This window comes from Myotis myotis, unplaced genomic scaffold, assembly GCF_014108235.1.
Source record: "Myotis myotis isolate mMyoMyo1 unplaced genomic scaffold, mMyoMyo1.p scaffold_m19_p_2, whole genome shotgun sequence".
Lineage (NCBI taxonomy): Eukaryota > Metazoa > Chordata > Mammalia > Chiroptera > Vespertilionidae > Myotis > Myotis myotis.
Window position 1 is genome coordinate 211149427 of NW_023416324.1, and position 143006 is coordinate 211292432.

The 143006-nt window shown below is 51.2% G+C and overlaps 2 protein-coding genes and 1 long non-coding RNA gene across 8 annotated transcripts in view; 1 reads left to right on the forward strand and 2 right to left on the reverse strand.

Moving 5' to 3' along the window:
• The window catches only part of FAM3B (FAM3 metabolism regulating signaling molecule B), a 19349-nt gene extending 8932 nt beyond the window's left edge, over positions 1-10417 (reverse strand). Inside the window, exons 1-4 of the mRNA XM_036347024.1 lie at positions 10000-10417; positions 4722-4865; positions 3502-3625; positions 230-288 (exon numbers count right to left, since the gene is read on the reverse strand). Coding sequence (XP_036202917.1) covers positions 230-288; positions 3502-3625; positions 4722-4865; positions 10000-10240 — 568 coding nt within the window. The 5' untranslated portion in view covers positions 10241-10417. The remainder of the gene's footprint in view (positions 1-229; positions 289-3501; positions 3626-4721; positions 4866-9999) is intronic.
• A 23428-nt stretch (positions 10418-33845) lies between these two features.
• On the reverse strand, positions 33846-106410 carry BACE2 (beta-secretase 2). 5 transcript variants are annotated; one of them, XM_036349346.1, is made up of 10 exons: positions 105716-106410; positions 74252-74340; positions 67667-67883; positions 64384-64512; positions 62834-62968; positions 61384-61485; positions 56595-56744; positions 50963-51131; positions 42026-42173; positions 35395-35533 (listed from the first exon to the last, which is right to left on the reverse strand). In XM_036349346.1, the coding sequence occupies exons 1-9, from the start codon at positions 106013-106015 to the stop codon at positions 42061-42063; spliced, it is 1404 nt and encodes a 467-aa protein (XP_036205239.1). In that variant the 5' UTR covers positions 106016-106410; the 3' UTR covers positions 35395-35533; positions 42026-42060. The 5 variants fall into 5 exon arrangements, with proteins under 5 accessions (XP_036205236.1, XP_036205238.1, XP_036205237.1 ...); XM_036349347.1 differs by lacking the exon at positions 42026-42173 and adding an exon at positions 47023-47084 and having other exon boundaries at positions 35398-35533; positions 105716-106408; XM_036349343.1 differs by lacking the exon at positions 42026-42173 and having other exon boundaries at positions 33846-35533; positions 105716-106405.
• A 9579-nt stretch (positions 106411-115989) lies between these two features.
• Positions 115990-119348, forward strand: LOC118677179. Of its 2 annotated transcripts, none has more exons than XR_004974344.1 (3): positions 115990-116071; positions 116223-116624; positions 119293-119348. It is a non-coding gene; the product is annotated as an uncharacterized LOC118677179 (long non-coding RNA). The 2 variants fall into 2 exon arrangements; XR_004974343.1 differs by lacking the exon at positions 119293-119348 and adding an exon at positions 117884-117945.
• The last annotated feature ends 23658 nt before the right edge of the window (positions 119349-143006 follow it).

The window sequence follows — 143006 nt, forward strand, 5'->3', positions numbered from 1 at the left end:
CCCCTGGTTTTGTCTTAAAAATCTATATTTGGCTTCATTGTGTGTTCTTTGGAACTACAAATAATCTGTAAAGTGAGGCGTTGGAAAAATAAATATATAATTTTAAAAATTCATCAAAATATAAACCTAGACTAGACTGAGTGCAAAAACCATCGAAAACCCAAGGTATCTGGGAAAGATCCCATCAGAGTCTTTAGAAAAGCTTTAAAGAAAATATTTAATAACTTACAATTGACAATGGCAATATTTATTCCTCTCCCAACATTTCCAATCTTTTCTCCTATGAGCCTGAAATGTAAATAAACATTAGTCAAAGGACTCCTTTCTTACCAAGCCCAGGGGAAGCTTTCCCCCCTCCCGCCCCCCCTCCCCACCCAAGATCTTCTCCTGGCAGTCGCTGCCACTACCACTGTCACTGACAGACAGTCACTGCCAATACCATTGCCACCTACCGCACTCCCTCCCTCACTGACTTGCCCTGACAGTCACCTCCACACACATCTTCCCCAAGTCCCTCAGGGAACCTGGAAGCTGCACTGAATCTTATAATTTAGACAAATGGCCAGGGAGAGGACAATCTCAGATTTGTTTAGCACAGGCTTTTTACAAACTTTTTTTCTTCCACCGGGTCCTCAACCACCTCGTGAGCGTTCATTGTTCGGCTTTATTCATCTGAAGGGAAGGGGTGGGCCATGAGAGATGTTTTTTGTTGCTCTTTAAAATTTTGCTTTTACTCTATGGCTACAGTTTCTTTGTTTTGCTAAAGGTCATACATTAACTAAGGTACAGGCATGTTTAAAAATGCCCTTTTAATAAATGTAAAGACAAAATATAGAGAAAGTCTTTACAACACCAATATATAAAGGATCTTATAAATCAATAAAAATGGCCAAGAGATATGAAAAGAGAGTTCATAAAAAAATAAACACGAGGACTCAGCATAAAGAGATCCTCAATTCACTCATGGCAAGAGCAATAACAAAGTAAAAATCTGACCTGAAACCCGAGTTTCGTCTCACACAATGGCAACTGTCAAAGTATTTGCCCACATGTTGTGTTTGGACAGACGGCGGGGAAACAGCCATGCTCGTCAAGGCTACTCTGAGTCCTCTGAGAAGCAGGGAGCAGAGCAGGACTGAGCGCACAAGAGCCTTCATTAGGGGAAAGGCCTCCAAGGGAAGAAGGGGAGGGCGGGGAACTGGGGAGAGCCGGTCAGACCACATTGCAAGTCCGAGCCGAAGTGAAGACAAGAGGGAAGCAGCTTGGGTGGACCAGGCCGCCCTGCAGTCTCCGGAGAGCTCAGCAAGGCCAGGGCCCCCTGGTGCTTGTCTTCCAGGGATGGGCCCGCCTGGGACCCCGGTGCCGGTAGACTCTCTCCTTCACCAAACCCTACTCCGGCTCCCCAGAGCTCTTTTTCAACGAGGCCTAACTTTTGGACTTCCGCGTTTATCTCTGCATTGTCCAGCTTTAGCAAGAATTCTGCTAAGTCGGGTTAACTAGAACGCCCCGCCTTTGATATCTGATCACCTTCCTTATTGATTGGGCTCCTCATCCCCCACTCCCCACCCTGGTGGTTTCTGACCTCCTGAGCCCACCTTCAGCAAGGAACCTGCTAGATTAGTTTAGCCAGGATTCCCTCCACCCAGGTGCTTCGTTCCTCTTAGTAATTTCCTGTTCACTGACCTCACCCTGCTCTTTGGCTATGATTCCCACTTACTGTGTTCAGAGTTAAGTCCATTCTCTCCCTCCCACTGCAAGACCCCGCTGCAGAGGTCCCTGCAGTGGGTGCCATGGCCCACCTTGAATAAAGTCTGCCCTACCATCATCAACAAGTGTCATAAATACTTTTTATATTATGTTTTATTTAAATACTAGAGGCCCGGTGCATGGTGGGGGGCGTGGCCTGTGGGAATAAGCTGCTGTGGGAGTGCCGCTCATCCTGGTCAGCTGAGCAGCACTCCCACTGTGGGAGCGCACTGACCACCAGGGGGCAACTCCTGCATTGAGCATCTGTCCCCTGCTGGTCAGTGTGCGTCATAGCGACTGGTCGATTGGTCATTCCGGTCGTTCCGCTGTTGGGTCGCTGGGCTTTTATTATATACAATGTTTTTATTGATTTCAGAGAGAGGAAGGGAGAGGGAGAGAGAGGTAGAAACATCAATGATGAGAGAGAATCACCGATTGCCTGCCTCCTGCACACCACCCACTGGGGACCGAGCCGGCAACCTGGGCATGTGCGCTGACTGGGAATTGAACTGCAATGCTTAATCACCGGAGCAGCCTATGGAAGCATGGCCTCAAGCAAACGTGCTATAAATTTCAGAATGCAGCTATGGGGCCTCTGGGTCTGGAGACCTGAGAAGCGCATTCCCACGGTTGGTTACCACACTCGAACATTGCCGGTCGGAGGCTAACTATGGTTCCAGGCAATGACCTCAAAATTCGAAGTAGAGATCATTTCTAATTTAGGAATGTATACTCAGACAAACTATTCCTTCATTGTGAGGGGGAATGACTATATTTTAAACATGAAGAATCTTTAAAAACTTTACCTCTCCTTCTACCCTTTTCTCGGGATGTTAATAGAGGACGTGCTCCAGCAAAACATGGGAGGAAACTGAGAAAGTGAGATGTGTATTCTGGGAATGGGGGCTGCAACTCCAGAGAGGGAGGCAAAGGTCACCCCAGGCTGATGGTGGAGAGGGATGCCTGGTGCCCGGTGCCAGCTGCGCCAGCCTCAAGAGCAGCCTGGCCGCCTGCAGTGCAATAGAGATCGCCCCATATCAGTGACCAGTACGAACAGAGTCCTTTTTAAAAGGGGAAATTTGGACCCAGATACACAGAGGGACATGATGCAGACACGGGAAAAGACCACCACCTACAGCCCAGTGCAGGGGCCTGGAGCAGGTACTCCCTCCACCCTCACAAGGAGCCAGCCCTGCCCACTCCTCCATCTTGGACTCCAGCCTGCTGACTGGGGAGAGACACATTCCTGTTGTTTGGGCACCAGCCTGTGCTCTTTGTTGTGGCAGCCCCGCCCCGGTGGGAGAGTGCACCTGAGGCTAGGACAGCTCCAAGCTCAGGGTTTACTTAGGCTCTCTCGTGGGCAAGGTGGTCACACAGACCTGCAACCAGGAGGTGTGGGCTGAAAAGGGAAGCCACACCTGCCTTAATCCATGAGGATCATATAACAAAATGGAAGAAAACCTGCGTTCTGTTCCCATGACTTGGAAGGGCCATGACACGTGTTCAGAGAAGGCCACGGAGTATGAGCTAAGGCTTGTCTGACCTGCTGCCAGATGAGAGTTCAACACTGGGACACAGCCTCAGTCCACATCCTCCCGGGGAGCACAGCTGGCATTCTCAGTGCCCAGTTGCTCCCAGCCTTTGCCCAGGGTCAAGGACGTGCCCTTCTCTGCTGGGGGCAGACTGGCTGCTTCGTCAGCCTGAGAAGGGAAAGGATCAGGAGGCTCTGTTTTCCTTCCTCTCGTTGCTACTTACAGCTCATCCTCAAAGCAGATTTTGGCGTACTTGTCCCTGCCCCCGCCGCTGAGCAACCTGTAAGCGTAGGTGTTCGGGGGGCACGGGGACCAGTGGTCGCATTTTTGCCTCTTGGGGGCCGGGGCTGTAATGAACAAGAACATAACAGGTCGTGCGATGATTTATCGGAGGGGCCCGCTGTTTGGCCAAGAACAACGGTACTCTGCCCTAGGACTCACACCTGCATGGCCCAAGGTCGTGGGCAGAAACAGGAGTGGGGAAGGGGTCACCAATAGGAATGGTGGCCACCAATAGGAGCTTCAGAGAGTCCCTTAAAGTCACGAAGTTAATTTAATCTGCTTTTGTCTTAAAATAACAAATATACAAAAGGGAGGGGATGTTTTGCAGGTGGAACAAGTTTAAGAGTTGGGAATCACTGCCTATGGCTGGCTATTCAACTGACATCCTTGGCATGCGATGGAGGGAGACAGAAACCATGGCAACGAGCCCTTCGAAACGCCCGGCGTCAGAGGCAGCTCCTAGGGGAAGCTGTGTCCAGGAGAGACTCCTGATTTTGTGGGGAAATAGGGAAAATGAGAGAGCGAGCCCCCTGAGGGCGGCTCCCGTGCTCTGCTCAAGCTGCGGCTCCCGTGGAGCTGGGCCCCACCTCAGGCTGCACGCAGTTAGTCTACTGATTCCGGGCAAGTTCACTGTGAAAACCTTATCAAATACAGGCAACCCTGTCACAGTCGATTCCTAGAAAGTGGTTTTTTTGTTTGTTTGGTGTTCCATAAAAGGTAATTCAATCTGCGAAGGAATGGCTTTTATAAAAATAGTTTATCATTACTCAGTTCTCTATATTTGTGCAAATTGATTTTTAATAATTTACTCCCGCATTGAAAATATACCAGCATATCTGTTCACAAGATCTTGAAAAGGAGTGCAGATTATTCTTAGTGTCCACACATTACCAAATGTCATTTTTCATGGCTATTTGGTCATTTCACCTCATTCCCAATTTGAGTTGTATTCCAAACAAACACATTTTTATTTAACACAGCCTGCACGTGAAGTTTTTCTGTTTGTTTCCCTAACATGGGGTGAGTGGGGGGTTGGAAAGGAAGGAAATGGAAGATGTTATCTCCTCCCCCTCGTCATCGTCACCAACGTAAAATGGCCAGAACCCACTGCCAACCCGGAGCCCGGCGCAGCTACTAGTGGGCTGTGACCCGGACACTGACCTTTGAGGACGGGCCTCTCCCCGATGCTCCGGATGCTGTAGATGGCACTGGACAGGGGCACGTCTGGGACGAGCTGTGCCAGCAGGTACCCGGAGTACCAGGCGCACACGGAGGCGAAGATGAAGAGCACGGCTCTCAGGGCGCCTGCGGACAGACATGCGGGTGTGGATGCTCAGGACAGCGGCCACCAGGCAGCCCTGCCCCCCCACTCTCCTAGCCCCTCCCCCCCATGGGAGTCAGCAGGGTGCTCCTGGGAGGTGGGGGCAGACGAGGGCCCAGGGCTGCTTTAATGAACCAACACGCATGACGACTTAGTAGGCTTTGCTGGGGGCAGGCATTTGAGGTAGACAGACGCAGACACACGAACAAGATATGAGTGTTTTCCAGGCCGTGCTTTTATGTTCACTGCTGGTTTGGGTCTCAGAACTTCCCCAGAGGCTAACGTCATCGATTCCTCAAGTGGCCTTGGGAGCCACCACACCTGACATGGGGCCCGTCTTGCCCGGCTCAGTGGACGGGTGGGGGCAGGCGTCAGCTCTCTGGGGCTGGCCCTCCATTCCACACGCACTGTCCCACCTGCACTGCACCGGCCAGCTCCGCCAGTTGTTCTAGCGAACGATGGAGCCTAGAGGAGTTGTGGGAACTCCCCAGGTCATAGCTGGCCAGCGGCACATGCGGGCGGCCTCCAGGCTTGTGGCTGGCGGCTGGAGAGAGGGCGGCCGGTAGGGGCTGCCCTCCTGACCCGCAGGGTCTGCACTAACTGCTGGGGGTCAGTGTCAGAGCTGCACTGAATTGTGGGACACCTGGATGCTGTCAGGGGCTTGGTGTCTCCCCACCCAGCACCCTGAGCAGGGACAGGTGGGCAGTTCTCCCAGCCCCCCTTTTCCAAGTTCACAGGCATTGACAGAAGCAGGCCTCCAACCCGCCAGCACACCCCCCCCCCCAGGCTTCCTCCTCTCCAGGCGGTGACGACACGCAAACCTGCGTCTGTCACTGTCTGAGCTCAGCCCTGACCTCAGCTCCGCCGTTGCCTGCACCTGCAGGTCTCCCCTTCCCTGGGCGCGGCGGTGGTCCCCCCGCTGCTGTGTCTGATGGAGTCTGTATGCGCTTGTGGGCTCACTAGCTCAGGCAGCGGCGCCCACGGAGCTGGACGCTTCCATTTCCCCTCGACGGTTCGGTCTTTTTCCGAGTGCGTATTTCAGCATCAATGCTTTTTTCTATTTTCCAAACCACGCAGCCCCCAAGATTGTTAGAACGTTACGCAGGGAGGGCTTCCTCATGCGAAATCCCTGGACCGTGTGGCCACTGCCGTTTCTCGGACTTGGGGGGCGTCTCACAGCTGGAAAAAGCAGCTGCAGAAAGCAGAGGGGAGCCCTGGGTCTGGAGGTCGCTTTCCTGGAATCCTGTTGGCGCTGTGGCAGGCGCGGTGACCCGCTGCGGCTGTGTGTGCCCTCTCCTGCTGTATGGCTTTGTCGGCGCCTGTCCTCTGCTTCAGGACGCGCTCCTGCACGGATCCCAACCCATCGACCCACCCCCCTCCTCCTCATCCAGGCTCTCCCAACCTGCCAGGAGCCCCACTCTGGTGCAGCCCCGTGGCCTGCACGGGCGCCCTCATGGCAGCCATTCACACACCTTGTTGGTGTGGCACACCAAGGGCCCCCCTCCCTCCAGGACTGTGCCCTCACACCCAGGACGGTGCATGGCCCACAGAATGTTCTGGAAAGTGCTGTTGGTGGGTGACCGCTGGAGTCCCAGAGTCAGCCTCAATGGTGAGGTTCAGTGGAAACAATAGCCGCTGCGTAAGTCACAGCTGGACCCCTTCATCCAAGTGTCATATTTGAAGAAGGCCATTGGCCAGCCAGAGGCCAGTCAGAGGACCTGCCGGTCACAGGAGGTCTTCGAGCAAAGACTTGCTGTTTGGCTTGGAGAAGCTGAAAGGAACTTGACGCTACTCTCAGATGTGTGAAGAGCAGGCACACGGAAGGAAGACACAGCCCTGTCACCGGCTGAACAAGGACAGTAGATGGAAGTAACAGGTAGCGAAACGAAGCATGAAGGAGAAGCCCGCAGTCCTTACCAGTGGAACTGAAATCCAGGGCTGGCCGCCTGCAAGGTGGTGAGCTCCCCTCCCTGCGCACTTCCCAGGGCTCCTAGGAAGGCTGTGGGTGTCTGCGGGCTGGGAAAGGGGAGCCAGGATGGCCTCAGGGCTGGGACAGCCTGGCTTCCTGTGGTGGCTGGGGGAGCCAAGACCTAGACCAGAGCCACCCCATGTGGGAGGGCAGGTCCTGCAGCGAGGATGGGCACTGGCTGGTGCTGAGCCATCTGTAACCCAGGCACAGGTCTAACACAGTCACGGGAGCATCCGGGACGCCAAACAGAGGCAGGCGTAGGAGCCAGGAGGTGAGGGACAGAGGCACCTGGAGAACCATGGCCCATCCTGCCCATGGCCCAGCCTGCCCCTAGCCCAGCCTGCCTGTGGCCCAGCCTGCCCCTAGCCCAGCCTGCCCATGGCCCAGCCTGCCCCTAGCTCAGCCTGCCCCTAGCCCAGCCTGCCTGTGGCCCAGCCTGCCCCTAGCTCAGCCTGCCCCTAGCCCAGCCTGCCTGTGGCCCAGCCTGCCCCTAGCCCAGCCTGCCCGTGGCCCAGCCTGCCCCTGGCCCAGCCTGCCCGTGGCCCAGCCTGCCCCTGGCCCAGCCTGCCTGTGGCCCAGCCTGCCCCTAGCCCAGCCTGCCCGAGGCTCAGCCTGCCCCTAGCCCAGCCTGCCTGTGGCCCAGCCTGACCGAGGCCCAGCCTGCCTGTGGCCCAGCCTGCCCCTGATCCAGCCCGCCCCTAGCCCAGCCTGCCCCTAGCCCAGCCTGCCCGTGGCCCAGCCTGTTCATGGGCCAACAGCTGCACCAGGAGCTCAGTCCCTGCAGGTGAACGCAGAGCAGGCGGGACACTGGGCAGCAGTAGCCCCTGGGCCGGCACAGGTAAGGATCGGTCTTGGGAAAGGTGGAAGTCCAGGGACTCAGCAAAGGGGGGTCCTGGTCCCAGTGGGCCTGCCCTGGTGGGAGTGGTCCAGCAGCTTCAGAGGCGGAGCAGGGGGAGGAAGTACACAAAGTCCAGGAACCTTGGGTGATTCCGGAACTAGGATCCAACCTTTTCCCGAAGGTAATAAAGTCATCACCGGCTATCAGACACGGCCTCTCACGTGCTTCCACCTCAGAGCAAAGGCCAGTCTGGAGCGCGGGCAGGAAGTCGGGGAACTTCCTCCTGGAGACCCACGATTAGTATGTGTGCCTGTGTGCATGCCTGCGTGTGCATATGTGTGTGTGCCTGTGTGCGTGTCCCACCCTCACCCGCCTGCAGGCTCCCAGGGGTCTCAGGCTGGCCCTGGGGAAGAAGGCGATCCTCAAACCGACTCCAGGCGGGGGGACCTCAGGCCGCTGCACCCCTCCAGTCCCAGGGCCCAGGGAGAGCACCTCTGAAACCACCGCCAACGTGGAATTCCTTCAATCGAGGACACAAACCACATGCCCTCACCCTGGAGGTGGCCCCACCTCTACCTCTTGTCCTTGAGGGGCCAGGAGGGCTGAGGGGTGGATGGACCGTACTTGGGACTTGGCTGCTTTGTGGCTCCGGGCTCTGCTGTCGCCACTGTCCTAAGGCTGGGGAATGCCACACCGGGATGCCACAGCAGATGTGCCAGGCAACCCACCTGCAAAGGCTGACACGCTGACCTAATCCTGAGGAGGCGGGAGGGTGTGTGTCACAGGCGGAGGGGGCTGGCTCGGATGCCATCCACTGACCCTGCCCGTCCTGCCCATGAGCTGTCTCCCGGGCCAGAACTGGCGCTGGATGGATCCACCGAAACACCGCTTCCAGGAACTTTGCCAAACATTAGCTCACAAACTCAGCGGCGACACGGCTCTGAGTTTCTGCAGGTGACTTTTCTCCCACCATCCCCCACCCCCAGACAAACACACCCCGGGAGCTGCAGCAAAGCTTGCCCTGCAAGGACCTCACAGCTCAGGAGTGAATCAGGAGGTGGGGGGCGGGGCAGGGGGGGCCATGGGACCATATTCAGCATTTTCTACTAACTAAGCAGCAAAATGATGTTCTAAGTATGTAACAGAGAAAGTGAAAAATTCTCCCAAGATCGCGCTACTGAAATTCAGTGCCCGAGGGAGGCGTTTTCTCCCCCGAAAAGATACATATCTCCGCCTGTTTAGCCTACGATCCCACACGTTACCTACAACAGTTCTTAAATACATGGCTTTGTAGGAAACAGGACTGTTTTACACCGTCAATTAAAAAACCCTAACATGTGGCTGTCCGGCACTTTGGGAACAGAGCAGAAAGGTGGTGTTTAGAACTTTGTGGACGTGACCACACTGGATGGAAGTGCGGGTCTGACCCACACCGAATGGCCGGCGAGGCGGGGGGTGCCCTCACAGCGGCCGAGAACTTTCCATTCCTGCACAGATACGCTGCCTCGCTCCAGGCAGAACCCAGACTCCTTGGCGACAGAAGGAAAGCAGCACCGGCAGGAGGAAGGCTGTGTGCGAGGGGCGGGCGGTTCCCACTGACCCCAGGCCGGCTCGCGGCAGAGGGCAGAGGCCACGGCAGAAAGACAGGCTTTCAGAGAGAACATGACCGAGGAAATAATTGCCTTTTTCCTTTCTTCTTTCCTATTTTTTCCCCAAACATCCCACCATCTCAAGTAGCTTGATAAATGGAAAAATAAAACCAGCCTCTAAAAGCTGCTGCCGGACAGTTAGAACCCGGGACAGTGGGCGTCCCCTGCGAACCAGACCCCACTTCTCACTCACCTCACTGCCCCCTCATTGGACGTGTGGCTGAAGACTCCTGGCTCAGCAGGGGAGCCCAAGGGGAAGTCCCCGAGTGCCTCTGACCTGCAGCTGGCAGCCCCCATGCTGGCCCAGGGGGTGGGGGTGGGGCATCCCGCAGGCTCTCCCCTGGAAGGACCCCCACCCCAGCTCCTTGAGTCCCACTCTGTCTGCACTCTCCCAAACCTACTTTCCAGTCCAAACATCACCCTCACTGGTCCCCCTGCCAGGAATTCCAGGGGGCCAGTGGGGACAGGCAGGGGGGAGCCCAGGGCTGCCTGCTCCGCACCCCAGCCTATTCCCTCTGCGGCTTCCCACATTCCGGTCCCAGGTCAGAGAGAGGACAGGGCCCACCCTCTGGCTCAGCGGGTGGTCCCTGGGACAGAGAGGGGGCACTTCTTCCCGGGACAGTGGCCCCTTTTCCTCCTCTGGCGGTGGAGGTGACACTCACCGGCAGCCTTCAGGTTCATCTTCCAGGTGCTGCTCCCTGCCCTCCTGGCCTCAGGCAGCAGCTGCCAGGTGACTGGGGACTTCCCACATGCCAGGGCCAGGGCGGAGGACCAGGCAGCACGCCCTGGGCCAGGTGGCGGGGGAGGGCGGGCAAAAGGCAGACACCAGGCCAGGCAGGTGCGGCCCAGGGAAGTGCCCGGCTGCCTGGCAGGTGCGCTGGGTAGAGCCCAACCAGCTCCCATGCAGCAGCCCCTGAGGACCCTGCTCTCTGCCCAGCACCTGGGGGCCAGAGAGAATGAGCAAGGTTTGTTCTGGAGGGGGACTCTGTTCCCCTAATGGTTCATGGACCCAGCCCCCAATTTAATGTCTCACAGGGGAAGTGGCTGCAAAGGTAAGATGGTGTGAGCCTTTCAAACTTCAAAACGGAGCTCCCAGTGGCCCTGGGCCTCGGTGGGGCTCTTTGCTTCTCGCAGACCAGTCTCTGCCCACTGCTTTGCCAGAACCCAGCGGGTACACCACTTCCTGCTTTCTTCTTTACAGTGTGAGTGTGTGGAGGGGGGGGGGGGCGAGTGAGGAGGGGGTGATTAGAAAATATGGGGAAAGGACAACGCCCCAGGCCCCATGGTCAGTGTCAGGTCTGCAGGTCCTCTTGTTCCTACAGAGGCCAGGGGGTGCCAGGGTGGGGGTCAGGCAGGTGTTTGAAGAAAGCATTCCTTTTCTTCAATGTTTTGGAATAGTTTGAGAAGGGTGGGTATTAATTCTTCTTTGAATTTTTGGTAAAAGTCACCTGTGAAGCCATCTGGTCCAGGGCTTGCTTTGTTAGATTTTGCTGTTGTTACTCCTCACCCAAGGATATTTCTCCATTGGTTTTTAGTGAGAGTGGAAGAGAGAGAGAAACATCAATTTGGCTGCCCTGACCAGGACCGGGAATTGAGTTTGTAACTGAGGTACATGCCCTTGACTGGAATCAAACCTGGGACCTTTCAGTCTGCAGGCCGATGCTCTATCCACTGAGCCAAACCAGCTAGGGCTATTGGTAGATTTTTTTTATTACTGCCTTAATTTCATTTGCTAGTAATCAGTCTGATAAGATTTTCTGTTTCTTCCTGGTTCAGTCCTAGAAGGTTGTATGTTCCTAGGAATTTATCCACTTCTTCCAGGTTGTCCAATTTGTTGGCATATAATTATCCATAGTATTCTTTAATGATCATTTGTATTACTGTGTTGAAATCTCTCCTCTTTCTGACTTTATTTATTTGTGCTCTCTTTTTATTGTGATGAGTCTGGCTAGAGATTTGTCAATATTATTTATTCTTCCAAAGAACTAGCTCTTAGTTTCATTGATCTTTTCTACTGCTTTTTAATTCTCTGTTTCATTTATTTCCACTCTGACCTTTGTTATTTCTTTCCTTCCACTTATTTTAGGTTTGGTTTGCTCTATTTCTAGTTCCTTTAGGTGTAAAGTTAGGCAGTTTATTTGAAATTATTTTCTTGTTTCTGAAGGTAGGCATGTAAAACTATGAACTTCCCTCTTAGAACTGCTTTTGCTGCATCCCATAGATTTTGGAAGGTTGTATTTTCATTTTCATTTGTCTCAAGGGACTTTTGATCTCTTGTTTGATTTCTTCTTTGATCCATTGATTGTTTAGTAGCATGTTGTTTAGTCTCCATGTAGATGAAGTTCCAGAACCAACAAAACTGATCTATGGCAACAGAGGACAGAACAGTAGTTTACTGTGAGCATAAGGGTGGAAAGCTATTCAGTGGGAAGGCGCATGGGAAAACTCACTGGTGAGGTGAAAAGCTCCTTGTCTTTGCCTGGGCAGCGAGGACACAAGAATCCTATGCAAAACGGTACCGAGCAATATTCCTTTAGGAATTGTGTACTTTACTGCATATAAATTATACTTCATTAAAGTCTGTTATCAAAAAACAACAACAATAAATCCATTAAAATGATAGAGCGGAACAGGTGTGTGAAGCTTTGAAAGTCTCTGGGCCCTGGGAGCACATCTAGAGCTCAGCTTAGCCAATGCCGCACAGGAAAGCTGCCCCACCTGGTACCATTCCTGCCAGAGGCCTGCTGGGAGCCCTGACGGGGCGCATTCTGCCAGCTGTCTCAGCATCCTTCATCGGCACTGGGGGGACAACCTGTGTCCCATCTGAACCTGGAGGAGCTTCCCCAATAGCTCTAGCCTGCCCTTCCTTTCAAGGTTCCCCCACCAAGCCTCCCCTCCTCTCGGCCACCCTCTCCCCTGGGCCCCACAGGCCTCTGGTCATCCCAAACTCCCCAGCAACCTGGCAGCGCTGGGAGGGTGGTCTCCAGAGCCATGGCAGGGGTGCGATTTGGGGTCATAGCTGCCTGGGTCCGTCAAAGGTAGACCCCCACGCACACACTCTGAGACCTAGAGCATGCGTGCGTGTGTGTGTGTGTGTGTGTGTCTGTGTGTGTGTGTGTGTGAGAGTGTGAGTGTGTGTGAGTGTGTGTGTGAGTGTGTGTGTGAGTGTGTGTGTGTGTGCGTGTCTGAGTGTGTGTGTGAGTGTGTGTGTGAGAGTGTATGAGTGTGTGTGTGTGAGAGTGTGAGTGTGTGTGAGTGTGACTGTGTGTGAGTGTGTGTGTGTGAGTGAGTGTGTGTGTGAGTGTGTGTATGTGTGAGAGTGTGTGTGTGTGCGTGTCTGCTGTGTGTGTGCGTGTCTGCGTGGGTTTGTGTGTGATGTGTGTGTGATGGCGTGTGAGTGTGGTGTGTGAGCGTGTCTGAGGTGGTGTGTGTTGCGAGTGTCGTGTGTGAGTGTGTGTGTGTGTAAGAGTGTGAGAGTGTGTGTGTGTGTAAGAGTGTATGAGTGTGTGTGTGTGTGTGTGTGTGTGTGTGTGTGCTGTTCTGTAGCTTTGGTGCACTCATGTCTCCATTTGTCCTTCCTTAGTTTCACACACTGAACTGAATGAACATACTTATGTTCTCATTTTAATGTCAAGATTATCCGGCTTGATTTTTTATTTCTTTCATAACTTCCCCCAGGACTTGGCATTCAGTGACCATTCAATTTACACCACAGACCGCAGTTCTCACCGTGTGGTCTGGGGACCCTGGGAGTCCAGAGACCCTTCAGGGAGGTGGCCAGTCCCTTCCAAGCCCGGGGCCTCCGCCTGCGGGGCGGCCCTGCGTCCCAACGCACCCCGCCCGGCCCCACATAGACTCTGACCCGACCCAGACCCTGACCCTGACCCGACCCAGACCTCCACCGCCCCGCGCACAGCCGTCTCACCCAGTCTCCGCCGGTCTCTGCGCGCCAGGAGCCGTCTGCGCCCCCGCGCCCGCGCCATCCCGCCCAGGCCGCGCGTGGCTGGGTCTATACCGCCTCCTGCGGTTCCGGGCGGCACGTGGGATCCGCGCGCCCGTGGCCTCTGGTGGATCCGGTGACGCCGCCTTACAGGCCTCTCCGACATCGCAGACCCCACTGTGGCGGGGGGGTCTTTGCGCCCCCCCCCATGTGTCCAGTGGGGGGTCCACCACCACCCTCCTGTCACTCCCCATACCCCGGAGGTCCCTTTGGGTGCATCGCCGCCTTTCCTGCTGGGGAGACCCCACGGAGGCACCCTCCCAAGGCGCCTGCCCAGAGCCCTCAGAGTGCCCCCCATTGTGCTCCCCCCGCCCCCCCTCCCGCTGCCGCCGCTTTCCTGGGGTTCTGGCTGCTGAAACTGCACAACCCAACGACACTCCATGAGAGCCCCCCAGGGAAGCTCCTGAGGCCGGGAAGTACATGTAAAAAGGCCCACGTCGGGGCTGGCTGTAGTGTGGGCTGTCCCCCAGGAGGCCCCATTGGTGCCCCAGCTGACCACTGGCTCCGCCCCCCACCTCCCCTCTCCAGCAGCTTCCGCGTTCTTCAAGTCGGGGCTTAGCTCCCCTCTGCCATCCTCAGCCCTTTCATGATCATGTCTCATTGAAAATAAATACAGGGCATGTTTGAGGAGCCTCAGTTCAAGTGCCTTCGAGTTAGTGTCCAGATTAAAATGTTTCTGAGAAAATGCTGCCCCAGTTACTTCTGATCCATGCCCCCACACCCAGGATCTCCGTGTGTTTGTTGTAAGTGGGGCTCATGACTGCTTGGCATGTCGGGGGCACCTGGGCCTGTGGGTTTCTGGAAGGCAGGGGCTGTGGGGGTAGGGCTGCAACCCATAACTCTGGGGTGCCGCGCTGAAGCACTCGGTCTGTAAGGGCAGTGCTGATCGAAACCGAGGGTCACGACCTTCCGAGAGTTAGAAGGAGGCTTCTTATGGGGAGTCTGCTCGCCACACTCTCAACCTGCAGATGAGGAAGCCGAGAATCCCAGGTTGAGGGACGTGTGTTATGTATAAATCTCATCTCTTTGGAGGCCTGATCTTCAAAGGCCTCCAACTGTATTTAACGGAGAGTAATAAACTGGAATTTTGGGAACACTTGCTACATAAAACAATGCTCTTGGCTCCTATCAGTAATCGCAATTCAAGTTCAGGCAACAAGGGTCAGGAAAAGGGGGTTGATGCTCTGAAAATTAATAAAGGAAACCTCAATTACAGTTGGAGCACTTGTAGGGGGAGCTCTCAGGCTCTACCACTCATCCTCAATTACCCCAAAGAGGAAAAGACAAACCTTGCATCTCCAATAAGAAGATGTTTTCTATTTGACTACCCTAGCAGGAGGAAGGAAGATTTTCTCCTTGCCTGGCAACAGCCCAGCCAATGAGAGATTGTCACAACTCAGCCAATGAAAAGCTGAAACTCCCAATTTCCTCCAATGGACTCTGTAACAGGCCCTCCCAACTCCCACTTCCCTCTATAAAAAGAACGATCCTCTTCTTGGTTCTCCAGACTTGCCTATGGTTTTGCCATTAGACCTAATATTCGGAATTACAATTCTTTGCTGGTAAAATAACGATTTTTCTAGGTCAACAATGCCATACCGCCACTGATCCTGGTCATCAAGGCTGACTGACAGCTAAGGGGTGCTTGATCAGCACAGCCTTTGGCTGGAACAAGTGGAAAAGTGGTTTCCTGAGAGAAATAAAAACGCTAAACTCATGTTCATAGCTTGTTCTTGATCTCATCATGCAGAACAGAAGTCAGGATACCTGATGAGGAAGACAAATCGAAGCTCCTTGGTCGCACTGCCTGACAACGCCCATGCCAACAAACCTGACTTATTTTGTTCCGTTATAAGGCCAAACAGTGCTGAGTGGAGTGGAAAATAGTTAAACACACATCTTTTGAGAGATGACAAGAAAAATGGAAAAATCTATTTAATAAAAATGTCTGCCTTCTTTCTAAAGAGAGAAACAAGAAGTTTTCACTGACTCAAGTCCGTCTGTTTATCCAGTATCTTAACGAAGCAGGTGAATGAATGAACAAACATTTACTTCGGACCTGTTACTTCCATGGCTTCACTGTATAATCACAATCCAGGGAGAAGAGAATTTACACCCATTTTACAGCTGAGGCAGCTGAGGACCTGGGAAGTATAGTGAGTCCCCCAGCTGGTAGGACTCAGGATGAGTTCAGCACCTGGCCCTCTTCTCTGTGCTCTTCTAGGGGCATTTGCAACACTGTATTATAACGACCTGTACCCGTTCTGTCCCACACATGAGCCTGGGCATTACTGGTAGGCAAGAACTCTCGAAGACTTGTTTATCCAGCAACTAAAGTGACACTTGGCACATAGCAAATTGTCAATGCATGTTGAATGAATGAATGAATGAAGAAACAAATAAACTCGATGGAAAGCCGCAGAAGAAAGGGACATTATTTGAATTTACAAATTCTAGGTTCTAATCCCAGCTCTGCCATTTTCCTAGCTAGTCCACTAATCCTTCTGGCCCTTAGTTTTCTCACCTGTAACATCACACGATGGTGATGGTTGTTATTAACCTCCACAGTTTCCATAAAGATGAAATAAAAGCTCCCCTGCAGTCGCTGAGGTGTTGGAAGCCAATAATGACCAAAGTCATGTGGAATGGGGCTCCTGGAAGGGGAGAAAGAGAGAACCCCAGCTAGCAATTCTTTGCACCAGGGCGGAGGCAGGACCCCCCGCCCCTCCCACCCCCCGCCACATACACACACACAACACCACACACACAGAGGGGCCCTCAGATCCCCAGGTCCTGACAGAGCAGAACCACAGAAAGTAAGTGGTGTCTCTTCCGGCTACTACACACACACCTGTCGGCCAGTGTGAGCAAAAATGTGTGCTGTGCAATTATGGGCAACGTAACAGGTCCTTAAATACGAACCCTCTTCCTCCGCCCATGGTTTTCACATTTTCAGACGATGCTGGTGGGGGCCGCTGGCTCTCAGCGGGAGTGCACATTCGAATCCCAGTTTGCGTCTGAAAGTACAGAATCAAGGCCTCACTCCAACATTCTAATGTCATGGTCTAGGAGGGACCCGTGAAACTGATCTTTTAAGAGGAACTCCAGGTAACTCTAATGTACAGACAGAATTGGATGCTACCGAGTTAGGATGTAGGGTTTTTAACCTGGGCACGTGGTAGGATGCTTAGCATTTTTCCTGTTCTCTGTCCCCTACACGGCCAACGACAACTCCCCTGGCTTATTGTGTTCCTTTATAAAGCGAACAAAATTGTGACACCAAAAACTGTCTCTGGGAGGCACAGCTGCTCCCAGCTGAGAACCGCTGGATCTGATGATGAGGATGGGAGGAGAGAGGCCATGGCGGCATTTGGTCCTCAACGGGTAGTCACAGGACGTGCAGCCCCCGGGAGCCTGTTAGAACTGCAGTGGGTGCTCGTGTTCACAGGATGCCTGTCTTTCACGTGCCAGTTTGAGAGCAGTGCCCGGCCGCCAGGGTTTTCTTTCCCTGGAAACACTTATCAACCAAGTTAGGTGATTAAATTGCCCTTTACCATCTGCTCCAAGACGACATGAGATCAGAGCCACCAGGTGTCGAGGCAGGAAGCACCTGGAAGTCATCCTTGGCGGGCTGGTCCCTTGCAGGACAGCTCATGAGGGCAAGTGGCAGGGAGGGCAGGTGAGAGGTACCTGAGGTGGGGACACCCGAATGAGGGGACCTGAATGACTGTCCTAACCAGGAAACTGGGCGAGGGAGCCGTTGCTGTCCCAGAGACCAGCTGTTCCCCCTGCCTCGTGGACACCTTGAAATGACAGTCATGCCGAGCCACAGCTTCCTGGTGCCTGAGCAAGGCCTGCCCCCGACAGGGCAAGGGCGAGTGGGGGGCCTGGGCGGGACGGAAGTGGCCTGGCCGAGCCACCAGGGCAGCGTGTGTGGGCACACCCTCTGCAGGGTTGGCAGGGAACGGAGAGCAGACCTGCCATCGGCACCCCACTGTCTCCTGGGAGAACCAGGCCTGGGGTTGCCTCTGACCTCGCTGGGACATCTGTGCAGGTGAGGGCTGGCTGGACCAGATGTCAAGGTCAACTCTGAAGGGGAGGGGAGGCCACAGGGCAGCCTGTGTGTGTGTGTGGGGGGGGGGGGACTATTATAGAAATGGGCCACAGTGAACCCTGTGATATTTATCAAAACTAGCACTCCCCTCTCATCACCCTCTCCTTATCCCTGCCTGCTGCCCTCCTCCCTAGCACTGAGCCACGCCTGGCATTAATTTAGACATCTTCTTGTTCACTAGTGTCTGGAGTGTAGCCCTGTCTCGATAAACTAGGCTCCATGAAGACAGGGTCTCTGACTAGTTCACAGCGGAATCGCAGGGCCTGGGCAGGACCTGGCTCATAGCACTCTCTAAATGTTTGTCCAATGACTGGATAAATGAATGAGCAAACAGATATGCTCCAGGGTGTTTTATTTGAAGGGTGTGCTCTCGAGAGGCAGAGCCCTCCAGGTCCCTTTACAAATATTTTATTTTATTGATTTCAGAAAGGAAGGGAGAGGGAGAGAGAGATAGAAACATCAATGATGAGATTCATTGATTGGCTGCCTCCTGTACACCTCACACTGGGGATCAAGCCTGCAACCCGGGCAGGTGCCCTGACCGGGAATCAAACTGTGACCTCCTGGTTCATAGGTCAAAGCTCAACTACTGAGCCACACTGGCCAGGCATGTTGAGTTCATTTTAAAGGGCGTGAGAAACAGAGGCCTTATTGATCATGGACGCGAGGCTGACCATCAGGAATCATGAAGAAACCACCAGGCCACTCTATGCACAACCCAGGCCCATGGCCTTCTTCCTCCTGGAGGGTTAGGTACGTTCAAGGCGCTGCTCGCGCTAGGCACATGGACGGTGGGTGGGAGGGGAGCCTGTCAGGGGCAGGGAGGCCAGGTGATTCCTGGGGAGGGTACAGCAGCTCTCCATGAATGAAACCAACGTGCTCTTACCAGATGCACAGCACAGAAGCGGATCTCAACACACACGTCTAGCATTTTACTGCCTGGAATGTGAAAACATCTTAATGAGACTGTAAAAAGCTTAGACAAATAGAGACAAGCAGCCATCCATTTGCTGATCCAGGAAAGAGTTACCGCCTGCCCTCTGTATGAGGGGCACCACATCTGCCAATTCAACTAACTGTCCATCAAAAAATCCCACAACCGTTCCCAGAAGCTGATCCCTAAACACTACAGTGGACCAGCTTTTAGCGCAGCATTCGCATTGCGGTAGGTTTGTAAGTTACCCAGAGGAGAGTTACAGCACAGGGAGGATGTGCTTCTAGCAGACACTAGTCCACTTTATATGCGGGACGTCCCTGGACTTCGGTGTCTGAGGCAGGTCCGGGGACTGAGGCCCTGTGGATGCCGGAGGATGACTGCAGGGCCATCCTCCCTGAGCCAGGCACGTGCGGGATTCTGCTGGAGCTGTGGTGACCACACCACTGCCTGCTTCCTACCATCAGGCTGGGACTCGGGCTGAGCTAATCATCATCAGGGGGGATGCTTAGGTCTCATCCATCCCAGAAGGACCTGGAGGGCTGCCATGGGGAGGGGAGGCTGGGCTGGGGCCTGAAGCCTGAGAGGTAGTAGCCAGGTAGGGTGTTTAGTGAAGGTGGGGTGGGCAAGAGGGTGTAACCTAGACCTTGCCACTTACTGGGGGCCATGGACCAGCAGCATCACTGGGGGCTTGTCGGAAAGGCCCTGCCCCAGACCTACAGAATCAGAATGCACATTTGAACAAGATCTGGCGGTGATTAATTTGTGTGTTAAAGCAGAAGAAGTCAAACCGAGGGGAGAGAGAGAGAGAGAGAGAGAGAGAGAGAGAGAGAGAGAGAGAGAGAGAGCAAACCATTGCTCGGTCCAGCTCCCTTTCTCCTGCGTGAAGTCAGCAAGACTGGAGTGTAGGGTTCCGGACACCCGGTCAGCGTTTTCTCTTTCCTGCGCCTGCAGAGACCATTACGTTTCAAGCAATTGAAATGCAATCAATAAACAGGATCTTGACTCAGAGACTCCAGCAGAGAACAGGCTCTCCTTTCGGTGTCTGGCCTTCTGGGTCATGCGTGGGGATTTGTACGTGAATGTTTCCTCCTCACAGATGCAGAGGTCAGCTCACCAATTAAAACACGAATGCTCTCGCCCTGGCCAGCGTGGCTCTGTGGGTTGGGTGTTGCCCCAGGCGCCACAAGGTTGCTGGTTAGAGTCCTGGTCAGGCATGTGCTGGGGTTTCTGGGCTCAGTCCCCAGTAGGGGACGTGCAGGAGGCAGCAGATGCATGTTTCACTCTCACATCGATGTTTCTCTCTCTCTTTCTCTCTCTCTCTCTCTCTAAAATCAATAGAAATATTAAAACAAAACAAACATTAATGCTCTTAAGGCAGAGCAAACTTGAAACCCCAAGTGAAAAGGGGGCAAGGAAATGAAGCGCAGCCCATAAAATGCATGATGCACAGGAAAAGGAAATCTTACCAGCAAGCAGGTGCCTCTAAAATGAGCAAGCACTTCACAAACCATATTCCTACCGGCCAGGTGACCCGTCTCGCCCCCTGCTGTGCGGAGTGTGAACTTGGACATCATCGCGGGACAAGCACCCAAGCTCACTGAGCTCGCAGACCCCCTGTTCCCTATGACCCAGGGATGCCGTCTGCTCCGGCCATGCAAGGGAGTGGCCAGGAAGGCCCAAGGAAGCAGTGAAAGTGCAGAGAAAACATCTGAGTGTTTCCTCACCTTATCACTGTTCCAGGGATCAAAACGCTAACTGGCCGCCGGGGTGGTTGCGGGGGGGATGGGGCTCGGCTCTCCCGCACCTCGGAGCTCGGAGCTCGGACAAGCCGTCCTCCCTGCAGCAGGGCTCAGAACTGGCTGGCGGGAACTGGTGCTGGAGGAATCTGCTGCCTCCACGCTTCACACACTGGGCCACATCCAGGGAGCAGGGCGGACTCAGCCAGCCCGAAGCAGCCGGCACCACCGGCATGAGTCTGGTCGTCTGGAGGTTGTTGTGCGCCAGTTATTGCATAATCTGCTGGCGGGTCCTGCCTCCAGGGACGGCTGGAATGCAGGCTCCTGAGAGACTGGGTGGCAGGCGCGTCCCGGGAGAGGTGGGTTGGGGTCACACTGGCTGGCCCTGAGGCCTGCATTGGGATTTTCTCTGCAGTGAGCCAAGGGAAGGGTACGGCCTCCGGGGGGGTGGGGGGGGGCACCACTCACAGAGAAGGGGGGTTCCAGGTGGGAGCGGCAAAGGGCAAGAAAACCAACTGACAGTCCAGAGGACACACCTTTAGAACTACCCTAGTGAGGGGGAGCTCTGAGCCCTTCAGGAAGTAGAACCGAAAGGATTAAGGAGCAGGTCAGTGTGAGGAGTGGAGGGGAGTGGAGAGTGACTCAGGGTTCCTGCCCGGCTGCGGTGGGTGCGGTGCCACCCATCATGACAGAGAATGAGAACCTAACAGGAGGAGGTCTGAGGAACAGAAAGAAAATCATGGGCGGCGCTTTAAAATTCACTTTTTACAGGATTTTCTGACTGTAAAAATATAATCTACGGGGTGGGCCCAGGTAGGTTTGCAGTTGGTATGGAAAATAATGCAATAATTAATAAATGATAATACAAGAATAAACCCTGTGTTTTGTGTACTGACAACTGTAAACTTACTTTTGCCCCACCCTGTATTTAGGAAATACAGCATTTTTAAAAGAATATTTAAAATCACCTGTAATTCTGTTGGAGAGAGCGGCTTCGGCTTCTTGGTGCATTGCTCCCCGGCTTCAGTCTCTCTTTCTGTACGTGTGGGCCTGTGTATGTTTGTGTGTGGGCATGTGTATGTGTGTTTGTGTGTGTGTGCATGTGTATGTGTGTGTGAGTGCATGTGTATGTGTGCGTGTATGTATGTGTGGGTGTGTGTATGTGTGTGGTATGTGTATTTATAGAGGCGTGTGTGTATGTATAGAGGTGTGTGTGTGCATGTAGGCATGTGTGTGGGCATGTGTATATGTGGGTAGGTGTATGTGTATCGGTGAGTACGGGTATGTGTATGTGTGTAGGTGTGTATATGTGGGTGTGCATTTAAAATTGTAGCTCTCACTGCATAGAGAGTTTGTTATTTTCCTCTTGATATAATATAATATAGTCATTCCCTGATCTTTAAATTATTAAAACATATTTTCCATGGCTGCTGAGGACTCTACCCCGTGGGTGCTTATTTCCCGTGGAACAGTTAGATCACTTTCCTTCCACACTGAACAGCATGGCAATGAATACGTTTAATAAACCTTTATGTTCCAATAAAAGCTTTAAAATATTCAAATAACCTAACTGAGACATTTCTGTAGTAAGAAAAACCCCAAAACAACAAACCCTTAAACTGATGTTGAAATACATACGATAAAAATCGAAGGCCAGACTTCCAGTATGAACACGGAGCTCAGCAACTACCTCCTCCTTCTCTTGGAAATCACAGAAGAGAAACAAGGAAAACGAAACAAAACAAATGAATCACAAGCCGTGAAGCCTGCACTGTTAGTGAAAGCAGGAGGGAGAGATGCGGTGCAGGCTGCCCCGACGATGCAGAAACTGCCAGAAGCGGCGGAGAGAAGCGGGCAGAGCCAAAGGCCCGCAAGGGGCCTTGGGTCCCCCAGCCAATCTCGGGAGACCCCAGAAAACATTGTTTCCTGAGCAGCGGCTCCTCCTGCAGTCAGCCTGGCTCCCTCTCTCCAGCAAGGGGCAGGGAAGGAGGGTGAGCAGGGCCCGGGCACCTCGCAGGGGCGCAGGAGAGAGGGCTGTGAAACGATGCACACACACGTTCCCCATGTCCAGAACACAGTCCTCTCTCTCAGCAGCAGAGAACGGGAAATATGACTGCTGCGAACCTGGGAGGTCAGGGGGAGCCCGCTTCCTTGCTCCATCGGAACCGCCTGCAGACAGCTGGCCCACAATTCCACAGTGAGCGCGGGAGATTGGGAAAAGGATCTCAAGCAGAACTGATGAGTAAATGCTCTTTAAAAAATGTGGGAAAGAGCAGCAAAACTTACCGTTGAATGAAGGCATCAGAGAAAGGTCTTCAGAGAGCAAGAGAAAAACATGCATTTAATCACAAATTTAAAACACACACATAAGATGGAACTGCCATTGGACCCAGTGATCCCACTTCTAGGCATATTTCCTAAGAAGCCAGAAACACCAGTCAGAAAGGACACATGCACCCCTTTGTTCATATAGCGCAACTTACAACAGCTAAGATCTGAAACAGCCCAAGTGCCCATCAGTAGAAAATGGATTAAAAAGTCGTGGTACATTTACACGATGGAATATTATGCGCCTGTAAAAAAGAAGGATCTCTTTGCCGAAACCGGTTTGGCTCAGTGAATAGAGCGTCAGCCTGCGGACTGAAGGGTCCCAGGTTTGATTCCGGTCAAGGGCATGTACCTGGGTTGCGGGCATATCCCCAGTAGGAGATGTGCAGGAGGCAGCTGATCAATGTTTCTCTCTCATCGATGTTTCTAGCTCTCTATCTCTCTCCCTTCCTCTCTGTAAAAAATCAATAAAATATATTTAAAAAAAAAAAAAAGAAGGATCTCTTACCCTTTGAGGCAGATGGAGGGACCTGGAGAGTATTATGCTAAGTAAAATAAGCCCATCAGAGAAAGACAAGTACCACATGATCTCACTTATACGTGGAACCTAATGAACAAAATAAACTGATAGACAAAATGGACCCAGAGCAGCCGTGGGCAAACTACGGCCCGCGGGCCGAATCCGGCCCGTTTGAAATGAATAAAACTAAAAAAAAAAAAAAAAAAAAGACTCGTACCCTTTTATGTAATGATGTTTACTTTGAATTTATATTAGTTCACACAAACACTCCATCCATGCTTTTGTTCCGGCCCTCCGGTCCACTCTAAGAACCCATTGTGGCCCTCGAGTCAAAAAGTTTGCCCACCCCTGACCTAGAGACACTGAAGCATGTAACAGAGGGGAGGGGGAGGGACGAGATCAACCAGAGAACTCACATGCATACATGCATAGCCCATGGACACAGACAATAGTGGGGTGAAGGCCGGGGAGGGGCTGCGAATGCAGAGAGGTGTCAATGGGGGAGCAAAGGGGACATCTGTAATACTTTCAACAATAAAGATAAATTAAAAATAAAAAACCAAAGCACATTGGATCCATTTTTCAACAGAGGCCCATGATGAGGAAACACAAAAATTGGGGGAAGATACCAAAGTAATGAGATGAAATTCAAGCTGACCAAACTCCAGAGAGATAGAAAAAAAAAAGGCAAAGTCATGAGAAGCCCTAGAGAGCATAGATACTTGTGAAAACATAGGAATACGGTAGGTAGAAATGAGGCAAGTGGAAAAATGTATGAAAATAAAGAAATATGCTTGAAATACTATAAAATGACAGACATAGAAGACAAGCAAAGCAGATCTAACATATGTAAAATTCAAGTCCACATAAGAAGGGGAGGGGCTCTAGCAATAGAAGAGAAGTGAAAGGGCGAGGGCTATGCCCTCCATCTTGCCCCGTACCCTCCATGTTGGGGCAGCCGCCATGTGCGCAGGAGAGTACTTTCTTCCCGGAAGCCCAGGCCCCTGCTGGCCACGCCCAGGATTCCTTTAAACTAACCAATGACAATCAAGGGACGTGCGCGCCATAGAGATGACCACATCCTGTGTAAGAAGACCCGACTTGCGCCTGGCCAGTCAGCAGGGCCCACAGTCAGCTCCCCTCCCTTCACTCCACCCCCTATTAAAACCCTGTTTTTCCCACGGTGGACTCACTCTTCTTCCTGTTGCTGTGTCGGCCAGGAGGGGGAGTCGAGCTAGCTCAATAAAGGACCCTCTGCTTTTGCATCGGACTGGCTGGCTCCCTGGTGTGGTTTTTTTGGGGATCTTGAAATCTGGTCATAACAGAAGACATATTGAACTTTCCTGTGCCAGGAAACTTGATCCCAAATGGTTAGCATGAGCCCTCTCTCCTAGGCTTTAAAGATAAGAAAAGTATATTCTGGGCAGTTAGAAAAAAAAAAAAGTCAAGTCACTTAAAATAAGAGGAGCCCGTAGAGCTGATCTCAGTTTCCCCCAAAGCAATGTTTCAATCAGAAGGTAGGGATGCCATACAACTTCCAGGACAAACACGGAAGAAAGGAAACCCAGAACAAGGCTTTTCTATCCAGCCAAAGCTTCCTTTATATATAAAGGATGCAGGTGTTTTTTTTTTTCTTTTGTTAATCCTCACTCAAGGATATTTTCCCATTGATTTTTAGAGAGAGAGTGAAAGAGAGAGAGAGAAAGACAGAGAGACACATCGATGTGAGAGAACCACATCAATTGGTTGCCTCCTGCATGTCCCTCTACCAGGGCCGGGGCCAGGGAGGAACCTGCAACCAGGGTACGTGCCCTTGACTGGAATCGAACCCAGGACCCTTTGGTCTGCAGGCCGCCAACACTTTATCTGCCAGGGTTCCTGTCCCAGCATCAAGAAGGGTTCAGGAATCTGGAGAAGGCTGTGCGTAGATGAAATAGGAGTCCAGAGACGAAATATAATTTTGAAAGGCATTTGGGGGTCATAGGAGCCTAGTTTAAAGGAAACTAAGATCTCCTCGTCTCAGGATCCCATGCTTTTTAATTTGTCCTGAGGTGAGGCAGAGATATACACTTCAAAGCGTCAGGGTTTCCTACAGAGTCCATTGTCAGAACAGGGGAATAAGCCTGCGGCTGTTCAGGTGTTTGGCCAGTAGGAGGCAATAACATGTAGATTAAGATGTCCTGAGCTGTCTGGCAGCAAACAATCATCCCTTTTCCGGTTTGGGGAAATGCCATCAGCCATTCCCAGATGCAGCCCTGCTGTCATGCTGGAATTGGCTTCCGGCATTATCCACTGAGCCAAACTGGCTAGGGCGTGGCTTCGCGTAGTTTTAACAAACAAGGACTCAGAAACTGTTAGAAGTCCTTTTTGAGGAGACTCCTGGAAGAAAACTCTATCCAATCCAGAGGCAATTGGGGAAATGGCAAAAATATAATGCTGAACACCCAGGGTAAAGAACTAGTTTTAGTAGCAATGTGTACCTGATAGGGCTGTTCTGAGGAGAAATGTCATCATATACCTAATATGCATTGCTAAAATTTGCTGCTTAATAAATGTTAGCTCCCATCCTTCTATATTTGTTACACATATTTTCTCCATTATTTCCCCCTGTAGCATTTTGACTGCAGCATGCACCATTCTCAATTTTAAAAAGTAATTTTCCTTTCAATTTCCAGTGTGAAACCTTATAAAGGCAGTGGTGCCCTAACCGGTTTGGCTACGTGGATAGAGCGTCGGCCTGCGGACTCAGGGGTCCCGGGTTCAATTCCGGCCAAGGGCATGTACCTTGGTTGCGGGCACATATCCAGTGGGGAGTGTGCAGGAGGCAGCTGATCGATGTTTCTCTCTCATCGATGTTTCTAACTCTCTATCCCTCTCCCTTCCTCTCTGTAAAAAATCAATAAAATATATTTTTTTAAAAAAGACAGTGGCATAAAAAAAAGACAGGGATCAGATAAGCTGGTTTATGGATCTGGATTTTGCCACCCACGGGGAGAGCCTGGAGACTTCACGGCACCTCTGTGACAGTTTCCTTCCCTGGGGGACAGCCGGGTGACAGGCCAGGGCTGGAAATGTGTCCTGTGGATTACCTCCAAGACTTACTAGACATCGAGCCAGCATGTTTTGCAGATTTTCATTTAAAAGAATGGAGGTCTGGACAGCTTTAACGAGCTGCTGGGGTGTAGTTTAATGACATGCACACACTTGGTAAAAGCTGCCTTTAAAAGCCACACAGAATGGGGAAAAAAACAATAGCACAAACTTCCCGCCACAAAGTTTCACAACAGCACCACCTAGTGATAAACACACAAAATCACACCTGCAATGCCACCCGCAACTTAAAAGATGGCAAAAAAGAAAAGAAAAGAAAGTGAAAACTCACATCAAATGATCTCCTTCATTATTAGAAAGCAGATTTCCTATTCTGATTCTCCAGTAACTATTGCTTCACCTCCTAATGGTTTGAAATGTCTTTTTTCTTCTTCTTGTCTGGGTATTGTCAAATGAAATGTCCAATCATTGAAAGAAACCTATTTCTCAAGATTTGGTTAGATCACAGCTTATGGACGGTGTCCATCTCCATTAATCAAGTGTTTCTGACTCGCCCGACTCGGTGCAGACTCCTCCAGACCCACTCAGGGGGACCCTTCCGCCCCGGAAGGGGGGGGGCAGCACCTGGGTGGGAGTGGGTGCAGACCAGATGTGCTTTGGGAGGGGGCGGGAGCGGGGTGCACTCTCACAGCACACACTTGTCTTGGCTGTTTTGCTGGGCATGCGACTAGGAGGGGTTTCTTGTCTAGAATTTGGAGAACACCATGTCCCTGCAGAGGGGTGTGTGTGTGTGGGAGGGGGGGGGCGGGGAGAGGGCCGGGGGATGGGGGAGGTGTGGAGCACAGGTGCCCCCGAGCGGCCACATTCAGTCTCAGCTCCGGGCTGACTGCCCCGTCCCATCTTACGACACTAAACGTGCTTATTCGGTGTCTTCCACAGGCGCTTTCTCTCCACTCCCAGGACGGTTCTCACACTCCGGCTACTTTATTTTCCTCCCATGTTCAGTAGACTCTACACCAGTGGTTCTCAACCTTCCTAATGCCGCGACCCTTTAATGCAGCTCCTCATGTTGTGGTGACCCCCAACCATAAAATTATTTTCGTTGCTACTTCGTAACTGTAATGTTGCTACTGTTATGAATCGTCATGTAAATATCTGATATGCAGGATGTCTTTTCATGGTTACAAATTGAACATAATGAAAGCAGAGTGATTCATCACAAAAACAATACGTAATTATATATGTGTTTTCCGATGGTCTTAGGCGACCCCTGTGAAAGGGTTGTTCGACCCCCAAAGGGGTTGCGACCCACAGGTTGAGAACCGCTGCTCTACACCTTAACAATCAAGCCTGGCCCCTCCCTCCATTCAATTGCATCTCTGCTCCTTTCCAGGAACCTACATCCAGTCGTGGAGGTGCAGGGACCATGACGCATCACCCACTGTCCCTTCAGAGCCACGACTTGAACTAGGTATTAAAAAAAAAATTCCAAGCCCAATATGTTGGAAGTATTATTCATTCAAACAAACCAAAGTCTTGTATCTCCTTTTCAATGGTTTACCCTTAAACTGGTGGGACATACAAGTACAAAGACACGATCACTTTAGCAAACATGCTTTGAAGAGCACAATTTGGACAGTGTCTCCAGAGCGTCCGCCGAGATGGAGCGAACACCTCCTTCCCCAGCTCTTGATCCTACGGCGACTTTAAATCAGTGCCGTGGACTAAAGGTAGAGGGGAAATTCCAAAAGGGAGATACAAAATACTCTTAAGCTTTTTTTAAAAAATACAAGTTACACTTAAGAATTGTGTATGAAAGGCTGTTAGTCTGAGAGATGCACAATACATTCTGCAAAGTGCAACCCCTGGCGGCTGCGTTAGAACACAGGGTTGCAGCCTTCCTAAGGAAAACACGAGTGTCTGCTGTAAGTGGCAGAGCACAGGGACTTTCTACTTTCAGTATATTTATCTGTGCAATTAGCAGAAATAGTAGGACATACGCCATTTTAGATGATAAGAATCCAGCTTTCATTACATGACAAATCTGATTTCTTCTCTCTCTTCTCACAGGTACTAATGGCTACACTGAGAATTCCCGATCCCCACTGAGGAGAACATGCGTCTGCAATGAGGAGAGTGAGGGGGAAAATGCCAAGTTGATAACACTAGCAACAAAGAACACAAAATTATATAAGAAATGGGAGTTGAGGGAGTTTATTTTGGGTGATTTTCATTATAGAGATCCTTCACTGACTTGGATCCCTTTTTCTTTATCACAAAAAGAGAAACATTTAATGTTTTCTTAACTTTCACTCAGAGGCGTTAACTTCAAAACTAAAAATTTCACTCTGGCAGATACAGTGAAGGGAGCTGAAACCTTGGTTCTCTTAGCGATCTTAGCCACCAGGCGCACATCCAGCCGACAGAGAAACACGCCCTGTGCCTGGGGAGACCCCTGCCTTCTCAAATACCCTGATCCCTGCCTCCATCACGAGTCAAAATACAAACATTCCAACCGAAATGAAGAACATTCTGTGGGAAAACACGAATGGTAAGGAGGCTAGGTTTCAAGGTCCTGGAGGGTACAAGGCCCCTTTCCGTGATACCAATAAGATGACAGCTGGGCTCAACGGACTCGGAATCTATTTCACAAACCTGTCATTTGTAACTACACAATCACACGTCTATAGTGGCCAAGTACCCTCCTCAGATTGACCTGGGTGGGGTACCCATGTGGAACCTACAAATTCAGACTTCGCCCAGTTGGTCTTATACAAATAATTTTCCACCTGCAAAGAGAACCGCTCACTCGTCATCACTGCTTCGTAGGCACCGCAAACTCCATCCAGCAGGTATCGAGGGGCCAGACCGCCCTGGGACATCAGAGACCAAGTGTCCGGAGTCACTCTCTCCTGGGCTGGGTCTGAGTTTATCAGGGACCTTCCCGTGCCTCTTGGCCCAGCCCGAGCTGACCCACACTCGTTCAGAGTAAGCGTGCTGTGAAATCACACAGGACGATGTAGTTTAGAAACACTGGCCATCTGCATATAATAATATCTGATCATAAGAAACAAGAGAAAGTTTGGGGGTAGAGAAGAAAACACTGTATTGATTGGTTGCAGCTGGTGTCCTCACCCATCCAGGGCTGGGCAAAAGTAGGTTTATAGCTGTGAGTCCCCAAAGCACAGTTCAGTCTTGTATTATTATTTACCAACTAGAGGCCCGGTGCACAAAATTTGTGTGCTTGGGGTGGTGGGGGGGAGTCCCTCAGCCCAGCCTGTGCCCTCTCACAGTCCAGGAGCCCTCTGGGGATGTCCATCAGCCGGACAACCTTAGCGCTGCCACGGAGGCAGGAGAGGCTCCCGCCATCGCCGCTGTGCTTGCCAGCCATGAGCCCAGCTCAGGGCTTCTGGCTGAGTGGCACTCCCGCTGTGGGAGCACACTGACCACCAGGGGGCAGCTCCTGTGTTGAGCATCTGCCCTCTGGTGGTCAGTGCACATCACAGCGATCGGTTGTTCTGCTGTTTGGTCAATTTGCATATTAGCCTTTTATTATATAGTACTAGAGGCCTGGTGCACAAAAATTTGTGCACTCGGGGGGGAGGGGGGGTCACTCAGCCCAGCCTGTGCCCTCTCGCAGTCTGGGACCCCTCAGGAGATAACGCCCTGCTGGCTTAGGCCTGCTCCCGGGTGGCAGAGGGCAGGCCCAATCCCTAAGTGCAGCCCCTGGTCGGGCTCAGAGCAGGGCCGATTAGGGAGTTGGGGCGCCGCCCCCTGTCATGCACAGAGCAGGGCAGATCGGGAGGTTGCGGCGCCACCCTCTGTCACGCTCAGGGTAGGGCCAATTGGGGGGTTGGGGCACCGCCCCCTGTCACACTCAAGGCAGGGTCGATGGGGAGGTTGCGGCGCCATCCCCCATCACGCACAGAGCAGGGCCCATCAGGGGGTTGGGGCACTGCCCCTTGTCATGCACAGAGCAGGGCCCATCAGGGGTTTGGGGCGCTGCCCCGTCATGCACAGAGCAGGGCCCATCAGGGGGTTGGGGCGCTGCCCTCTATCACCCACAGAGCAGGGCCAATCAGGGGGTTGGGGCACTGCCACTGTCACACTCAGGGCAGGGCCGATGGGGAGGTTATGGCTCTACCCCATCACACACAGAGCAGGGCCTGTGTGTGTGTGTGGGGGGGGTTTGGGGCGCCGCCCTCTATCACCCACAGAGCAGGGCCAATCAGGGGGTTGCGGCACCGCCCTCTATCACCCACAGAGCAGGGCCAATCAGGGGGTTGGGGCGCTGCCACTCTCACACTCAGGGCAGGGCCGATGGGGAGGTTATGGCTCTACCCCGTCACACACAGAGCAGGGCCGATCAGGGGGTTGGGGCACCACACCCTGTCACACACAGAGCCACAGGGCGATCAGGGGGTTGGGGAGCTCCCCCCTATCAGGCACAGAGCAGGGCTGATCAGGGGGTTGGGGCGCCTTCCCCTGTCACGCTGATCCCAGTGCTGGGAGGCATATTACCCTTTTACTATATAGGACAGAGGCCTGGTGCATGGGTGGGGCTGGCTGGTTTGCCCTGAAGGGTGTCCTGGATCAGTGTCGGGGTCCCCACTGGGGTGCCTGGCCAGCCTGGATGAGGGGATGATGGCTGTTTGCAGCTGGTCACACACCCTTCAGGGTGGGGGTCCCCACTGGGGTGCCTGGCCAGCCTGGGTGAGGGGATGATGGCTGTTTGCAGCTGGTCACACACCCTTCAGGGTGGGGGTCCCCACTGGGGTGCCTGGCCAGTCTGGGTGAGGGGCTGAGGGCTGTTTTCAGGCTGGCAGGTGACTGAAGCTCCCACTGCTCCTTTTTTTCTTTTTTATTCTGGGCCAGCTTTAGCTCTGGCTCCAGCCCTGAGGCCTCTGCTGCTGAAAACAGGTATCTGGTTTGTTTGGGTTTCTTGAAACAATGTATAACTCCAGCTCTGAGATCCCGGCTGCTGAAAGCGGGTTTCTGGGGTTTTGTTTAGCTTCTATATTTGTTGCAATGTTTCAAACTGCAAGCTCAGAGGCCAGCAAGGCAGGCGGGGAACGTTGGTTTCCTCCGTCACTGAAGCAAGCAAGCCTCATGTTAGCTTCCAGCTGCCTGGCTGCCGGCCACCATCTTGGCTGGCAGTTAATTTGCATATCTCGCTGATTAGCCAATGGGAAGGGTAGCAGTCATACGCTAATTACCATGTTTCTCTTTTTTTAGATAGGGTTGTATTATTTTCCCATATGAACAACTGTAAACCTACTTTTGCCCCACCCTGTATTTAGTTCCAGTAGCTGACGGACCTAGAGGTTTGGCAGACATTCTGATGTCACTAGCAGGCCTGGCTCTGCTCTCACTTCCACACTCCACGGATGTGGCCGACAACCACAGCAGGCTGTCTCTACCCGCCCATGATGGCAATCACGCTGACCCAGGGCCTTGCCCAAGGCCAGAAGCATGTCTGCGCTCCCTAGAGTCACCTGGGGATGCTCAGCACCTGGCCCGGGCCATGCGCAGTGCAAGGGTCCACTTTCTCACTGCCCATGCCGACACGGGGCACGCGACCCCCGCTGGAATATTCCTGATGTTTGGGGTTGGCGGCTGTAGAAAACAATTTGCACCTCCAATCGATTCAGCAACTTTAAGGGTAAAAGACATCCGTGGGTTCCTGGAATTGAAGCTACTTTTTTAAAAAAGCCAGTTCTGCTTATTTTGTTCCATACTGTTGATTATTTTTAAATTTCCCTTCCCCACTCTCAGCATGTCTTTTCCCCTTTGCTGTGTAATTGGTAAACAGCCATGAGTTTGAATGTGACATTCTCACGACCCAACAGAAACGCGCACAGTAAGTTCTGCCGCGTGCAGTTTCCTTGGCACTAAACATCTAGTATCTTTCTTGGCAAAACTGTAATTTTGTATTTTATGGTGGTTAGGTTTTTTTTCCCTAAAAAAATAAAAATTCTCTTCGTGGCAGTTCTGTCATCAATTGTGATAAGTTTGCACAAGCACACTGCGATCCCAGGCAATTATCTGGTTTCCCTTAATGAGGATCAAGTCTGTGAAACTAGATTATTGTTGTTGATGAAGCGGGCCTCGGGGAGGTGATTTATTCCCAGTGACATCACGTGGCACGAGGCCAGAGCTGAGAAGAGAACCGGGCTTGGCAGCTCCGCCACGTGGGGGCCCAGACAGGGGAAATTAACAAATTCCCACCCTCCCAGGGAACTATTAAATAATGCAACACTCCTTCCTCACCTTAGATGAGATAATGCAATCACCACTGCTTTGTAAAATCCAGGACCCGGAGCTGCACGGAGTGAGTGATGCATCGCTGGGAGCTACTTTCATAATTTGGAACCACAGTTAGTTAACCCCACACTGATCTCCAGCCGAAACCTCCGCATTTCACGATGCATCAGGTAAAACCCTTCCCGATGTTAGGGGGCGGACTGCGTTCAGAAAACCCAGGCTGCCACACGCAGGGATCTTGCACGCTGCGCACTTGTTGCAGGTTCAGAGGGAATACAAAAGAGTGCACGGATGTGCCAGGTGACCCCGAGCTACCACTTGTCGTGCTTTCCAATTCCCGAGGAAAGAATGGGCCTGTCCTATTTCATAAACAGTTTCAGCTGCGGAAGACAGGCTTTCGTTTCAGGCTTCCAAATACTTCATCGGGATTACAGAGCATTGTTCCCGTAGAAGCAGCCACTGCCCATCAGAGAGCTGGCAAGGGTCTGACAACAGCCTCATGCTAAGCTGCAGTTTTTCAGGCAAGAACCATCTCCCAGCATTTCTCAGTGTGCCACCAGCTAAGAATGACACCCTCAAACGGCTGCTACTTCCTTTCCTGCTCAAAACAAGCTCCTTGAAGGTGTCCTGAGCCAAGTCTCAATTTACGTAACGGGAGGAGGTGGGAGCCACTCACCGGGTTTTGACTCAGGGTCCAATTTTCGGCGGCAAGCTATGCCAAGAAAATGTCCCGCGTCCAATTGTCTATTTCATTCTCGGTGCTAAATTAGGCTTTTGTAATTTAAGTATTCCCATTAAAATGTCACATCCAATGACACCAGAGATGAAAAGGCAGAGAAACGTGAGACGAAATACAGAGAATTACAGCACACTTCATTCACACACCCCAGCTTGAAATCTAATTTGCTCTTATCACGTACGCCGGGAAGGGTGTCTGCTAATGGGCTGCAATAGAAATATTCTGAGCTCAGACACCTAACGAGGGAAATGGCACGGAGGACACCTGCCCGAAGACACAGGAAGCAAAACTAACCGGGTCACATCGGCAACTCTCTCCTTACTTCAGGGGTTCAGGCTTTCGAAGCAAGGGGAAGGTGCCATGGAGGGGCGCGGCCTTCCCTTCTAGGCAAAGTGGCCCACAAAACAGCTGCCCGGGAGAAGGCCAATAAGGCAAGAAGAGGATTAGGCTTCCAGAGAGTTCTAACTCTGAAATGTATCTTACCTGTATTAACTAGCTGAGACCAGACGTGATGGTGAGCATCTGATAACGATCAGATGAGTTTTATCCCACCATCCCCTCCTAAGAGGCTCATTCCTGCCGTGCTTGAACTGGGGTGAGAATAACACAGAAAAGTCACGTTTCTCCGCACAAGTACCTGTGAGAGCTGGTCTGCAAGGCCACCGTGACAGGCAGTAAGCGACCTCCCATCTCTTCGGCACTGGCATATATTTCTAAATAGGGAGGTGACCCTGGGATCCAGTGAGCAGAGCTGGTGGCTGATAACCCACACGTAGCCTATTTCAAACACAAATAACACTCCAGCCAGAGGAGATCCTCCACAGTTAGCCCTTCCAGTGGGATTTTATTATACATCCAACTCACCGCAGTAGCAATGCAGAGTGAACATTGAACTTGGCACACAGACAAGAGAGAAGGGACGCTGGCCTTGAACCCTTCTCCCAGTTACATCAGATCATGTAAGGCTGATTATTTCGAGTTACAGGTTTTTTGCTTTTCTTTGGCAAAGGCCTCAAATGATAGCAAGAGGGGATTTCCCCAAATAAAGACACCCCTGCACACCCAGCGGGGCACCAAGGACAGAACGCGCCCAAGGGGCGAGCATGTGGGCCACCCGCTCAGCCGGTTGGTTTAAGCGGATGCAGGCGGGTGTGCTGGAGTCCAAGGGGTTCTGCCAACGGCAACACGTGGTTTCCAAGCACAGGAATAACCAGAAGGTCCCTCAAGTCCTTGGCATGTCTTGCGTCTTCCTTCCCCTGAGAGCCGGTCAGAAGTGCAGGCATTTAGCCGTTTCCTACTTCTCAAAAGGGTAACCATCAACCTACCTTGGTAGAAGGTTTGGGCAAAGGAACCACTAAGCCCGTGACATGGACTGTGTTTCTCTCACTGAAACGCTGTTTACTGACTTTAAGATGAGCGTATGAGCTAGAGCCCGGCGTGGTGGCGGAAGCTCCCGACGCACGTGCGGTTCAGAGCCAGCCGCCGGCCTGCTGGCAGGAAGGTTCTTTCAGGACAGGGCGACGGCTGGAACCAGCTTCCTGCACCCCCACCTGGGGTAGGACCCTGGGCGGAGTCTCGGTGGAGATAGCGTCTGTCTTTGACCTTCACGCCAGCAACACTATGGAAGCACTGATGGGCGAAGGCCTGGCATCTTCAGAGGGGCTGGTGAGGACCACTGGGTGCCGATCTCCACTCAGGGCCCAGAAAGGCCCAGAAAAGGGGCCTGCTGCTGTCTCCGACTCAGAAGGGCGGCTGGTTCTATCATCAGGCCCCAGGCTGCTTCTCCTGCCATCGTGTTGTGAGCCTTGGACCCCTCGGACCCTGGTGGACGCCTGGTGCAGAACACCCTTAAGTGCAACGGGTGCCAAGCTTCCCGGGAGTCGAGAGGAGAGATGGACTATATGCCCTCCCTTCTCCAGAGATGGGAGCGGAGCGCGGCGTGCCAGCCACGGCTTGCTTTTGGTTTCGAGGCACGACAAGACGGTGTGGTATGCCAGTCACATGGTCTGAAGCCCAATGCACTCTGTTTTGGTTTAGATTGAGGTGGTTTTATTATCATTTTTCTCGGAAGAAGGATGCTAAGAAATCAAGAATCAAAATACAGTGAATCTGGAAGGCATCTGGGAGCAGAAGAGAGATTTAAGAGTAATGGACACGGGGAGCACCCTGGCCGGGCGCCCCCTGCCTGCTGCACTTAGGACTTAATTCTCTTAGGAGCTGAGTTCAAGGTTGCTGGAGTTCAGGCTTTGCTCTTCATTTCCAGCGATGCCGGACCAGGGAGGACTCATCGTTAACAACTTCGGGGTCCCGGGGGCCGTGCCGACACCGGACCGGGAGGAGTAGCAGGATGATTAAGGTGAGAAGGATGATTCCACACACACTCATGAGAGTATAGGAGACGATCCACAAGATGGGCTCGTTCAAAGGCAGGGTGGGGACACAGTTGCTGGCTATGTCGTCTGTTGAGAAAGGCCCAGAAATTTCAGACACCGGGGTACCTGCAATTTCTGAGGAGACAGAAGGGGGAAACGCACAGCTGTGAGATGAGCAGTCCTTCACTAACATACGACAAAAGAGATAACCCCACGCTTTATCAAGCCACAGCCACGTGGCACCAGGCACAATGGCTCAGGCACCTGGGCGAGCCCTGGGGAAGTCTCAGTGGCAGCGTGCCTTCAGGGGTCCATCCCCTGGGACTGGAATGACAGCAGGTTTCAAGGTTCAGGTGTGGAAACCGCCTGGTAGAAGGGCACCAGGGAAGCACCAGGCATGCCACGGAGGGCAGGCGAGAGCATCGGTTCGTGCCTGGCAGGCCCAGCTGGGTTGGTTGGTTGTGAGAAAGGAAGAGAGCAGCAGTACCCACAGCCGAAAGCTCAGCTGAACCCGCCTGCGTCCTGGGGACCTCCCCGGTGGGGTCACCTGGGTCCATGCTCTGGAGGACCCTAATTCTACAATGTGATAGTTTTACTTTTAGTTTTTAGAGGAATCGCTACACTGCTTTTTCATAATGGCTGCACCATACAACCCAGCAATTCCACTTCTGAGTAGTTCTCCAAAGACAAACACTAATTCGAAAAGACATATGCACACCTGTGTTCATACGGCATTATTTATGACAGCCAAGACATGGAAGACACCTGGGTGTCATTCATAAATGAATTGACAAAAACATGGTACATATGTACAATGAAATACTACAAGGAACAAACAAACAAACAAAAAACGTAATCTTGCCATTCATGACAACATGGGTGGACCCAAAGGGTATTACGCGAAGTGACATAAGTCAGACAGAGAAAGACAAATACTGTATGGTTTCACTCATCTGTGGAATCTAAAAAAACCCACAAAATGAAACAAAACAAAAATCAAACCAAAAAGCCTCCAAACAGACTAAAAAAACAGAGATTGAAGTGGTGCTTGCCAGAGGGGATGAGGGCAGAGGAATGGGCGAAAAAGGTGAAGGGGGATATAGTGAGTGAATACTGTGATGCTTGCATGGTGACAGAGGATCGCTAGACGTAATGTGCTGAGGTATGTAGACGTCAAATCACTGTGTTGTATACCTAAAGCTAATATAATATTGTGTCAACTATACTTGAAGACAGAAGTACTTAAAAGAGTATATTCAACAGCCACAAAACCTCTACAATGGGCAGTGTCCTTGCTTCAGCCTGACCCACACTCTTCATGGAGTCCATGACCACCTGGGTCAGACTGGCCCAGGTGCTCCTTCTCCACCCCACACTGGTACTATGCCAGTCACATGGACAGCGTACGGAGGACCCAGAATCGAGAGTGGTAAATGAGTGCACCATCGGGTTCATGACGAGTGGTGAACAAAGAGAAAGCCGGGTAAAACCAATCCCGTGGCTTCTGCTGGCCGACACTTAGACGAGGCTCTCACCGGGGAGGCAGTTGCAAATGTCTTTTCACAGTAGGTCATCTGTCTTTTAAAACATTTATTTGCTTTATAAATAGAGATGCTTTAACACATGCAATTATGAGAGTGGAGCATGCATAGTGCGAAGACCCTAATCCAGGAAGGCATAAAGAACGTAAAATGACCTGAAATCACTTGTTTCCAGACAAAACGGAGTAGGAGGGACCAGAATTACCCTTCCACCTGAAATAACTCAGAAACTGGACAAAGTGTATGGAAAGAAAATACTGGAGATCTTGGAAGCTGGGCGAGGAGTGACAGTTAAGTCCTGAGAGGCGGGAGACAGATGCAGCGAGGACAGTCGCTCAGCTGACTCGGGAAAGTTTCGGGGTTGTGGTGCAGGGAACAGAGACATGGGCAGAAGCCAGCAGAGCTCCCCGCGCTGGGGAGACAGGTGGACGAAGCTGGTAGAGTTTGCAGGGAGAGTCAAGGACAGAGGGCAGCTGCGCCGAAGGACATGCCACACTTCTCAGGGGCCTTCATCTGGGTGCGGACCAAAAAAAAGAGTGACGCCCAGGGCAAGAACCACTGGAGGGGATTAGAAGACACAGTGCTTGGGGCTCACATAGGGCTGAGAAGAGTGCCTACTGCCAACTGTTTCCTGTTCACTCTCTTTCCCAGAGAGCAAGAGAAAGAGCAAACCCAACTCACAGGGTATCCCTGAGAGCACTGAGTCCTTTGTCTGTCACAGGAAAAATTAACCATAGATTAAACACCGCTCTCATAGCATCGCATGATGCTCAAAGGCAAGACAGGGCAGGATCAATGCTTTTTAAGTAACGTAACTGATCAAGAACAAATCTCAGGAACATTTGTCAAGATACAAAAGTACTGAGCACTCTTTTGGGTTCCTGAGTCCATTTTCAATGTGCGGAGGGAGTGGTTCCAACACCAGTAAGCAATTCTTGCACCGTCTATGGATTCAACTCAATGCTGACACTAGCTATTTTTAGAAAAGACCTAAATCAAACTTCTAGAGATAAAAACTGCAATGTGCGAGATAAAAACACACTGCGCAGTATTAACAGCAGATTATACACTGCAGAAAACAAGACTGGTGAACTTGAAAACATAACAGGAGCTATCCAAAATGAAATACAGAGGAGCAAAACATTTAGAGAAGCTCAGTAGCATGTGGGACTACTTAGAGGGACTGAATATCCATGCAATTAGACTATCCAAATGAAAGAAGGGGGTGAGGAGAAAAAAATACTCGAAGATCTAATATAATTTTTCTAAATTTGATGGAGACTATAAACCACAGATCCAAGAGGTTCAAAGAACCCCAACACAAGAAACATGAAGTAGACTATACCAGTGAATCCCTGAAAACCAGTGGTAAAGAGAAAATCTTAATAGCAGAGAGGGAAAAAAGAAATATTTTATGGGGTGGGTGATGGTGGTGGGGGAAACATTGCCAACCTAAATTTTATACCAAGCAAAAATATCTCTCAAAAAAATAAAGATAAAAGACATTTTCAGACACACATAAGCTGAAAGAATTCATCACAAGAAGATGCACACACACATATACACTGGAATATTATCCAGCCTAAAAAAAAAAAAAAAAAAAAAAAAAAAAGGAAACCTTGTCATTTGTGACAACATGAATGGACCTAAATGAAACTATGCTAAGTGAAATAAGCCAGACACAGAGAGGCAAATGCTGGGAGATCTCACTTATATGTGGAATCTAAAATAGTCGAACTAAGCAGCCAAGAGTAGACTGGTGGTTGCCAGGGGCTGGAGGGAGGGGGAAATGGGGAGATGTGGGCCAAAGGGTATATAGTTTCAGGTATGTGAGATGAACAAGTCCTAGCGATGTAATATACAACACGGTGATTGTAGTTAACACTATTATATTGTATACTTGAAATTTGCTAAGAGGGTAGATCTTCAATATTCTTACCAACACCACCCCCCCAAAAAAGAAAGAAAATGGTAACTGTGTGAGGGGGTGAATGTGTTCGTTAGTCTGATTGTGGTGATCATTTCACAATGCATGTGTATACCAAAACACTGAGTTGTGCACCTGAAATATATATATCTTTTATTTTTCACTTATACCTCAAGAAAGCTGAAAAAAAGGAAAAACACAGTATAGCCGACCTGCCTTATAAAATACACTAAAGGAAGATCTTCAAGCAGGAGATCAATGATACCAGGTGGAAACCTAGATCTACACAAAGAAATGGTAACTCAGAGGCCATTCGAACACCTGCATGCTGAACTGTAAATAGGTAAGAAGATAACTGATTTAAAGCACGAACAATGACAATGTACTGGGTGGTTTAACCTAAGTGAACTGTAGGACAGTGACCACAGCGGGGGCAGTGGGGAGAAGCGGAGGGATACGGTTGTGGGTTCTTCTAGTGTACGTAGTGGCAGACTGTGATAAGGTGTACACTATAAACCCTAAGGCAACCACTAAAGTAACACAACAAAGAGCGACAGCTAATTAACTAGCCGAGGAGATAAAAAAGAAATAGAAATAATGCAAAAGAAGGCAGGAGAAGAGGAAAACAGGTGGAAAAAGAACAGACGAGACAGAGAAAACAAGTAACAACATGGTAGACTTAAACACAGCCTACACGGGGGGCTGGCACCCTTTCTCTGTAAGGACCACATAGAAAACATGGTAAGCTTTTTGGGCCACATACGATTTGTATCATATGCTCTTTTTGATCCTTTTTACATAAGCCCTTTAAAAATGTAGAAACTATTCTTGGTTCAAAAACAGGCTGCATGCCAGATTTGGCTGGCACGCTGTTGTCTGCCAATCTGTGGTCTAAACACCCCAACGAGAAAGCAGAGGTTGTCAAATGAGATAAAAAGCAATATTTAGTTCCATGACTATATGCTGCCTACCAGTAACCCATTTTAAATGTAAATACTCAGATATACTAAAAGATAAAGGATGGAAAAAGATGTCTCACGCTAATGCCAATCCAAAGAAACCCGGAGTGGCTATATTAATACTACACAGAGCAGGCTCAGAGCCAAGAGTATTGCCGGGGATGAGGATGGTAACTTCGTAATGATAAAAGGTTCGATCATAAATAAAACATAACAACACTAAATGTTTATGTACCTAATAAGAGTTTCAAAATACATGGAAAAAGAATGATGAAACTGCAAGGAGAAATGAACAAATCCTCAAAAATAGTCAAGAGATTTCAACATCCCTTTCTCAATAATAGATAGAGCAAGTGGACAGAAATAAGTAAGGACACAGCCTACCTTACCAGCACTACCAACCAGCTTGACCTAATTGACAATTGATAGAATACACCACCCACGCAGCTGAATAGACATTGTTTTCAAGAGCAGATGAAATATTTCACAAGATGGGCCCTATTACAATCTATCAAACAAGTTTCAATAAACTTAAAAAGGCTGGGTTTATACTATGTCCTCTGACCACAGTTGGAATTAAATTAGAAGTCAATAACAGAAAGATAACTGGAAAATCCATAATCACCTGGAAACGAAATAACCCAGCTCTGAAACTGTAAGAATTCTATAAGGAAACACAGGAGGAAAAGTCCTTGAATTAGGCAAAAAGTGTCTTAGTTACAGCACCAAAAAGTACCAACCGTAAAGGAAAAGAATAAGTTTTACTTTATCCAAATTAAGACCTTCTCTTTGAAAGATGATATTCAGAGACAGAAAAGACTGGGAGAAAAATACTTGCAAGTTACATTTCTTATAAAGGATTCGAATTCTGAACATACAGAACTCTGAAAACTCAATAATGAGAAGGTAAAGAATTCAATATAAAAATGGGCAAGAAAATCTGAAAAGACACTTCAGCCAAGATGTGTGAACGGCATATACACACGTGAAAAGAAGCTCGAGGTTATTAAGGAAATGCAAATTAAAACCACAATGAGATACCACCCAGGAGCTATTAAAATGGAAAAGGCTGACCAGCCCTGGCCGGTGTGGCTCAGTTGGTTGGAGCATTGTCCTCCTTGGGTGAGGATTTACAATTTTTTAAAATTAATTTTATAGAAAGGACTGAGCCCTGTTCAGCATGGCTTAGTGGTTAGAGGTTGGCCTACACACCAGAGGGTCTCAGGTACGATTCCTAGTCAAGGACAGGTACCAGGGCTGCAGGGTCCATCCCTGGCCCCAGTTGGGGCACGAGCAGGAGGCAACCAGTTGATGTGTCTCTCTCACATGGAAGTTTCTCCCCCTCTCCCCCCCCCCCCCGCCATTCTCTCTAAAACTCAATGGAAAAAATATCCCTGGGTGAGGATTAACAACAACAACAAAAGACCGACCATCTCAAACCTTGGTGGAATGTGGAGGAAGTGGAAGGTAACTCTGGAAAAGTTTGGCAGCTTCTTAGGAAGTGAAACATACCTGTCATAGGAACTAGCCATTCCCCTCCATGGATTTACCCAGGAAGAATGAAAATACATGTCTGAGGGCGTCTACACTAACGGAGAGCAGGGTGGTGACTGCATAACTGGTGATGGAAAAAATGAAATAAAAGAAAACAATAAACAAAAACTAGAATGGCCAGATCTTTTTCACCGTAGCATGCAAAAGCAAGTGAACCGTTTCCAAAGACTCCGTCCTGAGATGGTTTCTGAGGCGGGCTCTGGACCTGCAGGACCATTTGCTCCGCAGGCACGTGAAAACCACTGTTGCTGGGCGCCGTGGTCCCTCCTGTGAAGGGAGGAAGCAGGGCTGCCCAGTCTCTGCCCTTGGGGCCCTGTGGCTTTGACATCTTTTTTTTTTTAATATATTTTTTTATTGATTTCAGACAGGAAGGGAGAGATAGAGAGATAAACATATCAACGATGAGAGAATCATTGATCGGTTGCCTCCTGCACGCCCCCTACTGGGGGCTGAGCCCACACCCTGGGCATGTGCCCCGACTGGGAATCAAACTGTGACCTCCTGGTTCATAGGTCGATGCACAACCACTGAGCCACACCAGCTGGCTCTGACATCTTTTGATTGAATTCTAAGTAGAAGGCAGAGCGCAGCTCTGCAACTCTGTTCTTAACAGTGGATGTTCCTATTTTTACACATGAACATGTACCAGATGATCCACTTTCAACCTGCAGCAAAGAAAATTCACAGTGACGACTGCCAAATCCACGGTGCCTCCAGTTGTACAAGCTGAAATCCACACGGCGCTGGTGCCGAACGTCTCCAGCTATAAAAAGAGCTGGGTGGCATTTCAGAAGCTGTGGACACAGGGAGAGAGTTGTCAGTGTGAACGCTAGTGTTTTCCTGGCTGGAGGACACCGGGCCCAGGAGACACGGGCTGTTGAAAGCCCGTCTCCAGGATCTGGGCCAGGCGTGTGAGACTATCTGCTGGGGATCCATGCTGGCCAGCTGCGTGCCGCACCGTGACTGCCCCCTCGTCTACCTGGCTCTGATCGGAGGCTGGAAGAGTGCCTCTCTGCAGGGGTGTGGCCAGGGGGCAGTTGAGAAGAGGCAGGGCAGCACCGAAGCATCTGGGGATCTTTTCCCCAAATGCCCACCACCCTCCCACCCACCGCCGTCCTGACGGACCCTGGCTGAGACAGGAGGTGAGGACGTGGCCACGGGCATTTATCAAGCTCCCCAGGCGGTGAGCTCTCACTCACCGGCCTCCGTCCCCCCTGCCCCAACCTCCCCGGGAGCCCAGTCCTCGGAGCTCAGTGCTGTCTGTCAGACACAGATGAGGAGAGAACCAAGACACTGCGAGCTCCCAAAGGGTGTTGGCTCCATCGTGTGCTGGTTGGCACAAAGGTGGCACGTCCTCCAACGCTAACACACAGATGTGAGGGTAAAATCTAATTCCCATTGTTTAAATATGTCGCTGAGCTCAGAAATAGGCCCTAGGGATTACAAAGCCCAGGTGTGTGTGTGTGTGTGTGTGTGTGTGTGTGTGGAGGGAGATTACAAAGCCCAGGTGTGTGTGTGTGTGTGTGTGTGTGTGTGTGTGTGGAGGGAGATTACAAAGCCCAGGTGTGTGTGTGTGTGTGTGTGTGTGTGTGTGTGTAGGGGGATTACAAAGCCCAGGGTGTGTGTGTGTGTGTGTGTGTGTGTGTGTGTGGAGGGAGATTACAAAGCCCAGGGGTGTGTGTGTGTGTGTATGTATGTGTGTATGTGTGTGGAGGGGGATTACAAAGCCCAGGGGTGTGTGTGTGTGTGTGTGTGTGTGTGTGTGTAGGGAGATTACAAAGCCCAGGGGTGTGTGTGTGTGTGTGTGTGTGTGTGTGTGTGTAGGGAGATTACAAAGCCCAGGGGTGTGTGTGTGTGTGTATGTATGTGTGTATGTGTGTGGAGGGGGATTACAAAGCCCAGGGGTGTGTGTGTGTGTGTATGTATGTGTGTATGTGTGTGGAGGGGGATTACAAAGCCCAGGGGTGTGTGTGTGTGTGTGTGTGTGTGTGTGTGGAGGGGGATTACAAAGCCCAGGGGTGTGTGTGTGTGTGTGTGTGTGTGTGTGTGTGTGTGTAGGGAGATTACAAAGCCCAGGGGTGTGTGTGTGTGTGTGTGTGTGTGTAGGGAGATTACAAAGCCCAGGGGTGTGTGTGTGTGTGTGTGTGTGTGTAGGGAGATTACAAAGCCCAGGGGTGTGTGTGTGTGTGTATGTGTGTATGTGGAGGGGGATTACAAAGCCCAGGTGTGTGTGTGTGTGTGTGTGTGTGTGTGTGTGTAGGGAGATTACAAAGCCTAGGGGTGTGTGTGTGTGTGTGTGTGTGTGTAGGGAGATTACAAAGCCCAGGGGTGTGTGTGTGTATGTGTGTATGTGTGTGGAGGGGGATTGCAAAGCCCAGGGGTGTGTGTGTGTGTGTGTGTGTGTGTGTGTGTGTGTGTGTGTAGGGAGATTACAAAGCCCAGGGGTGTGTGTGTGTGTGTGTGTGTGTGTGTGTGTGTGTAGGGAGATTACAAAGCCCAGGGGTGTGTGTGTGTGTGTGTGTGTGTGTGTGTGTGTGTGTGTAGGGAGATTACAAAGCCCAGGGGTGTGTGTGTGTGTGTGTGTGTGTGTGTGTGTGGAGGGGGATTACAAAGCCCAGGTGTGTGTGTGGAGGGGGATTACAAAGCCTAGGGATATGTGTGTGTGTGGTGGGGGGATTGCAAAGTCCAGGGGTGAGTGTGTGTAGGTGGGGGGCAGAAGACTTGACCCCAGCATCAAGGAGATGGACCCTAGAGCCGAGATGCCAGTGACATCATGATCCACTGGTGGAAGGAGCTGGAAAACTACCAACATGGAAGGCTAACTGTCCGAGGACAGTTATGAGGAGTGTAGGGGGGTGGTGGGGGCGTGGTTGGGTGGCGGGGGGGAGGACAAGAAAGAATCTCCATGACAAATGGAGCCTCCAAACACAACCTCAGGATTCCAGGGCTTGGTGCAGAAATCCTGAAGTTTTCATGATCTGAGGAGAAGCAGAAGCAAATGCAAAAGTGCTTTTTTTCATAAAAAATGTGTTTTATTGATTTTAGAGAGAGAGGAAGAGAGAAATATCGATGAGAGAGAAACACCACCAATTGGCTGCCTTTTGCATGCTCCCCAAAGAGGATGGAGTCGCACCCGGGCATGTGCCCTGACTGGGAATAGAACTGATAACCTCCTGGCGCACGGGGTGATTCCCAACCCACTGAGCCACACCAGCCAGGGCCAAAATTGCTTTATAGTGACACTTTACAACCCAAGGTGCACTGAACTCTCCCAGATGGTGAGGGTGGGGACGCCCATTAAATAAACTCACAGCAAAAAATTGCAGACTGAGTGAGAAAAAATCCACCAAGAGAGAAAAGTCAGCAGACTCAAAAAGGAGATTAACCACCCATCGATGACAGAAAAATACAACCGGCTGCTTGAGATTATGCAGGAGCTGTGTTTAAAGTGATTCAAAACTCACTAACATACCAATAAAATTTTTTTTAACTAAACAAACTGATTCAAAAGTTCACGAAGGAAAGAAAATTAAGAAAGACTAGGAAGGAAGTTTTGAAAAGAAAATAATAAAAAGAAACTAATACTATAAGACACGTCAATGGAACCAAATTGAAAAATACTTAAATAAATATGTATCCTAAATATTTACTGGAATTTAATGTGAAATCATAGTGGGATTTCAAATTAATAAAGAAAAGATGGATTATTCAATGTTATAGGCACAATGGGGCAGTCATCTTGGGATAAAATAGTTCACATACTTAGTACATTCTATGCCAAAGTAAATCAAACATGAAAGTCCTTGAATAAATCACAAAAAAATTTTAGTGAGAAAGACCATTTAACACACGACATGAAACCTAAGAGCCTTAAAGCAAACGACTGATATATTTAAATACATAAAAGCAAATAGTTTCTATTAAAATTCATTATATGTTCAAAAATAACTTACCATTGAGATATGAATTAAAGTTTTTTTTTCTCCAGACAAATGATTAATTTCTTAACTACAGAGAGCTCCTACAGATAAATACAAAAAACCACCACCAACAAAAAATACACTAAAAACCTAACAGGAAAAAAAAAAATGGGGAAAAGATATGAATGGATAAGAAAAGGAAAAACAAATGCCCTTAGAAATACAAAAATAAACTCAACCTCACCCACATAAAGTAAAACAAATTACAGTCACACGGAGATCATGTTCTACACCTATCAGATGGGCACAATTCCCCAGCATGTGATGATACCACGTCGGCGAGGCTGCCTGGAGAAACAGGCCGAGAGAACTGGCATAGACAGATATAAAGAAGCATCTCTCTATCGCAGCCACGGGACAACATTCATCACGGTTACAGATGAATCCCCTTTCACCCAGCAACTCTGCTCTAATCCTCTCACCAAGAGGTACACTCCCGTGTGTGAGCAGACATATATAAATGGTATCCATTGTTTCCAACAACAAAAGATTGGAAACAACCTAAATGTCTACAAATAATGACTGGTCAAAGAGATTAGGGCACATCCACATACTAGAAGATCAGAAGGCTGAAAAAATAATCACAAGGGAGGCTTTTCTGCACTCTATGATTGTCCCTGAGTGGGGCACTGCATGACTCATTGTAGCTTTTGAATATTACCTAGCCAACTTTTCAAATTAAATTAAAAATGGTAACGGAGATAAAGGAAATAGAAGCCACAACAAATTATAGAACACTACAAAAACTGAGCTAGTAGGGTTGAAAAAGTGCAAAATAGTATTTCTAGAATGAAAACTATAGTTGATGCAATTAAAAACTCACTGAATAGGTTAAACAGAGTGAACACGGCTGAAGAAAGAATGGCCAATACATATATTAAAATTTTTCATAATAAAATATTGAGAGGAATCAGAGGGGAAACTGTATATTCAGTAAATGATGCTGAGAAAATTGAATATCCTTATAAGAATTAGATTCCTATTTCACATGTTAGAAGAAAAAATTTAGAAAGTATATAGTATCTTTAAAAATAACAACTCTATTTTCTTAGATTAAGGAAGAATTTCTTAAGTAAGAGCAGAGTAAAACCATAAGAAAGATTAGTAAATTTTATTTCACTAAATTTAAGAAAAAATGTAAATAAAAGACACCAAAAACAAGCAAAAAAAAAAAAAAAAAGGCCAGAGAGATCAGAAGAGATTCACCATGCACACAGGCCAGAAAAATTAATCTCAAATATAGAAAGAATTCATATGTCAATAAAAAAGTAGAAATCCATGCAAAAGCTGTGAATAGAAAAATTCACCATCTGAGAAAAAGCTCAAACATCCCATAAACAGATCAAAAGGTACGTCATCTCAGATGTAATCAATAAAATATGACACTATTCCACACAGATTGGCAAAAAGCAAAAAAACTACGATAATACTTTGACGGAATGGAGATTCTGGTATAATTCTGGTGGTCCAGCTACTTTGAAGACCAATTTGACAGTCGCCAGTAATGCTGACGCCCGGCACACCAAATCACTTAGAAATTCCACTTCCAGATCTCATCTGCGTGCACAAGAGGGTCACCAAAGTATTGTTTATACTCGCAAACGTGAGAAACCACCGGATGTGAATGAAGGCGGCACTGGGTAAGAGATCTGGGTATACTCACGCAATGGAATACTACACAGCGGCCAGAATGAACGACCTAGGACTCATAGGAACATGGGGAACCTAGGAAAAGTAATGGTGAACAGTAACGCAAGTTGACAAAGGACATCCACCATACAGCAGCAATCGTGTAAATTAAGAAATACCAAGAAACCCAACGACCAACTTGTGTTGTGTTGTAAACTCTACTTATAGGTATATGATGGCCAGCTTCTAGGATGACCTTCAATGGCTCCGCTTCCTGGTATTGACTCTTGCGCGCTCCCCTCCCCCATCTACCAAAGCAATAGGGCAGGAGTGACACCATGTCACTTCCAAGATGAGTTTACAGAATGACTGCGGCTTCTGTCTTGGGTGCTCTGTTGCACACTCTCTCTGGGATCACTTGTTCTGGGGTGACCAGGAACCCATCGAGGGGACATTCAGATAGGCCTGTAGCAAGGTCCGCATGGCAAGGAATGGAGGGGCCCTGGCAACCACATGACAGATCTTGGAAGGGGACCCTCCAGCCTTCAGGTGCTGCAGACTTAGGGGAGACCCTGGCCCAGAACTGCCCCGCTCAGTCCCTCACCCCTTCATTCCCCACCCTCCCTCCATACAGGCTCGTTAAGTGCGGCTACACTGGGGGGCAAGTTGTTGCATAGCAATAGATAACAGTCCAGGGTGCTGTAGCGATGCAGTGAAATTATGAGAATATACACCAGCTTCAGGATAAAGGGTGACTCTGGGGAGTGCAGTGAGGTGGGGCTTTAGCTATACTTATTTATTTATTTTTATTTCTATAACAAATTTTTGAGGATGACAAAATGATAGCATTTGTTATATCTGGGTGTTCAGTAAGTACACGATTTTCTGTGATTTCAAGCATTTTCTTTGTTACTTAAAACATGTTTTAGCCCTAACCGGTTTGGCTCAGTGGATAGAGCATCGGCCTGTGGACTCAGGGGTCCCAGGTTTGAGTCCAGTCAAGGGCATGTACCTTGGTTGCAGGCATATACCCAGTGGGGAGTATGCAGGAGGCAGCTGATCGAGGTTTCTCTCTCATCGATGTTTCTAACTCTCTATCCCTCTCTCTTTCTCTCTGTAAAGAAATCAATAAAATATATTTTTTTAAAAAACAACCAAATAACAACAAAAAAACATGTTTTAGCCCTGGCCGGTATAGCTCAGTTGGTTGCCGTCCTATGAACCGAAAGGTCACCGGTCCGATTCCCGGTCAGGGCACATGCCCAGGTTGTGGGCTCAGTCCCCACTTGGGGCATGTATGGGAGACAACAGATGAATGTTTCTCTCATCGATGTTTCTCTTTCTCCCTTCCTTTCGCTCTCAAATCAATAAAAACATATTAAAGTAACTAAATAAAAAGTAAGATTGAAAAAATGTTATAAATAAACACTTGAAATAGAACAAAAGGCAGCACTTCATTCCGTTTATTATGGTGCCACAGACCATGCCTGGCTCCTAACTGCAGCCCTGAGGGGAGCCATTACTTTAATGGCTAAGCGATTTGCACCGAAGAAGAGACTCAGTGTGCATTCCCACCGCAGCTAAAATCGAAGGGCTAAGTGCCCACACCTTAGATATATTTTCAACAAACAGCAGAACCAAACTTCAATACAAACACCTGACCAGGAATTCAGGATGGCTCGCAGGAAAACGTCTCTGCCTAGGGAGGCTTCGTGTTAGCTGTGCCCAGAGCACTTCCAACAGCAGCAGACGGGACGTCGGGATGGCCGTCTCCACAGCAGCCACTAAAGTGGACGATGTAGTGGCTGTTGCCATAGCAGCCTCGATCTACTTCAGTGGCGTTTAACCAGGGAACACGAATTGTGGGGAAACTGCTTTGGTTCTTAGATTCCCTGGTTTTAAAGAAGTAAAACGCCCACAGTTGGGAGACCCGGTGTTTCAGGTTGTGCGGCCCCAGGGAACGCAGGGAGAGAGGACCCCCTTAGTGGACAGCAAACGGGCTGGAAGAGTTAGCGCCCGTCTGAAAGGGTCACCTTTGCTCATGACCAAGATTCAGAAATGACAAGTCTCCAGCCCCCGAGTCTGGTCACAAGTACAAGTCGGAGAACTCTGCGCTGACATTTAAGAAGGTACATCGCAGCACCGCCCATGCCTTCGTGGATGGGGGATTTTATTTATGCTGAATGGGAACTGGCCTAAGGATTCCAGAGGTCATTTTCCCTTCTCACATTTCTCTCCTGTTCTCCACATTCCTTTACTTTTGGGGATGGCAGTGCGTTGGGACAAGAATATGATGCATCACTTGCCAACTGTATTTCCCAGGACTCCCATTTTGAGACCACGACTTCGGCAGCAAGAAATAATAGCTGGAATCTCTCCCTCCTGAACAAATCAGCTGTGACTGGAGTTCCCACTCACCCTCCTCTCCATGACTCTCCCCCAAACTCTAGTTAATTTTATTTTTAATTTTTGTTGTTTTAAAAATATTTTTTATGAAAATTTCTAGAAACACCAATGATGAGAGAGAATCATTAATCACCTGCCTCCTGCACACCCCCCCTACTGGGGATCGAGCTCACAACCCGGGCATGTGCCCTGATTGGGAATTGAACTGTGACCTCCTGGTTCATAGGTTGATATTCAACCACTGAGCCACACCAGCCAGGCAAACTCTGGTTAATTGTCGATCAGAGTGAAGGTCTGGTTGGTCAGCGTTCCTGCCTGTCCTACAACTATGTCTCAAGTTTAAGGCTTTCTTTCATCAAATTCCTGTTCCCTTTCCTCCACTACATGGTGATCGTGTATTTCACTATCACCCCACTTTTCTTCTGTTCCACCCCCTGTCATTAGTTCTTTTTTTTTATTATTTTATTTTATTGATTTTTTTACAGAGAGGAAGGGAGAGAGATAGTTAGAAACATTGATGAGAGAGAAACATCGATCAGCTGCCTCCTGCACATCTCCCACTGGGGATGTGCCCACAACCCAGGTACATGCCCTTGACTGGAACCGAACCTGGGACCTTTCAGTCCGCAGGCCGACGCTCTATCCACTGAGCCAAACCAGTTTCGGCTGTCATTAGTTCTTTTTCCTGCCTCACATTTGCTTAGTTGTTCTATCCCTGAGCACTTCATTCATTCTGTTCCTGACCCTGACCGATGCCCCAGACCTTTTCAGTCCTCTGACACCCGACTGGAGACACGGTGGCCTGACACACACTTCCTGGGCACGTGCTTCCTCCACTGTCTCCCGCTCTCCATCTATGACTTGCCTTTTCCTTACCAGCTCGACTGTTAGTCGTGAGTACCCGTGTGCGGTGGGGACACTCCATCTCAAGCCTACTGTCACTCTGAAGACATTTTCAAGTTTAAGGAGTGTCACCATCCTATCAACTTGACTGTGCTCTGTGGCTTCTCCGTAGATCTGGCTAAGCCTCAAGCCAGGCTTCGCAGAACAGTGCTGCCTGTCACCGTCCTGCCGTCTCACAAAGGACTTCTGTCAGAAAAACGGGCTCCTTGGTCTCATTATTTTAGGTTTTTGAGAAATAGCTGTGACAAGCATTGATTTCTTATTTTATAGGATGTCTTTGAGGAAACAATATACATAGTTTATCTGTGAATTTTCTGTTTCAGTCCTTTCACTGTCAAACACTGACGATCCACCCCCAGGTCCCTTGGAGTATTTTTATTTCTGGGATGAGGTGCCCATGCAAGTTTAATATGAGAGGGAACAGGAAGGCCAACACTTACTAGCCTTTTCCATGTGCCAAGAACGGCACTGAGAGTCTTACGTGGGTGAACTCGCTTTTTCCTCTCAGCAAACCCCAGTACATTTTACCAACAAGACTTTGATCACGATTACAGGCGTGAGTGGGTGAATTCAACACAACTGACTTGTCGAGAAGTGCTCCCAAGTGAGTGAACTGACAAAAGCTCTGGAGGCAGGGCTCCCGGTCCGACGCCAGCATCGCTCACCTGCACAGGTGCTTGCGGCGAAGCCCACCCTCTTCCGAGCTCTGTCGAAGATCACGTAGAAGCCCTCCATCACGGTAGCACCAATCACCAGCGCGTTCGTGGAAGGTGAAATGCCGAATCGGTAGCACTCATAATTCAGGCCAGCCCTCATCATGGGCTGAATGTAAAGCTGTTGTTTAAGAGGAAAGAGGAAACAAGCAAGAAAAAGCACAAATCAGTCAACATCACACAACTGTCATGGTCACAGGGGGCTCAGAACTCTCCAAGATGCTAGGGGGCGCTACAGATCTAGGAGCTGAAATCGTAAGCATGGTGGTGATAAACATTAGTGAGAGTGACAGGAACATGTACACCACGTGTAACTGTATACAGGGACAACCATAAGCAGACTTCTATCCACCTATCTATTCAGTCATCCATTCACCAAGTCATCCATCCATCTAGCCATCCATCCGTCTGTTTGCCCATCCATCCATCTATCCATCCATCCACCTATTCATCTACCCATCTGTCCTTCCATCCATTCAACCATTTGCCAACCAGTTATTTTTTGAGCCTAGACCAGCCGTGGGCAAACTACGGCCCACAGGCCGGATCTGGCCCGTTTGAAATGAATAAAACTAAAAAAAAAAAAAAAAGACCGTACCCTTTTATGTAATGATGTTTACTTTGAATTTATATTAGTTCACACAAACACTCCATCCATGCTTTTGTTCCAGCCCTCCGGTCCACTTTAAGAACCCATTGTGGCCCTCGGGTCAAAAAGTTTGCCCACCGCTGGCCTAGACACTGCCCTTGGTACCAGCACTATAAGGACGAATAACATGGTTCCTGTCCCAGCCAAGCTTCCCATCTAAAGGGGAGACAGGTAAGTAAATGTTGAGTCAGAAGTGTTCCAACAGGTCCCTTCTATTGATAATGTTGACCTGCTAGTTCTCTCCTCGCCAAAACTCTCTTCATCTCTAAGAGAGAGTCCTCTCTTCCTCCTCCTAACTCACTGGCTACTCCCTCGCAAGCACCTGTACTGGATTTGCTTCACCTTCCTTGCCTGTCAGTATCTGAGAACTGCGGAGCTCTGGCTTCCTCTCTCTCTCTCCTCCCAGGTGGTTCATGCAGCCCCATGGCCCTCAGTACATCCCGTGCTTATGCCGAGACTCCCAAATCTTTATGTCCAACCCAGATCTCTGCTGCCACTGCCACACGCGTCTGTCCACCTGCCCACCCACTCATCGCTCAGCTGGCATCTCAATGTACCACTAAGAAAATGACACTGAACTTTGGCTATCGCCCTGATCTGCTCAGCTCAAGGCTCTCTGCCTCAGTAAATCCACGACGCAGCCTTCACTCAGGTCCCAGAGCTCAGGTCAGTATCTCTGACCTCCCATCGAAACCGCACACAGCGCCTGCAGCCTTCCTTTGAGACAGAACCTGAATCTGATCACTTCTCCCATCTCCATCACCACCACCCTGGTCCAGGTCATCGTTGGCCCCTTCTGTCCTGATCTAGTACTGCAAAGGTTCCTAACTGGCTCCAGGATGCCACCTTTCCAAAGCGATGGTGTCTTCTAAGAAAGAGTCAGCGGGCACAGGTAGGATGATTCCCTCAGTGCGAGAGGGGAAACCAGCACAATCAGAGAGGAGACACGGCATCCACGGATAAGAAGTTCTGACAGGTGTGAGGCCCATGTCTTGAGGCCCCCAGGAGGCAAGAGTTATTGGGGACATGAGTTAAATCTTAAAACAATCAGTGAGCCAATCAATATCATATTAGTAACAATTCCTCTGTTTTTTAATGGAAAAGTATTAAAATGTAGGCAGTTAAGAAGGGAGAATGGCTTGGTATGACATGACAAATATTTGGGGGAGGGAGGAAAGCAATAAAGCACAAAATAAGTGAGGAGGACTTTGCCCTAAAGGATGAAAGCACTAAGAAAAACTTGGAGGAACAAGGCACTACTCATAGGTAGGCAGTCTTAGGCCTTGTGGGGATGTGAGAGGGAGGGATTTTGGAGGGATGAGCAAAGATTGAAAGGAGACCAGTGGGAGGGGCTTCCGTATGATGATTGATGGAGGTGGAGGAGGAGGCAGACTGGGCGAGCGTGGGTCTTCTGGATTGGTGGGCACAAGAACAGTATTTAAAATCTGAACAGAAAAGGAACCAGAAGTTGTGCTGGTGAAAACATAAGTGATCAAACTGACCCTGAGGAAGGTGAACGTCACTGTACTTCACCTGCAGGGCAGATGGGAGGGAGAGGAGCTGCAAGGCAGAGAGGGGAGCGAGGACACGTGGTGGCAGTGCCTGGAGTCACCGACTGCTGGGCATCAAGCAGCTGCTGTGTCCAGGCAGCTGTTCCGGCAGGTAGAACCCTGCACTGATTGGTTTGTCTGTCTGCAAACCCTTCTTGCAGGCCAGGCATCATTCTATTCCTCCCTGTGTGCCCGCCACCTAGGCACCCAGTATATGCCAGGCATATAGGAAGATCTCAATAAATGCGTGTCAATGAATGAGTGGGGCTAAGCTTTGATCAATGTTAAATTAAGAAAAGGTGTGGGGGGGTGGCTTAGCTGTCACAGAAACACACACACACACCCCTACTTTTGAATTAACTAATTCCATAATGCAAGTATGATGCAACTGATGATACTGATGCGAACAGAATGTGTATCTTTTCCTCTGGCCTTTCTGTGGGTGCCAGTCGACTCCCAATAAAAATTCCAGACTGCAGATCTGTCACATGTTGGGAAAGCTGCGGTATTTCTGGATCTCAGAAGAAACTGTCTGCCTTAAACTGAGTACAAACGGGCGAACCAGTGAAACTATTTACACGTACAGGGTTATGTGAAAAAAAAAAATCAGAATTTGTCTGAGAGCTGGAAATTGATTTTTGAACGGGCCAAATAGAATTCAGCTCGTGTGTGTTTGGAAAATGGTGTTGGCGACAAATCGGACGCTCCTGCTCTGACTGCTCGCCTAGCTCTGACTGCTGGTGCCTGAAAGGTCCCGGGTAGGGACCCCAGTCTAAAACTGTGGCGACAAGAAGCACTGTGACTGCCCTGAATGTTAGGAAAGGGGTTGGGCAGGCAGAGCTGAGGTGTTAGATGACCCCAGTGCGACCTTGAGGGGTGTGGCCAGCATATGGAGTGTGTGTGGTTCTCAGCAGGGGATGGTTCCAACCGCCCATCCACGTCCTTCCCAGCAGGCACCGGAAAGCAAACATGGTGATGTTGAATAAAAACTCAGAAGAACAATGGGGAATGTCGGTTTTTAAAAATCGGAAATGTGAACATGTCAAAGTCAACCCCCCAAAAATCTACCATCTCAGAAGTGAGAATAAGACTGGATTCTTACTCAGAGATACCCACATGGATGCCACCTCCCCAACCTGCCTCCCTAGGTCCCCTCACTCACCCCGTGCCGGCTATTACCTGTCCTGGACATAACGGGTTTTTCCCTGATTGCCTGCTCTTTTCCTCCTGCTTCTTGTGAGTCCCTGCCTCTGCCAACCACCCACATGCCGTTTATTTGCCAGAACATGTCCACCTGTGTCCTCAAGCGAGGCTTTAACTTTAGTTACAAACCACACTGATGAAATAATGTCCACATTTGGCGGTCGGCAGGCCAAAATATAATCAGAAAGAGTACATTATTTTAAAGATGCTGAGAACACAGTCCAAACACATCACTCTTTGCAGTGCCGTTCATCCAAGGACATGGCCGTCTTCTGAAAATGGAAAATGCCACTGAAAGTACTACTATTTCTCCTTCATAGTTAAAGAGGCAGACACAGACAGGGCGAGTACGTTCAGGGCAGTGCCCTCTGCCGGGCTGTATTTCAGTCTTTTCCCCAACAAGTGCCCATTTCTGGAATGCCACCCCCTCCCACTATGTAAAGTTGAAAATGGAGCCAAGGTGGTATTATCACTTACTTCTTTCTTCTGAAATTATTCCTCCTTTCCTACCTCCCAGCCACACTCCTTTATCTCAAATTCACCAGATTATATGGCAAAGACACAAGGGCTTAGCCATTTAACAGTTACAGGGCCCTACCCTCCACTGCATGGCAGTATTGGGGAAGGGAGGGTGGTCTTCAAAACTCATGGTTCTCATCTTCAAGGAAATAATTGAGAAAGAAACAGAAGTGTGTGTGTTTTTTCAGAAAACAGAAGTCAAAGGAAAAACGGCAACGGCATACTATACACCCTAAAGACCTGGCCCCATGCCCGATGAGTAGCCTGGAAAACTCGCATTATGGGTTTGAAGGGCAAGCTCACAAATGGGTTATTCTGCTCAGCAGAGGTTCGACAAAAGATGGGTTGTTTGAGTCGGGTCTTCGAGGATGGGAAGAATTTAGATACACAGATGGAGTGGGGACCAGAGGGCATTTCAGGCGAGGGGTGGGGAGTGGCGAGGGGTGGGGAGTGGTGAAAGCGAAGGTTAGGAGTCGGAGCAGGCACAGTCACCAATCAGTGGAGGGTCAAGGGTGCAGCAGGAAATAGGCAGGAAAGCAAGGACGGGCCCAGCCAGGAGGTCCTGGAAGGCCACACCAGGGAAAGAGACCATCAGCATGTAAATAGTGGCACTGAAAGCTGCGGTTCAGGAATAGTGACCTGGAATAGTTGTATAGGGAAACACAGTGGTGACATGGATGCCTGGAGGGCACGCTGGAGGCTCCTGAGATGATGGAAGGGAGTATGAGTGACATAGTGAGAGCTGTGGGAAGAGGCAAGAACATGACTAAGGGAGACAGAAGTTGGTCTATTAGATGCCTGGGATGAAGAAGGAATCAATGATTTATTGCATATGAGGGAAATGATGTCTTAATCTCTGAGAATCCAGTTTTATTCTTTATTTATAAATAAGTATAAATCTACTGGTATTGTTGTAGATGTGGCAAAAATGTCCTCAATTCTTGACCTTTCCTTGTGGCCACCCCTTGTGATGTGACTTTGCAGCTCCTCCCATTGGGAGGTGGTGTCTACTTCTGCACCCGGGAGTCTGGGCTGGCCTTGGCCTTGTTTGGGCAGCACTGTGCAGGAGAGGGTGGCTAGTTCTGGGCCCGGACTTCAGGAGTCCTTGAGTTTCTTCTCTCTCAGAAGAAGAAACCACTGCATGAGTCACCACTGGATGGAGAGACAACAAACAGCCCTATCACTCCACTGACCTAGCTACCAGAGTAAATGAGGCCATCCCAGACCCCAGACCAAGACCATCCTAAACCAAGGCCAACCTAGACCAAGGCCAACCTATCAAGACCATCCTAGACTAAGGCCAACCTAGACCAAGACCATCCTAGACTAAGGCCAACCTAGACCAAGACCATCCTACACCAAGACCATCCTAGACTAAGGCCAACCTAGATCAAGACCATCCTAGACCAAGGCCAACCTAGACCAAGACCATCCTAGACCAGTGATGGCGAACCTTTTGAGCTCGGCGTGTCAGCATTTTGAAAAACCCTAACTTAACTCTGGTGCTGTGTCACATATAGAAATTTTTTGATATTTGCAACCATAGTAAAACAAAGATTTATATTTTTGATATTAGGTATCGATGATTAGATATTATGCATGAAGGGCTTTACTTTTGCATGTTACACGTTGAAGAGAGAAAAGCCCAAATCCAAGCTCATACCTGAGGCAGGATAGTGATGCGGAAGGATCTGCTGGAGTTCTCCTCTCTCAGGTAGATGGAGATTTTCGGGAAGTAAGACCAAGGTGTTTCGGAATTCGCCCAGCATGCCAGCTGGGACCCAGTCCAGAAACCATCCGAGAATTCTGGAATCTAGACAAAACACGGTAACGTGAGAACTAATGACTAGTCTGGCGCGTCAACAGGAAACAGCTCCCGGCTTTTCTTGTCACCTCGCCAGATGCCCACGGGGATAAACAGGGCTTAATTTGGACAGCACAGCGGAGCCATCAGTCCTCTGGGGGGTAACGGTGCTGACAAATAACAATTATTAGAACACTGAGGCACTCGCCAGCATTAGGCACCTTTATAAGCGCTTTGCAGTCATAATTACATCAACCCTCAAACACCGCCATCATTGCGGTAACATTACCCCCTCTACTTCACAGATGAGGACACCAAAGCACAGAGAGGCGAAGCGGCTTGCCCAAGGTAACACAGTAGTTGGCAATGACCCTTTAAAAGAGAGGCCAGATCCTAAATGTGGCCCTCAGGACCTTTCAGGCATCACCTCTCCTTTGAATTCCCCGTGCCCAGCGAGCTTCCCCCAGGTGCAGAGCCCCCTCTGAGCTCTCCCCTCTTCTGGAACATCCTTCTCCTTTCCAGATCTCAGCTCAGATGATGCCTCCTCCAGGAAGCCCTCCCTGACTCCCCCACATAATGCTGGTCCTCCACTGGGTATCCCCCGTAGCAGTTAGTTTGACATTTACTGTGTTAGGTTCACTTCTGTTTCCTGCACTAGGATCTGAGCCCTCTAAGGACAGAGGCCTGCTGTCTGCATTCACTTCCGGCCCTAACACCTAGCCCATCAGAGAGATTCAGGAAAGATTGTGGGAAACATGAATGGGCGGGAACACAGAAAGTCCACCTGTGCCTCTCATCAGGGGACTGGAAGGACAGTCACCCAAGCATGTCTACTAGTTGCTGAATCTTTAAGTGAATTACAAGTTCCAGCCACGCCATCTCGCCAGGACCAGCGAAGGCACCAGAGCAGGTCTGCCGGCTCCCCGAGGGAGGACTGTGTGGGAGGCTCTTCGGCTACCACGCGTGCCCCTTCCGGCACAGAGCCCTGCTCGGGCGTTAGCTGGGGGCGTATGCGGTGGGGAGAGAGCCAGGAGAGTATTGACGGGGAGGAAGGTGGGTGTTTGTCCCTGAGGTAGGAACACCTGGGCTGAGTTGAGGGGCGAAAGGGCGTTGGTGAGGTATGGTGGTGGTGGTGGTGGTGGGGAGGGCAGACGAGAGCACTGGGGACGCGGACGACAGCCATGGAGGCTGGTGCAGAGGGCAGGAAGGCACATGAGACAGGCAAGGACAGAACCAGGGCACCACTGTGCATTCATCAGAAATCGTTTCTCAGAGGCCTGGGCTCCGTGGCACACCGGTGTCATGCGGCATTCGATTGGGACGTGCAGGTCACTTGTCGACGGAATCCAGACTCTGGGGGCCGAGCCAGGGCGAGCCGCTGAGTTCCAGAGTCCCGGACAGGAGGGTGGGACGCGGTGATGTGGCCGTGGACAGACCACTGAGGACAGTATAGGGAGGAGCAGGGCCTAGGACCCACCCAGAGACATGGGCAGGGAGAGAGACCCCGAAAAGGAGGGCCCAGGGCTGGGAAGAGGTGCCGGGAGGAGGGTGTGATGGAAGCCGAGGCCGTAAGCACGCTGCCGTGGAGAACACGTGGGGCAGGTACAGAGGACACCGTGGCGGGACAGCATGAACCGGGGTGTGTCCCGTGCTACACAACCGCACACACAGGCGCCAGCCCTCCCTCCCGCCGGGAACAGAGCGAGAAAATATCCTGTGTCTCTCCATCCATCAAGGCTGCCCCCTGGACCGCCCAGGAGTGACCTGCAAGACCTCTAATGCGGGCTTTAATGCAGTTTCTCCTTTGAGAAAAGGGAAGTCGATTGGAAATGGGCGTCCTAGGGACGAACCTCTTGCCAGACGATGAGGCGGGGCAGTCATTTTGCTGGAAAGGGTGGCTCGGCTGCCCCACGGCCCACAGCTCTAACGTCAGCACCAAGAGCAGGTCCGGCCACAGATGGCGAATGCGGCTCAGAGAGGCCAAGTAACTGGCCTGAGGGGCACAGCTCAGAACTAGCTCCGGGGCCACCTGCCTCCAGAGTCTGGAAAGCCTTGGGGGCTAAGCCACGTGGGGGGTTCAGGCCTCAGGTCACAGAGCTCTAATGTCAGAGGTCATCCGGAAGCAGGGTCCTCTGCTTGTGCGTTTTAGAGGTGCAGAGGCACGTGGCCTGAGACGCACGGTGCCAGGAGCTGGGCAGGCGCGGAGCCCAGGCTCGGCCACACACCAATCCCCACCGGGCTCATTTCAGAATACACACCCACCCACCATGCGTTTCTAAAATCCAAGGCGACAGTCCACGCAGGAGCCAGAGCCCAACGCTGGTCCTGTGTTCGCTCTCCGAGGCCAGCCTTTCCCTGACCCGAAAGAAGACCAGGCCGGAGCGGCTCCCGGGGCCCGGCCCAGAGAGAACAAACGCGCCTTTGGTGCGCACACAAAGGCCGCAGAGCAGCGCACACCCTGCCCCAGGCAAACCGCCTTCCCAGGTTGCTCCTCCTGACACAGGCTCCGGTTCACTGCATCCGGGGTGACAAGGCAAACAACGTCGTAACTGCCTTCCTCCACCTCGTGGTTTTCCTACAAAGCCAGGCACTGCCCAACGCGTGATCCGATGACCTCGGGGTGCCAACACCTGCCAGCCACAGCCCCGCGCTCTCACGGCCTGGCCCACAGAGGATCCACTGGCATCAGGCACACGCCCAGGCTCTGGGCACTTCCTTGGCCCAGGGGAAGCGCTCACAGCTCAGAGCTCAGAGCATTACACCTGACCAGGCTCCTGCGGACCCTGCTGCGGGCATTTTCACTGTTGGGGGAAATGGGCAGATGGCTCCGTAATTCGAGCATCGAGCCTGGTCTGATCTGCCGCCAGCATTCTGAATGTCAGGCTCTAAAACTTCACCGCCGTCTGTCTGATTCAGCGGATATTCAACGGCTCTGGGCTGCCGCCTTGAAGACCTTTCAGTTCCAAAAGGGCCTCGGCGTTCTTGCCTTTTTATTTCCCCTCTGCATTCTTTTTGTTTGCCTGCTGCTCTTCCCAGGGCAGTTTTATGTCTGTCTGTCTGTCTGTCTATCTATCTATCTATCTACCTATCTATCATTAATCCTTACCCGAGGAAATTTTTTCCCATTGATTATTAGGGAGAGTGGAAGGGAGGGAGGGGAGAGAGAGAGAAACATCAATGTCAGAAAGAGACATCGATTGGTTGCCTCCCGCATGCGCCCCAACTGGGGCCAGGGAATGAACTTGCAACCCAGGTATGTGCCCTTAACCGGGAATACCCTTCAGTGCACAGGTCAATGCTCTACCACTGAGCCACACCGGCCAGGGCCCCATGGCAGTTTCAGGCTTTTGAAGTTTCTATTCAGGACAAGCCCTCTCTCCCATCCCAGGTTCCTGCCATCACCTGTAATAAAGCAACTGCTATGCCTTTTCCTATCAATCATCCCCGAGGAGCAGTGAGATAACCAGGCAAGTTAGTAACAGGATAACGACTCTGTGGGAAACACTCATTTCTGGTGACTTTGCCAGGGTGGCCTGCCTGGACAGATGCTTATGATAAGACACCCAAGCAGCTGGGAGAATGTGTATCCTGCATTCACACAGTAGCAGCACCGCAGTGTGGACGCTGGCTAGCAGCTCCTCTTTCCCGAGCACCTGGGTGCCAGGCACTGGAGCCCAGACCTCAGCACAACCCCGCTGACAACGTGGGGCTCTCAGAGGGCCCGAGACCCTCCCCCAGGCATCCTGCTCATCCAGCCAGAAACCAGACTAAATTCAATTCCATCTCACCCCAAAGCTGTGTCCTTCCCAATCCATGCCAGCTGGTCCACTCCGATGCCTCAAACTGGAAAATTGGGGTCACCCTGGGAATTCCATCAGCCAGGTCCCCCAAAGGTACTTGTCTTTGACCACGATTTCAGTTATGTTACTGAACGTGACCATACAGTAATTATTATATTGGCCAACTAATCCTTGTCACCTATAAATCACACTCTTTTACAACAGAATTAAAATCCCAACATGGCTTTAATGAGGCCTGAAAGGAGTATGATTTTTGGTTTATTTCTTTAGTTTTAAAGGCTACAAGCATCTTCCTGGTTTACTATTTTAACGTAGCATGTTGTCAATTTTTTTCTTAGATTAAAAAACTGTATTGCACCAACTACACCATCATTTGAAATACAAAAAAAGGCGCTGCACCTTCAGATCCCAGTTCTCCCAGGTTAAAATGAAATAATTATTTGCCAGTTAACATCAAATAATAAGATTGTGAACTTAATAAGTAATAGTTAAAAAACACACACAACCCTTAAACCCTCAGAGGGAGACCATTAGAGCAGTGATGGCGAACCTATGACACGCGTGTCAGAGGTGACACGCGAACTCATTTTTTTGGTTGATTTTTCTTTGTTAAATGGCATTTAAATATATAAAATAAATATCAAAAAATATAAGTCTTGTTTTACTATGGTTGTAAATAGAAAAAAATTTCTATGTGTGACACGGCACCAGAGTTAAAGTTAGGGTTTTTCAAAAGGCTGACACGCCGAGCCCAAAAGGTTCGCCATCACTGGAATAGAGGGTAGCACTGCCCAGCACGTGGCCATGACCTGGTGTTCTCCGAGGTTCACCCGCGCCCTGAGACTCACCAGAGACGCGCGGGCCACGCCTTCGACCACCGCATCGAACACCTTGTGGGGCAGGCGCAGCAGCGTGGTGCCGCTGTCCACGATGGCCTTGTCCGCGTTATACTGGAAGGGGAAGGCGGGGAGAGAAGGCGCGTGAGTGACACGGCACCCGCCCGCCGTCACTCGGCATCCGGTACCTACAAGTGCGGGCAGCCACGGCCCCTCCTGGTGGTTACCATGAATTTTATATTCTCAGAACTAACTTTTAGCCCAACGTTCTCACTTCACAGATGAAGAAACTGAGGCCAGAAAAGGGAAGTGACGCGACCAAAATCCACAGCCCTCCCGGTGCAGAGCCTGTCCCTTGTGTAGAGGTGCCCAAATGCCCTTGCCCGGGAGCCTCCCGCGCAACCAGGGAAGGCCCCCTTGTCCTCAGAGGGTGCGATGGCTCATGAAATGCCGTTCGCACAACTCACACAAGCCAGCCCTCCCTTATGCTGCCCATGGAAAGAGAACCAGAACCACATTCAGTCAGAGCGTCACACCCCCGCACAGTCTGTATTTTATTTCAGGCCCTGGGATTCTACCACGGGATTCCTTCATGGCGAGTAAGTGCCCTCTGACCTTTAACAGAGCGGTGGACGCGCAGTCTCGGTGGAACGGCCACCGTCTATCCCGTCCCCGCGGGTTTCTCAGAGGCGTCTGTGTGCATGGGCCTTGGTGGGGGACTGTGACGGGGCGTATGAAAGGGCGGGATGCTGAGGTTGGAGGCACGAGAAAGGGATATAATGAAATGCTGATGGCTTTCATAAGCCATTCTGAGAATATGCTAGCGGAAGAAGGCTCCCTCAAGTCATCATAATCATGACGCCATCATGCGCCACAGATGTGCCACAGATACGCCACCGTGCCGTGAGCGGTGTGAGCAGGTTCGTAACGGCTCTGGTCTTGCAGCCCTGCACACCGGCCTCCTTTTAGCATAGCAAGCCATTCACATCCTTAGGGCATAACTTTCCTCTGAGTGAGAATTATATAGGGGGGCGGGGGATGGTTAACTCTGAAGGAAAGATGAAGCTGATGATTCATTTTTGCTTTCATTCGGCTTATTTTTGTCCCCCTCTGTCCCTGACACTGACGAAACCTGTATAATGCAGCAGAGTCAGGGACCACCAGGCCCATAGGAACGGCGAAGGTGTAGCTCCAGGTACTTCTCCTCACTCACCATGTTGTGCTAATTTTTTTCCTATTAAGCCAAGTGATGGTGAAAAACCATTTTTATTTATTTTAGAGAGGGGTCGATTTAAACTTGTCACATAACTAAAGGCCCTGTAACTTTTAATGTCATGAATCTTTGATTTATCTTGTGGTGTAATGTACCTTCTGATTTTTCATATGCAGGTCCCAGCTGCCATATTTAGGTGCCTCGGGCACACACAGACAGGCAGGCACAAAGAGCTCACAGGGTAGGTACCTCTCTGCAGTCCAGATTAAGGCTCTGGCCTCCGATTTCCAACTTCAGAATTTCGATCTGGTAATACCACTCCTCCTTAATCGGGGTATACCAGATGTCTCCTTTGTACAAACTTGGTTCAATTCCTCCCAGGACCTAGGAAGGAAAATAGTAACAGGGATGAGAGAGAAAACACCCAGACATACAGCACGTGACACAAAGAGCGAGCCCTTGTAAGTCAATCCCTCACTGGAATCGCACTTTCACTCCAGCCTGATGTCACAAAACAAATGTACTAGTAGATGCTTGAAAAGTGAACAGGGACCGTTAAGGGCGATGCAGCCACAGGTCAGACAACACTCTGCCCCGGTCTAATCAAGATGCGCTGGGGTTTCCCGTCCGACAGGAAGCACACGTAACTCCAGCTTCACCGGACGCAGACTGTGCCCCAAAGAAATGCAGTGACGTGGTTGACCACCCAGCCTGACCGTGGCTTAGCCCTCGGAACAGAGGACGCCCCCCTCCCTCCCACACAGTGCTTGGAAGCAGAACACAAGGGAGCTTCCTTAATCAAAACTTCATTTTGCAGAACTACATAACCTTGCTCCACAAATCCTAGGCCCCCCTCTCCCCTGAAGAGGGGGTAACCAGGTATCAAAAGCAGCTGCACTGCCCTAGCCAGTTTGGCTCAGTGGATAGAGCATCGGACTGCGGACTGAAGGGTCCTGGTTTGATTCTGGTCAAGGGCATGTACCCGGGTTGCGGGATCCATCCCCAGGAGGGGACGTGCAGGAGGCAGCCAATCAATGATTCTCACTCATTGTTGATGCTTCTATCTCTCGCTCTGCCTCTCCCTTCCTCTCTGAAACCAATACAAATGTAGCTTAAAAGGAAAGAGCAACTGCACTGATAGCAAATGCAAGTGGCCGAGGCTGCTTCTCACAGCTGGAGAGCAAAGGCGTAGGCAGCACCCACCCTGAGGAAGGCGCCCTCCTGTGCATTCACCTGTCACCTCCTGCTTGAGACATCAGGGTGCAGGCTCCATCAAGGGACACTCAGGGCTGATGGCCTTGAATGATTCTGTTTCACTAACTGACACTTTAGCTCTGTGTGTGTGTGTGTGTGTGTGTGTGTGTGTGTGTGTGTATTGGGGGCGGGGGAACATACAGGTGTTCTTGTCTCCCCAAATGTATGAAATCACAGGCACTGCCTTTGTGTCCCCTCCCCAGATTGAGGCCCACCTGCACACCCCCTGCTATTTCTCACCTGCCCCTCCCTCACCCATCAAAACCAGTTACCTTTCAAAGGAAAACTTTAAAAAAGCTTTAATGGAATTTGGGGAAGCCATGAGAATCATCTTTTGGATGGCAGGACGATTAGGAAAGGTAAAAATAATAGCTAATTTTATTCATTTTAAAAAAGGTTCTATAATAAGGGTTATCAAACCCCTCTAAGACCTATGTTTGTCTACATGTCTAGTATTTCTATCAGGGTCTTTAATAAAATAAAATAAAAAAAGCCCCAGTGGTTTGTGAGTTTCTTTCGCCTCTTTCAGACGGAAAGATACCCACAAGACTACCTCCGTTGGTACCAGATCCATCCACGGGCAATCCCGCCCCACACATCTGCATGGAGAAAACGTTGGGGATCCCGGCTTGCGTCACGAGGGAATCGAAGAACGTCTCCAGAGAACTCGATGGCTGCGGAGGGAGGACAGGAACAAGGCTTCAGACTCACAGGCCAGACGAGGAGTCACCCAGGGTCGACACCACTGCGAATTTATATTTCACGTTTCTCGCGGCTAAACAATAAACAAGCTTAGGATTAAGTACCTTCAACAATAACTCACAACCCTCCAACAGGACTTCCTACCACGTGGCATTTTTCCTGTCGGTTGTAGGAGTGAGAGTGCTCCCGGAAGCTATGGGGAGGCTGTCCTATTTATCATCACGACTGCCCAGCGAGGCGGCGTGAGAAGCTGGGGAAGAGGGTTTCCACGGTAACGGGTGGACTCTAACTGCAGACATTTCGGAGGAAGGAGAGAGCAGGGTCTCCCGGGCCGGAGGTTGTCTGCACCTCTTTCAGCCACAGTTGTCTGTCCATCATGCAAGTTAGAGATGCTGGACCCAGGGGACAGTTTGTCTCAGACCCCAGACCAGGGACAGGGGGTGGCTCAGCCAGCTGTCTGCTGAACTCCGGTGAGCGGGGATTTAGCAGAAAAGGAACATTGCTCTGCTCCTCAAGTTGAAAAGCCGGATCATTGATTCCCCACCGCCGAATTTCACTCTATGCCTTCCTTACACGGAGCCATCCATGCCGAGGGCGCCCCCACTGCTCCAGGACTCAGAAGAGAGAGGGGGATGGTCTTCAGACAGCTCTGAGGTGGGGGTGGGCCACGGGTGCTGGTGGTCACAAAGGAAGGTCATAGGCTTGCATTTAGATTTGGGCTTTGACAGCTGGGAGACAGGAGAGTTAGTTTTTGGTGGAAACTTAATTGTAATAGCATGGATGCTATAGGCACATTCCAATGTGTGGTTCACAGAAGGCACGGTCATTTATTATCTACAAGATAATAAAACTTATGATCTATAATTCTGGAGGGAGGAAGGAGAGAGCCCCCCTAGCAAACATACATCTTCCCATCTGTTGAGCTCATTTGCACTGTCTCCCACTCAGCTCCGGTGGAATCTGGCGAGTCTAGGACGATGTCTCTATGTCTTTGTTGTAGGACTTTGTGTTTGGGTTAGTGAGTGAGACGAAGGCGTCTCTGGACACGGGTTGGGCCGGTGCTGGCCCAGGGGGTGTGGACACGGGTTGGGCTGGTGCTGACCCAGGGGGTGTTCTTCTGTCATCCATCTTAACCCTGGGACTTGCCCCTTTGTTTCCCTACCTGTAAAATGGGATGATAATGGGCTCCTAGAGCGGTTCTCAGCTTAGCTGGGTGTTATCTCATAAAGGCTGGGCACAGAGCCTGGCACAGTCAGGGATCTGTTATGATTCGGTCAGGTCACCTTCAGTAGGACTGTGCCCAGCGCCCCTGTAGAGGTTTCAAAGCACACCGTTCCCATGACCAAGAGAACCTGATTCAGGGGTGTGCTTGGACCTGGCATCTGTAGGAGGGGAGCCCCTGTGGGTGGTTCCTCGGTGGGAAGCCTCTGGGGTCCACCAGGGACCGCCACACACCATGGCCACCACTCACCGTTCGTCAACCCAATTCAGAAACGCTTGGGGCCACCACCCAACCGCCCTGCCTGTCCCCGCCCCCTACACATCCTCTCTCTGTCTCCCCAGCTCCACGAGTGTGGGGCCAATTGCTGCTCGTCTTGGAATTTCACAGATGAAAAGATAAAATGTCACGTGGAAAGTCCGGAAACCCCCACGTAGGTTATTCCCAGGGAAGTTTCACATGCGCCTCGTTCCGGATCATTTAGCACGCCTCTACCGTCTTCCAAATAACCAGCATGAAAACAGTCAGACCCACATCTTTCACTTTCAAAGTCACATGAAGATGAAATGATTTGCCCGGGGTCACATGGTTGGTGAAAATATATTAAGAAATGAAAGTCACGCAAATCTCATACTAAGCTCAGCCTACGGTACCAAGAAAAGAGGGGGTTCCGGAACCGGTCTGGGTCCCACAGACAGTGAGACACGGCAGCTGGGGCTCTGACTGACCTGGGCGAGGCGGAACCTCTGATCCTCAGTATACACACCTCGAAAGTGGGGTTACTTGACCTTACACAGTCAGCCCCTCGGGGAGCTCACGAGAACTGACATCTTTGATGTTCTCAGCCGCGTGTCTCAGGCTAGTCTTTCTCCTTGAGAAACCACAGGACTGGGGACCCCCCACCCCCGCCCGCTCACTGTCCCCCCTACTCCCCCACCCTCCCCCGCCCCTGCACCATTTGCTAGTAAACTTGAGCTGGAACAAATGTCCTTATGAGGCGAGAGAGCAGGCCTTCCCTCTGGGACCCTCAGGGACCCTGGGGCTCTGTGCTCACTGGCCTGCTGCTCCTGCCCGGGCTCCCACTTAGCTCTGCTCAAAGCCTGACCCTGAGCGAGGAGGTGTGGTGCCCGGGCACAGGCAGGAGGGGTGCCCTCCTTCTGCTTTGCTCAGGTGTCTGCAGACCTGCCCAGAGGTGCTCAACTAAGCCGCCTGCCCCTGGCAGCCCTTCCCTGTGGAAAGTCCCCAGCCTTGGCCTCGGCCAGCCCGCCTCCCTCTCCCGCCCGCCAGCGGCGCTTCCTCCACGGCAAACACTGGAGAGCGTGCAGCCCTGCCCTTCCTGCTTGCGAAGGTGCTGATGCTGCTGAGAGCAAGGGTCCCCCTTTTCCTCGGCCTGTGACTACTTCCAGTGGCCGGTGGTCCCAAGGCAGGCTCGCTCCCCAGGTGTCCCTGCTCCGGCCGCAGGTGTCCCTCAGAGGCCCTCTCAGCCTGCCGGGCCACCCCCTGCCGAGGTCCCCGTGTCCCCTTTAGGTTCCATCTTCACAGGAGCGTCTGAATGTAATAAATGTGTTTTCTCTGAACCCTACGCGAATAAAAACTCCTAAACAAAACCACAAAGTGATTCAGGTTCTCAATATTTTCAAACTATACGAGCAAAATAGATAAAAACAAAAGACGATCAATAAGTAATGGTACCAGGTTATCTTGCAGGAAGATTCAAAAATTGTGCCATGTCCCTTTAATTTTAAAAATGCCTAGAAATTTCATGAACCGTGTGACCAGTGGTGTGTCAGCCTGTGATCCTGTCTGACCATCTCCGACGGCCTGGACCCGTTCACCGGCCCCTCTGACGAGGGGTTTGCAGAACCTCCTCCCATCACTCGGTTCCTGCGGCCCCTGATGATGCTCACCTTGGCCAGGGCCGCGTAAGCGAGCCCCAGGATCCCATTCCACTGAACGCCAGGCAGGAAGAAATTCTCCGACTCGAAGATGGTGGCGATGTTGACGAGGAAGGAAGTGTTGAAGCCCTTTGTGATGGTGACCACGTCCTCCCCCACGGAGCCCGTCCAGCTGCCTTGCGTGTACTTCACGGTGACATCAAAGCCCTTGGGACGGTAAGTGCTGGACCTGGAGGGAGAAGAGAAGGCAGGGTCGTGTTCTGCCTGAAGTCCGTGTCCCGCTGGCCGGCCGTGGTGGCTGACAGCTGTCCTAAACCCAGTCAGCTGCAAGCAGTTCCCACCAGTGCGCACTGGACACAGCCACATCTCCCCCACACGGATCGCTACTACTGTGTGGGCGACAGCTGTAGCAGGAAATACTGGGTTAACATGTGGCCCCTAGGCATACCCCTCTCGCACCCCCGTAAAGGCCCACAGGCCAGCTGCTTCACGTTACCGGGTCAGCCTGTGAAGGCACAACTGAGTGTGGGCCCCTGCCTGGCCGTCTGGCTGGGTGGGGACCCTGCACCGGGCTTGGTGACAGAGGGAGGGGCGAGCAGCGCCAGCAGCTTGTGCCAGCAGCGGCCGAGGGCTCAGATTCACACAACCAGTGAAGTGAGTAAAGACGAAGCCATTCCCGCCAATGCCACAGGCCTTCCTCCCCCTCAGGCCCCACACTACCCCCTGATGTCCCAGGTTCCTTCAGGGCTCCCCCCAACGCCCCCAAGTTGGTTAGACTCACAGCAGAATGTGGGGGGTGAAGCAATGGCATGCTTGATGCAAATCATTGCGAGACCATCTCCCACCCCATATGCATGCAGCCCTAAGCGCAGGAGTTACTCAAACACAGTGATAGAACGAGATAAGACCATGGACAGGACAAATGACACAGACAGACAACAGGCAGGTGAACACATACAACTCCCGTGGTGAGAGCTATCCAGGGGATAGAGCTACAGCAAGCATGTCAAACTCAAGGCTCACACGGGCCAAGTAAACATGGTTTAAGTTTATGGGGGCCGCAAAAAAACAAAAGCTTCAATTTTCATAGCAACGTGGGTTTATTTCGATAGAGACACAGTGAATACAAAGGACTGAAATAAATGAGTCATTGTTAACATAAAAAAAATAGAACATTTTAATAAAAATTAATATTTTTTCTTGAACATTAACTTACCAGACACTGAATAACTGCACAAATTAACAAGCGTAATGCAAATAAACCTATTTTTCTTGTTCTCCGAAAGTGAAATATTTCCTGTTGCGCACACCAAACAAGTCAGTCCAAGACTAATGCCGTGGCCATCAGCTACTAAAATATTCGCTGCTGGTATTAGTGGAGAGAAATGGTGCGCCTGCATGTCAGGCATGTGAGGGAAGTGAATGCAACACGATGATAGTGATCAGTCACTAGCGAATGTTACAGTTCATTATTAATAATTACATATAACAGGATATTGTAAAAATTAGGTCACAAAATTTGTATTAAAACGTTTCTTACATACCGTTATATTGACTGGGCCGCAAAAATATTCGTTGTGGGCCACATGCGGCCTGGGGTTCGTGAGTTTGACATGCTTGATCTAGAATGTTCTTGGTGGCCTCCAGTTTTCACTCCCCCTCTGTCCTAATATTAAGTCTCTAAACATGAATGTTAACACGCCTTTGTGTTAGAATTCCATGAATTAGTGTAGTCCTCTTTGGAGTCGGGAAGCACAGGTGGTCAGAGATGACAAGACCTCCTTTTTTTTGGCACATCAGAGAGGTTTTAAAACAATGGCCTTTGATTCAGTAAATTGCACTCCTGAGACTCTGACCCTAAGGAGACACCCAGGAAGCAGACAGAGGTTTATGCACAAAGACAGTCATTATGTTTCACCGAGAACAGTAACAACTGGAAACCACCCACATGCCCACAGAGGAGCTGTTTAGTAAATTATCATACATCCATACGATGGAATATTACACAGCATTAAAAAACAGTATTTACTGAGAAATTTCCAATGACAAAAAAAATTAAAGAAATGTATATATGTGGCAGAATCTTCTTCAAGAAGCGTGGTGGGGTTTTGTGGGGGAAATGCTTGCTCTTTTGGTTAGGCCCTTCATACACGTAACTTTTATATTTAGGAGAACATAAGTAACTTTTTAAAATATGTTTTTTAATGACTTCAGAGAGAAGAAGGGAGAGGGAAAAAGAGACAGAAACATCAATGATGAGAAAGAATCATTAATCAGCTGCCTCCTGCACGCCCCCTACTGGGGATCGAGCCCGAAACCTGGGCATGTGCCCTCGACTGGGATTCAGTCTCGGGTGACCTCCTGGTTCATGGGTTGACACTCAACCAATGACCACCCCAGCCGGGCGAGAGAACACATAACTTTTATAATTAGGGGAATATACAACTTTTAAAAATATCTTCACCCGAGGGTATGCTTATTGATTTCAGAGAGAGTGGAAGGGAGGGAGGGAGAAGGAGAGGGAAAGGGGGAGAGAGAGAAACATTGATAAGCTGCCTCCCATACGTGCCTCCACCAGTGATCAAACCGGCAACCTAGATATGTGCCCTGACTAGGCATCAAACCTGCAACCTTTCAGTATATGGCATAAAGTTCCAACTCACTGAGCCACACTGGCCAAGCCTCTAACTTTCATATATGTAACTTTTATAATTGGGGGAAAATTATTTATAACTTTTATCATCAGGGGATATATATATATATATATATATATATATAACTTTTATAATTAGGGGGAAAAGTTATTTTAAGAATGTCAAGGCAGACAGATTTTGGAAAGACTTAATTCATTCTAACTTTGAAATGGAATGTAGACTATGAAGAACGCATAGCTTTAATATTTACTACGTTAGCTCACGTCCTTAAAGTGAGAGCTGCATGACGTGCACAGTCCTGACAAGGGCAGGTACAGAGGACGGTCGAGAGTGGGGAGCGCTGGGCCTCTCCAGAAATGACTTGGGGGATGTGCAGAGTCCGGTCAGGGAAAGGTGGGCGCCTGAGGACTGGTGAAATGCCAAGCGTTCGTGCCAACAGAAACTCAGGCGTGCTTGGCAGACAGCCGGGGCTGCATTCGCTTACGCCGAATAGTAACAAAAACAGTGAATTATTCAGTCCCTTCCGACAATTTGGGGTCATCCCTCAAGTTCAAAAACACACAACTGCTAACAGAAGATGCTAATTCTTTTGAAATGCTCAGAGAATATGATCTAGCACAGGGTCGGCACCCCTTTCTGTAAAGGGCCGGAAAATACATGGTTAAGTTTTTGTGGGTCACATGACCTCCGTTTCAGCTACTCCGCTATGTGAGGATAATGAGCAAGCAGCCTCTGGCAATACATAAGCAAATGTGCCTGGCTGGCTGTGTTCCAATAAAACTTTATTTACAAAGCAGACAGGCGGTCCCATGTAGCCTGTGGGCCCTAGTGTGCCAGCTCCTGACCTTGGAGATCAGCTATCTCCCCCGAACAGTGGAAAAGTACCATCACTTTCTTTTGAGAAATGGTTTTCCTTTCCCTGCGTCCAGGCTACAGAGAACAATAGAATCTGCTCAGGTTCGCGCTGAGAGCCTGAACTGGATATGTCTTCTGTAGTTTTCCGGCCAGGCTGCCAGTCCCCTCTTGGCGGGGGACAATCTGGATGTGTTGTTGTCATTTGCAGGGAGATGAGAGGCAGTTGCAGCTACACGGCTCAGGTTCAAATACCAGGGCAGCCACTTATCAGCTGTGTGACCCTGGGTCACGCCATTTAACCTCGCCATGCCCCAGTTTCCTCAACTCAAAATGGGGAGAATACAGCACCATCCCTCGTGGGGTTAATTTTGAGGATTAAAGAGTGAATATGTAAAGCACTTGGAACAAAACCCTGGAACACAGCAGGTATACAACAAAAATAGCTGCTGTTATAATGATCTAATCACTTGTTACCTTTACTCCATGTATGAATTATTGGAGAATGTAGGGTTTTTCCCCCTAGAAAATCTTCTGTAGCGCTCCTCTTACTGAATATCCAAAACTGTCTCATTCTGAGGTCTAGCCACCCCCACTGGAGGGGGCAAGTGTGTGGGGAAGGCTTGGTTAAGGCGGCCAGGAAAGTGGAGGAGCCTTGCAGGTTTATAGACGGCACAGTTGGCCCTGGCTGGTGTGGCTCAGTGGAGAGAGCACTGACCTGCGGATTGAAGGGTCCCAGGTTCTATTCCGGTCAAGGGCACATGCCCGGGTTGCAGGCTCGACCCCCAGTGGAGGGTGTGCAGGGGGCAGCCAATCAAGGATTCTCCTTCATCACTGATGTTTCTCTCTCTCCCTCTCCCTTCCTCTCTGAAATCAATAAAAATACATATATATTTTAAAAAGGTACAGTTGTGTTTCAGACCAGCACTGCCCACGAGACCTTGCTGTGAGAACAGTCTCTGGATGCCGTCCCATACGGCAGCCATGGGTGGCTATGGAGCCCTTCAAAAGTGATTGTGGTGTGGCCAAACACGGAACATTTACTTAACATTAATTAACGAGCCACACGTGGCTAATGGCGGCCCTTGCGGAAAGCACGGCTCCAGACAAAGGGAGAAAGCGCTCCTAAACCATATCCCCTGGGATCCGCAAACCCAACCCAGGGCCCAGAGACGAACCGTAAGCAGCTCTGCGGGTCATCAGCGCACAGTGTCCAGCACTAAATTAAAAATCAAGTGCATTCCTCCCTCTTCACGTTCTAACGTCCTACCTCTTGGCGTTGAAAAGCCTTGGCTCTCAACTGCTCTGCACATTAATTACCCAAATCGAGAGGGAGCCCAGATCGGCTTCTTCTTGACAGCATCCCTCTGCGTGCCCAGAAACAGCAATCCACCAAGGACGCGGGGAGCCAGGAAAAAGTCCACGCGCCACAATAAAATCGCTTTGCACCAAATTCAGGAGACCTCTCCTCTGATAAGGGTGTTCAGGGAACTTGGGATTGAAAAGTGAAATCAATGGGACGGAGGAGAAGAGAGCCCAGCACGTGTCGTTATTGCAAAAGAAACCTGGGTGGTTTCAGAAAACATGAAAGAGAAGGAGGAGGGCTCTCCTGAGTCATACCACCCCGGAGGGTCCCGCAGGACTCCGCCAACTCCTTCCTGGGGCGTCTCTGCACGTTTCAGAGTTACCTTCAGGGTGGTTGGCCGGGGGCCAGATCCCCCCGACTCTTCCACGGTCCTGGAAGTGACCGGAACAGTGGGTCGCAGACGGCCCGAGGGCTCTCAGTTAGCCTGCCTGACCTGGTGGTTCATCAGCATTCTCAACAATGGCGCATGCCAGTGGGCTCCAATAGGGCCAGTGCCCCCTGGCCACTCAAACAACGGGCAGGCTCAATACCTTATCTAAAGAGTCAGGCAAGCCTGGCCGGTGTGGCTCTGGGGTTGAGCGTCCACCCATGAATCTAGAGGTCACCAGTTCAATTCTCAGTCAGGACACATGCATAGGTTGCGGGCTCTATCCCCAGTAGGGGGTGTGCAGGAAGCAGCTGATTGAGGATTCTCTCTCATCATTGATGCCCCCCCTCTCCCTTCTCCTCTCTCTAAAATCAATAAAAACATATTTGGGGGGAAAAAATCAGGCAAAAATGTCTGTCACTGTCACATGGACAGAGGAGGCATTTGGTCTCGGGTTGTCCAGCTCAGCCTCCTTCAGGTCACCAGGTACTTCTCGCATATTCTAACTCCACTGACAGGCGCCTGTCGAGGAAAGAAATTGCTCCCATGCCTCACTGATCTGTGGGTTCCAGGTGGAGTGTGGGAGGCGGGGAAATGCTAATAGAATTATACTTAATTTCCTGAATAGATTAGTAGGTCAGGAAGGATGAGTATATTGAATCTCTCATCAAGCCAACTGGCTGGAGGCTGTTTCGTTGGCTAAAAAAGAAGCACATTTTGAAAAGCACACCGTCTCCCTTTTGCTGCAGATTAGTTCGCGCGACACTCGCCGCCCTGGGCAGCGGGCGTCTGATGGGAACGCGCCACACAAATGACTCATGGTAGCCTGACGTCTCATCTCATAAATCAAAGAGACCTTGTCAAAGGGCCCCAAGCCCAATCCCCAATTACTGGGGAAATGCTTCAGGAAGCATGAAGCCTGAATACCCAATGTCTGGGGGACTTGAATCGGAGGCCGAGAAACCCAACCGAGCCTTGTTACAACCGAGGGAGATCAGAGGGCCAAGCGAACAGGCATCACAGCGCAGGCGCTGTGCTCAGAGCAGAAGCCTCTGAGAAACTGGGGAAGGCAGCGAGAACCTCCTCCCGGCCTCCACCGAGTGCCGACTGGCACTTTTTTAGAGCGAATCTCGTGAGCATGTACAGAGACGATTAGAATTTCCTATGGATTCCCCTGGAATGAACACAGATGCATTCACACATACACTACACACACACACACAAACGTATACACATACACACAACTATATACACACATACATCTTCCTTAAGAGGAAACAGACTTTGGGCTGTTCTACTCCAGGGTCCTTTGAAGTATTGGTGTGGTGCCCCCAAGCCTGGCCAGACCCATCACTCACCTCTGGGTGTCAAAGTAGGAGTCTATGTAAGGATGCGGGGCGCCGGCCACGGCGAAGTTGCTGCTCCCGGTGTCAACAAGAATCTGCAGCTTTTATTTTTAAAGGAAAAAGAGAGAGACCATCAGGTTACTTGAATAGGACCATATTCTTGAATGATTCTTCTAAAAATTAACTACTAATCATTTATTGCTTGGAAACATATGTATCGATTGGAAAATTTTTAAAAAGCTGTTATAACACTGACATGTGAACACAGCCCATGAAGAAACTTGCAGCAGGGAGGGGAAACGGTTTTGCCTCCAACCCACAGCAAGCCTTACAGAGAACAAATCTCACGAAATAGCGGGGATTTCCTTCCTAAGCCATTGGCACGAACAAGGCAGGCCCTTCTCACCCCGGCTGTTGCCCAGGTCTGTCACCTGACTGGGCTCACCAACTCCTGCCTTTCCCATCTCACTTGGAATTCCTGATCCAACGGGGCCTCCCTCATTCCCGCTGCATAGCACCTGGTCACAGGTCTCATTTTTTGTTTTAATGAGGTATAATTTACATATACAGCGGGGGCCTTGACTTACGAGTTTAATTCGTTCCTAGACCGAGCTCATTAAGGAGCTCGTTAAGGAGCTCGTTAAGTCAAATTACTCTATCAACTCAATGCAAAAAATCGGCCAAGAGACAGCTGGTATCTCAAAAAACTCGTCAGTCAAGACACTCGTAAGTCAAGGCCCCACTGTAATACAAATGCACGATCTTAGATTTTCCACTGATGTGTTTAGACATGGTGTCCACTCAAACCAAGATAGACATTTCTACTCTTTCCAAAAGGTCCCTTCACGCCCCTTCCCAGTCAACCCCTCCTGTTCTGCAATTCCGATCACTTCCTATGTCATTTAGAGTTTTTAATGGAGGCCTCACACTGGGCATAATTGACGAAATCTTTGGCCATTGGTGACTGATTCAGCTTCTAACCGCGCCCGCCCCCCCCCACCCCCCTACCCCCTGCCCGCCAGGAGGGGTGAGGCTGAAAGTTCCAGTCTTCTATCCCAGGTAGCTCCCCATCCTCAGGGGCTCTCCGAAGGCCAGCTCGGGAAGGTACCTGGGTGTGGCTGGAAGGGGCTTGTGAGGAATAACAAAAGGCACCTTTATCACTCTAGTCCAGTGATGGCGAACCTTTTGAGCTCGGCGTGTCAGCCTTTTGAAAAACCCTAACTTAACTCTGGTGCCCTGTCACATATAGAAATTTTTTGATATTTGCAACCATAGTAAAACAAAGACTTATATTTTTGATATTCATTTTATATATTTAAATGCCATTTAACAAAGAAAAATCAACCAAAAAAATGAGTTCGCGTGTCACCTCTGACACGCGTGTCATAGGTTCGCCATCACTGCTCTAGTCACTTAGGAACTTGTGAGGGTTTCAGGAGCTCTGCCAGGAACTGAGATGAAGACTGAGTATATGTTTCTTCTTACGCGTCACAATAGCACACGTGATCCATGAGAAACAGCAAGGGCCCGACCTGATCGGCCATCAGAATGAAACTTGCCCAGCACCAGGGCCACTGTCCCAACAGCAGACGCCCGGTCCAGGCAACATGAGCGAATACAGAGTGTCCCCCAAAATGTATACTCACTTTAACAGCTGACAGCTCAATTCTGAGAATGAAATGTATTTTAATAAACGCTGCCTTTATAATGATTCAATGTGTGTGTACCCATTTTGGGGGGACACCCTATATATGTAGCTCCCAGGGCCCTGAGTCTGCATCACTATCTCTGGGGTTTAAATGTTTCCTGGAGGCCAGGTGAGCTCTTCAAGTTGCCCGGGTGGAAGCAGCAGAGACGTGGAGGAGGAGGGGGAATAAAACCCCAGAATCCCTTCATGAGGCCAATTGGGGAATTTCAGGCCTTTCAGAGAAGGCAGTGCAGTGAGGATTTCTCTTTCTCAGTCATGAAAAGTCCCAGATAACAACATATAGATTCCGGAACCAACATCCCTCCTCTCCGAGCTGGTGGTCAGTGAGGAAAGCGAGCCATTTCTACAACAGTCCCCTGAGTCTCACTGGCAACCACACAGCCGACAGCCTGGCAGGACTCTGGTTCCCAGGCTGGCATTCCACATCCCCGTCCCCCGCGCCTGCGCACGGGCGTGGCCACAGTGGACACAAGGCTATTGTCCTTGGCACAATGGCCCCAGTGACTGCCGGGGACTGTCTTGGCAGACACTGCCCTCTTTCCTGGGTGTGGAATTCCACCCACAGCCTCTGCATCATATCAGAACCACGTCCTTGACACACCCCCGTCCTCACGATCCTGCCACAGAGGCAGGGCCACAAAAGCGGAGAAAGCTCCCCAAACACAGGCTGTGTTCCTTCACAGACGACTCCAGGTGCCCGGGCCTTCTGTCCAGCCTTCCCGGCCAGCTCAGCAGAAGCTGGCTTTCAAGAAAATTCAGAGCCACGGCTCGGCAACGTTGGTCACCGCCTCGGCCGTTCCTACAGTGTGATTCAAGGAGACAGATCACCCCGATAATTGAGGCAGCCACCCCATCAGGCGAGGGATGGACATCCAGGGAGCAGTAAACACGCGGGGAGGAGGCGGGTAGGGGTAGGGTTGCTTCTAGTAATGTTTCTGAGCAGTAAACCAGCCAACCCCTTCTCCTGCCCAAGGATGCTGGGAACGGACATTTCTCAGGCTGATTTCGTCCTGTGGCAGATGTCGTCCTCATCGAACCGCACTCTTGGAAACACCTTCCACTTTGTTCCTAAAAATTCTCAGTCCCCAGGGCCAGGGCAAGTAATGTCAACTGAAAAGGAAAAAAAATAAAGAAGAATGCCACTTGCCCTATAATTGTGCACGATCCACTGTAAAGGGTCGGAACGCGGAGGCTCGGGGTGCAGGTTTCGTCTGGACACCACACCCCACTCCACAGGCCAGCAACGTCGCCTGCTGCTTCCCTTATCCCGGGAATTCCCAAAACCATTTCCTGCCTCACACACGACAATCTCACCCCAGAACACCCCAGTCAGCCCCGTAAGGGACACTGAAAGACACGCAGCCTCAGATTCGTGGAATGTTTTGTGCTTTCGAAGCACAACCATGCCTGAGAAGCGCCTGAGGAAGATATTATTCATGTCCCACAAGGAGGAAGGCAGAAATGCAGCATTTATTGTAAGTGTGTTGAGTGACCGGGGAAAGGGCTTGGAGATGAAACTTGAAAAGGGGAAGCAGCAGAGGTGGGAGACGTGTCCTGGCCCCTGCAGTTGGGAACCCGGCCAGGAAGAATGAGGTGCCCCCGGCCTTTCTCTAAAACCTGCCTGTGACCCCAGTGGCAGGACCCAGAAATGCTCAGAACTAAGGGAGGAGCTGATGGCAAATTGTGGGTCCACATCTTAAAAAACAAACAGCAACACCCCAAACACACTGCCTCCAGCTCCTGCCTCTCCCCCTCTTCCTGGCCGAGCATCCGTGGGCCTCTCCTGTCTCAGTTCTCTCTCCACAGCCTGCTGGGACGGGGCTTCTGCCTCGCTGTCCAGTGCCAGCCAAGGTCACACTGACCTCTGTACACTCACCCCATCTCCCCCGCCTCCAGCCTTCCAGCACCACCGGCCGCTACGGACCAGTCCCTCCTGGAAGCTCTGAAAATCCCACCTCCCCAGCCCCCCAACCACCCTCTTCCCAGCCGCTGTGGCAGATGTCGTCCTCATCGAACCGCACTCTTGGAAACACCTTCCACTTTGTTCCTAAAAATTCTCAGTCCCCAGACCCTGCTGTGTCGTTTTCACACTGCAGCCCCGCTGTCTTCTCCAGATGACGCCCCTCTCCGCGAGAGTGGGGCCCTGAATGGCTCATCATTTCCTCTCTAGCACCTCGGACAATGCCCAGGGCTTAGTAGATGCTCAATAAAGAGCTGAATGAAGGAAGGAAACTAGGGGATAAGACAACCTTTCGCTGAGTGGAGACTACGTAGCAGAAATACATATTCTGGGGAAAAGGAATGTGCTCGTACATTTATGGCACAAATCTGCATGGCACACCTACCAATCAGACACAGAATATTGAGAGGCAAAAGGTCTTAAACAATCTATTCCCAAGGTGGGAGGTAAGATCTGTGGCAATTCTATTACCCACTCCAACAAAGACCTCCTTCTTCGACAGTATCCTCAGTCCTACCCAAACCTGCACAGTAAGAGTCTACGACCATGAATCAAGAGCCACCATTACATCCACGTTACAGGTGGTGGGAACTGGACACGTTTAGAACGTGATCGGTTTTTCCATGTTGAGAGTGCTGCCTTCACGCCCACGTGGCTCCTCACTCAGCGGAGCAGTGACGGGCCAACAGGGCCCGCCTGGGTCAAGGCCACTCAGAGCAGGCGCCCGGGCAGGTTCTTCTCCTGCCTGTGTCCGCTCCCTTGTTGGGGAGGGGGGTGGTCAACTCTCTCACGGGTGCTCGTGAGGAGTAAACACAGTCACGTGAGTTAACTGCAGGCTCTCAGCCAGTGAGCGATAAATGCTAGTGTTGATGATAAGCCCAGCTTCAGCAGGAGGGGGGAAGACTGAGATCGGCCACTGGCGGCCATCGAGGCAAACTCCACGACATCCCAAGGAACTCTGGCCAAGGACTGGCTCCGGAGTGACTGGAATCCAATGACCCTCAGGAAGAGTCCTTTAGGAACATCGTTGGGGACAGTCAGGATGTTATCACCACACCTTGCTCCACCTGGACGAAGCTCACTCGTCTTTAAAATGAAGTATTTGGTAGGGCTTTATTTTCCTCACTAGAGGCCCGGTGCACAAAATTCGTGCACAGGTAGGGCCCTTAGGCCTGGCCAGCGATCAGGGCCGATCAGGTTCCCCGCCTCCCCACCTCCTCCTTCCCTCGCCACCGGTGCAGCCACTGGAGTGCAGCCACTGGTGTGCCACAACCACAAAGTTCCCCCCACCTCTATGTCTCCCCTTCCCTTGCTCCCTCAGCGCCCCGCCACCACTGCTGGTCACCCGCCATGTTCCACACCACCCCCTGGTGGTCCACGCACATCACAGCAAGCAATCGAACTCCCGGTCTCCCGGTCAAACTCCCGAAGGGACACTTTGCATATTAGCCTTTTATATATGGATTTTGTGTTGATGCATTTTGTCACCTTTTGTGACAGCATTTATTGCCTTTGACTTCCTCCAATTTGCCTGTTTTCTCTCAGTGAGCTCCTGCATTGCTTGAGGACAAAGTCCTTTCTCTTTGTCTCTTTCTGATGATCCCCAGAGGGAAGGCAAGAGGGACCCACTAATCCCCGTCCCTCAGATGAGGAGGAAGAGGTGGGAGCTCCCAGTGGGGGTGGGGGAGAGGCAGACAAAGAGGCCACACCTGCCAAGAAGCTGGAAGAAGCCGGAGAGAGCTCACCAGGCCGAATTCCCACTCCGTGTGTGCCAACATTTTACTTAGATTTTGTAGAACTGGCTAGGATGGACTACCTTAACTAAGGTCCCTGCTGCTCTATACAGAAAGCTCTTAATTTTCAAAGGATAGCCAACGAGAAGACAGGGGAGGTGCTGAAGGTGCCCACCACGTGCCCTGGCAGCTGGCTCTGGCTGCAGGAGGAAACCCCTCTGGCGTCCAGCACCAGCCGAAGTGAGGGTCACGGAATGAACATTCCGGGGAACAGCTCTCACCCCCAAACACACAGCAGCTGATGGACCGGGACCTCCATCTCCTCGCTCCTCTGGTGGACAGCTTTGAGGGTGCCCATGCAGCTCCCTAGAAGTCCCCCAGCAGGACGGGCCCAGGTGCCCACGGCTCCTCCTTTCTGCCTCAGCTCTTTCCTCCATGCCTGTCTCAAGGGCAGAGACAGGAGAGGAAAGGACGAGCCATGCACACCTCGCCTTATGCACCCCAAACACCAAATATCCTGTAACTCAGACCCTGACTGAACAAAGCAAAACCAGAGTGGTCAGGAGGCTAAGACCCTCCTGGGGCGAGGAACCAGCCATCACACCGCACGCCTGCCACCGGCTGACACCTGCACACGGGCTGCATGCCTTCCACGGCCCCTTCTCGGCTCCTGGGGATGCTGGGGCAATCACCACGCCGAAAGCCACGCGCTAATTGCCGCAATAAGGTAACATGCTGCATTCAAGGGAAGAACTGGTTATGGATCCAGTGAGCGATAAGCAGCCCGAGACTTCTCAGATATCACTGTCTCTTTTTCAGCAGGTTAATAGGAAAATTAGCAGATAATTTAAATAATGGCTCATTTAACACAACGGCTCCTAATTACATGAGCAGCCCATCTGCCAGCGTCTGCTGCCAGAGCCCCCACGCAGCGGCCTTTCCGGCCCAGCCACGCGGGCTGTTTGCCCACAGTTTTTCCACGGGATTGTCGGTGCCGGTCTCGTTAATCAGGTCCTATCAGCGCTTCGGCTGTAGAAATGCATCTCATTCACTTCAACACATCTTGCTAAAGACAGCAAAAATAACTGCCACGCGCCATTTCTCCACAATCTGAATTGAAATTAAGGTTCTTACTCTAAAGAAGGGGGGAACCATTTCCAAAAGGGCTCCGCTTAACACAGCCAGATGTTGAAGAACTTCGCGAGGAAGAGCTGGATGGTGCGGTTTATCCGGGCTCGGCACGTGGCACGCACACACATGCCTGTGCTTCTGCTCTTGCGCAATGGGCCCGACTAGAAAAACACGTGTCAAGAGTCATGCGGATGCCTTGGCTCCTTGGAAGACCACAGCTGCCAAGGGCACGGTGGGGAGGGGAGGGCCAGGCCCAGCCGCCTGCTTCGGGCGCGGTCCCAGCTTTCCAAGGAATGCTGAGCGCGTGGCAGGCGAAGACGGGCTGTGGAGGGTGAGGCTGAGAGCGGGCTCTGGGGTGTAGGAGGGCTGGTGCTGGGTCCCCGCTGGAAGGGCCTAAAAGTCACGCCCAGATCAGAATCCTTCTGGACACGGGAGCTGCCACCGCCTCTGTTGCCGAAACCTGTTCCCGGGGTGGTGGGGCGGTGACTGGAGGGAGGGGTGCTCCCCGAGTTCTGGAACTTTCCAAAGCACCCCTCGCTGGTAGGAAGCGTAGAAAGGGTAAGGTGGCGAGATGTGATCACGGACCCATAGCTGGCGAAGACGGTCCATTCCTACCCAGGGTGCTGCTCTAAGTCCATCTCCCACCTGTGGCCCCAGGATGCACCCTGCAGTGTCTCCGAAGCGGAACAGCTTGAAAAAGACCAGCGTAGGGTCCGCCACACCTGGGTCTGAGCCCGGGCTTCACCTCTGTTGGCTGTGGAACCTCAGGGGCGTGGCACACTCTCTCTGAGCCTCAGTGTCCTCACCTGTAAAGTGGGGTCAGGAAGGGTGCTGCTCTGAGGTGAGCACCTGGCGTAAGAGTGATGCACCCAGGACAAGGCCTGGCCACTGGGGAGCTTTCATTCCTCGGAGAGGGCGGGGTGCCTCTGTCTTTCCTCGTTACAGGGCTGACTTCTCCCATCACTGTGCCGACCCGACCTGTACCACACCACCCACCAGACCTCACTGGGGTCCAGGCGCAGATGGGAAGTGGGCGCACCAGCCGCACACCTGGAGGGTGTGCCCAGCGGTCCTTCCTGGGGCACAGCGGCTGGTCCTGCAGCAGGTGAGGCGGAGATGGATGTGACCGTGTGCCGAAACAGCAGAAATGACCCGTGGTGGGCAGTGCCCGCCCTCAACCGGAACAGGCAGAAGCTCTAGTCCCACTCAAGAAGCTCTAGTCCCAGAGTCACCCATTCTGTCCACCTTGTCTGCCTTTTCTCCCTGCCCTGGTCAGCGGCCACCCTCTCGCCTGGCTGCCTAAGGTCCTCCATCCCCTTTCCCCTGCCTCCGCCTCCATGGATCTGCATGTCCTGTCCCTCTACCTCTGGAATCTCCCTGCGGCTGCGCACGCTCCCCTCTCCCTTGCTGCGCCATGAGTCACCCCGTGGCTCCGTGTTGTGGGCCCTGAGCACAGAGCTGGGCACACAGTGAGTGCTCAGGGAAAGCTACTGAATGAATGATGGACGGATGAATGAATGAATGGATGAATGGATGGATGAATGAATGGATGAATGGGTGAATGAATGAATGGACAGAGCCCGGACGGCACTGAGGCATCCTGTCCAGTTAGTTTGCGCTCTCTTGCCCGTGTTTCTCAGGGCCCTACGCCCTCCCGGGATTCTGGTGAGTCCGCATCTTCCCATCCCAGAGTGCCCTGGGCTCTGAGCACGTGTTTTAACAGTAGCGTAGTGACATCATCGCAGCATTCCGGAGAAGGAAGAGAAAACCACCCCTAAACCCACCGCCTCCATGAAGCTGTCCAGGTGTCCAGCTCCGGGTCTCATCCTGACATGTGAGAGCTGACCCCTGGCTTCCTCACTTAATATTCTAAGGCTCCAGCTGTCCATTCAGGCTGTTGAGACTCAGAAAAGACATCCACACACAAGTCCCAGGGGTGTGAACACGCATTCAGGGTGGCCCCCGGGCCAGAGACCGGCAGAGCCAGGGCCACCACGGGGCACCGATGCACCACTCAGAGCTCTCGGAGCAGCCAGGGCCACACCTGAAGGAGGCGTCCGGTTTGTGGCAGTGGCTGCAGGTGGGGGAGTTACCCTCAGGGATCCCAACATCTGGTGCCTGGTTCTGTGCCTCTCGGATGGAGAAGCCAAGCAGGGGCTAAGGGGAAGCTGCCGTGAACAGCCTCACATGGGCCAAGCCTCTGGAAGTCAGAGCCGGAAGCCGGGAAGCGCTTGTTTGTTGGCAAGATGCTCCCGGACAGGGGCCTGGCTGCTCCCGTCTACTTGTCTGCGGTAGATCCCTCCCTCCCTGTAGGCGAACTCGGGACGGGGCTGGGAGGCAGAGATGAGCATGGGGCACCCTCTCCATGGAGCATGTCGGGCCCCTGAGCACCCCTGCCTGGGCCGCGGGCGTCTCCCTCAGCCTCCGAGGTTATACAATGTACCTGCTGGCAGGGTGCCACCCCGTTGATGGAGGAATGAAGGCGGATATTTAAATAGTCACGAGTGAGAATCACAAGGCTGGGCCTCACTGACGCCAGTGAACATAAGGATCCTTTTTCACGGTAACCCGCGCCTCCGAAAGCGCCAGCCAAAGGGACAAACACAGGTTCGTCCCCGTTTTCTGGTGATTACAGGGGGAAGGGGACAAGCAGGGAAACCTCTATTAACAGAGGGCAAGCTAGTCTTTTCTTCCCCAAAGAGACAGCTAAAAACACCCCCCAAACCCCACCTTTTCAGGGATTTTTAGAAAATGTCACTTTAGCTAAAAATCAGCTCTTTCTGCTCATTTCCCACAGGAGCTGAAACAGATTCCCATCCAAGGTGCAGTGTCTTAACCGCAGGCTATTTCTGCAGCCCCTTTAGCTTGAGTTGGTCATGGCAACAGAAAAGGACTTTAGGTCTGAACTTTCATTTAAAAACACGGGATTAACTTCATCTTATTTCCCAACGTTCAGATATTGTTAGCTTTTAGTAAATGTTGAAAAAAGAAAAAGGAAGATAATGCGTACACACTGCAGCAGCAGCAGGCACGATTTTCAAGTTGCTATTCCAGTCGCCTCAGTTCTCGAATGTCTCCCAACTCCAACAGTTTGCTTCTCAGCCCGGTAACCCGTCATGCCCATACCTGTATGACCTGTCAGTGTCTCTCGGGTGACAAACAAAGGAGAGAATGCACAGGTGTGGGTCAGCTACCGCTAAACCTCGTGTGGTTAACATCTCAGGAAATTGTGCTGTGAATATTTTCATGGATTTTTTGTGGGGGTTTTTTTGTTTTGCTTTTTTCCTTCTCTCGGAGGTCTGGAATGGATTAATTCAATTTACATGATTTCTAATGGGAAAAACGATGTGGTTGGTTTCAAACACGTTGCTTCCCGAACGAATTAAGTTGGAGAACCCAAAGAGACAACTAAAACAGTGGTCCACTCCCCACTATTTGCTTACTCCTCACTATCATTCCAGGAATTAAGGTTTCTTTTCGTTGTGGTAAAGGACACGAAACATACCATTTACCATCGGAACCAGTTCTGAGTGTACAGCTAAGCGGCGCTACGTCTAGTATTCACATTGTTGCGCAGCCACCGCCACCATCCATCAACGGAACGCTTTCCTCTTGTAAAACTGAACCTGTCCCATTACACGAGTCCCGTTCCCCCCTCCCCAGTGCCTGGCACCCACCAGTCTGCTTTCTGACTCGATGAACTTGACTTCTCTATGTCCCTAATGAGTGACTGGCTTACTTGGCTGAGCTTAATGTCCTCAAGGTTGGTCCCTGCAGGGGCAGGTGTCAGAATGCCCTCCCTTTTGAAGGTTGGATCATAATCCATTATATGTAGAGGCCACATTTAAAAACCCACCCATCCATCCATGGACACTTGCTCGCTCATTTTGGATGTGGTGAATTAAGCTGCTTGAACACAGGTGGACAAATGTCTCTTCGAAATCCTGTTTCAAGTCTTCTGGGAGGATTCCTGCACCCCCGCCCCCCATAAATATTTAGTGAGCAGCTACCACATCCTTGGGCCACGGGGATGAAGAAGATAAGGTGTCCCTTACAGAATCCACCACCTAATGATCAGATAAAAGACCAGCTCCTCCCGCATAAGGTTTTCAGTCTATTGAATTGACTGAAGAACTGGTGAGGCTTACCGTGCAGGTAACTAGAGGTAGTTCATTTGAGGTTTATCCATGATTTAAAGGTTTAATTTCCCAGCGCTTTCCCCCGCCACTCAACACACTAAAAAAAACAAAAAACTACTGTGTTTATGATATTTGCCAAGGTACTATCGCCAATTTTAACACTGTAAAACGAGAACCAGAAAAGCAAGTTTCCCAATAGGGAGATGGACTGCCAATCACACACTCTGTCACTCTGAGCTGTGCATACAGATGGCTGCGTAATGGCTGTGCTGTATTTAAAACTCACCCACCAAGGGGACCTGCTAGGTTAGCCTCTCAGAGTTCATTCTATGAAAATACACATATGATACTGACCAACACGACGGGCTTTGAAAGCAGAAACTATTACTTCAGTCCCAAGTGTCAAAGGCACAAACACCTCCCCGCTCCACTGATGCCTGGACCTGAGCATGCGGACGGAAGCGAGGGTAACCCAGGGTTCTTCGCATGCAGCTCGGGGTGGGGGCTGTGGCCCGCCTCCCCGCGGGCACCTTCTGAAAATCTACATCGTTACTCCATCTCCTGCTCTGTGCCTGCTGGTCTGGCCAGCCCACACGCTTGGACTTGGAACCCGGAAAGGCCACTGTCTTCCGTGTTGCCGCCCTGTGCGAGTTCCAGGGCAGCCACTTAAGAAACAGGCTGTTTCTATGTGGTTTGCAAAAGGCTTTGGTATTTCTTTCTTGTTAAGCCCATGAGAAAAAAGCAAATATTTTAAAAGGCATAGAGCAATTACAGACATTTTTCTCTGCTGAGACTTTTTAAAGCCCTTCCAAGTACGTTCCTTTCAGAAAAGACCTTAAATCTCCACATGCTTATGGCAGCGGTTCTCAACCTGTGGGTCGCGACCCCTTTGGGGGTTGAACGACCCTTTCACAGGGGTCGCCTAAGACCACCGGAAAACACATCTATAATTACGTATTGTTTTTGTGATTAATCACTATGCTTTAATGATGTTCAATTTGTAACAATGAAATTGGGGGTCACCACCACATGAGGAGCTGTACTAAAGGGTCGCGGCGTTAGGAAGGTTGAGAACCACTGTTCTTATGGTGTCCAGCTATTGGAAAAAAAAATGCTAACCCAGAGGAGAAATCACAGGTGCACCTTTCTTGTGTATCCATGCCAGTGAAATAGTGTTTTCCTAACTCACAGGGAAATCTTTCAGAACATTCTAGTGATGAGAGACACTAAGACTAGGCAAAAAACAAAACAAAACAAAACCGCGACATCTTAACCTTGGCAAAGTCTTCCTACCCCTTCCCATCATGCACCTTATTATCACTGTTCATACATGTCACCTAGACATTAACCAGGCATGACACACAGCAAACATGGGTTGCAGCCACAACTGCCCATTGTGCACAAAAACCTGTGAAAATAATTCTTAGTAAAAATTGTATTATATGATTTCATGAGTCCCTAAAACACTGAAAGCAATATAAAAGCCAACATGGGGCAAAGATGGGGTTTGCAGAAAGATTTTGTAGCCCTCCAATACACCTGCCCCAACCAATCAGAGCCTCTAGCTCAGCGGTTCTCAACCTGTGGGTCGCGACCCCTTTGGCGGTCGAACGACCCTTTCACAGGGGTCGCCTAAGACCATCCTGCATATCAGATATTTACATGACGATTCATAACAGTAGCAACATTACAGTTATGAAGTAGCAACGAAAATTTTATGGTTGGGTCACAACATGAGGAACTGTATTTAAAGGGCCAGAAGGTTGAGAACCACTGCCTAACTGGTAGACCCAACTGAAGTCTTAAAACAATCAAGTTTTAGTCACTGACAGTAATTCTTTAAAATATATATATATATATATATATATATATATATATATATATATATTTCAGAGAGGAAGGGAGAGGGAGAGAGAGATAGAAACATCAATGATGAGAGAGAATCATTGATCAGCTGCCTCCTGCACACCCCCTACTGGAGACCAACCCCGCAACCCGGGCATGTGCCCTGACCAGGAATCGAACCATGACCTCCTGTGTCATAGGTTGACGCTCAACCACTGAGCCATGCTGGCGAGGCCACTGACAAGGATTCTAAACGATGCTGGGCTTGCTAGTTTGGGAAGTATTGATGACTCTTAGAAATTGACATTAACTCAAATGATTTCTCCCAGGGCCAACACAAATTTCCCTCAGAAGTGAGTGTGAGTGCAGACTTTGGAAAAAAAACTCAGCTCTCAATTTCCTGAAGTCTGATTCATTTCCTGAAGAGTCTCCCAGCCGCACTACAGGGCGTCACCACGCCCCCACCGTGCACCCGGCCACACGTCTGGTTCCGGACAAAGTGGAGACGTGCGCACGCTGCTCAGTCTGAGTGTCCTCTCCTGGAGGGGCCAGCGGGATGGAGATCAGTGAAGCGCCCAGATGGCAAGGAGTCACAGCCAAAAGCCTCATGCGCTTAAGGGCCAGGTTTCACACTAAACATCTCAATCCTCTCTGTTTCAAGAGCTCAGAAGGGCAGGCAGCTAGATGGTCTGGGCCCCCCGAGAAGCAGCCGTAAAAGAAGCCATCATTTTCTGGGTCACCCGAATGTCACGATTTCGCCCCAGGTGGATGTGCCTTGACTTGTGGAAAACAAGCTTAACTCCGGTACACGCGCTTCTCCTCCGTCTGCCTTCAGTGTGGTAAGAGCAGGTGCGCAGCGGGTGCTCAGTCGCTTCTGTTATATTAACACGCATTTATTGAAGAACAAAAGACTTAATAAGACAAATAGTTTTTATGATCCAGAAAATAAGCCTGGGGGATGTCATAGCATAGGCTCAACTCTGTCCCAGGGGGCCCCGCCCCCTCCTTCCTGCCAACATAAAACGGTCCAGCAGGGGTCATGGACCGGAGGGGTGGGGGACCTAGGCCCCCTCTCCCTGGAACCAAGTGGGGGCAGGGGCAGAGTTGGAAGGGCATGGGCTGTAGGACCTGCCCGGTCAGGGGCTGGGACGCCAGCGGGGTGTATTAGCTTGCTCAGGGCGACATGACAAAATACCACAGACCTGGGCGACGTCAAGAACAGAAATTCCTTTCGCACAGTCTGAGGGCTGAAGTAGAGATGCCCGCAGGTCCTTTTCTCCTGGGGCCCCCTGCTGCCTCTCCGCGTGGCCATCCCGCTGTGCATGCGCACACCTGGCCTCTCTCTCTCTCTCTTCCCCTCTGCCATCTGTTCTTAAGGGGCACCAGTCACACAGGATGAGGGCCCACCCTGACAGCCTCGTTTTAAGGTAATTACACTCTAAAGGCCCTCTCTCCAAATGCAGTCACATTAAGGTGCCGGCGGTTAGGAGCTCAACTTATGATTGGAGGGGGGAGGGGGAGACATAATTCAGCCCACAGAGAGGGTGGGCCAGCACACCCAGGGATGAGGCCCTGAGCCCCTGCAGGTCACACGGCTTCAATCCAACCCCACGGGCCTGCGGACACTTCGGAGATGGCAGTGAAGGCTGACTGGACCGTGACTTGGATCTCTGTTTCCCTGACCTTCTGCAGCTCAGTATGTTCAGCTATTTGCTGAGTACCTGTGTTTACCCAAGAACGGGCTGGGTACCAGGACACTGGCTCTGCTCAGCAATGAATCAAACCAGGCCCACCCATCCTTATAAAGGCTCCTAAAATTCTCACAGACTAGTGATTCTGAAATTTTTAGGGTAAACTATACCATCAAGAAAAATATTTCTCAGTACTCAACCCTATGTGTGTGCACATCTGTAACGTATGTGCTAGGAGGTGGCTTAGTGCGGTGGTTCAGAGCACACAGTGGAGGAACACCCACCCGTTTTCAAATCCTGCTCTGCCCTCAGGAGTTGTGTTGCCTCACAATGTAACCATCTGTGCCTCAGTTTCCTCATCTGTAAAATGGGGACAGTGAACAGTAAACCCTCATTGACCCTAGCTCTAGTGAACTAACCAGAGGTACTACTTCTCTCTGTTTGTTTTTTCTTAAAGAACTAAAATTGTTTGGAAGATTTTTACACAGGTCATAAATTTAGTGTCTGAACTGAATGTTCAAAGTGTTTTTGCAGACAGCAAACTTCTATCATCTCTGGTAGTAGACAATCCAATAATGATGGAAACATTTAAACATCCTATTTAATAAAAGAGAAACATGGTAATTGGCGTACGACCACTACCCTTCCCATTGGCTAATCAGGGCGATATGCAAATTAACTGCCAGCCAAGATGGCGGCCGGCAGCCAGGCAGCTTGAAACTAACATGAGGCTTGCTTGCTTCAGTGACGGAGGACTCCAACGTTCCCCGCCTGCCGCTGCAGGCCTCTGAGCTGCAAGCAACTATGTAACAAACATAGAAGCTAAACAAAACCCCAGAAACCTGCCGGGCTTCAGCCAGCAGGATCGCAACATTGTGAGCAAAGGCCAGAAACCTACTTTCAGCAGCGGAGGCCTAAGAGCTGGAGCCAAGCCTCAAAGCTAAAGCTGGCCCAGAATAAAAAAAAAAAAGAAAAGAAAAAAAGGAGCGGTTGGGAGCTTCAGTCACCCCCAGCCTGAAAATAGCCCTCAGCTCCTCACCCAGACTGGCCAGGCACCCCAGTGGGGACCCCCAACCTGAAGGATGTGTGACCAGCTGCAAACAGCCATCATCCCCTCACCCAGGCTGGCCGGCACCCCAGTGGGGACCCCCACCCTGAAGGATGTGTGACCAGCTGCAAACAGCCATCATCCCCTCACCCAGGCTGGCCAGGCACCCCAGTGGGGACCCCACCCTGATCCAGGACACCCTTCAGGGCAAACCAGCTGGCACCCACCCATGCACCAGGTCTCTACCCTATATAGTAAAAGGGTAATATGCCTCCCAGCACCGGGATCAGTGGAGCCGCGAGGCCTCCCGGCACTGGGATCAGCGTGACAGGGGGCAGCGCCCAAACCCCCTGATCGCCCTGTGGCTCTGTGTGTGACAGGGTGCGGCGCCCCAACCCCCCCCCCCCCCCACGGGCCCTGCTCTGTGTGTGACGGGGTAGAGCCATAACCTCCCCATCGGCCCTGCCCTGAGTGTGAGAGTGGCGGCACCCCAACCCCCTGATTGGCCCTGCTCTGTGCGTGACAGGGTACAGAGCCCCAACCCCCATGATGGGCCCTGCTCTGTGAGTGACAGGGGGAAATGCCCCAACCGCCTGATTGGCCCTGCTCTGTGCATGACAGGGGGTGGTGCCACAACCTCCCCATCGACTCTCCTTGAGTGTGACAGGGGATGGTACCCCAACCCCCCAATCGGCCCTACCCTGAGCGTGACTGAGGGTGGAATCACAACCTACCGATCGCCCTGCTCTGTGTATGACAGGGGGCGGCGCCCCAACTCCCTAATCGGCCCTGCTCTGAGCCCAACCAGGGGCTGCACCTAGGGATTGGGCCTGCCCTCTGCCACCCGGGAGCAGGCTAAGCCAGCAGGTTGTTATCTCCCGAGGGGTCCCAGACTGCGAGAGGGCACAGGCCGGGCTGAGGGACCCCCCTCCCCCCCGAGTGCACAAATTTTTGTGCACCGGGCCTCTAGTCCTATATAATAAAAGCCTAATATGCAAACTGTTTCCTCGATGGGGAGTTTGACTGCTCGCTATGACGTATGCTGAACACCAGGGGGCGGCGTGGAACATGGCAGGCATCAGTGACATGGTGCTGGCAGCAGTCGGGAGTGGAGGCGCTGCCAGCCCCAATGGGCCCTGATGAGAGCAAGACCGCGGCAGGATGGCAGAGCAGGTGAGTGGGTGGTGTGAGGCCAAGGCGGGGTGCCAGGCGGGGCTGCAGGGCTATGAGGCTGGGAGCACAAGCTGGGGCTGCGAGCCTGGGGCACGAGCTGGGGCACGAGCTGGGGCCCGATCCCCACAGGCCACCCTGAGGGACCCCACCTGTGCATGAATTCATGCACCGGGCCTCTAGTATCTTTATAAGACTCTCTCCACAGCTGGGTTTTCCTTTGAAAAGCAGTTTCTAACTTGGTGTTAAAAGATCACCCCAAAGGGACCCATTTTCATTGTGTTTATATTTTTTTCAGTGTCTACTCAGTCGCATACCTCTGCCAGCCCATTGTGGTCCCTGTGAAGTCAGCCCTTCTGGGCTGAGGCTTTCTAGGCAATAAACACACGCACCTTGTCCTTAAAAAGCACACCACACCAAGGAAGTGCTGAAGTCTGCAGATGGTCCAACAGGCTGGGGGCAAAGGAACGTGTGAGGGAGAGGCCATGTTCGCTGAACCGCATTGTCACCCCCACTCTGGAGACCTTCGTCCTGGACAGTCTCCCAAGCGAGACGCCTGGCAAGCCTGTCCGCTCTCCTAGGTGAGCAGACACATTAACCCACTCTCTTCTCCACCTGCTCTCCTCCCCTGAGACTCTCTAAGATGGTCCTCACTCATTCCAGTTCGGTCACGCTCCATGGTCTATGTCCTACATCCCACCAGTTAGTCCCTTTTCTTTTTTTTTTCAATATATACATATATATATATATATATATATATATATATATATATATATATATATATACATACATATATGTCTAAGTGACCATTACAACCAGTTAACTGAACAACCAGTCAACCAGTTGCTATGACTTGCACTGGCCACCAGGGGGCAGACGCTCAATGTAGGAGCTGCCCCCTGGCAGTGCACTCCCACAGCCAACCTCCTGTGGTCCCTCCCCCCAGCTGGCCAACCTCCTGCAGTCTCTCTCCTCCAGCCAGCAGGCCCCAACCGGCCCCAATTGCCGGCCAGACTGAGGGACCCCACCTATGCATGAATTTGTGCACCAAGCTCCTAAAATATATATATATCTTTTTATTGATTTCAGAGAGAAAAGGAGAGGGAGCGAGAAATAGAAACATCAATGATGAGAGAGAATCATTAATCGGCTGCCTCCTGCATGCCTCCTACTTGGGATCAAGCCCACAACCCAGTCATATGCCCTCGACTGGAATCAAACCTGGGACCCTTCAACCTACAGGCCAATGGTCTATCCACTGAGCCAACCGGCTAGGGCCAATCAGTCCTTTTTTGATGAACGCTGTTCCAATCACTTGCTGCTACAGTGGAAATACTGTCCTAGTGAATCGATTTGTGAGTTGCTTTTCAAAGTTTTTCCCAACCTAACTTCTGTGGAAACTCCTAGAAGTAGATTTCTGAGTTGAAGGATAAATGTGTATGGAAGGTGGCTAGACGTTTCCAAACTTCCCTCGGCAGGGTTTGTGTGATGAGATAGCATTTTAATAGGACTTTCCCTCGTCCTACAACTAACTTCAAACAAGCTCTGTAAATTGTTCTGCTTCACCCTTGGATGAAATCGCAGGCAAAGCTTGTATTTTTTTCAATAGCTTTGTGGCACTACATTCATTTTCAGGTATGACAAGTCCAGTCCTAGGCAACATCAACGCTGCTACCTGGCACCCAGTAACATGCGCTTGTCTTGGGCTCAGAGACTCCTGAAGGGAAGGGGAGGCGTGGTGGGGACTCATTTCTATGTCCCCACCTTGCTCATGACGACGCCTGATTCCTTCAGGACAGAAGGAGGAGCGGGGGGAGGATCGTCCTTAACTTCACGGGTGGTTCTGGGTATGGCTGATGTCTATTTGCTCAACCTTCCTTTCGTAGGGTATGCAGTGGGCTCCTCAGAGCCACCATCTCCCCCTCCCCATACCCACCAGGGATGCCCCCACCTGCAGCTTCCTGAGGTGGGCGAGACTGCTGCTGGCCAGTGGCCACTTGCACTCCCTCCTCGTCTCTCTGGAGCACCTGACAGTCTAACCCTGAGGACAGCAATTGTTTTCTGTAGAGAGTCAGGCAGTGGAGGGGGGAGGCTACCGCAATGTGGTGTCCGTCTCAGCTACTCAGTTCTGACATTGTGGTGGGGAAGCAGCACAGACCACGCGGAGAGAGGTCGGTATGCCCACGTTCCAATGAACTCCATTTACAAAAACAGGCAGATCTGACCCACGGGCCTGAGTTTGCTGACGCCCGGTCTAGCCCATACCAAATCCCCTCCGGTGGCCCTCTCATCTGGGGCTCCTTTTGTGGTGACCAAAGTTTAGATCCCTGCGACAGGGTCCACACCTTGCCCACGGGAAATAAGGGCCTTGTCCATAACAGCAGCAAAGACAATAACAGAAGACTTTTAGACGTGTCCTCTTCTCCGGAGATTTCCAGGAGAGGAAAAAGATGGCAAATTGCCTTAAACTAATTTTTTAAATTATTAAGCTTTTTCCCCCCCTTCTCAGGTTATGATGATTCATCGTTTGGAATGTTTTTAGAAGGAAGTAAACAGGAAACTATAGATTTAGGGTGGATCAAACAACTAGAGGTTTGTTTTTTTCCAAATCAAGACGTCTCTAGGGATTGTTGGGACTGGGTCAACATCTCAAGTAAAATCAGGGCAGACCACCCTGGTTTCTCCTGACCTCTCATTCAAGGTCAGAAGTTGGCTGTCCCCATTGAAAGCCTTGCATTTTTATCAAAGGCAGGAGGCAGGTGTGGACGAAAGGGGCCACATGCTGACCTGACAAGCTCAGGGGAGGCCTGCATGGCAGTCTTACAAACTCAGAGACCTAAAGTAACCACAAAGGATGGTCTGAAATTAAACTTTAACTAAAAGCAGTTATGGTGGGCAGTTACGTCCTAGGCTAGTCTCTTCACTGACAAGGTCAACCTTTACCTTAACTGAGCCTATGTGTCTTTTTGCATCGATGATAACATACCCTTTGAAATGTCTGGGTAACTTGTAACTTCCCTTTTTCTGGAGCCCCTGGGGCACAACCAAATGTGCTGGGCGCCAGGATAGATACCACAGATTCCTTCATCATCATGTTAATTGATCCTGCACCCACCTAAGTATGTGTCCATCATTTTACTTTTTATCCAATCCCAGGAGTTTCCCTGCTTTGCTTTATCCCTCCTCCTTAATCTATCACCAATGAATTTCATGTAACCCACCTACGTCCCTCCTTTGATTGCAAATGTATAAATACAAATGTAACCCCGCCATTCTCCGGAGCATTATCTCAATTCATTGAGGTTCTGCTTCCCGGCATATGTCGACAGTTTGGCTCAAATAAACTCACAAAAATTCTTTACAGGTTTCAATGGTTTTTACATTAACACAGGAGAAATGATCATTTCAGCCTTATCTGCCACTTTTATCAGGAAAACATAAGCTTTCCTTGAAATCCCCCCGGGGCCCTCCATTTAGGTCCATGTCCAGAGCTGTGTCCTTGTCACCAAGCAGGCCACAATGAAAGCTTCGGGCCAGAGAGAAGGCTGAGTGTTGGGAAGGTGCTTGGGTTTCATCACCCAACTGAAAATATCTGCCACAGGTCAGGTACCAGCACCGTCATCATTGCCATGTTTCAAAAGTTAGACTTGAATATAAATAATGAAAATAAACTGTATACTCTGCCTACAGGGTACAGCCCCGAACTTCCAATCAGCCCTTTAAATGCTTCTCTTTTAAGTACAGTCAGTCAATACTTGCCACGTATTTGAGGAAAGCCTCTAGTGCGAGACAGAGACCACGACAAACACCCCAAGGAAAGGAACTCAGAGACAAGAGAGAAAAGGCAGGAAGCAGAAAGAAAACTGCCCCAAAAATCATAATTTCCTCAGAGCAATAGAAGATATACAACTCTGAAATAATGGGGAGCAACAACAAAAAACATCCTGAGGGGAACAAAGTGCTGTTAAAAGAAAAGCTAAGATGGCAGAAGACAAAGAAAGGCAGAATAGGAGAAACCAAAGTAGAAGGCCTAACACATGGACAATTGGAGGACTGAACAGAGAGAACAGACATTTTACTAGAAAATTTCTCAGAACTCAATGTCATGAGCTTCTAAACTGAAAAGACTCAGCAAGTGCCACAATAAAATCTACAATAATAAAAGCGTAATATGCTAATTAGACCGGGCGTCCTTCCAGACATCCTTCTGGACGACCTTCCGGACGAAGCTATAGGGTTGAGAGGGAAGCCCGGGTCCCGGGTGTCAGAGGGAAGCTGGTGCTGGCAGCTAGGGGAAGGAAGGCCTACTCTTGCACGAATTTTGTGCATCAGGCCTCTAGTAATAATAATAATAAAATAAAAAATTAAAACATAGAAGGCCATCCTAAGATATTCTTATGAAATTTTGGAATATCAGGTCTAATAATAGCACATATACAGTATCTCCTACATCTCAGTATTTCATGTACAGTTAGCATACAAAGAATCAAAAATCCCAATTTCACTGGGCTTATCAACAGCACTGATGTAGAAGACAATGTGAAAACGGCGTCAGGACTCTGAGAGATGGTGGAAACGCTGTCTGGCCAGTGAAGCCAGGATGGCTGGGCTCTATATCTCCGGTCACTCACAGGTGGGGTCTGAGGTGGTGCAGCCTCCCGGAATCACAGGAAGTGGGAAGGAGCACCCCTGCAGCACAGGCCTTGCTAAGCACCGGGCACCTAGAAGAGCTCTGGTGAAGCTGGGCGGGAGCAGGAGGCCGAGGTAAGGTGTTGCAGGTCCCTGTCTTCCCTGAGGCCTGAACACAAATACTGGGATTTTCTCTGGCCAGCCTCATGGGTCTAAAACCCAGCACGCTGAGGTATGTGTTCAGAGAGACAGAGAGGAGCACCCCCCAGGGAGGTGTCAGCTGGACATGGAGGAGAGGCGAGGCCCGTCCGTGGGCACACAGGGACCCCACCTTCTGTGAACAGCCCAGCGCCTGGCACGCAGCCTCTCCTGTTTGGGCACAGTGAGCAGGAAGGTGGGCAACGAGAAGCTGATTGTCCGTGTCCCTCATGCTTAACATCCTAAATGTACTTGCCTTTACTGATCGAAGGATGATGAAAAATAGTTTATATATTTTTTGAAATTTGTACGCACTTAAGAATTGATGTTATATAAAACACCCACAAGCTGTTCGGTAATGAATCCTTATGCACACAAAACATACGGGAGCCACGCTTCAGTAAACTCAGTCATGGCTCCATTGAACTTGTGGGATCAGGTGACTACTTGGAGGATTAGTAGGCAGCGGGCACTAGCCATTCAGAAGTCCTAGGTTCAGAGCGCTCAGCCATCCAAGGAGGTTCTGTGGTTGTTTTTAACCTCAAACAATCTCCTCCCACCCCAACCATGTTGTCTTGCTTGGTGCCTACAGATCACATCTTCCTCTTCTAGAAAAGGGTTCAAAGTGCACGTGGCCACCAGAGTCACAACCAGACTGGCACGGAGGCTGCGGGAGCTGGACCCTCCGTCACTTAGGGAAGGTTCTAAGTCAGTGGTTCTCAACCTTCTGGCTTACATACAGTTCCTCATGCTGTGACTCAACCATAAAACTATTTTCGTTGCTACTTCATCACTGTCATGCTGCTACTGTTATGAATCGTAATGTAAAGATCTGATATGCAGGATGGTCTTAGGCGACCCCTGTGAAAGGGTCGTTCGACAGCCAAAGGGTTCGCGACCCACAGGTTGAGAACCGCTGTTCTAAGGAGAGCCTTAAAACTGTTTGTGGTTCCTCGGTTGCAATGATGCTCTCAAAAGCACTCCGTGGTAGAAGGTATTTGTTTTTTTATTCCTCGAATGTTAGCCTCTCTTCTGCTCTCACAGCCCAAACTATGCCTCCTCAGAAAGGTCTCCTCCAGGGACCCTCTCTACAGCAGTCTTGTTGGTTTGTTAAGTCCACAGCATTACCCGCTTGTATTGTCTTCATAGCCTTTGTCTGAATTCTGCTTGCCTTCTTACAGTCTGCCTTCCCCACAAGCACACGACTCCCACAGGAGCAAGGAGCACCTCTGTCTACTTGACTGTTGCCTCCCAGGGCTTAGACCGGGCCCTGGCAGCCAGTCAGTGCTTCATAAATACGCTGAAGGAATGAAAGCACGCTCATTCCTTGAGTCCGGTTCAAAACTCTTCCTTCTCACCCTGGCTGGTTTGGCTCAGTGGATAGAGCATCGGCCTGCAGACTGAAAGGTCTCAGGCTTGGTTCCAGTCAAGGGCTCATGCCTGGGTTTCGGGCTGCATCCCCAGTAGGGGGCGTGCAGGAGGCAGCCCATCAATGATTCTCATCATTGATGTTTCTATCTCTCTCTCCCTTCCTCTCTAAAATCAATAAAAATATATATTAAAAAATTCTTCTAATACCCAATCACTCCAGTTAGAGATGATTTTTAACACTCCCGATGCGCCTGGCTGTATCTGGCAAGAAGCACATGATGCCAGGACAAGACCAGACTGTAAAGATGGGGGCGGGGCTCAACAGGTGTCAGCTGCCCCTCCCGGCATGCTTCCGACAGACACCTTCCCCTCCCTGCTCTGGCAGCTGCTCCCATCTATCCACTAGATGCCAATGGCGCCACCCAATTATAACAACCAAAACTGTCTCGGGGAGTGCCAAGGCCCCTGGAGGGCACCCTTTCCTGGGCTGAGAACCAGAGTTAGACCATTGGCCAGCCCTGGGGGAAGCTCTAGCCCCAGGCCCCCCGGAGAGGGCTGGGAAGCCCAGAACCCAAGCCCACCACATTTCCTGCTGGCTTTAGCAAGAACCACCACTGCCCCACTGAGGGGAGGAGGCCCCAACAAAGCTGGTACTGGAACCATTCGCAACAACTTCTCATTTGTCCCGCCCCTCATCCAGCAAACACTTCTTAGAGCCCCACGCGCTCTGCTAAGGCACCAATCCACACAGAGTGACACATCTGAACGCGGTGCCCTAACCCACCGCCAGGGAACAGGGAGAGGAGGAAGCCCCAGAAACGTTGAGACCCGTGCACAAGTGGGATGTCTGCTGAATCTAATAACTGAAGAAGTGGCGCTAGTATTTGCATGTCTTTCTTTCCTTTTTGTTTCCCTAGGAATTCATGTTTATTGAATTACAAATTACTGCTCCGGGGACTAGAAATTTGAAAGGCTGCCATTCAGCACGGAGACTGAACGCCCGGCTTCCGAGAGCTTCCCCAGAACACAACTCACTCCAGGTTCCACCTGCCAACTTGAGGAAGCTTCGGGAACACAGGCTGCGTGAGGTAGAGATTTCCCAACGGGCAGAGGAGATAGTTAACCAAACAACCGCGTTCAGGAGGATGAAAAACACACCCATTTCGCACAGAAAACAGAGGAGCCCCTGGCGCTGTTCGCTGTTCGTAGTGCCCAAGGGCTGGGCCGGCGGCTGCTCAAGGGGAGCACCATCAAACGCAGGCTCTCAGGCCCCAGGGCAGCAGGTCTCCCCAGGAAGTCTGGATGGGGTCACAGGAATCTGAGTTTCTAACCAGCTCTAGAAGGCTCTGCCACTGTGGTCGGCTGAGCGCCAGCACAATCCACTTCCCCTCTCCCCGGCACTGAACAGGTTCTGCACCTGAACAGAACCCGGGGCTTGGCTTAGCTGCATTATAGCGGATGCGAATCAGCGCCACGGAAAGCGCCCACAAATAACATGCACGGTGGCGGTGGCGGGTTCGAGCCTGCAGCTTCTCGGCTCCCCTGGTCCACTCGCCTGGTTTACAGGAGAGGAAACGGAGGCTCCACACCCAGCACCTGGCAAGCAGCAGACCTGGGATCGGCACCGGGAACACCCAATCCCCAGATGACCGCACCAACCACGCAGTAGCTTGTCCGATCGGGAAAAGCCTACGACTCGCCCCAGGAGCAGCTGGTGTGGTGGGAAGGGCCTGGGTGCCCCTCCGAGGCTGCTGGCACCCTCGCCCACCTTCTCAGCAAGCAGCTTCTGTTCCAGCAACCGGTCCCCACCTTGCCAAAGGGCCCGGCCAGATCACCCCGCCCTCTCTGCTCTCGGGGAAAGGTGTCCATTCACGGCCTTCCACCTCTTCTCCCCAGGGCACCACCTTCTGCGGGGGCTGCCCATGGGCTGGCATCTGGCAGGGGTTTGCACAGGTGGGGAGTGGAAGTGTTTCCCTGACCGCTGCTAACAAGGCCATTTATCGGCTGGTTTGGGAGGGGCTGGAGATGTGCGGTGGGAGCAGTAGGCTGTCCCTAGGAGGCCAGGCATAAATCTCCCACTCTGTTCAGTATGAAATGGAAGCGGGCTCCCCGCCGCCCTGCACGGCTCCCTGGAACGATGGAGCTGGCCCTGGGCACCGGGCCTCACTCTCCAGACAGCCCCCTCCTCCTCCTACAGTGGCCGCCCGAGGCCGAGTACCTCCAGCCACAGGCATATGCCGTGCCGTACAATAAACACCTGCAGACATCGCCCGGGACCTGAGCTGCGGAGCAAGCACTAACTCAAAACTGAACCGGCTAGTGTTGTGCCCTTAACGTGGCCATTTCAGCACTGAGAGTATTTCCCCGCTTGGAGAATTCCAAGAGCAAAACGCGACCCTTTTTTATTGAGTAGCAATAGGCAAAGCCTCAAATAGCCCATCTGGGCCAGGAGAGGGCGAAGGGGAGCTGAGTGACCGGCAGGCCGACTGTGCATCACACACAAATTCTCCACAGCCTGGGAAACCAGCCTGCAATGCAGGCCTCACACCCTCACGCCCCTCCCCTCCGCCCCCATAAATATGGATGCGCGAAGGCACAGGGGCCACGGCGGACCAGCCTCACGGGTGTGTTGGGGCTCCCAGGTGGCATCTGCTGTCACTAGCGTACAATGAGCCCCGGTGCCAACGTCAAGTCCAGCTGGACAAGCAGAAGTGTGAGGAGGAAGCTGCGGCAGATGGCTTTGGAGCAGAGGCCCACTGTTAGCAGTAAAAGGAGCGCTTAGGTGGAAGGGACGGTTCCCTGCTCACTGTCACACAGGACTGGGCGCCTACTCCTGCTGCCCTCTGCATGGGGCTGGGGCAGTCAGCACCAGCCCCACCCTCAGCCCAGGGGGATGCTGAATCCAGGGCCCAAGGGCTGGGCCTGCTCCACCCAGTTCTGAGATGGAAAGTCAATCCCAGGGCACGCTGCCAGGCGCCATGGGGGGGGGGGGGGGGACGCCCCTCTGAGGTCCCCTCCTGAGGTCCTGAGCAACTGGGCATCACCGCGACAGCTGGCCCTACTTCCCTTCTGGCTTTTAGTTAGAAGGACGGGCAATCGTTCCGGGGGAAACAGGAAGCCGAGAGGAAGGAGGTGAAGCCCAGCTTCCTGCAGTGAAGGAAACCGGACAGAAGTCAGACAGCGCCGGCGATGGTGGGAGGATGAACTTGAGGAGAAAGGTGTGTATTTCACATCAAATGCATCTGATTGGAACCATGTGACAGACGCCTCCCGGTCTTCCGAACACGGAATCCGAGCTGCCAAGCCTTTCTTCATCTGTGCTGCTGGGAACGTGAGAACCTGTTTGTCATTGGTGTGTAAATGCCAGGGCCTGGGAGAGTGGGCTTTTCCCGTGACACCGTAACGCCAGCAACTCCAGAAGCAGTGCGATAGATAGGAGATTCTTTAACATGGTAAGCAATTGCTGTCTAGTGAGGAAACGGACACGGAAATACAGGAAAGAATCTAAAACCTGCCTTTCCAGCGTGGCTCAGTGGTTGAGCGTCGACCTATGAACCAAGAGGTCACAGTTTGATTCCTGGTTTCGGGCTCAGTCCTCAGTGTGGGGTGTGCAGGAGGCAGCTGATCAATGATTCTCTCTCCTCATTGATGTTTCTATCTCCCTCTTCCTTCCTCTCTGAAATCATTAAAAATATATTTTTTTAAAAAACAACAAAAATCTAAAATCCGTCCTCATTCTGCCACCCGACTGTCCCCCAGGGCAGGATCTTGTCACAGGCTCCATATGTCCCCGACTGTCACAGGCTCCCTATGATGGCAATGCTACTACCTTCAATAAAAACGATATGTGAATTCCAAGTCAGAGTTATTGGCAATTAAAAGATGGGTTAGAAACAAAGAAAAAAATCCATGGAACAATAAACTCAGAACAAACTTGTGCGTTGAACTGTGTCTCCTCAAAAAGACAGGTTGGAGTTCTAAACCCCGGTAACTGTCTTTACAGATGTCATCAAGCTAACACGAGGTCAGAACAGATTGGGGTGGGCCCCAGCGCAGTGACACACACACACACACACACACACACACACACACACACACACGGCAGGGAGACTGTCACGTGAGGATGGAGGTGGAGATTGGAGTAATGCAGTGAAGAGCCAAGGAAAGCCAAGCCCTGCAGCAGCCACAGGGGCTGAGAGAGGCAGGAAGGACCCTCCCCTGGAGCCCCTGGAGGGAGCAGGGCCCTGCCCACACCCTGATTTTGAACTTCTGGCCTCCAGAACTGTGAGAAAACACATTTCTATTAAGCCACCTAGTTTGTGGTCATTTATTGCAGCAGCCTCAGGAAAAGAAAAACGCAAAGATCATTAACTAATGAGAAACGGAGAACACGGGGGAGAGGGGGTTGATCAACTGCCCGTGACCTTGTGTGCAATGCCACCCGCGTCCAGGCCCCACAATAAGTCCAGGACGCTTCCCACTACACCCACACAACTCACAGCGAATGAGGGTGGTTGGTTATTTATTTTTAAAAATATTTGTATTGACTTCAGAGAGGAAGGGAGAGGGAGAGAGACAGAAACACCAATGATGAGAGAGAATCATTGACTGGCTGCCTCCTGCACGCCCCACACTGGGGATCCAGCCCACAATCCAGGCATGTGCCCTGACCAGGACTCAAACCGTGACCTCCTGGTTCATAGGTCGATGCTCAACCACTGAGCCACGCCAGCTGGGCCAGGTAGTTATTTAAAAAGTCCACGTGCACAGCAAGAGCAGTGGTGCGGGGCTCGGACTGTGGACTGGGCAGACCCGATTGCTCTCCCAGCTCGGCCACTCGCCAGGGTGGCCTTGGACAAAGCACTTGGCCTCTCGGGCTGACAATGAAGTCAAATAACTATACACACTTCAAAGGCTGTTGCGAGGATGAGATGAGGCGACCTGTGCAGACCACCTAGCGTGGTGCCCAGCACGCTATACGCCTGAATTAAAGGTTGGCGGTCAATGCCAGGGTGGTGAACGGCTTCTCAGACCACGCCTCCCAGGTGATTGCGCCGATGTCCTGGGTGGGCCTTTGCCGTCCTTCCTAGCAGGGCCACCCATGTTGAACTCTGTCTCCAGCTCAGAGGCTGCCACCTTCACGCACAGAAGCCGCGGAGACGCTAGCTCTGACTTTCTTGTTCTTTTAACCCCACTAATCTTTTCCTTTTCCCTTAATTGTTTACCTTCTCGGTTTGTTCTATCACATCTCTTCTTGCTGGCCGCCGCCTTCCTGTTTTTCAGCCTGGCTGGCAGGGAGCTTAATGCAATCTGGGGACACTGGATGGCTTACTCCTAAGTTGCATAGGCTTGGTTCGTATTTTCAGTTCAAATCCTTCCCAAAAATTGCGTACTAAGTAATAATCAAGCCAACGCACCATGATTACAATGCGAGTGCCCAGAATAATGTGGGCTTCTTCTTTTACATTCAGATGTTTAACTATGAAAATCATTTTGCTGCCTGTTTTACCCATATTAGCGGAGATGACAGAAATCTTTCAACAGAAACCCCTGAAGCCTTTTCAAAGCCATTACCAGGTATAGAGATGCAGACCTTTAGCATCTTCTGTTAGATTTACTGGGTTAGCATGAAAGTCCTTTTTTTATCATGGAAATTGCTGCAATTATAATCACTTTAGGACACCATTATTATTATTAATAAGACCACACTGCTCGGGTGGGTTCGGGTTCTCTACCGTCAGAAGTCACATAATGGTCACAAACACCCAGCTCTCATCTCCATGCCAACGGGGTCCTGCTCTCCCGGGGCTTCTGGGCAGATCCCTGTCACGCCTTGAAGAGTGTCAGGCAGAACAAGGAGCCCCAGTTCTTGATTAAAGCATTCAGGGAACCAGCCCATGTCCAACAGCTGGTTTTCCTAAGGGGGTGGGTGGGGGGCGGGGGAGCTCTGGTTCCTGTTGAATCTTCTCTCTCACTTTCTCTCCCATGCAAACCTGCATCCAACTATTCATTATGCCCAGAAGGAAGAGGAAGAGATGGGGGAGTGGGAGAGACCAGGTTTGGTTGCACATTAAATCCCTAACACCTTGGGGTGTAGGGTCCAGGGATCTTTGAAGTCAAAATGCAAAGAAGCCATGAGGCAGGAAGACAAGGGAGCAGGTTCTGCCTGGTGGTTCAGAACTTGGGTTCTGGAATCCAGCTCCTGGTTCAACTTCTGCTTCCTTGTCCTGTTGCCCTGGGGAAGTCATTCAGCCTCTCCAAGTCCCAGTCTTCCCACCCCATCAACAGGGATGAGGGATGAGAACCATGAGGTGGTTGTGAGGCACCCCTGGATCAGCACGCGCGCGCGCACACACACACACACACCCCATGGCACTGTGCTGGCCGGAGGGGAGCCCTTCACACTGTCTATGACTATTACTTAATTCTCCCAAAAGTGTTGGCTGTTTACCACTTGAATTTATAATTCCATTTTTCTCTCAACCTAAGCAAGTTTTAGGCTTCAGAGAATCCACAGAGAATATAAATCATGAGTCTTGGCCACGAAGGGAGCAGGAAGGCTCACTCTGGGTTCAGAAGTCACCCCACGGTGCAGGCTGGCTGCGCGGGGAACCTGCTGTGAACACCTGCTGGGGGTCAGACACCGCAGGCGAGACTGGGAAAAACCAATCCTAATGCACTTGTCACCACCACCGAAGAGTTCACAGGAGGCATTTGCAAAGATCACACACATAGACCTGCTATAAAGCAGCTTATTACTAAATCGGGCCAGGAAAGAGGCACAGAATATTTCATTTCCTGTCAAATGTAAAAGTTATAGGTAGATTGTTAAAAACAGCCTTCCCTGGAAACATGCTAACATTTCTCTGAGAAATAACCTTGAGTAAACTTCTTCCTTGGACTAGGTAAAGATATGATGAGCATCAGGTACTCAATACATTCCTGTAACTGAAGCTTCCTCGTTTTAAAGCAAAGATTATTGATTAATAAAGACAAGCTATTATTTATGGAATATTTTTTGTTTTGAGGAGCCCAAGAGAAATATTTTTATTTTATCTTTTAATATATATTTTTTTGATTTCATAGAGGGAGAGGGAGAGAGAGATAGAAACATCAATGATGAGAGAGAAGCACTGATCGGCTGCCTCTTGCATAACCCACATTGGGGATCGAATCCACAACCTGGGCATGTGCCCTGACCGGGAAACGAACTGTGACCAATTCGATGCTCAACCACTGAGCCACGCCAGCCCAGCCGGGTGAGAAATATTTTTTAGTTCTTCCTTAGGCTTTTTCCCTTCCCCTCTTCTCTGGAGGGAGATGGGCATCAGGGCCCATTTATCACAGCCCCCGAAATCTGCGTGACCTCAATAGAGAGAATTCCCACCTACTCGAAAATAAACATGAATTCTTCACCAAGCCACGCCTTTTCCAAATGGAGAGGCATTTAGGGCCTGTTCCCCAAGGTTATCCTTAGGCCACAAAGAGGTCCATCCTCAATATCGTGTGAGATCTTGTGAGACGGAAACGTACAATGCTCTCACCACCCAGCACATGTTTTCACGTGGATCTCACCAGCATCTTGTGGTCCCTTAAGCCTCCTCAGCTGACTCCCTCCCACTCCCTGAACTGCCCTCCCTCCAGCCTCCGGCCTCCAGCCTCCAGCCACCCTGCAGATGGCAGAGACAACGCGCAAATGAAGGGAACTGGAATCAAAGTTTTGAGCAGAATCCATTTTTGAAGGTTTTTTAAAAGACGAATTAAACAAGTATGGAAGTTATTCAGTAGTTTCTTTTTTAAAAAGCATTAGCATGGCACGCCGTTTCTCTTAAGAAAGTCTTGAATAATTTAATTAGAATTACACCGAAGTCATGAGTCTGTTCTATTTATGGAGGAATCACAGCTGAATTAGAACCCAAATGACAATGTTAGAAGTAAATATAAAGTATCTCCAGACAATGTATTCTACTGATAAGAAAGATCTGACTTCAAATCACACTTTGATGAGGAAGGAAGAGGAGGGTCAAATCGATTCCTGGGATGTTGTTTTTCTTGAGATGACCGAGCCTGGCTGGGGACATTTATTTCTTGCTACAGAAAGTGCTGATAAATGAAAATCCATCTGAGAAGGAGAAAGAAAGCTGTTTGATGATACTTTGTTACCGGGGGACCACTGGGTCCCCGAAAGCCTGGCTCAGCCGCTCTGCTTCCCCAGCAGCCTGACTGCGTTAACACTTTTCACCCGCGTGTGCGGACACTTGGTTCCGAGCAGAGGGGCCGGCGGCTGAAGGAGCCGCCTCCGGGAGAGGAACGCGGCTCGCCCCGCAGCCAGCTCGCCCCGCGGGCCCGCAGCCTCCCGCCGAGCGCACGCACGAACCCCTCTCCAAGCTCACGGCGCCGCCGGAGCCGGCCACCTGCCTCCTTCGCAATGCGCCCCGCGGGAAGGGTGGGGTGTCAATAGTCACACAAAGCGCTTCCCCCCGAATCACAGCCTCGCGCCCAAGGCCCGCGGCACGGTCTCCGGGCAGGAAGGGGGCGTCGCCGCCAGAAGGAATGTCCCTGCGATGGAAGTTACAGGTCTCCCCTCGCTGCCCAGCCAAGCCGAGCGGGGGATGAACAAGTTCTGAAACACGTGCACACACCCCTGGGCTGCGCCCCGGCGGGGCTGCCACCGCTGCCGAGGGCGCGCGACCCGCTCTGGCCCAGAGGAGCCCTCTGCGCCCCCCACCCCCCACCCCCCACTCCAGCCTGCCTTGGGGTCACGAGCCCCCTAGACCCCGCGGCTACAGCCGGAGGACTGCAGGGTTGGCGGGGCGCCGGTCCGGGTGGACGGGCGAGCGCCCACCGACCTACCTTCTGCGGGGGGGTCCCGATCAGCACCTCCAGGTAGTAGCCGCGGCCAGAGTCCCCCTGCAGGTTGTCCACCATGGCCAAGAAGTTGGCCGCGCCCCCGGCCGGCTCCAGGGCGAAAGCCAGGCCGTCGGCGCGGGGCACGGCGGGGGGCCCGGGCCCGGGGGTAGGCGCAACCCCGCGGCCAGTGGCTGCGGCCACGCGGAGGGGCAGCGTGAACGGCGCCGCGGCCAGCGCCGGGGCGGCGCGCAGCAGCCACTGGGCCAGCAGCGGCCACAGCAGCGCCCGGGCCAGCGCGCCCATGCCGGCGGCGGGGCCCGGGGCACGCGCCCGACCCGGCCCGTCCTGTCCCGCCGGCGACTCTGCGTGCGACCCGACTCGGCGCGGCGCGGGGCTGCGGGGAAGGGCTGGGCGCGCCCCGGGCCGGCGGCGGCGGCGGATGGGAGGAGGGCCGGGGGAGGAGGCTGGGGAGGAGAGGGAGGCGCCGAGCCGCCACAGCCCGCGCCGCCAAGTTGAGCAAGTTGGTCGCCGCTGCCCCCTCTGGCGGGCGGTGGCTGCCCCGCAAGGGCCGGGCCCCTCCGGCGCGGCCAAGGTCGCAGCGCGGCGCGGGGTCCGCTGGGCTCCCCGGGCCGGCCCTGCCCACACGCGCCGGCCTCGGGCCGCGCCTCCTCCCCGGGGAAACTCGTGTCCTGAACTTCCTCGGAACGCGCCCCGGCGGCCGCGGCCAACGGATGTGACGAGGCTCATCTGATACCAGGGGGGAAAGTTTCGGAAACCCTTAAAGGGGAAGCGAGGGCCTGAGTTGAACCCCCGGCCCCGCGCGGAGGGCGCGCCGCCGGTGTCCTCGGGCCCCGCAGAGGCGGGGCTGCAGGGGTGGCTCGGATCCGAGAGGAGAGCAGGGAGTCGTAAAGGAGGCTTGAGCATTGCGGAGTCAGCGAGTCTGCGCCCCCGCCCCCCCTCGCCAAGTGCATTAGGGCCGCCCTCCAGCCCACCGAAGGCTGGCCGCTTCCCGGGGCTTCTCCCGTGCGCCCACCCCAACCCCAGGCCCCCATTCCTGCTCATTCCCTCCCTCCGCCCCACTGCGGCCTCCGCGATTTTGAAGTGGTCGGATCAAGGTCTGGGGGGAGGCAGGCGAGGACTCGAGAGCTTGGGAGACTTCTCCAAGGAAATCCTGGGGCCCCGGGATGGGGGAGGAGGGGGAGGCTTGGCTGCTCTCGCTGCAGCCAGACGCCCACCGTCTCCCGCTGGGGGAGGGGGTCTCCGAAACTGGCTTTGACCCTGGACTTCTCCGCCCCATGCTCCTCAGCGATGCAGATTTGATGCTGCTGGGCGCCGCCTGCTCACCGCCTGCAGGATGCCCTGAGTCCACCTGGCAAGTTGCTGACACCATCCCACCACCCAAAACCAGGGCTGCGGAGTCCCTCTGCACCCCACCCCCAGCCGCTCTAGGCGCCGGATTATCTAATTAACACTTGCTTGTCTGTAGACCCCCCTGGACTGCAGAGATGTGTTTAGTAATTCAAGCAATGAGGATTATTTTATTTTAGCTACTAAACGCAGGGAGGACAATTCCACAAGCTAAGTCCATCGATTTCTGCCGAAACAAGGAGTAGAAAAACCTTTCTACCTCCAACAGCTGAATATATGTCAGGTGTTTAAAGGAAACAAGTCCATCCTCTCACACTGGGATGGCTGGCGCCCAGCTTCCCTCCTCACTGCAATTTCCAGTGACTTCTACTCTAGATTTGACTTTTATTCCTGGCTTCTCAATGTTAGAATCAGCTGTAGCTCTTCGAGGGACCGTTATGTCGGAGAGCTTCAGCTGTATTGATTTTTAGATGACTTTAACGCTACATCACATTTCCCCCAAACTACATCCCAACTTTAACAAATCCCCAGGCACACCAAGAGAGGCCCCGTTGGGTCCCTTGATAAAAGCGAAATGGCTATTCTCCATAAATCTGCATGCTTATTCCGAGCTAATACATTCATATATTCGCATTTCAAAATCAAGGTTGTGGAGGAGCTGTAATTTAAGAGTGATATACTCCTCAGTGTCCAGTCTTGGGGGTTTGAAAGGCCATGCGGACAGCTCTCAGGGGAAGGTAACCTTATAAGAAGCACGTGGGATGCCTTAAGGACATTGACACAGAGGCCGCGTGATGGGTAAGTTCAACATCAGAGACATTTGCTCTCTCTAATAATTAAAAACCACAAGGGAAATTTTTAAAAATCGAGTCGAATTAAGGTCTGTCCTTCAGGAAACTCCTGGCTCCATCTAGTGTATGCGTGAGCTTTTAATCTGAAGAGGGCCAGTTCAGGTTTGCAGGTGAGCTGGTGCATTAGAGATCTAGCGTCTGCAGCCTTAATGGATGGCAGAGCTGTCTCCTCAGAAAACGGTGCGGCACGAGTGACAGCCCCCACGCCTGGCCCCGAGTTCTGGATCCGGACTGAGAACGCCGGTGCTGGCGGGATTTGGGGAACAATGATTTTCTTTCCAGGTGTTTTAATGGCGGTCACATGTGGCCGTCCTCTTGTGGGGTAACATGGGTTTTCCTTCCTATCATTCTGGAAGCGCTTCTCCAAGAAGGAAACCACCTCCTATAGTATTGGGAAGCCATGCAGGGAGAGGGAGGAGAAGTGAACCCCTCACTCCCTGATAGTACCCCCCCCCCCCCCCCCGCACCACACACACACACACATCTTCAGCTGGCCTATTCTCCCTCACTGCACCTACAGGTTTCCCCTCCTCTCTCCTCCTCCCTCCCTTTTTTCCTCGCCCCCTTTCTTCTCCCTCTCCAGCCTTTGTGCCCGCTTCCACTGGCAGCCATCACTTCCTTGGTCCACTCAGGGAAACCAGAGCCTGGAGTGAGATGGGCCTCCTCCTTGCAAAGAGCCAGTGTGGTCACTAAACACATCCCTAAAGGTGAGAAAGGGTCCCCCCTCCAGCCCATGGAACTAACCAGGGGTTGCTTCCGGAAATCGGAAATCGGTGGTGCTTGGCTGGAGAGACTGTCCTCATGGTTTGTTGGTGTTCACTGGCTCTGGCTACTGTGACCACGAGCTTTGGCTCCCTGTTGCACCAGCCCTCCTCAAACGGGTTCTCAGGGCCCCTTTATGCCCTCAAGAACTGAGGACCCCAAATAGCTGTTGTTTATGGGGATGGCATTTATCAAAAGTTACCAAATTAGGAAATAAAACGAAGAGATTTAGCCCTAACCGATTTGGCCTGAGGACTGAAGGGTCCCAGGTTTGATTCCGGCCAAGGGCATGTACCTTGGTTGCGGGCACATCCCCGGTAGGAGGTATGCAGGAGGCAGCTGATCGGTGTTCTTCTCTCATCGATGTTTCTAGCTCTCTATCCCTCTCCCTTCCTCTCTGTGAAAAATCAATAAAATATATTTTTTTAAAAAACGAAGAGATTTAAACAATATGTAACAACTCATTTAATAATAAACCCATCACACAGCAACATAAGTAACATTTTAATTAAAACTATACTTTAAAACCTAGTGAGAAGAATGATGTTTTTTTACAGTTTTTGAAAACCTCTATCTGGTGTTAATAGAAGGCAGCTAGATTCTCCTATGTCCTGCATTCAGTCTGTTAAGAAGCTTCTGGAAAATTCTACCCAACATGCAGGAGAGAATGAGCATGGAAGATGGAAGTAACATTTTAGTATTATCATAAAAACTAGAGGCCTGGTGCACAAAATTCGTGCACAGGTGGGGTCCTTAGGCCTGGCTGGCAATCAGGGCCGATTGGGGCCAGACCAATCGGGGCCAGGCCAATTGGGGTCCGAAGGCCCTGGGGGGGTCGGGAGAGGAGGTGACGGTCGCCAGGCTGGGAGAGGAAGGAACGGATCCCGGACTCGGATGCCACCCTCAGTGCCCCGCCACCGTGAGGTTCTCTGCCTCCTCCCCTCCTCCTTCCCTCACCACTGCACCGCCACCAGGGCTTGCTGGCTGGGGGAGGGGCTGCAGGATGTTGGTCACAGGCCCCGAGGAGGGAGCTGGCCTTGGCCCCCCTGGGAAAGGGGCCATGCCCGTCGACACCCACCCCCAGTTCCCTGTCCCCGCCCAGGGCCCAGCCTAATGGGGCAATTGGGGCCTGCTGGCCTGGGGGAGGGACTGCCGGAGGTTGGCCAGCCGGCCCTGCCCCAGATCGGGCCAGTTGGCTGGCTGCAGTGCGCATCATAGCAACTGGTTGTTCTGGTCATTTCAGTCATTCCAGTTGCTTGGCTTTTATATATATAGATAGTTTGAACAAGTTGGTTGAGCATAGTCTCATGTACCAGGAGGTCATCAATTCGATGCCAGGTCAGGACACATGCTGGGGTTGTGGGCTCTATCCCCAGTAGAGGCATAGGGGCATATAGCCAATGGATGTTTCTTTCTCATTGATGTTTCTATCTCTTTCTCTCCCTTCATCTCTCTGAAATCAATAAGAAGGTATTTTAAACAAAGTAGTTTAAACTAAAAAACCCCCTTGGAAAAACTTCTGTTTTGTACTATCTTTCTTTGGTTTCTCCATTTATGCCTTGTGTGTTAAGTCATTGTCAACATATGACTATTCCTGTGTCTCAGACACCGTGTTAACAGTGAAGAGAAAAATGCAAAATGAGAGCTGAGCCTTAAGTTTGCAGATGATGGGACCAAAGGTTTGCCATAGCCCCCACCCCCTCCAGAAAAGCTGTGCTTTGGGGGATATTGATAGTTAAGCCAGTTATTAAGAAACAAAAGACTCAGCCCTGGCTGGTGTGGCTCAGTGGTTGGAGTGTCGTCCCATACACCAAAAGGCAGTGGGCTCCATTCCCCATTGCACATACCCAGGTTGTGGATTTGAAACACTGATGTTTTTCTCTCTCATTGATGTTTCTCTCTCTCTAAAAAATCAATAACAAATCAGTTTTAAAAATAAGAGAAGAGAAAGATGAAACAAGATTATATTTATTTATATTTATATTTATATTTATATTTATATTTATATTTATATTTATATTTATATTTATATTTATGAAAGAAACAAGACTCAGAAAGAATCTTGACCCTCCCCCTTTCCTGCCCGAGAGGTTCAGGTAGAAATACCTGCTTCAGGATGGGAGCCTTAGCATAATCACCTCAGCACTGGGCTTGACAGGAAGACTGCTGGCAGAGCCTGCGCCCACCCCACACCTGTGTCCCATTGTATCTGGGCTGCCCGACAGGAATTTTCCTGCCACGTGTGCTCTGCCCTTCCTCACTACCTGTAAATCCCCCGTTTCACTTCTGAAACCTAAGACCCTGCTCCCTCCCACCATGTCTCCTTTGTCCAAAATGTCATACATACGCAATGTTGCCCCCATGCCTTTGGAATGTTCGTGCTTATGTGAATTCCCCATGCGCAATGGGCCAGGAGACCCTACAGACAGCATCCCGTATCCATATTGCTCAGGTAACAGACCTGGCCACTGGGGATGTATATCTGGGATTTGGGGGTGCTGATCTGCATGTCGTCCTTCCTCTTTACCCCATTCCAGGGCCTGGTTCTGTTATAGGCAGTTAGACAGACATGAGCAGAGCAAGTACAATGGGCCGAGGGCAGAAAGCCCTGGGTGCTTAACAAGGGGGAAACAAGGACCTGGCCCCCAGGGTGGCCTTTCCTCCCCTGACCTTTCCTCCCTAAAGATAGCATCTAGGCCTCACTTGTATGTCAGCTCCAGGCCCAGAAAAGTAGTAAAACCAGACAAGTGACACCATGGCTGCCTCAGAACCAGCTGCATTGACTAAGGACCCCCTGCCCTGACACTGGCCAATCAGTGGAGACCAGGACCCTGAAAGAGCACACCTGGGAAGCTGATGAATATTCTATTGAAACCCTCCCCTGAGACCTGCCCTGAGATTCCCGCCTGCAAGAGAGAGAGCAATACACTCAGGACACAGGACCCAGTGAGCACTCTTCCTTAGGGGAGCACGCCTGTGCCATTCCCTTCCCCTTTCTTCCCTCTAAGGGGCCCCATGAGGCTTGCAACCAGGGGAGCAATGGACAGCAGCAGCACATCCCAGGCTAACTCCCTGCGCCTGTCTGAGGCCCCCTTTTCTCTGACCTCCCAGTGAGCCAAAGCAGCCCAGCCCAGGCTCTCCTACTGCTGCTACGCCCTTCCTTGTTTCGCTGTCCTGAGTGTGGTTTTGCTTTGGCCAAGGAATTCTTGCTTGCTTTGCTGCACGTTGTCTATTGATTGAAACCTTTCCTTCAAGAAGACAAGACCTGAGGTCCCATCGTCTCACTGGTAACAGTTCCACTGTCCTCTTTTCCCGCCGTGACCTCACTGTTCTGTCTTCCTCGTTGCTTTTGTGGGGAAGATATGGGCAAGGAGGCTGGGAGACACCAGCGAGGAGCCCATGGAGCAAGTGGATGCCTGTTCCCGTATCTCATATTCTTCTGGAGTTCACAATTCTCTTTTCCATTGTCATGATTAATTAATATTAATGGCAGTGCGGGCAGTGGCGAGACCAGAAGTGGGTCGCTGGCTGCAGACCCATTCCTTTGGCTGCACAGGCATCTTCCGCCAAGTGCTGGATGCGTTCTGGTCACCATCTGAAGGTCTCCAGCGCGTCCCTTCCCTGCTGCGAGTCTGGCGGAGGCCAGATTCGAGGTGTGCATGCAGAAGTACCTGCTTTGAGGGGCGCCGCTTGGGGACAGAACCGTCCTTTGTGTGGATTTACCTGTTTGTCGGAGGAGGAAGAAGCAAAAGAGGGAAGGAGGGAAGGAGGGAAGGAGAACAATAAGGAAACAAAAGCCGGAGAAAATGCAAGCCAGGCTGCACTGGGGACAGGTGGAAGCTGCATCGTCACAACCCCTCCCAGGGCATCCCCGGGCTCAGTGGGGTTTCAGAACTCCTGTGGGGCCCAGTTCCATCAGGTCAGCTTCATCCCCCGGGAGAGAGAAGCAGCATGTTCCACCGAAACCACCTCCCATCAAGCTCAGGGCACAGAGCCCGCCCGAGCTCAGGGTGCAGCTGAGTCGCCCTGGTGGGTCATCCTGTTGGGGGTCAGGGGAGGGGAAAGCAAGGGACCTCAAGAGACAGATAATCAGGCAGGGTCCTTGCTGTGTAAAGCAGCCAGCGTGGCCCTTGACCTCCGATTGTCCCCAGGGGCTGCCTGCTATGAGGCGAGGGACATTCTCCGGTCTGGCAAGGCCCTCAGCAGGGACCCCGGGGGCGAGGGCAGCGCTGCAGTGCCCTTTGGGTGCCATAATAAAGAAGGTGGGGGAGGGTCGCAGGCAGCAATGGAGGGCCCACACATGCCCGGCCTCTGCTGTGTATGAGCTTCTCTGGCCTTTCCCTTGACCTTCAGGGACATCCCCAAATCCCACCAGCAGAGAGGCTGGGAGTGTGGGTGGACAAGCCTGGAACAGATATGGGAAACTCATCAAAAACCCAGGAATTCTCCACAGTGACCCCTCAGCCTTTGCCTGCAGACTAAAGGGCCCATCGCCACCCACCTGGCTCAAAAGTGCAGCCAGCCCCTGTGAGCTGCTTCTTAGCCAGCCCTCCTGCCCCCCATCCTCTGCCCCATCCCCAGAGCAAGCATGTCCGCTGACCCCCACCCCCAATTCCATTCTCTACTCTCTCCCGAAGACTCCCCCTAGGCTGCTTGCAGAGAGAGCCACACTAGCTACCAAATCCATCAGTCTTAGCTTTGACCTACACATCCGTGCAGACAATGAGAGGTCCCCAGACACGGGGCCACAAGACATGGAGGACCTAACATATCGTTCCAGTATGCGTTCCCTGAGGAAAATTTCAGGAGCTATTAAAGGAAGGAAATGAGAGCTTTTGCTGTTAAAATATGAGCAATTGGGATTCAAAAAAGATGTCTTGGAGATAAAACATTATTTTGGAGAATAAAAGAAAAACAGTAGAGGCCGTAAATGGTGGGATAGAGCTGAGCTCTGGCGCAATGAATTAAGCCCAAAGCAGTTCAAGGAAGTGTGGCCACCCCCAAGTGAAAAGGCAAACAGGTGCGGACCACAGGGACTATTTATGAAGAAGGAAAATGAAGAGGTCCTTTTTGTTTTCATGTCACAGGTTCCAGGAAGGGAGAACGGACATGGTGGCGGTGAAGCAATGATCAAAGACACAGGATGTTTTCCTTGAGCTAAAGTCAAAAATGCTCCCCACCCAGCTGGCATGGCTCAGTGGTTGAGCGTCAACCCATGAACCAGGAGGTCACTGGTTCGATTCTCAGTCAGGGCACATGCCCAGGTTGTGGGCTCGATCCCCAGTGTGGGGTGTGCAGAAGGCAGGCAATCAATGACTCTCTCTTGTCATTGATGTTTCTCTCTCTCTCCATCTCCCTGCCTCTCTGAAATAAATAAAAACATATTTTTAAAAAAGGCTCCCCCAGTGCTGGGTGGAATGATTTTAAAAGGCACTTAGGGATTCCAAGGATAAAGAGGAAAAAAAATTAAATGTGTGTCCGTCTGGGGGTGTCCCTAGAAGACACAGAGTCAGCAGAACAGTGGGGCCACGTTAAAACCTCGTCTTTCCTGTGGAACAGAGAGAGGAAAGCGTGGTGTACAGAAACGTGCTATTTCTCATGAAGACCTGACGCATGAAATACTCCAGCCGATTGGAAAAGGGAATCAGGAGGGATTCAAGGAGAGGAAGGTGCCTTCATAAGACAGACAATGATACGAATAAAACTCAGAATTGAATCTGAACAGCTGTTGGTAATGTGACTGGGAGACTTCATACAATTTTAAGAAAAGATTGTTTTTTAAAAAAAGTATTTTTAAAAACATTTTATTGATTTTTGGAGAGAGGGATAGAAAGATAGAAACATCGATGAGGAAGGATCATTGATTGGCTGTCTCCTGCATAACCCCCACTGGGGATCATGCCTGCAACTCAGGCATGTGCCCTGACCGGGAGGTAATGGAACCTGTGATCCCTTGGTTCCTGGGTCAATGCTCAGCTGCTGAGCCACCCCAGCCGAGCTAAGAAAGGATTCTTGAAACAGGAGGCATGATGTCAAAACACAAGACCACAGACCCATGGAGAACCAAATTTCCAGGTTATTTCACCAAGTTCAGGCGGGAGGGTGGGAATGAAGGGAAAGGGTCAGCATCAGCATGATGGAGCCGTGGCGGGGGGCGGGGGGGGGGGTGTTGGGGGAAGGGGAATTTGGAGAAGGAGGGGAGACACCCCATCCCATCACAAAGTCTGAATCCTGACCCCGGATTCACCTACTGTTCTGCCTCTTCACAGGGCCTCAGCCTCCTCGTCTGTAAAATGGAAGATAAAGTGCATTTCATTGGATATTGTGAAATTAACACATAACATATGCTAATCACCTCATGGAGAGCTGGCACATTTTAAGTGCTTAATAGTTATTACTTTAATTAATAATTATTATTATTGATGGTGAAAGGAAAATATAGGCTCAACCATATTTAGGTTTTTTTTTGTTTTTGTTTGTTTTTAATTTAAAAAGCCGAGGACTTCAGTTAGGCCATTATAGAAACTTACCAGAAACCCTTTCGATGTTCCACGCTGGGTTTGAAATATTGACCTTCCCTGCCTGGTGACAAACCCGTGTCCCCAGGGGTCCTGTGGAGTGAGAGACTTCCCTGAGGACCGGGGTGAGGGGAGGCCGGCGGGGTGCCCTGTGCTGGGGTGAGCTGTGCAGGTGCAGCCTGGCTGACCACAGTTGGGTTGGGTTGGGTTTGGAGGCTGGAGTTTGCTTGCTCTTTCTGTTGGGTTTGGGCGTCTCCCCTTCAGGTGGGTGGGGGCCAAGTCCAGAGCCAACAAGAAAGAACCTGACAAGGAAGGTCACGGGTGCCGGACTGTGTGCACAGCGGATGGCAACGGTTAGTTTCCGACCGCAGGCGTGGGATGTGACTCACGCCAGCACCTCACGCCGTGGCCCCTCAGCCAGCCACGCACCCGCAAAGGGCCTTCCTGCCAGCGTGAGGAGAGCAAGTCCTGAGGGGCCCCTCCCACAGGCCCGGGACCAGCCGCTTTCCGCTGGGTGGTCCTCCCTTAGGGGCCCCTGGGGACAGCGGGGGTTTGGGTTGGGGGCAGGGCAGACCCAGCAATGTCAGGAGTGGACTTGGGGCTTTGTGGGGGGTTGGAGGATCTCGGTAGAAATTTATCTCCTGGGGAAGTATGTTTAAAGCCTGACGGTTAAAATGATAACTCTTATCAGGGTTACTGTTTATCAGCCGCCATATGCCAGGCCCTTACACACTGTATCTCACTTAATCCTTGAGCACGGCGGGCAGTGGGCGTGGTCATCCCCGTTTACAGAGGGCACCAGACACCCAGCGAAGTTGAGGAGCTTGCCCACAGTAGGGGGAGGAGGGGCTGGACCCAGGGTGATTTGGAGGGCAACGTCAGGGTGGTTTGGAGGGCAACGTCAGGGTGATTTGGAGGGCAACGTCAGGGTGATTTGGAGGGCAACGGGTTTATTTGGGCTTTTCCTTGATCAATACCCTTAGATTGTTTTCTTTTATTTGGTTTTGAAAGAAAGTGCTCCAGTGGATCCATAGTCTGTGAGGGTTCAGAACAGCAATGCCGCGCCCCCCAGGAGTGGAAGCACCCTCGCCTTAGCGGCTGGAAGGCTGGCGCTGTCTGTGCAGGTGGGGACTGGTGGTGACCTTGCCTTTCGTGCTGCGAACGTGATGGCCGCAGTGCTTTTATTTTTCTAACTCTCTGTGATAACCTTGGGCTGGCCGCTTTGTACTGGAAGCTCGAGGCTAAATAAATAAGCTCATATCCTTGACTCCCTGTTGTCACCACGTTGGGCATTGAACTTGATGGGGTCCCTTGATGGAAACCAAGTGTGAACCCTGGGATGAGCCTTCACAGCCCAGGAAGGACAACCAAGGGTATGAAGAGTCGGTGGCTCTGAGCCCCAGGACGGAGTTGGTGAGTTTGCATGTCCATCTGACCTGCGTCCTCATTAGCATTTGCTCCAGGGCTGCCCATTCCCCTTCATTCTCTTCACCCCCCACCCCACCCCGATTTCCCCGCCCCCTCTCCTGGATTTCCTTTGTCCTCTGGCGTTCTGGTTCTCCCCTCCTCAACCCCTTAAGTTGGAGGTGCCAGGTGCAGTCCTGGCCCCTCCTGTGCCCTGTGGGGCCTCACCCAGAACCGTGGCTTGAAATATCGTGTCAGTTTAGAGTTGCAGCTCAGCCCCTCCTCAACTCCCAGCCCTACCACTCTAGCCTCTGCCTCCTGGACAGTCCAGTGGGGTGTCTAATAGACATCCCAAGTTCAACAGGACCCACTGGAACTTCTGCTTCAGTCCCTGCTCCCCTCACCCTCTCCCTGCCAGTCTCCTCCACTCATCCTTCTAGTCTCCTCCACTCATCCTTCCACAAATTCAAGAGAACCTGGACGCTCATTGCCCTCACACCCCACATCCAAGCATCAGGAATCAGACGGCTCTACCTTCCAATTTACCAGAAACTGACCACCCATTTCTTATTCCTCTGCCACCACCTGGTCTGACCTGCCATCTCCCACCTGCCCTGGCCTCCTAGCGGGTCTCCTCACTTCCTGCGAGCTTTGCTCAGAGGCTACTCCTGTCTATTGGCAATCACACCAGCCCCCTTGCTCCCCACCCTGCCCAGGCGCTCCCTGACCCCCCCTCTACGGTTTCATCTTCTAACCAAACTCCCTCCCTCCTTCCCTGCCTCCCTCTCTCCCTCCTTTCCTCCTTCCTTCCCTTCATTCTCTTTCTTTCCCTCCACAGTGCTTATCACTTCATAACAAATCATACAAATGAATCACACAAATGACTCACGCATTCTGGTCACTCTTCTGTCTCCCTGCACAGCTCCCTCCCACGGCCCAAAAACTCCAGGTGGGCAGCAGCTGTACCTGTTTTCTCTACTGACATCCCAGATGCCTCAATAGAGCTTCACGCTAGGTGCTCTGTGCATATGTGTGAAGGAAGGAGGAATCGCAGGGGCCCCAAGATTGCTCCCAGAGCCCCTCTTCTTCCCCAGAGCCCAGTATGTCCTACAGGCCGGGAAGCCCTTAAACAGTCTCTTGGCTGCTGTGGTTCCTGCCACTGCGCATGCTCTGAGGTCTACTTGGCCCTCCGGCCACTCTAGAGCCCAGCGACGTTGTCTGGGGCGGGGGAGGCTGCACTGCTTCCCCGTTGGGTTTGGGCCCCACAGGTGTGAACACGCCGGGCCGTGAGGAGAAGTCTGTGGAGGGGAGGCTGGAGGGACAAGCTGAGGACACAGAAATCTTGTTTTTTTCTGCAGAAGAAAACGCTAGTAAGTCAAACTTTCATGAGCAATAGTGGTATAGGGTTTTAAGCCGTTCTCAGGTGAGTGGGCACGAAGAATTGCAATTCTTGGCAAAGATCAATGATACGGGTTTTCATCATTTTGCCAGTAAGACGTAGGAGGTATGGAAGTCCCCCTTGACACGCTCCTATAAAGCCAGGACACAGCGCTGCTGGACACTTTTCTGAGGCAGGATTCTTCTAAGTCCATTTATTTCCCATAGTCTATGCTGATTCCCTACTTACGCACTTTTGTGCTAAAATGCCTTTGACAAAAGTCGTGTTCTTTGAGTTAATGTGAGCAGACCAGTTATTGCTGCTCCTCCCCGGGTCCTTCCCTGGCCTCACAGCCTGGGCCTCCGGGTCTGGTTGCTGGAAGGAGCTGGGGCCTTTCTGATAGCAGCTCAGACAGGCTCTGTCCTGCCTGCTGTTCGAGAAGCACTACCCAGTCCCAGTGCCCAATCAGCCCAGTCCGCAGCCTCCCCTGCCTCCTCCATGTCACATGCACATGCACACACACACCACAGACACACACACCACACACTACACACATGTGCACAACACACATCATACCACACATGCATAAATAACACACATATGCACACCACGGACACATGCCACAGACACACACCACACACAGGTGTATAACACACACACCACACATACCACAGCACACACACGACGTGCATAACACACAAACACTATGCCATACACACACCACAGACACCATATACACCACACACACCACACACACGTGCATGACACACACCACAGCACACACACATCACACTATAGACACAAAACACACCCCACAGACACACACACACACACACACAGAGGAGCAGATGATCTGGGGATGATTGTAAGTCATCAGCCACTTGGCATCTGCTCTCAGTGAGTTGGTGCAGGTCCCACCTGGCCCTGCCCAGTACTGAACCTGGAGCCTGCGTCTCTAGAATGAATATAAAGCAATTCTCTCCAAATCGTCACCAGGGCCCTCTCTTGGCACTTGGACTCATGGTTTGGAACATGGGAGGTGGGAGGGTTGCTATTCTCAGGGGGCGGGGATAGTAACCTACAAGTTGTGCCATTTACCCTGCAGAGGGGGTTCAGTCTCTACCCCCACTGATATGTCTCTCCCAACACCCCTTTCTACAATAGTAGCCCTACCCTGAATGCGCATGAGATGCCTTGTGTGCAGAGAAAATGAATCTACTCATCAGAGGAGTTTATGAACTTTGGACCACACTTTACCTGCAAATATTCTCTCCTGTCCCAATCACTTAATTGATGCAGGTTCCGAAGAGCCACCAGTCTGGCTGTGGTCACCCAGCAACGGCACCTTCTCTGTAGCAGGTCTGATTGGTCTCCAGGGCTGAAGGAATCAGCAAGACCTTTTGTTTTCTTTCAATTTTATTTTGGACTAGAGGCCTGGTGCACGAAATTCGTGCACTGGGGGATGGGTGTCCCTCAGCCCAGCCTGCACCCTCTCCAATCTGGGACCCCTTGAGGGATGTCTGACTGCAGGATCAGGCCTAAACCAGCAATCGGACATGCCTTTCACAATTTGGGACTGCTGGCTCCCAACAGCTCGCCTGCCTGCCTGCCTGATTGCCCCTAACCGCTTCTGCCTGCCAGCCTGATCACCCCCTAACCACTCCCCTACCAGCCTGATCGATGCCTAACTGCTGCCCTGCTGGCCCGATTGCCCCCAACTGCCCTCCCCTGCAGGCCTGGTCACCCCCAACTTCCCTCCCCTGCTGGCATGGTCACCCCTAACTGCTCTCCCCTGCTGGCCATCTTGTGACCACATGGGGGTGGCCATCTTGTGTGAGGACATGACGGTCAATTTGTGTATTACCTCTTTACTATATAGGATTGGTTTCAGGGGTACAGCTTGGTGGTTAGATAATCATATCCTTTATATAGTGCCCCCTGGGTATTCAGCCTCTCTTGTCTGCAGTCCACTTTCGGAGATGTGGACAGGGCTAGCAATCACTCACGTGACACTGGGCCGGTGTTTGAGCAGGTGCATCTTGGGAAATCCCATTTGTGGCAAATGCTCACCTGCCCCAGGGCCCCTCCTTCCACTGGCAGAATCGTCATGCAGGGGGTCGATTGAAAACTACGCTATGGCTTCTTCCTCCCCTTGAAGCAACCTCTTTTCCTGGCTAGGCTAGAATATTTGGGGGAGAGGGGAGTGTTAATGAAAGGATTTTCTTATGTTTCCAGTCTTTGTTTTCAAGGAACCGCGGAGAGGGGGTATTTCCAGGTAAATGGGTAAATTCCCAGAAGCAAGTGGCCCAGGCGTGTGAAACCCGGAGAAGAAAGTTGAGTAGAAACCATATTCCACTTGTCTGACTAAGCTGCTTGTTTTCTTTCCTCCCCAAACAGTGACTCACCCAGTTCCTCCCTGACAGGTGTGCACAGAGCCACCTGCGCCACCTGAGCCTGCAGGAGCCCGGCTTCCAGACCCTGCTCAGGGTGGAGCCCACTGGGGCCTGACAGCCTCTGGGCACCATTCCTACAGGCCCACGGGAATGAGGACCCTCAGCTGGTCTGTCCACATCCAGCTCCCGGAGGCCTCATCGGCTCCCAGCCATGGGGAAGTACCAGTTTCATCGTTCTAATTAGATTCATGATCCATTGGTCTTTTGCTGTGAGAAGCTTTAGCCTCCCTGTTCAGCACGACCACTGGTGAGAAGGAGGGAGCTTTCCATAGACAGTCCCCTTGGGAGCCCGTGCTGTCCTCATCCCCAGGAATGCATCCAAAAGCCATCAGCTTCTGGGGTACGTGTCCACTGTCCCAGCAGCCCCCTCAGGTGTCACCTGCTTCACCATGCTCTCCCGGTGGGCGCTCTAGGATGTCAAGGTGACACTCCAGCCAGCCGAGTTGGATCATCCATGTCAAAAAACCACCATGAGAAGGATGACGAGTTTGGGCAGCTGTGGTCTCAAAGATCAGGAAGGAAGGTGGACAAGTCCCTGGTTTCAGGACGTTGACCTACCGCCTGGACAGTGCACCTGAGGCAGGGCAGGTGTCTCAGGTCCAGTTCTGGTTCCCGACCTTCTCTGGACCCAGGGCTCCCGATGTTTCTGTCCTCTGCCCAAGGGAGGTCCCCTGCTCAGGTGTGACCAGAGTCTAGTCTTTTGAGAAAGGATGAGGGTATCCATTAGGGGCCAGGAGGGTCCCTCTCCCACTGAAGGGACCTCTGGGCACTCTGTCCCCCTTCTTTCTTTTCCACCTTCTTCCCCCTCATGCTTATCATCCAGCCCCCCCGTCCCACCCACACCTCTCTCTGCAGCTTCCGGTGTGTTACCTCCCTCTGTCTGTGGCACTCAAGACGGGCATGTTGCTGCCTCTGGGCTTGCACCACCAATGACCACAGCAACAGCTGACGCGAATGGCTTTTCAGAGTTCCAGGGAGGTCACAGCTCCATGAGGTTCTTGCTCCTCCCAACAGCCACATGAAAATGGGAAGCCCATGGATTACTTTTCTAAAGATGCATTTATTAGGTTTTAATAAACATTTTTACACGTTTTAAAAAAGATTTTTTGTTGTTGTTGATCAATATACAATAAAGCTTTTAGGGGTTTATATAATCTACACCACGTCTTCACTGTCACAAAGTCTAGGAGGAGAATGTGAATATAAAAACACTAATTACTCTCATCTTCCCTCACTGCAGGGCAAGAATAAATACCTTGCATTTTTAAAGTGCTTTCTATTTTTTAAAAAACGTATTTAATTCACAATATAATTGGATCATCTCAGCAATGCTGCAAGAGAGGGGCAGCAAGAATTATTATCTCTAGTTTACTTGTTGAGAAACTGTGGCTTCTGAATACCAAGTGGTGTGTTTGGAGTCTCAAACACTCGCAGATAGCAGAGCTGGAATTCCATTTTAGATTTTCTGACTTTGTCTAGTATGGATCTCAATGCTTTCCTACAATTATGGTTTCTGATGTAGATACAAGACAAAAAGCAAGCGCCCTGCACACGGTCCCTCTCTGGTCTCCACACGCGACCATTCTGGAAGGCTCTGTCCACTGCCCGCCTCCGAAGGCCTATGACCCCATCCGCTACAGCACACGCCTCTCACTAGCATTTCACACTCTTTTCGCCATTTTGTGCCACGGAAGCTAATACATAGGCACAGTCTCCAGTGGCTCCACTGTCCCTGGGGTGGAGCTGGGGGTGGAGCTGCTGCCCCTAACGTGGCAGAAGTGGTCTGGCTGGACTGGGCTCTGGGCCTGGGAAAAAGGGGCTTTCTGGACACCTTTCAGGAAGCATGAATGAGAGCAGCCACGTGAGTTGGTGATTTAAGATAATCATTGTCACCCATATCCTATTTGAAGCACTGGTATCGAACTGATCTCAATCATATGGCCCTTTTTACTGGACAGTGACCGCACATGATGTCTTGTCCACCCCAGTGCCTCAGAGCCCCTCTCCCTCCACCACAGGGCCCCGGGGTGGACTTGGCCGTGGTAGGCTCAGCAGACGGAGCCCCGGTGAGCCCGGAAACCACATGGGGGCCTGGGGCCAGGGCCCTGCGCTCAGGAGCCTGGAAGGAGTAGCTCAGGTAGGAAGTGAGGTGAAGGCAGGAGTGACGCTGTAGATCCGAGACTCTGTGCTCAGGAAGGAACGAGGGGAAACGGGGAAGAGGCGGAGGAGACTTCAGCGAGGGCCCCGCGAGGACCAGCTCTGACTGGGGCACATCTCGTTGGCCTGGTCCCTGCTGAGCGAGGAGGCCTGCTTCACTCCCAGGCCACGGAGCTCACCGGGAAATTTTAGGGAAAACCAGACCAACCGGTTTGGCGACCGGACATACCGTCTTGTCTGTACTCCTTTCACTGAGGCTGAAACTTTCAGGTCACCTCCACAGGGGCGGGGTGGGCGGGGGCTGGCCGCACCCCGGTGCCCCGCCCAGCAGGAGTCCTCCTGCTCCACAACCCCATCAGCTGGGTCCCAGCTGCCTTCGCGTCTTCCATCTCCAAACTGCGCTCACGAGGTTGAAAGCCCCTCGATTGTCCTCCCTGTTTATTTTCCGCAAACGATCGATCCCACAATCTCATCTGTGCAGGAAGAATCCCCCCTCATCGGCCACCCTGGAGATGGGGTTTGCTGACTCACACCACGGTTGCCCGACTTAGTTTTCACAAAGGGCACAGCCTTGCGAGGCAAACATCCTGGTGCCACCACTTCCTGCCGGAGGGACTTTGGGTTCAGTTTCTCACCCTCCCTGACCTCCTCTGTGAATCGGGGCAAATGGTAAACACGGGCCGGGGGCCTGGCACGTGGGCTCCTCCACGAAATCTCAGCCCCTCTCCCCCCCACATTAGCCCAAGACCAAGAACACCTGAAAAATTCTCCGTTTATTCTGTGAGTCATTGAAAAATGTCGACACGCCCACTGTTTCTTTGTGAACAAAGGGACAATTCAGAAAAGCTTTGCTCCTGCAAACCGGGTGGGTCAGATGCCAGATCGTGCCGGTGGTTGAAGGGAAGGAGGATGTTTAATGAAACATCTGCTTGGCTTCTCCTCCAGCCGTCCACCTGGAGCTCATGAGCAGCGCCGGGGGGTGAGGCCAGGAGACCCGGAGGCTGGAGGCTCCAGGCCTGACTTCCGCACCCACTGCCGGCTGAAAGCCCTTTGGACCAGCATGGCCCGTGGCCCGTTTAGCTGACCCCAGAAAGACCTTTGGCCCTGTGCTCTGAAGTCACGTTTGTCAGATGTGGAGGGAGCATAGTTAGGACTGTGATCTGATGGACGATGGCGGGGTGCACCACTGCCCTGGTGGCCCCAGGCAGTCACCACACCTCTCAGCTTCCCTGATTAACACAGGGAGCACTTGCCTCCATCTCTGAGAGCTTTATCTAACCTGCCAGACTGTGCTATTCACACAGGCCTGGCTTGCTTCTAAGTCAGGCCATGGGAGCTGACTTGTCAAAAACCAGGCAAAGCCCTCCGGCCAATCACACCTTCGAGATCCCGAGAGTGCTCACACTAGGGCAGCGAGTGGCTGTCCCTGCAGTGGTTCAGGTGAAGGTGATGGCAGGGAGGCGGGGCTGCAGCTCCAGGGCAGGTCAGGACAGGTGAGGGTGCCAGGGAGGCAGGCCCGCCTCTGGGGGAGCCCTGCCCTCACCCTGCAGGAGCCCATGGTGCCCTCGTGCTCCAGCCGCTGAGCAGAGAGAGAGAGAGAGAGAGAGAGAGAGAGAGAGAGAGAGAGAGAGAGAGGATATTTGCTTCTCGGGCTCAGAAGCAAATGTTACTTCTCAGGCTCAGAAGCAAATGATATTGGTGACCAACAGCAAGAAACCCAAGGACACGGGAGACTGTGCCTTCCCGACGCTCTGTCCGCGACCAGCTGCCGACCTCGGGCCTCAGATGCTCTGAGAAACCCTCCTCACCCCCATCATCAGCCCAGCAGCCCTGAGAACCAGCAAGGAGAGACGGCTGCCTTGGACTCTCTGGAAGGACGAGTGGGGGAGCACCTGGAACACAGTGGCCCCTTGACACAGGTGTGTAGGTGTAAAGGAGCCAGAAAAATCTCCCCCTGGGAGCCCTGCTTCTGAGTTTCAAGGACAAATGGAAGAGAGTCGGTTCTGGAAGGCTCTGGGTACAGACCCTTCTGGAGATTGTCTCCTGACTCCTTCCCATTAGCAGAGGGCGATCTGACCAGTCCTTCACCACCGTGGGCCCTGAGGGGCCAGATGCGGGCTAGTCCACCTCAAGGTGGAAAGAGCTCGGTGCGGTGGAGCACACGGACGGATCTGGAGCAGAGGCCGCAGCAGGAAGCCTGGCTTGGCTGGCTGGCTGCCTGCTGTGTGGACTTGGGCAAGTTTCTGAACTTGAGCCTCAGTCTTGTCATCTGTAAAATGGATCTAATAATAATATCAACCTACAGGTGGTATACCGTTCACATACACGAGGCACTTAGAACAGTGCCAGGCCCAACACATGTTTGTGAAATGAGACTATAAAGCCTGCAGCTGGCGGTGGGCAGCGTGGGGCGGAGAGGCAGCTGCCCAGGATGCTGGGCCACAAGAGGTGGGCGTCTGGGGGAGGAGCGCCCTGCAAGGTGAACGCTACCTGCCTCCCGCGCTTGTTTTCTGCCTGGTCCCCTCCACCGGCCAGGATGGCAACATCAGGGCAGACTCACCCGCCTTTCCCTTTCCTGCCAAAAACGCCTCTTCCAGGCCGTGAGCAAGAGAGTCGCTGGCAAGCGCGAAGCCAAAGCCCAGTTGGCAAGAGGGCTGCTTGGAAAGTGCTCAGCACGTGGGCCGGCTGAGGTCTCCTGCGTGTTCCCATCACCCCCTCGGCCCGCGGGAGCCTGGCTGAGCCGCATTCTGTTCCGCTGCGTGGAGGCCGGCGCCAGATGGACAGAAATGATCCCAGACTTCTTCCTGAACCGACTTCAAAATGCAAAGAAGAAAAAGCTTTGTTGCCCCTTTTCAGTGGTGAAGTTTCAGAAGCAGAGACAATTTTGAATTTCTTCCCTTCCTCCTCCCCCTCCCCCGCCCCCCATTGGAAGTTTGGAGATGGAGGGGCTGGGAAGACACTGGTATTTGCTGAGGAATTTCTCACCCCAACACCCATATCCTTCTCTATACTCTTCACTGCCCATAACTGGAGAAGTAAGTTTTTACTAAAGAGAGAGTGCGACAAGCGCATAGACACACATAATTGATTTGGAGAAGTGGTCCAAGGGCCTGGGGAGATGTGAGGCCCGGGGGAGGGGAGGAGAGCGGGGTGGGGGGGGCGGGGGTTGAGGAAAGCCACTCTATGGGTGTGGTCTCAAGTTCCCACTGAGGGCCTCTGGGCTCAGTCCCACTGGGGAGTGGGGAGGGGTGATTACCCCCCACCCCCCACTCTCAGGGGTCACCCCAGGGCCTGTCCCCCACTCCCCTGATGTCCCCTATTGCTCCCACTGGGCCCAGCCAGCGGGCTCCCTCGGATTCCCCACCTTCCAGCCGCAGAGAAGCCCTGGGCAGGAGGTGAGGGTGTGCAGGGCCCGGCTGGTGCCTCAGCTCCTCCCGTGGGCAGCTGGCTGGCAGCCATGGCCAGAAGAAGGCGGCTGAGAGGACGCATGGTGACATGTGAAAGGTGTCCGGCACAACATCCGAAAGAGACGCCCTGTGCACGGTTGGGCATGTGAGCCTGGAGCTCAGAGGGGAGGCTGAGCTATACATGCAGGAAAGGAGGGCAGATGAGATAAGTGGTGCCATGGAACCCTGAGAAGTGATCTGAGGACAGAAGAGTCGTCTGCGAGGCTCAGGAGCTTGTCGGGCCTGGTGTCAGTGCAGCAGCGAGGAACCCCGACTGGAGGGTGAGGAGAGACTCCGGTGGCTCCGAAGGTGCTGTCGCTGATGGAAGAGACAGTGAGGCAGGAGGGGGCTGAGCCTGCTGGGAGGCTGGGGTGCAGGACAGGCCCCCTGTGTGCCCCGAAGCTCGGTCTGTCCCCACGTTCTGTGCGTATTCCATCCCAGGCCTCACAACCACCTTCTGCGTCACCTGCTTTTATCATAGTCACAGAAACGGTTGTGGAAAGTGCAGCTTCGAAAAGTGTATTTCTGCCCACCTTCCGATGGGTGCGGGGCAGGGAGGGGACGTGAGCCCAGCATCATGGGCTTTGGCGTCTGGTTTCTCCTTGTGACCACACTGCCGTGGGAGGGGCAGAAGGCCCGGTCCCGGAAGTCCCCCTTACAATTCTAAGCTGTTGTCCAGGAGGACCAACAGCGAGGTAGTCTTCGGTCACCGTCGTTTCTGTGAGGGGCTGGTTATCACAACGCGGCTGATGCCGCTGGGACGGAGCGCGGCGGAAAGGCCAGAGCAGGCTTCGGCGCAAGATTCTCGAACCCATTCGGGCAGGTTGGAACACCTAGGTCTCCGGCCCCCTGCAAGTCCCAGAGCCTGACAGCCACTCTTTGCCTGGCCTTGTGGGGTTTTCTTATATTCACACAGCTTAGTACTCAGCCAGACGCCAGGGGACCCCATGCAGATTTCCGGAGTCTGTCAAGTTCTGTGTCACACACTCTCATTGTCTCAGCATCAAAACTCCAACCTCTGTCTTCTCTGTTTAGCAAGATCACTTGCTCTGCTTGGCCTCGCCTCCCCTCTGCCACAGTCGGAAAGGGCTGTCAGGCAGAAAACTGGGGGAATTGCAGGGCTCCCCTCATTCCTCCTCTCTCAGACACCTCAGCCCTGCATGTCTGATGTCCAGCATCGGCAAGCAGGTGTCTCACTCACTGTGTCCAGTTTGATAGTGACTCATGGTGGGAGGGCTAGCCTGGTCCCACTTTCCCCCTTCGAGAGTTCAGGAGGCAGAGATGGGGGTTTTAAATCTGTGCACCCCCAGCCCTTAGAGAGACAAACCTCCTGGCTGATGCCTGTGGCAGGTGAATGATGGCCCACCCAAGGATGCCCACATCTCAGTGCTTGGAACCTGCGACTAGGCTGCCTGATACGGCACAAGGGACGTGGCTGATGAGATGAAATTAGGGATGTTGAGTTGGGGGGATTATTTGGGTGTGAGATGGCGGCAGGAGCCACATAGCAGGAAGAGGTGATGTGGGGATGGAACCAGAGGGTAGAGTGGTGAACCTTGAAGATGGATAAGAGGTCGTGAGCCAAGGAATGCGGCAGCCACCAGGTCCTGGACAAAGCAAGGAAACAGATCCCCCCTGCAGGTTCCAGAAGGAATGCGGCCCTGCCAACCCCTTGGCTTTAGACTTCTGACTTCCAGAACTGTTGGAGAATGAACGTGTGTTGGTTTAAATCTCAGTTTGTGGTAATTTGTTACAGCAGTCCCCAGGCAACTAATAGAGTGCCTTAAAAATATTTGTTCAACAGACTAAGTAGAAATGTCTTAAGGACAGTGAGGGTGCTCGATATTAATGTGTTGGTGATAATTAGCTATCAATTCTTTAAACATTTTTAAAATATGTTTTTATTGATTTAGAGAGAGAGAGGAAGGGAAAGGGTCGAACCAGCAACCTTTCAGTGCATGCGGTGATGCTTAACCAACTTTACAATTTTTAACAAGTTAGATATGGAACAAAAGGAGAACTCTTCAAAAGAGGAAGAGCTGAAGAGAGGCAGGAAAAGGGCCCAGAATGTAAACTGGGGGATGCGGCCCGGGCTGTCTCATTCTCATGACACATGACGAAGGGGAGGGGATACTGATGAGCTCATTCTCTGGATATGAGAGGCAGATGGCCCTGCATCTGCTAACATCTGTCTCTCAAATCTTAGCTCAGCTCCTTGGACTCCGAAGGCCTGGAACCTTTAATGCAGAAGTCCTAGAGTCTTGGACAATATAGTAGGAATGGAGACGATTGTCTGATAGACTATATTTATTTCAAGCGACTTGGTTAAGGTTACACTGAGATGGGATTCAAACCTAGGTCTTTCTGACCCTGAAGCTCAGGGCCTGACTCACCCTGCAGCGTGACCCAGCCCACAGGAGCATCTTGGGGGCCTTGCCACCGCTGTATCTGATTGGCTACTGAACAAATAGGTGAGTCCTTGCCTAATCCCCGAGTCCGTACATTAATTCTCTTCAGGAATAAACTACTTGCCAGTGTTACTTCTCAATTTTCCCTTCTTGGAAGTAAAACCCAGCTCTGTCAATATGAAAAGAACCATTTTATTCACATCACTAAGCCTGGACTCCCTCCACAGCCCCTCCTTTGGCTTCCACTCCTCTCTAAGGTGCTAAATACTCAGCTCAGCCAGTGAACAGGAGAAAACGGGCCTTAGGGCTCTTTTCAGCCTCCCCTCTTTCTGCCAAGAATGGCTGGTGGTTTATTGCTACCAGCCATGTAGAAGGCTTGCCACTGTCGTCCTCCCTTCCTTCCTTCCTTCCTTCCTTCCTTCCTTCCTTCCTTCCTTCCTTCCTTCCTTCCTTCCTTCCTTCCTTTCTTCCTTTAAAATATATTTCCATTGATTTCAGAGAGGAAGGGAGAGGGGAAGAGAGATAGAAACATCAACGATGAGAGAGAATAATTGATCCACTGCCTCCTGCACGCCCCCTAGTGGGGATCGAGCCGGCAATCCAGGCACGTGCCCTTGACCAGAATCAAACCCAGGACCCTTCAGTCTGCAGGCCAACCCTCTATCCACTGAGCCAAACAGCCAAGGACAAGGCTTGCCCCTTTATGGGGTCATTGCTCTGAGCTCTCACCTCTGGGCTGCGGGTGGTGGGGGCTGTTCTGCCCATAATTGGCACCTGCCCCCTCACGATGCTTCATTTCAGTCTCAGTCCTTGAGCTAGAAATGAGTCTGGCTTCGTCCACACTTGCTCCCTTCCCTAGTCTCAGTGTGATTATCAATAGCTCTACCCAGACGAGGACAAGTAATTCAAGACTCACACTGTGGTTGCCATTTGACTGTAATTATATAACCACATCTGTGCTCACCGCGGGCGTGTCAGCGGGAGGTGATAAATACCAGCTTGCTGACGCTGGGGACTGGGACAGGGCTGAGGTGGTTGTGTTTCTTCCCATCCCCAAGAGACGGGTGTCAGGCCAGATGTTTGGCAATTACGGAATATTATGCATGCGATTCAAACTGCCACTTGGAAACACTGGGGGGGGGGGGGCCCTTCTGGTATGCTGGAAGCTGATCTTTCCTGGCATGACTGAAAATACGGGCGGGAGAGAGCAGGGCACGGGTATCTATTGATTCAGCCACACAGACCAACTTAGTGCTAGAGACAGCACTGACTTCCTAAAGCCCGTCCTGTGCTTGGGTGTGGATGGCCATTTTAATGCTCCTGTGTGCTTGACTTTTAAACGTCTCGCTGAAGATTTTATCAAGGGCATCTTATGGGCACACATACTAATTTAGGGCTTGCTCTAGCGACCGGATGCTGTTCAGGTGCTGGGTTGTATTTCTGGCAGGAGTGAAGCGCAAGCAGCTATTTCTAAGATGATAGTTTTTGCGTGATGTATGCTAATTTCATGTTAGCATTTAACATCGATTCCTGGTTTTGACTTGGTATTAAATATTGGACAGTCTCCCTTTCCTCCAAAGGACAGAAGAGCTAATGGGAAAGGGCTTATGTGGACACCGGATGGGCTCATCCCCAAACTGATGTAAAATCATGGTTGGTGGTACATGCGCTCCTGGAAAGATTTATATTCAAAATTTGAAAACAGCAAGAGGCTTGCCTTAAACAAGTAACTCATGTATTTTTCCTTTATCCTTTTGGAGGCTGCCACTGCACTCTTGGAAGATGCTCCTTACCGCAGGCCCTCAACCCCCATTGGCTGTGAACTCCCAGGAAACCAATTGTCTCTGGTCCATTAGTCCATTCATTCAGTAAACACGAAGCATCTTAACTGTCATCACTGTGGGCCAGGCTGTGTTCTAGATGCTGAACAAAAGTTCAACCTTCGTGGCGTCTACATTCCAGGGGCTGTTTTTATGACAGCAGAGAGGCGCCGGGCATCACTTCATCAAGGCTCGAATACCTCCTGCCTCATCTGTGCTGGCTGTGGCTCCCTCTGGTCCTTCTGTGCAGAGAACATTGTTACTGTCACCGTCATCTTGAACACTATCACTGTCACCACCATCTGGAACACCATCGCTGTCACCGTCATCTTGAACACCATCGCTGTCATCGTCATCTTGAACACCATCGCTGTCTCCACCATCCTGAACACCATCGCTGTCACCACCATCCTGAAAACCATCACTGTCACCACCATCCTGAACACCATCACTGTCACCACCATCCTGAACACCATCGCTGTCACCACCATCCTGAACACCATCACTGTCACCACCATCCTGAACACCATCGCTGTCACCACCATCTTGAACACCATCACTGTCACCACCATCCTGAACACCATCGCTGTCACCACCATCCTGAACACCATCGCTGTCACCACCATCCTGAACACCATCGCTGTCACCACCATCCTGAACACCATTGCTGTCACCACCATCCTGAACACCATTGCTGTCACCGCCATCTTGAACACCATCACTGTCACTGTTATCTTGAACCTCATGCACCAACACCATCACACATAGCATTGGGTCACTGCCACTAATTTTCATAACCATGTACACATTTTTGCATACCCCCCTCTTATTTTGTTGTTTATTAATTAATTTGTTCACTTCTTTTGGTTTTCATCCCCCTACTTCCAGTCACACCTAGTCCACAGGCAATTATCTACAATAATAAAGTGTAATATGCTAATTAGATCGATTGTCCTTCTAGACGTCCTTCTGGACTAAGCCGGGGCTGCAAGGGAAGCCTGGGTCCCAGGTGCCTGCCAGTGGCCAGAGGGAAGCCTGGGTCCTGGGTACCAGAGGGAAGCCGGTGCCAGCAGCCAGGGGAAGGAAGGCCTACTCTTGCACAAATTTTGTGCATCGGGCCTCTAGTGCTATAGTAATGTGTTTAATGTGTGTCTTTTAACTTGAAGGTTATCTTTGTAAAAGGTGTACTCTTGTTCTATGGGTACGTATTTTAATTCCATGGAAATGATGAAGAATGTGGTCTACTGGGCCAGACAGCCTGATCTTTGTATGTCCCACCAAAACAGAGAAAAAAACACGAATTAGTTTAGCTGATTAACACTTGTTAACCTGGCTCCTCATTATCTCTCACCAGCTGATGCGTGAGACCCCAGTCAGTTGCTCAGACCCCAGGGGCCACATAAGTGACCCCTCCAGGCAAAGAACAACTTAATGACATTCCCTGAGTAGGACCTTTGTGGTTAGAAGTCTGAGTCCAATGGGGAGATAGAGGACACATAGTGAGCAAAACAGGGAAGCTGAATGTAAAGAACCCCTGGCAATGGCAGCAGAATAACTGTGACATAAGGGAACACCAAGGAAGGATAGGCTCGGGAGCTCAGATCTCATGGAGAAAGTGAGGTTCGCCCCCTGGGCGGCCAGGCCGAAGCTGGTGTGGAGCTGCTGGGCAGGCCACAGAGCACTCCCAGGGGTGCAGCGGATGTGGGTGCCACAGGAGCCTTCGAGCCTGAGCACGAGGTTGCAGGAGAAAGCTGCAGAGAGCTCATCGCCAGGCCGAGGCTGCAAGACCTCAGAGGATGGGCTCTGGGCCACCATCTGGCCCCAGTTCCCGGATGTCCTGGCACCTACACCTGGACCCCTTCTATGCTGGAAATAGCAGGGAGCCTTTTCCTTCTGGCGTCCCTCCAGCGCCCTCTACTGAGAAAGCTTAGTACTGCGCTTGCTTTAAAGGAGGCCGGCTGAGAGGAATTCTGTGGATGCTCACAGAGCAAGACACGGAGCAGGTGTGTTCACTTTAAAAAGGCCTTTCCAAGTTAGAGGCAGACAAGCACTGATTTGAGGTCAGTGAGAAGAGCTATTTGGGAACCTTTGATTCAGGCAGAAGTCCACATACTGTTAAAGGCCAGGGGCCTTGGTGGGAAAGGGAAGGAGGAAAATGACATCACAGAAGGAAGGCACTGCTGTTGGTGCAGATAACATAACACAGAGATGCTAACTCTGAATAATGTTTTAACTTTCAGCCCAGTAGTCACCGTACCTGCTTTCTTGTTATCCTTGCAGCAGGTCTTTGGGAGACAAGGTTGTGCAGGTCCGGTCACAGGTTGTCTTGCCTGTTCTAACATTCCGAGGTCTGTGAAGTAGGACGTGCCAGCAGGTCCGCTGGGATGGCAGCTCTGGCTCCAGTGGAACGCGGCTGTTTTTATTATTGTTTACAGGTGTGTTCATTGCTGAGCGGCAACACACTCCCACACTCTATCCACTGAGCCAAACGAGCTAGGGCTGCATTTTATTTTGATGTGCATGTTTAAAAAGCAACACTTCTTAACTCACATGGCTGTATTTCCTTAGGGAGTCTCAGGTTTTTCCGGGTAAAATGTATTAGTGGCTCCACGGCGGGTCTGCTCATACAGGGTGCTCTGTGGGGCGCCCCCCGGCCCCATCTCTCAGAGACAGACATTCACTCCTCTCCGCCTTGCTGTGGCAACCATCTCCCCGGTAACCCGTGCCACGTGCTCCTTCCACAGAAGTCTCCATTAAGTGCTTTTCTCCTGAGAAGAGTGCGCCGTGATCAGAACGCCCTCATCTCTCCTGCCACCTCTCCCAGCAAATCTGGCGTCCGGTCAATTACCACCTCTCAGCCAGCCGTCACCAGAACACGGGCTGCTGCGTCTGTGCCAGCGATTAGGGCCCGACAGACTGCGTGTGTGTGACTGAGTCCCAGGTGCGTCCGGGACAGGGAGGTAATTTTCTACCGGGCACCTTTGGCCTGAGCCACAGGCAGCGGGAAGAGGTACCTGTGGGTCAGGCAGAGCGTGTACTCCTCTGTGTAGGCTCCAGGCTGGTGCCAAATAAAGCAAAATGAGCTTTTTCCCCTGTGTGTATATGTGATCCAGTGGTCTCACTTTAGTTTCTGTTCCAGTGGACTTGCTTGTTCACACACACACACACACACACACACTCAGAGCAACAAATGAATGGATAAACAATATGTGGTTCGCATACAGTGGAGTATTATCCAGCCTTAAAAAGGGAGAAGCCTGGCAGGGTGGCTCAGTGGTTGAGTTAATCTGTGAACCAGAAGGTCTTGGTTCGATTCCCTGTCAGGGCATATGCCCAGGTTTCAGGCTTGATCCCTGCTGTGAGGTGTGCAGGAGGCAGCCAATCAATGATTCTCTCTCATCATGGATGTTTTCTCTCTCTCTCTCCCTCTCCCTTCCTCTCTGAAATTAATAAAACATTTTTTTTTTTTTAAAAAGGAAGGAGATTCTAAAACACGCTACCACAGGGATGAACCTTGAAGACACAATGCGGAGTGAAGTCAGCCAGTGGAAAAATGGCGAACACTGTGTGATTCCACTGATCCGAAGTATCCGTAGGAGTCAAGTTCACGGAGACAGAAAGGAGAACAAATGGAGGTGCCAGAGGCTGGGGGAGGTTGGGGAGGATGGGGAGTCATTGTTTAGTGGGTATAGAGTTTGGGAGGATGGACAGTTCTGGGGGTGGCTGCACAACAGACTGCATGTGCTGGACACCTCTGAGCTATACTTCAAAATCGTTAAGGTGATACATTTTATGTTATGCTAGTGGCCCTGCGCACGAATCTGTGTGCAAGTAGCTCGCTGCCGCTTGCCTCAGCGGGCCACCCCGCTCTGCAGCTGTAGCCCGCTGCCCCGCCCTCCTGTAGCTCTCTGCCGCTTGTGGATTGGTTGTTGGGACGTGACGGTGTCTTCTCTGCCCTGCCTGGGCAACCTGCTCTTCCCTCCGCTCCCATCCTTTGCTGACCCAGCCAACCCTTGTCATCCTTCCATCAGGACTGACTTCACCCTCTCCCAGAAATGTCCCCAGCCCCACACGTCATGCTCCCTGCTGACCTCTGTGACACGGACATGCCCTTTACCGAGGCCTCCTTACAATGACTCCCCCTCTAACCTGTCAGCTCAGATCTGTCTCCCTGTTTGGTTCACTGCTCTGTTCTCAGACAGCAGCCCATCCGAGGTGTTTAATAAGCATTTGTCCAATGAATGAATGAATGGGGGTTGTGAGGGTTAAATGGGATACTGCACACGGCCCACACCCAGATCATCCCAAAACAGGCAGACAGTTTAACTACTTTAGACTCCCCATATAAGCAGGATCATATACTGCATTTGTCCTTCTGTCTGGCTTAATTCACTCAGCATAATGTCCCCCAGGTTACTAATTCTGTATTATATACTTAAAATTTTGCTAAGAGGGCAGAACTTATGTTGTGTTTCTACCACGCACAAATAAACACGCACAAATGAAGAGGGCAGGAGGAAACTTTGGGCGGTGATGGATGTGTTTATGGCAGTGATTTTCATGATGGGATCGCGGGTGTATATATAACTTCCAGACTCATCCAGGAGTGTGCATGAACTATGTGCAGCTTTTTCTAAGTCAATTTTACTTCAATCAACTGGGTGTTTGTTTGTTTGGTGTTATTCCTATTAGAGCAGTGACGCTAAGCCAGAGTGTGTGGCGGTCACTGCCACCCATGCAGGGCCCCGGAGGGCACAGGAAGGTCACAGCAGGGCTGTGCCTGTGAGGGCTGCTGCTCCCGGGAGAGTCAGGGCACATAGCAGCTCAGCTGCCCTAAAGAAATGGTTCAAGTCGTAGCTGGATGCAGCTTCCTGCCCCTCATGGGAAATGTCAGCTTGTTTTACATCAAAGTGTGTGCGAGCCACGGCTCGCAGCGTGAGCCCTGGGAAGGGGCGTGGGTGGTCAGAGAGGACACTGTCTCGGGCCACCTTTTCTCCTTCAGATGGCGCTGGGCCGGTGGGAGGCTGGAGGTCAGGAGGAGGAGGCGGAGGAATGTGGAAATTCACTTTTAGGGAATTTAAAGACATACTGAAGTATTTTTAGGACAGTGTTTGAAGACGTCTCACACTTCAGTTTGTTGTAGGAATAATCCTCTCTGATCTTGGACAGATTGCTTATATTTTCCCACTCTCCGTTCTCTCTTCTGTAAAGTGGGGCGATTTCTCCGCGTCTCAGAAGGGTGCACTGCAGATGGAAAGGACCGAGAGGGGACATTGATCTGTGCTGGGCACCTTGCTGTGTCCTGTTCACTGCACACCCAGGCCCTGGGGTGTGGAGCCCACGGGGGCACAGGGTCCCAGGTGGAGACAGGAGCACCTGCTGGGGGGAGCCCTGGCCCGTTACCTGGCTTACCTGCTCGTGTGGGAACCGGGGAGTGCTCCAGGGAGGAGGTGCCTCTGCTCCCCTCTCCTTTCTGTCCTCTGTGAGCTCAGTTTGCTTCCTTCTAAGCACGATAAGCAAGTTATTTTATTTCTACAAGTTCACTCTCCACCCAGATTGTCATGTTTATAATAAATTACAGCGCGTGTATGTGTGTGTCAGCAGAGAGGCAGGGTGGGCACAGGGAAGAAACACTGCTAACGTGCTATTCAGCACTGACTGCTGGCTGAGCTGAGGAGGGAGCTGCTTCTGCCACAGCCAGGCTTCTTTGATTGACGGGTGTCAGTGAAGTCAGCTAAAATGATAATATGCAGATTTTAGTCACAATGTATTCATTCGTCTAGCCAAGAAGCCCGAATTGATAGCTAATAAATGTTATGTCAACGATTCTGGAAAAATATTTTATTCTGGAAAATCCTTTTCTTCTGGGGGAAAAGAAAAGAGATGCTCAGTAATCCTGTTTCTACTTATTTCCTGAAAATGATCATCCTTTAGGTCAGTGATGGCGAACCTATGACACGTGTGTCAAAGGTGACATGCGGACTCATTTTTTTGGTTGATTTTTCTTTGTTAAATGGCATTTAAATATATAAAATAAACATCAGAAATATAAGTCTTTGTTTTATTATGGTTGCAAATATCAAAACATTTCTATCTGTGACACGGCACCAGAGTTAAGTTAGGGTTTTTCAAAATGCTGACACGCCGAGCTCAAAAGGTTCGCCATCACTGACCTAGGTTGGCCTCAGCATTATAAATGTGGCTGCACACCTCTGCGCTGTTCTGAAGTATGTGACGCTAATGAGGAGTGTGTTTCTGCTACACTTGCCGACGTGTTGGGACCAGGGACGTGACTTTGTAACAAGGCGACCCAGAGCGCGGGTAAGAATCGGTGGGCCATGGGCCATCTTCACCGTGCGAATTAGACAATCTATTATACAGCACATTCACTGCATCCACAGGCACAGAACCAGTGCATTTCCGATGGCTTTGCCCCTGATGGCTTTTAACTTGCATTTGAAAACAGTGACTTGTTACAAAGCAGTGAGTCCCATCTTACAAGCCAAGGCGAGCTTGCGGCCAGCGGGTAGTGGCCCTAATGAATATTTGAAGCCACACGGTTTTCTGTTGGCGCAGCAGCCCTGGTAACGATCCATCCGCTCCCAGCCCCGCAGGAGGCCACGCCTCATTCACGGTGCAGGTGTTCTTCGCTCTAGGCTGGTGAGCCTGGCAAATGGGACCATGGCCGGGCTTTGCCTGTGGGAGGCAGGGCCTCGCCTCCGTGGGCGGCGTTCCCTCCAGCTCATTAGCCTGCTGCCTGGACGGGGTCCCTGCCTTGCAACACGGCCCTTCAGCAGGGACACACGCAGCGACACTGAGGATTTGCCACAGCCCCCGTGGGCTCCTGGGAAAAACAAAGCCAAACGAGGCTGGTTTGTGTGTTCGCTGGTTGGCAGCAGCAAAGCCAAACTCGGGAGGGAATCTTCTGGTCCCGAGGTCCCTGGTCTGCATGTCAATGGTCACACGTGCATTTACCTGGCTTGTCTGCAAAGAGCTGCAAGGCTAGACGTTGGGTTTGTCCCAGGGAGTTTCTGCCAGATGTAGGTTACATTTCCATAGCAAATCGCTGGCCCGTGGAGAGCATCCGCTGGCTCTGACGGGAAGGAACACGGCACCTCAATGAAGTGAGAATCATTTAGTTAGTGACCTGGGGACTGGTTTAGCGGGTGGGAAGAGTGTTACTATGTAAACAGGAATACGTTTGAGTGTTTTTTAAAAACATATTTTCATTGATTTCAAAGAGGAAGAGAGAGGGAGATAGAAACATCAATGATGAGAGAGAATCATTGATTGGCTGCCTCCTGCACACCCCACGCTGGGGACGGAGCCCACAATCCAGGCATGTGCCCGACCAGGAATCGAACCGTGACCTCCTGGTTCATAGGTCGAGGCTCAACCACTGTGCCACGCCGGTGGGGCTGCCTAGCATCTTCATGCTGCATATACTCCCCACCCACTAGTCTCTTAGTGGCTGTCTCTGTTATCATTATTTATCATTCCTCTGTTAGCCCAGATTCATGGTTATATGACACGTGAGATTCAAGAGGATACGGACAGATGTACCTATTGCAGTTATCGCTCTTAGTTTTGGGGAGATATCCCCTCACCCCGGAATCTAGGTTCAGCCATCTCCTGGAAAGAGTCCCAAAAATCAGGGGAACACAAATAAGACAGTTGCTTTCCACTGACCACATCTCATATAGTCTTCTCTTTAAGGGGAAACAACCTGTGAGGTAGAATTGTCCCCCAAAGTAGCAGGTGGGGCAGGAATCCTCTGAGGTTAAAAGAGCAGGGAGAGCCCCGGCCGGTGTGGCTCAATGGATAGAGTGTCAGCCTACAGACTGAAGGGTCCCAGGTTCGATTCCGGCCAAGGGCACATGCCGGGGTTGCAGGATCGATCCCCAGTAGGAGGCGTGCAGGAGGCAGTCAATCAATGATTCTCTCTCATCATTGATGTTTCTATCTCTCTCTCCCTCTCCCTTCCTCTCTGAAATCAATAAAAATATCAAATAATAAAATAAAAAAGAAAGAGCCGTGAGAGTTTGCAGGGGGCTTTACGATGACAATTTGTGCTCACAGCCTACGTGTTGTGGCCCTCTGTTGGGAAGAAAGGGGTTAAAGTCCTGCCTCACCTCCATTCTCTCACTCACCGTGAACAGGTCTAAACAGTTCCCATCTTGTCAATGTGTGTGCGGCTGTGCCCTTCGGTCAGAGCGCTCCCGCCCGGAGACAGTGGACAACGGGGAGCTTCCTGGCTCAGCCTGAGCATCTGGTGGCCTCTGAGTGTGATGGCATGTCGCTACAGCAGGGGCAGCAGGAGGGCTGGGATTCCGGTTTAATCTTCCAACATATGTTCCCATTAACCTCTCTCCTCTCCACTGCCACTCGCGGGGAGCCTGTCGTAGCTGCTGGGGAAGCCCCCTCTGTGTGTGTGGGGGTCTCCTCCAAGCATCACTGGGCTTTCCTGGGGAACCCACAGGCAAACGGCTCACAGTTTCAAAGAGACGGTCTCTCGCCTTTCAAATGGAGCCTGCTTAAGCCTTCGCACTGTGCCTTGTAAATGTTTTCATGCCTCGTTCAGAAGATTGGTGGTCTCACAAGTATGATCAGGACCCAGAAGGTAAAGAGCCTTACAGTGCGTCGCTTCACCTGGAAAACATGCCAGTTCTTTTCTCATCATAGTGACTGCGGCATCGCATGTAGCCACGTCTTGCTGACACCCTTTATGCAAGTCTTCATGGACATTAAGTGTGTGTGTGTGTGTGTGTGTGTGTGTGTGTGTGTGTGTGTGTGTGTGTAGGTTTCAGAGCCAGACGAGCCATATTTCCTGGGGGAGATGTTGAAGGTACCTTGTTGGAGGTATGATGCTCCCACCAGGATAAAAGCCAGGGGAATTATACAAACTATTAGGCACAAATGCCCTGATAAACCTCAAGTTTTCGTAAGCATCTCTGAGTCATCTTCCCATGGTTGTTCTGGGCATATGGTGGGCGCTGAAAAATGGCAGCTATTATAGATGTGTGGAGAGTGTGAAATGGCCAAAACGTAAACAACCGATTTGAAAAAGAAAAGGGAAATGGGAATGTTAATCTGCAAACTGAAGACTCAAACCCATATTGTCTGACATTTTTCTCATTCTACCACAGGTCCTTGGCACTGGGCAGTCCAATAACCAAAAGCCCATCGACATTGCCCCTCGAATAATAAAGGTTAATGATAGATAATTCTTGTTGTTCACTTGCAATCCTGGGCTTTATGTAGAACTAACATGTTGGGAAAATTAGTAACAAAACAAGTATCCACAAAACTGTCACAAAAGCCAGATCATAACTACATTCTCTTCAGGGTTCTAGAGCTTGTGGTGTAGGTGTTGGAGACACTAGCCAGGGAAATAGATGATACTGGGTTGTGCAGGAGACATGAGAGTTCACAGGCAATTTTTTATCTAAGCTTGGCTTCCAGCTTCTTACCAAGTCATGGCTTCTATTCTAGCTTGTCAGACTCTATCTACTGCTACCAAAAATGTTCTCACCTGTGCCCTTGGAAATCTCTATTTCTGACTCTGGTGGGTTGAATAATAGCCGCTCAAGATGTCCACCTCCTACTCTCTGGAACCACTTCCTATTACCTTACATGACAGAATTTGTGGATGGGGAGAGCATTCTGAGTTGAGATGGGGAGAGCATTCTGGGTTATCTGGGCTCTAAGTGCAGTGACAAGTGTTCTTATAAAAGACAAGCAAAGGAAGATTTGAGTAAGAATAGGAGAAGGCCATGACCATGGAGGGAGAGATTAGAGTGATGTGGCCACAAGCCAAGGAATGCTGGCAGCCACCTGGAGCTGGAAGAGGCAAGAAATAGATTCTCCTGAAAGACTCCAGAAGGACCAGAGCCATGCTAACACCTTGATTTCAGCTCAGTGGTGCTGAGTCTAGATTTTTGGTTTTCAGAACAGTGAGAAAATGCATTTCTGTTGTTTAAAGCCACCATGTTCTGGTAATGTGTTATAGCAAACACAGGAGACTAATATTTTGACTAACATGAAGTAGAGGGACGTAGGACATTTTTAAAAATATATATTACACTAGGGGCCCAGTGCACGAAAGTCATGCATGGGGGGTGGGTCCCTCAGTCCGACCTGCACCCTCTCCAAACTGGGAGCCCTCAGGGGAGCCCTCTCCAATCCAGGAGTTTCTGTTTGTCTTTGCAATCATATGAGCAAATTGTCTGAGACCCCAACCTAGTTTGATTTGGTGCTCGCAGAATAATAGAGGTCTTTTTTTTTTTTTTCTTTGCTCCATTGGTGGAGATTTCCTAGAAGTTGCAGGGTATCTTCCTTTTAATTTTTCCTCAACACTCTGACTTTACTTATGTCTCTCTCCTTTGCTTTCCCTCCATCCCCCACCTGCAACAGTAACTTGCTACAGGCTCACTTTGCTCTAGGGTCTAGGACAGGGGTCCTCAAACTTCTTAAACAGGGGGCCAGGTCACTGTCCCTCAGACCGTTGGAGGGCCGGACTATAGTTTAAAACAAATTCCTATACACACTGCACATATCTTATTTTGGAGTAAAAAAACAAATGTTTTCGGCGGGCCGCATGTGGCCCACGGGCCGTAGTTTGAGGACCCCTGGTCTAGGAGATCCCGCAACACATCTGCCACCAGAACTACGATTCCCAGAATTCCTGGTGCACCCCGCACTCTTGGTTTCTTTCTGCTTTCAGTCCAGGGGCTGCAGAAACCAAAAGGACTGGGAACTCCAGCTGCCCCCAGGCTGGGCTGACAGGACCAGACACTCCAGTGGTGTCCCTGAGACCCCAGCTGCTCAGTGCTGGTGCGCATGCACGCTGGCCACAGGCCTGCCATCTTTGTCGGTTAATTTGCATACTCACTCCTGATTGGCTGCGGGCACCACAGAGGTACGGTCAATTTACATATTTGTCTATTATTAGTATGGATGTTTTCCCATTTACTTATTCTATTAAACATGAATTGAGAGTCACCATATACATATACAAAGTATGGGCTAGGTGTGGAGTGGCATACAATGTATACAATAAATAATATGTGGAATTATATTAAATTTCTAATATTTGACCTACAAAATGGCAGGTTCATAAAGTTCAATGTAATACTTCCTCACTAAGCTTGTTTGGAAGGTTATCTATAATAACAAAAGCGTAATATGTTAATTAAACTGGACATCCTTCTGAACGACCTTCCGGACGAAGCTGCAGTGACAGGGCCAGAGGCAGAGACAGCTGCCATCACGGGCAGGAACCAAGCCCCTTGCATGAATTTCGTGCATCAGGCATCTAATATACTTAAAAGCCATGAAAATCTCTCATTTTGTATATTCGCATTTAATGTGACTTTGGCATTCTTCCCACCAAGAATGGGGGGTGTTGATATTTCCTCTCTTGAATATATGCAGAAATGATGCCACATGCCTCCCAAGACTAGGCCATCAAAGGCAGCGCTGCTGCCACCTGGTTCTCTTAGACACTCACCTTTGGAGACCTGAGCCAGCTTGTAAGAAGGCTGAGGCTGCTATGCCCTGGGGATGCGCAAGCCACACGGAGAAGTCACATGTAGGTGCTTTGGCCAACATCTCCAGCTGAAGGCCCAGTTGACCATCAGCAACATCTTCCAGACCTGTGCGTGAAGATGATTCTGGAGAAGTTTTCGGTATTGTGGGAGGAATTATTGGGGAAGACTGCTTTACCTACTGCCTTGTGTTGCCTTTCACCACAGAGACATGGGCTCCATTAATGAGGACCCTGGCAGGCTGGAGCATTGCTGTGAGAAGAAATGGAACACTTCTAATTACTTCTGAGAACCGAACCATCATAAAGCTAATTTCTCCTTAACTCCATCATCTCAAAACCTGAGTCTCTCATGATTCCAAACTTACCTGATGCTAGACATCTATACCCATCTATGTATCTATGTATTTTTTATGTGTCTGTCTATCCTGGGTCTATTCATTTTCAATAAAGAGGTTCAAATTAGATTTGATAGAATCCTATTCTAGTCTGGATAGGCTAATTTTAAAAACAAATCACTCCCTCATCCCAGTGGCTCAACATGGGTTTATTTCTTTCTTGTTTATATGAGTCTGATGTGGTCAGATGGCTTTCTTGGGTGGTTCACTTCTAAATGCTAGCTGAAGAATCCAGGTTTCCTTCATCAGGGGGCTCTGCCACCGTAGAGTCCTTCACGTTTGGCACCGTGGCTGAGAGAATGAGAGCATGGAAGACCACATGGGATGCTTTAGGGGCTGGGTGGAAGTGGCATTGCTCCTACATTCATTGACCAGAGCCTAGCGGGATGGTCCCACCGAAATCCTAGCTCTTCCTTGGAGGCACCTAGAGGTTGGGTATGTATCTAGCTGGTCTCTAGCACTCACCATTCAGGAAGATTTTATGTCATTGAGGACTGTCAGTTACGTAGGTGATTCCCATAAGGTCACATGTGTGCTGTTGTTTTGTTCCTTTAGGGCAGAGTTGGGGTCATAACACTCCTAAGATCCTAGCACACTCTCATCATTACCATGTGGGAGGCTCATCTTTCTTTACCTTCCTCCTTATACCAGCCCCCTTTTCTCCCTGCCTCTCTCATAGTCTCCCCTCCAGTGTGTGCCGGGAGCCGGTCCATGCTTGCTGTTTCAAGGGACCTGGCGTATATAGCATACTGTTCTTAATATGTTTGCTCCCCTTAGCGCTGTGTG

Coding starts and splice junctions, on each gene's coding strand:
- BACE2 (XM_036349343.1), bottom strand. CDS start 106,015: ATGGGCGCGCTGGCCCGGGCGCTGCTGTGGCCGCTGCTGGCCCAGTGG. Junction 61,486..62,833: donor TTAATCTGGACTGCAGAGAG/GTACCTACCCTG, acceptor TTCCCCTTCCAG/TATAACGCGGACAAGGCCAT. Junction 51,132..56,594: donor GCATCACTATCCTGCCTCAG/GTATGAGCTTGG, acceptor CTTAAACAACAG/CTTTACATTCAGCCCATGAT.